Source organism: Micromesistius poutassou, assembly GCF_964030765.1.
Source record: "Micromesistius poutassou genome assembly, chromosome: 13".
Classification (NCBI taxonomy): Eukaryota; Metazoa; Chordata; class Actinopteri; order Gadiformes; family Gadidae; genus Micromesistius; species Micromesistius poutassou.
The window spans coordinates 17,262,397-17,384,896 of NC_140283.1; the positions used below are offsets into that span (position 1 = coordinate 17,262,397).

General features: G+C 46.9%; 5 protein-coding genes across 7 annotated transcripts in view; 3 read left to right on the forward strand and 2 right to left on the reverse strand.

The window, feature by feature from the left end:
* Window positions 1-12,558: 12,558 nt before the first annotated feature.
* prickle1a (prickle homolog 1a) lies at window positions 12,559-41,244 on the forward strand (the record flags this gene model as incomplete). The annotated part of the gene is made up of 8 exons (XM_084477325.1): window positions 12,559-12,631; window positions 32,101-32,307; window positions 34,880-34,993; window positions 36,897-37,034; window positions 38,067-38,276; window positions 38,708-38,894; window positions 39,297-40,211; window positions 40,331-41,244. The coding sequence occupies exons 2-8, from the start codon at window positions 32,116-32,118 to the stop codon at window positions 41,242-41,244; spliced, it is 2,670 nt and encodes an 889-aa protein (XP_084333451.1). The 5' UTR covers window positions 12,559-12,631; window positions 32,101-32,115.
* A 797-nt stretch (window positions 41,245-42,041) lies between these two features.
* LOC311357233 (uncharacterized protein) lies at window positions 42,042-63,685 on the reverse strand. The gene is made up of 11 exons (XM_084477144.1): window positions 63,530-63,685; window positions 63,237-63,285; window positions 59,613-59,686; window positions 58,460-58,630; window positions 57,700-57,764; window positions 54,377-54,502; window positions 53,393-53,571; window positions 53,163-53,198; window positions 49,899-49,975; window positions 48,896-49,033; window positions 42,042-42,768 (listed from the first exon to the last, which is right to left on the reverse strand). Coding segments are annotated over exons 2-11 (1,086 nt in total). The 5' UTR covers window positions 63,238-63,285; window positions 63,530-63,685; the 3' UTR covers window positions 42,042-42,549.
* Window positions 63,686-63,798: 113 nt separating this feature from the next.
* LOC311357124 (YY1-associated factor 2-like) lies at window positions 63,799-67,193 on the forward strand. Of its 2 annotated transcripts, none has more exons than XM_084477011.1 (5): window positions 63,799-63,993; window positions 64,323-64,487; window positions 64,812-64,937; window positions 66,186-66,383; window positions 66,513-67,193. In XM_084477011.1, exons 2-5 carry the CDS (start codon window positions 64,462-64,464, stop codon window positions 66,745-66,747), a joined length of 585 nt encoding a protein of 194 aa, XP_084333137.1. In that variant the 5' UTR covers window positions 63,799-63,993; window positions 64,323-64,461; the 3' UTR covers window positions 66,748-67,193. The 2 variants fall into 2 exon arrangements, with proteins under 2 accessions (XP_084333137.1, XP_084333138.1); XM_084477012.1 differs by having other exon boundaries at window positions 63,799-63,952.
* A 374-nt stretch (window positions 67,194-67,567) lies between these two features.
* On the forward strand, window positions 67,568-76,513 carry gxylt1a (glucoside xylosyltransferase 1a). Of its 2 annotated transcripts, XM_084477127.1 has the most exons (8): window positions 67,568-67,819; window positions 68,780-68,872; window positions 69,074-69,251; window positions 69,564-69,695; window positions 70,144-70,395; window positions 70,761-70,884; window positions 71,017-71,189; window positions 74,462-76,513. In XM_084477127.1, exons 1-8 carry the CDS (start codon window positions 67,662-67,664, stop codon window positions 74,621-74,623), a joined length of 1,272 nt encoding a protein of 423 aa, XP_084333253.1. In that variant the 5' UTR covers window positions 67,568-67,661; the 3' UTR covers window positions 74,624-76,513. The 2 variants fall into 2 exon arrangements, with proteins under 2 accessions (XP_084333253.1, XP_084333254.1); XM_084477128.1 differs by lacking the exon at window positions 68,780-68,872.
* A 33,945-nt stretch (window positions 76,514-110,458) lies between these two features.
* LOC311357129 (PDZ domain-containing RING finger protein 4) overlaps window positions 110,459-122,500 on the reverse strand; it is a gene marked incomplete at both ends in the record, with an annotated part of 45,135 nt that continues 33,093 nt past the window's right edge. The window contains 5 exons of the mRNA XM_084477017.1: window positions 110,459-112,027; window positions 114,736-114,849; window positions 115,842-115,943; window positions 119,067-119,129; window positions 121,577-121,675. Of these exons, the coding sequence (XP_084333143.1) occupies window positions 110,459-112,027; window positions 114,736-114,849; window positions 115,842-115,943; window positions 119,067-119,129; window positions 121,577-121,675 (1,947 nt within the window). The remainder of the gene's footprint in view (window positions 112,028-114,735; window positions 114,850-115,841; window positions 115,944-119,066; window positions 119,130-121,576; window positions 121,676-122,500) is intronic.

Below are 122,500 nucleotides of genomic sequence, written 5' to 3' on the forward strand. Positions count from 1 at the left end.
CCACATAAATCTGCTGTAACCGCCAGAGTTCATTGTGCTCACAATACTGCTCCCATGAAACAACTGACAAATATTTTAAATACCGTTTCAAGGAAACATAATACGTGCATACGTACATATACAATACAGTTAATGTGTCATGTCACATAAAATGATTGCATATATCTGTGTATATATATATCTGTAATATATAGATATATTTATATTATAATATATAATATATCTATATGTTTCTTCAGTAACTGTATTGGACTTGCTTGGTAGAATTATGTCTGCGAGATACTCTTCTTTGCAATTCTTTTGGGGCTGCTAAATATAGCCCAGAACAATGTGTTTGTCTTGAAACCAAATGATGCTTCCAGTTTAGCCTGCATTCACAACCCTATAGGGATGTAATGGTCCCTATTGTCAGGGCAATTGCTGCTTGAATTCCCAGTTCAAGACTAATTTGTCTTCATTGGAAAACGCCTGCAGAAGTGGACACTTGTGTTTTCTCAAGCAGCCCTCCTTCTTTCTTTTCTCTCTCTCTCTCTCTCTCTCTCTCTCTCTCTCTCTCTCATAGGCGTTGTTTTAAGTCCCATCTCATTATAAAGTTGACAGAAGTGATCCCCAATGATGGACAAAACAATCCTCCACCTCCCAACCCAAACTGAGTGTGTGTGTGTGTGTGTGTGTGTGTGTGTGCGTGTGTGTGTGTGTGTGTATGTGGCTGTGTGTTTTTTTGTGTTTGTGTGTGTGTCTGTGTTTTTTGTGTTTGTTTGTGTGTGTGTGTGTGTGTGTGTGTGTGTGTGTGTGTGTGTGTGCGTGTGTGTGTGTGTGTGTGTGTGTGTGTGTACGTGTGTTTTTATGTGTCAAACTGAAAGTTAGAGAGAGGAGAGAGTGACAGAATGAGAATAGCTGTGTCTAGACAGATGGAAGACAAAGAGGAAGTGTTGTAGGGTTTGTTGTGTGTAAAACGTGATATGTGTGTGCATGTGATATGTATGTGTGTCTTGGTATATGTTTGCATTTGTTCAAGTTTACACAATGGATGTGTGTGCCTGTGTCTGTTTGGATACTTGTAATGTGTAATGTGATCTGTATGCTTGTGTGAAGTAGTGTGTGTGTGTGTGTGTGTGTGTGTGTGTGTGTGTGTTGCATGAATGTGCATGCTTGTATGTGTGTGTGTGATCTTTGTGTGTGTGTGTGTGTGTGTGTGTGTGTGTGTGTGTGTTTGCATTTTAATATGTGTGTCCATTTCTGTAAGATATATGTGTATATATGTGTACTGGCGACCACATGTGTGAGTCTGCGTGTGTGTGTGTCTGTGTGTGTGTGTGTGTGTGTGTCTGCGTATGTGTCTGCGTTTACGTGTGTGTCTGCGTGTACGTGTGTCATCATTGCACATGACCCACAGCCGAGGCATCTCAAGTGCGGTTAGCACCAAAGCTATGCTACTCTGGAACAGACCAACTGTGCTGGCTGTCAATTACACAACACCCAACCCTCCCCCCCCCCCTCCGCCCTCCGCCCCCCAATCCTCCCCAATCCCCCCCCCCCCCCCCCCCCCCCCGCCCACGGGCCTGGGATCACCCCGCTACCCACCGCGCCAGCGCTGGAGACAGTGAGTGTCTGTTTGGTTAGCTTGACGGACAGACACTCAGGCCGCAGAAAGAGCTCCGTCGACGGGGTCTCGCACACAGACGCCACACTGCACTTAGCTTCGAGCCGGAGCCTCTCTTTTGTTTCGAGAGACAGCCAGTCAAACCTCCCACTCCTCCGCTGATCCCCGAGTGTCGGCTGACTCCATTGTGCGGCGACGCAGCACTGAAACATCTCTCGTGAAACAATTTAGCACAGGGAGCCTCCACGGAAGTGAAGGACAAAAGGTTAAGGCGCTAGGGTTACGGTATTGTTATTGCTGTGCAGCGTAGGGCTGTGACGTGTTGTAGCATTGTTAGGGTTGTTGATCGGGACGAGAGTCAATTACTCCAGGAATCGCACGACTATAAAAAGAGGTAATGACTGGATGGATCGAGTATAATTTGTCGATCCATCATCTTTTTATTGCCTTTGTGTTTTATTTATCTAAAGGCTTTGTATTTTATTTTTTGACAATCGTATGTTTTGAACAATGTTTGGACCGACAATAACCATAAGTAGACCAAACCAGTTTCCAGAGCACAAACAGAGATTGTCACATCTCTGCCAAAACTCATTTAAATACAGATAGACAATTCTGTTGTCAGGGAAGGGGCCCCACCCCTTTGAAGGCTGCTGATGCTGAGGTATATTCCTCAATCGAAAACAAGCTTTAGATTGATGTGGTTCGTTTAAACTTCAAAATCCATCACCATCTCTTCACCGACATTTGTCCACGGGAGATTATTTAACATTGATCTAATTTATCTGAACATGCCATCCATTGTGAACAATTCATAAATATGGTAATAGAGTTTGGCTGCTGTGACTGTCTCAAGGAACTGACACAGTGTGACCCCCTATTGTTTGTGTGTGTGTGTGTGTGTGTGTGTTTGTGCGTGTGTATGTGTGTGTGTGTGTGTGTGTGACTCTGTATTTGCGTGTGCATGTGTGTGTGTGTGTGTTTGTGTGTGTGTGTGTGTGTGTGTGTGCATGTTTAAGTGTGTGTATGTACATGTTTACGTGTTTGTGTATGTGTGTGTTTGTATGAATAAGCAACTTCTGACTGATCTTAACTGTGTTGATGAGCATATGTGTGTGTGTGTGTGTGTGTGTGTGTGCATGCGTGTGCGTGTGTGTGCGTTTATGATGAGTGTGTGTCGGGTTTGTGTGAATGGTAAGCCGTGGTCAGTGTGTATCGGGTGTATGTGTGTCGGTGTCGACGTGTGTGTGTGTGTTGTAAGTGTTTATTGTGTGAGGGTGTGTATGTGTGTGTGTGTGTGTGTGCGTGTGTGCACATGTGAACTATAACAAACCCCATTTACAATTTTTAATGGAACATGCTCTCGGGAACATTGATTAAACACACACACACACTTTGGTAGATACCAAAATCCAATTTGGACCTGTGCTCTGAGGAGCTGTGAGACACAGCAGGGACACTGGGATCAACGGCCATGTTGTTATTAAAGATATTACACAAGGTAAATCCTGGGCGCAGGTGTTGGCTTGTTTTCATCAACATCAGGGTGTTAAGTATGGGATCTGATAGGCCGACCACAAGGGACAGTCCTCACATCGGCCAATTAGAGCCTCGCAGGCCATCATGCATGACGCATAATTTACAATAGCAATCACAAAGCAGAAAATGATAATGACGTACTGTGACAGTGACAAGAGACGCATCATTATAGAGGAAAAGGCACAGATGCCAACCAGAAACAAGACGCCGTCTCCGCCTCATTACCATCGAGAACCAAGGTATTGTCTTAGAGAGAGAAGACGCCTTGTCAAGACTCGTCAACCGTAGCGATGCCTCTAATAAGGACAAACCGTCTCCAATGGTGGAGGTAAAATCGTTGTCTAGAGCATCGCATGTTATCGTTTCACCAGAAGCCAGTCGTCAGAAAACAGCCATGATAACTTGAAAAAAGGCAAATAGGGAGGCACACAGACAGAGATGCATACAGATAGACAGGCAGACCGACAGACAGACAGGCAGAAAGAATATTAGGCAGTCAGAGGGACAGACGGGTGACATACAGACAGGCAGACGTACAGACAGAGAGACAAGCAGACCCATAGGCAGACAAGCAAGCAGGCAAGCGAGACAAACCAATAGACAGACCAATAATCAGCTGGCCTGCCAGACAGAGAGACAGAGAACAATGGGTACGATCCATCTATTGTGGGCTCCCTCCTCCTCCTCCCCACAGATGTGGTCACCAGCAGCACTAACGTGTCCTATAGCCTATAGGACACTATAGTATACCTGCACACAGAAGACAGAGACCCTGGACTAAAAGAACCAGACCCCCCTACACTCAGCTGCTACCTCCATCCCTGATCCTGGAGTTGGCCCTCAGGATACCCAGCATGCACCTGGACAGAAACCCTGTCATTCGATACCATCTGACACGGGTGTGATTATATATACAGCGTGCAGTCTGACGATATCGCGGTTTAAACAAACAGCACCAAACGGATTATTTACGAAAGAATCGTGTAGGACATGACATGATCGTCAGGAGGTTAATACGCCCATGACATCGGGAGGGAGAACCGAAAACAAACAAAGACGTCCTCCTTCTCTTCTTCCGAGAAGGGTGGGCGTCCGGGAGGTTTGAACCTCGCTTTCAAAAACACGGTCATGCTGCGTTCTGCGCCGTGCTCTACGGGCTGAGATGGTCCTTCTCCGGAAGGTTCATCCAGGAGCTGTCTGATCCCCCTAGCGAGTGAGGGGGGCGGGTGGGAAGGGGGGGGGGGGGGGGGGGGGGTGAAAGGCGACACCCCTTCCATGGAGCAGGAACACCCAAGTGGCCACCCTGTGTTTTATACACCACTGACATAGTTTCCAGTGAAGATCACCGCACCGCGCCAGCAGCAACAATACCGCCGCTGAGCGCTCCTCTTCCCTCTGTTCCCTCGCTCTGTGCTCTCTCTCTTTACGAAAATAAAGAGGAGGAACAGAGGAGCAAAAAAAAAAAAACGGACCATTAATCCCCGAAAGAGGGAAGCCGTTAGGATACAGACGTACGACGTCCACAACCGTCACCGCCGTCGGGAGAGAAGGCTGCTTGTATTTTTCATGCCTTTCAAACTTTTTCTTCTCGCCGTTTTCATCTTTTCACCAGGCCTCATCATTCTCACAGCTTGTTGTCACGCCTTTTATTATGTTCACACATTCTTTGGAAGTCACTTTTCTCTCTATTTTTTCTTCCCAAAGTCTGTTTTGACATTTCCATTGTTGTGTGTCATGCACCTCTCCCTCTCTCTCTCTCCCCCTCTCTCGTTCTCTCTCTCTCTCTCCCTCCCTCCCTTTCTCTCTCTCCCTCCCTCTCTCTGTCGCTCAAGTCTGACCTCGTATTCACAGCTGGTGGCCTTAAGGCCAGGTTGGGATTTTTCACTGAGAGACAAACACGTGTGGAGGAGTTGTTTCACCACCAGAGAGGGAGAGGGAGAGAGCGAGAGCAAGAGAGAGAGAGAGAGAGAGAGAGAGAGAGACATAGGACATTCCTTGCACTGGCTCAGTGGTCAGTGAAGAAAAACAAGAGAGAGAGCGGCGAGCCCATGCATGGATTAGTGGGACGATAGAGATCTCTCACGCTGCAGGTCTGAGAGAGGAGGAGGAGGAGGAGGGGGAGGGGGAGGAGGAGGAGGAGGAGGAGGAGGGGGAGGAGGAGGAGGAGGGGGAGGAGGAGGAGGAGAAGGAGGAGGAGGAGGGAGAGGAGTAGTGGGGTGTAAAGAGAAAAAAAATAAGTATGAAAGAAAGAAAGAAAAATGAAGAAGAAGAGTAAAGAAGGAGAAGGATTTGCACAAGGTGCTTATAGGAGAAAGGCCTGTCCTCCAAACAATGGAACGTATGGCCAGGAGAGTGAGACATCCAGAGAATGGGACTGTGCTAAGACTTCTAGAATACCTCCATAAGAATCACTTTTCTCTGCCTCCTTAACACACAAATGCTCTAACACACACACACACACACACACACACGCACACAAACCAGGCACATACACTTGGCGCGCACACACACACACACACACACACACACACTGTGTGAAGGAGAGAGGGCAGAGAGGTGCAGACAGAACATCTCTGTCACGGCCCGCGGTGGACGGTCTCTGGGTATAGCAGCACACAGGGGAACATGAAGGCACCCTCCATGGAAAGACACCTTTCAGTGCCCTGCATTCCTCAGTGCCGGCGCCACTGCTCCGAGCCGAGTGAGGAAACGTATACGCACTGATCCTGGAGACAGGTTAACACCGGGCTTTAAATCCTGACATGGGGAGGGAGTGAGGGAGCGGGGGGGTGGGGTGGGGCGGGGGGGTGATATTTTTAGCCTGTTTCCAGTCTCTGAAACGTAATTTGCGATACACGTTTAAGCGTTAAGGAGTGGCGATGACCTAATTTTGTGAATGTGTTTTCTGCTGGCGGAACAAAGCTCTTGATGGTGTTTCACAGAGGCTGTGTGACCCCACGCTGAGCACCGCAGTCAGGGGATTCAGCGGCACAGCTTTTAGAAAAAGATAAATAGATTTTGCGTGAAGACACAGGCCCTGTTATCGGGGAGACACACTGCACATGAGCAAACTTTTTCCAAATGGTTCCGGTTGAAAAATACACAAAAAATAAGGAAAAAGGTTAACTGCGAGCCAATCGTTCATGCAGGATACTTTTCCAAAAAAAAAACGGCCTATTGATACATAATTACTACACATGCATCGTTCTGCGAGCCAACAGTGGAGTGGAAATCGTACGCATCACGAGCACTCAAACGTTCCCTCTGACGCCTTAGTCATAGATTCAGTCTCAGCTTGAAGAGGAACCGGGGGAGGTGTTGACGGCAAACCGAGCGCACGTGCCAAAGATGAGAGTACAAAGGCAGAGGAGAAAGCCAATACAGAGACCTGTTCACCTGGAGCCACAACCACCACCACGCAGAAACCACAGGAGACACACAGCGGTGGGATTAGTGTTTCGCAAGAACGGATAGGGAAGGGAAAGGGAGGAACGAGGAATACAGAAGAGAAGGGAGGGAACCCATTAGGGTTTTGATCTTCTTTTTTTTTTTATATAAAGGAAGACGAAAGACAAAAGCTGGGGGATTGGGGCTGGAGAAAGAGCATTAGGAACCTTAATGGCTGTGCAGGTTGTCTCCGCGGCGCTATCTCACAGGCGACAGGAGGGCCCGCCGTGGTGGAAACGCCGCCGCTTGAGCTAAGGGGAGATTCGGTGTCCAGCGCTGAGGGAAGTCTTATCGGAGAGCTCTCCGATGTCAGGGATGAACATGAAAGAGAGAAAGAGAGAGCGAAACCTAACCAGGGAAATGTGACTTTTTTTTTTTTTTTTTGTCTTGGTTCATGTTGAGCAGAACACTTAGAAAAGCGTGAAATAGTCAGAGACGGGGAAGCTCTGCACCAAGCCAGGTTCAGAGTTTCCCAGCCAAGCCGAGGAGGAGAAAAGGGAGAAGGGGAAGAAAAAAAGAGGTAATTTAAATCAAAGCCTTCACCACGTGTTCAACACCCTGCCAGCTATGGAGGCCCCTGTCCCAGAAAGTATCAAATCCCATCGTAGAAATGGGAAACGCGTAACATGTATTCCCTGGTCAAATATTACTAACTTTAAAACGTTGGATGTGTGTTGCAACTTTTAACACATTCATCCTCATATTCATCCTCGACGGTTTACATATGTTTTCCATGGCTACAACATGACACACGCAGTACAACAAAAAAGGAGAGGTTTATGATTCCAATCAGTGCTTGTTATAATCAAGGTTCTCATTTAATTGTATTGAGCTCCCCTTAAAGGACATCTTTCTTCTTCCTTTCAGCGACCTGGTTCCTCTGCTTTTGGGGCGCTTCCCAACCTTCCCCAATCAGAAATCTCATGGAAAGAGAGCTATTTACCCCTGATGAACTCTACCCCAGATATACACCCCTATAGAATGCCAAATGTCTCAGTCAGGTGCCCCTGTAAAATTACCCAGGGATTAAAATCATGCAATACTGATTACAGATACATACAGTAAATCACTAAGGATCAGGTACGGATTAAGGGTTCTTGCTCAAGGAGACTTAAATGTAGGCTGGGGATCTAACCCAGTATACCTTCCACTTTAGACTCGAAAACCCTAGCCATCACTAGATCTGTAACAAATGATTCAACTGAAGTAACTTTTACTCATAAGATTTAACACAAATCTTCAATGTATCGATAATCGAACACACGTCACCAAAGGGCCTTAGATTTACTGCTCATGTAGATACCAGTTTGATTAGCGGATACAAAGGCTGCTCAATGTGCGTGACTAATAGAGGCAGTGTTTTCTCAATTTGGTGAAAGTATGGATGTGGTCCGACACTTCATTCAAGCATTGAGAGAGAAGTGGTTCCTAAGAAGGTTAGAGTGGATGTCCTCATGGTCCCTGAGCTCTGGTCGAGTGGTGGCCTCCCACAGAAGACAAAGGACCCACCAGGGACCTGTTACTGATTGGAGGCGTTGATGGAGACCCAACAAGATCCAATAGCCACTCAATACATTTGGAACGTTGCTCCGCGCTGGCAATCCCATAATGAGTAACGAAAAAACAAGCCTTCTCTCCTCCCATTGGCTCGATGTACTTATTGTGGGATAGCAAGGCGAAGGGCCAATCACCAACTACAAAGGCCGCAGTGTAACATAGCAGTTATAATGGCTCAGTATGCACAGCAGGCCCGATCAAGAAGCCAAAGGAAAAACGAAAAAACACCACATTGTTTTATCAGGACCATAAAATATACCGGTGCCTTGCTTCGTGGGCTTCTGCCCAAACAGAGCCAGCCAATGACAGAGCTCACCCCCTTCACTGTATCCCCAGCCCAGCCGGTAACTGTGTTTGTTTTAGTAATGCATTCCCATCTGTCACTCTGTGACAACCTCTCCCAAATAAAAACAAATTGGGTAAACAGAGTGGATGGGCTCCTTGGGGCTTTTTTGAAGCTCCTGGCTGGTGGTGGTGTTGCTGGTGAGGGGTGCTGGTGTTTGAGCATGGGCAGCAGGCCGGACACTGGAGACTGGGGGAGAGAAGACCGCCATCCCCGCCCCCTCTCCCAGCTGCTTACCTTACCTACCTTCAGCCCCCCCCCCCCCCCCCCCCCCCCCCCCCCCCGACTCACAGCCTCTCTCCTGGCCCCTTGTTTGCTTTGTCCCCATGCCTCTGTTTGAATGCTTCATTTCCTGTGCAAACCTCAAGTTTGCTTCTTTTGTTTGGGAAAGATATCCCTTTTAATTAGGTTCAGCTTGCTTTACGATGTGTCATTGTGTGTTCTATATTGTTCCTACTGGACGGCTGCAAACGATTCTGTGAGCGACGGCGACGGGGTAGTTGAGTCGAAGCCAGGGAGCAATACTTTCCTCGCATCCAAACACATCACTCAGTCCACTCCAGAGACGCCGTCGACAGCACTTCTAAATCAGGCCATCTCAGCAAATTAGCCAGCGCATGCATTGCCCCGTACTGTTTTCCTAGCATTAAGCCAGGCAAACATGCAGCCGCACATATTTAAGCAGAGCAAACACAAAAGGTCAGGTGGTTAAAGACCTAAGTTAACCCCTCAACCACGCAGGGCTATAATTACGGCCATATTGTTTGTCAAATGTATAGTTACTGCATTTACCATTCAGGAAGACCTTTCTTTCTGCGTGCCCAAACCAAATGTGACAGTACCGAATCTTTCTGCTTTTGAATAGCCCGAACGGCCCATTGCAGGGAAAACATGCATTTTCTTGTCTGTTTGCGAAGATTACCTCTTACCTTAAAGATAGTCACTGCAGGTCAGTAGATCAATACCAATGCGCGTCAAGCTATTTACTCAAGAAGGAAGTGCTATTTTGTATTTGTTCTGACATATGTTTTTGAAAATTCATGAAATTCATGAAATATCTGCATACCGCCCACTGATTGTAGATTGTTGACGTGAAGAAGAAATGTACATAGAGACACAGTGTGTTCTGAGATGTCCTGCTGGTGAGTGTAGACTTCCCAGGGTTGGCCTCTCTCTGGGGCATATTTCACTAGACTGTCACACTGTGCAACGTATGCAGAACACCAGCAAGGTTCCCTCAACCAATACCAATAAAGACAGCTCTACGTAATCACACTGAGAGGGAGAGAGAGACAGAGAGATCGGTAGAGTAAGATAGATGAAGACAGAGAAACAGAAAGACTTTTAAGAAAATGGTGGCTTGACAAAAGGACAGCCAAATAAGCACTGTGTTTGACAGCTTACAGGGGTCCTATAACAACCATGATTGGAAGCAGATATGTGGTTGGTTGGAAGTTGGAACCCAGAGGAGAATTCGGCAAAGACGTATAAAAGTGCTCTAGTTCAGAATGAGCCAACGCTACAGGGGTAAATATAAGCCAGATACTGAACCAGATAAAAATGGCTAGAGCTCTGTAATATATTTTAGATATAATATGCTGATGTCTCTTGCCTATGGAATCAGTTGAGATTTCTTTTATTGCCTCAAACCCAATTCATGGATTTTTTATGGGTTTTGCAATCATGGCAAAGAAACCTCCACCACATACATTTATGGAAATGTGCTGAAAAATGCACTCAGCACATTAGAACGGTTCAGACGTGCCGCTGAAAGCGTCTTGGTTTGCTTCGGTCTTTTAAGGAGGGGCGGGGGTGTTTTTACAACACCACCATAAATATTTCATTAGATAAGTCTGAGATAAGCACAGGGAGAGACAGGGAGAGGAGATAAGCGATGGAGAGACAGTTGAACATTCTGCTAAGGCCTGTCATGAGGCAACTCCATGACTCTACTCTGAAACCATCTGACACTTGACGTAGTGTCTGTCAGATGGAGAGGGTGTGTGTGTGTGTGTGTGTGTGTGTGTGTGTGTGTGTGTGTGTATATATGTGTGTGTGTGTTTATGTAAGTGTGTTTATGTGTGTGTGTGTGTGTGTGTGTGTGTGTGTGTGTGTGTGAGTGTGCGTGTATGTGTATATGTGTATATGTGTGTGTGTGTTTGCGATTGTGTGTGTGTATATTTGTATGTGTGTGTACACGCACGTGTACACGTATGTGTGTGTACATGCACGTGCACACATGTATATGTGTGTGTGTGTGTGTGTGTGTGTGTGTGTGCGCGTGTGTGTGTACGGCTGTGACAGAACAGACTATTATTTGTCAGAGTGCTCTTGGTAGATGTTCTCAGTAGATATGGCAGAATAAGACGCAGTTGAAGGCGTTGAATGACTCACTTACTAAAGCGTGACATTTATAAGCTGAGTTTACGGTAACACTTGCAGGAACTCCATGTCTGCGGTGTAGTCTATATGATTTTAAATACAATCTTATGAATAGACACAGCTTATGTATCTTTTCAACATTTTCACACCTTGACATCAGTTGCACGACCCATTCTGAATAGTCTCATAAGTGTTAACTCTGCTCTCTGTGAGGCTCTGATATCAGATAGAGCTGATATGGTTTGTATCCTAGTTTTCAATAGAAAGTAAAACACAAACAGAAGAGGAATATGAATCCCATATGAACCCTGCTTTGGCCCAAACTCCATCGGGGAACATAAGGAATGATTGACAGGTTTCTAGCTCCCCAAACCTGGTCTCACTTTAGATGCATTCACACCGTCAGATCTATGAGATGGTCGTTGGTTCAGAACCCAGGTCAGCAGTAAAGAAAAACCCTATAGTCTCTTGCATGGAGGAGGGAAGTATGTCAGGGGTAATTTAATTAACATTAGTCCCATACATGTTTCATGGTCTCTGCTCCCTAATGTCATGTAAAATAAAGAGACTTTATTTTCTCTTTATTTTACTCTTTCAACCTTTCAAAATACATTTTATCCCCCTTGATGTGAGATACCGCCGATGGCACAGAGTTAATTGAGTTGTTTGGGGCAGAGTTGTCGTTCCTGATGTCATGGGGAAGGTTCTCCCCAGGTCACACCAGGTCAAAGGGTTCTTCAAAGGGCAAAGGGTTTGAAAAGTGATCTGATTTGTGCCCAAGACGTCTGCCTTTGAAAGCCATGTACGGCTTTAATTGCCCTTTGATCAATAGGGGGGGACTTAATCGGATTGGTGTTTCTGTGGGGTGATTACCAAATGATAACAAAGCTGCCATAATGCATTGGGGTTCAGCAAAGCAGACACGAGACACGCAGTGATTCTGCAAACGGCTGCATAATTAAGTGCCAGCCTCTTTGGTTAGGGACAGTGAACATGTATGCTTCATGGTAACAAATTAATTATTCAATTTCTGTAGCTATGACAATGCAAAGAGGGGGGAGAGGGGACATGCTATGGACACGGTATGCTTGATAAGTACTGTGTAAATCGGTGAGTTAGTCGTCAAATAAGCAAGAAAGCAAAGCAAATAAATAAATAATCTAACATTATTGCTGTATTATTGCTGATGATTAAATCAATCTAGAAATCAATTCAAACTAACGTCCTGAAAACGTGTGGACACCATCTAAGCTGTGGGCTTCCTAAAGGCTGCCTCTACTGCCATCAGCCATTCGTTAACCCCAGACCTCCTCATCGATATGTTTACAAGTAGTTGAAACGGAGTCTAAAGCAGCCACTCTGTCAAAACAGCGTTTAAAACTTACAGCGCGTATCTGCAGTGTTTTTCATTCTCATCTCTCTCTCCCTGGGGGTTTGGTGAGGGATGGGGGGGGGGTGTTGTTTAAACCAATAGGCAGAGCGCATCGCTCATGCCGTTCTGCTGCTGGGAGTCCACAGTGCACACACTGAGATGCTGTGAGGCAGTTTGTAGGTGAACTCAACCTAGACTTATTCTGCCTAGCCGATGTAGCAACACCCTCACGTTACATTAATTTATCCTGCAGTGCTTGGAAGATTTCTCTGTTTTTTCTCCATCTCTGGACGTTTGTCACCGTATGCCGATGAGACGCGGCGTGAAGAGTTTCTTCTGCTCAGGAATATCGCTTCTGGATATCGTTTCCACTGCAACTCAACACCGGGTGAGTGGAGAAGGTTTAAACACACCGCTGTAAGAACAGTGTATAGTTTACTGTTTTAACACGCTGCAAGTGCAGCTTTGTTACTGTTCCGTCCGAAGTTAACAGTGTAAAGTTTTGTGTGTGTGCGTGTGTGTGTGTGTGAAGGGTGTTTGTTTGTGGGGGAAAAAACCCGATGGTTTATCCTGCAGTGTTTTTCCCTATTGCATTAGATGACTTTTGACTTAAGCCAACTTAAGTCACACTTTCTCTTTTGCTTAAACTAAGAAACGTGGTGAGGGAGCGTGGGGCGTGCGGCGGGGAGTTCAGGCCCCCCGCGGGGCTCCAGATGCACGGCCTCAGCTGTCGCCTGTCACTGGGGTGACAACTGGCAGTGGCACCCCCTGACTTGTCTGCCCGCTATCCCGTTCCAAGTAGTCGGGATTAATGTATGGACTCAAGCACCCGGACCGTGTTGAGTGAGCGGGGCACTTGTCCCACAACACCGCGCTGACACACATGAGGAATGCCCAGCAGCCACTCTCCGGGTTAGACTGTGATGGATACGGTGTGATGGGAGCTTTAGGGGGTGAATGGTAAACGGACTGTATTTATACAGCGCTTTTCTAACCAGTGGCCACTCAAAGCGCTTTACAATATTGCCTAACATTCACCCATTCACACACTGACGGCGGTGTCAACCATGCAGGGCGACAGCCAGCTCGTCGGGAGCAGTTAGGGTGAGGCGTCTTTTTCAAGGACTCCTCGACGCTCAGCTAGGGGAGCCGGGGATCGAACCAGCGACCTTCCGGGCACCAGCAAATCCACTCTACCTCCTGAGCCACATGCCGCCCAGTTTGCTTACCCTGTCGAGGCGTCCGAATCATCACTGCGGATAGGCCCAGTGAGCCCGCATTTTGACAAAGGGTTAAAGTATTGGGAATAAGTTGCTGCGTTGTTAGTTTAGTTGTTTCATTATTATTTTTTAAAGTGAGGCGTATTTTCCCTTTAGGAGACCGGGAGAAGATAAGCCAACATAAACACACGCCATTCAACCCTGTTTATGTTCTCTCGTCGTGGGGTCTTTAACGTGTGACAGACCCCCTTCATCGGGGAGAGTGGGGTGAAATGGCACAAATGGGCCCGGCTTGCAATCTGTCACTGTGTCCACAGCTGAGGGGGGTGGTGGGGTGGGGACGGGGGTGCATGGGGAGAGAATAACAAACTGGTCTAGGAGCTCAGCCCAAAGACCCCACTTGCAACTATACTTTTGCACAACCTCACTGCAGAGCAATTTCTTACAAAGTCATCAAGGAATAGAAAAAAGTGATACTTATATCCCTCTCTCTGTTTAATTGGCCTATTGCATTCGTATTTTTTTAAGTATCAAGATTTAATTTAATTAGTTCATACGTGCCGTAACGATTTATACTCATTTAGTGTTCATTTAAGTGCATATTACACGAACAAATAAACCAAAATGGGTATTTTGGTATGATAGCCAATGCTGGGAGAAACTTTACAAATCGATGTGCTGCTGTCCCCTAGTGGCGGAAATGCGTCAAGTCACACGAACGGGAACACTACAAATTATATAATGACATGGTAAAGTCATTATAACAACAGCTGAAAACACATGGCATGAAATAGTTGATGCCAGGAAATATCATATATATATATATATATGATTCCCACTATATGGACATCATGTGCAGACCTATTATTGTTATATTTCCGAATTACAGTGCTTTGGTCTGGGTCTGAATTCATGAAGTTATTTTCAGTATGTTGATTAACTAAAGTCTCAGAGATTTTTTTAATAATACACAAGATTTACTTCCCAGCTGTGGAAACCTCAATGTTTAAAAGATGTGGCAGGCAAGACAAACAGTGTGACGGGACTTGGCCTATACTCTGTGTGCATAAATCCTCTATTGTTAATATACAATTATTTATAGACTAATAATTTAGGAGTGGCTATGAGATCTTGTTTGAAACGGCTTTAGCTGTCACGCAGCGCTTGCTCATGTCTTATTACCGTGTTCTCATCTCCAGACTCACATCCCTCTGAGCTAGATGTGTGCGGAAGAATAAAAGGCATATTCAATGAAATGACATGAAGACATCCAACCGGAGCTGTGGAAAGTGTTGAGTCTGCCGTTGACCACCTTGGAGCTTCAGATCTCCAGCTCGTTAAACGGAACCATGTGCAGATGGTTTGTTTGTGGCATTTAGACGTCCATTGTTGTAACTCTGCTCTGGGATTAAGTCCTGGAGCCGTCTGGCAGGGGTCTGCTTATTCTTCTGCGCACCTCAACACCAGCCAGCCAGCCAGCCAGCCAGCCAGCCAGCCAGCCAGCCAGCCAGCCAGTCAGCCAGCCAGCCAGCGAGTGCCTTAGACAGAGAGGCTGGTTTCACAACATTAGCGGCCTTTGTGAGCCTTCAAGTTGCTGGGCTCCTGACACACTGGGAGGCGTGGGTCACACGTGAAGCCAGCCAGACATGCACCGAGGTGTGTGTGTGTGTGTGTGTGTGTGTGTGTGTGTGTGTGTGCGTGCCGTGTGCGTGTGTATACTCGCGCGTGAGCGTGTTTGCTGCATCTAGATGTAAGTGCCATTAATCGGGGAACACAGAAAAAAAACGGAACGTCGTCATTGCCTGTCTTTGCTTATCTGTATTCATGCACATTCATAGCGCACACGCGTCTATATGTGTGTGCATGTCCGCCCCCCCCCCCCCCCCCCCCCCTCCCCACACACACTTGTGTGTATACGTCGTTTACCACTGTTGATTCTAAAAAGGCACTGTGGCACTGAAATGTACACAGAGCCCTGTTTGTGCAGCGAGGCCGGCATGAATCACCCGGAGCGTCTGTGTAAATCGCCAGGCAAAGCCAAACACTCTGTCAGCCTTTTATCCCCCTTCGTCGCGGCAGCTCGGGCACTCGCCAGCAGCCCGGGGGGGTGGTGGGGGGGCTAAAAGCAGCAGCAGCAGCAGCAGCAGCGCCGGACAGCCAGGGCCGTGGCTGCTGTGTGTCAGTAGGAAGGACGTCAAGGGGAGGCCTGTCTTTCACTGGCCTGCGACTGGAAGGGATGGGACACCGCACCGGGAGAGACTTGGTCCGTGGAGGAACAGGGAGAGAGAGAGAGAGAGAGAGAGAGAGAGAGAGAGAGAGAGCCACCGACTTGGAAACAGTTTGTGGTATGCTGGCAACAGGGTGGCTAGAAATGTGGCTGTTCTAAACACCGGTGGTCCTCTGCCTCTCAGGGGGATCATAGAGGGATGTGCTCAACAGAGCCACGGCCGCGGCTGTTAGCCCGAGTCGCGACGAGACGTCCGAGAACCAACCGCCAAGGCCGGCCGGCCGGCGCTGATGTCTGGGGAAGAGGAGGGGTTTCCTGACCTTCGTGTCGTTTTCGTTTCTTTTAACACCGTCCTGTAAAGCCACACCACCACCATGACCGCCGCCACCACCACCACCACCACCGCCACCGCCGCCACCGCCCTGTATGGCTCAGACATGCCTTCAGACGGGCGGGATCCGCCCCACACATTGAATCCACATGCCGGGCACAACCTGAGCAGCAATTAAAGGTAGTTAGCGATGTTGCGCTCGGAGGCACGGGCTGGTTCATTAGGAAGGGTGAGGGGAGATGATAACTGTGGTGATAATGATGATGTTAGTGCAAAACAGGCTTGGCATACACACACACACACACACACACACACACACACACACACACGTCAGGTTTTAATGCCACGCCAGAGCTGGGCTAACCACACGCGGCGTAATTGTGGGGTCCAACCGTAAGACCTCCGCGATGATGAAAGTCGTGCTTTACACACACGCACACACACCTACTCTCGTGCACACACACACACACGCACACACACACACACACACACACACAGATAGACATTCAGACACACACACACACACACACACACACACACACACACACACACACACACACACGGTCATGCCCCTCATCACTCACATGGATTCCCTGAACTGGTGACGGACTGAGTGCGTCATAATCACATATACAGTACAGTACAGTGTGTAGACCGAATACGGGATCATTATCAGAGAATAGCAGATGTTAAAACACAAACATGTATGGGCAGCGGTGACCCCCAGGGGTACGGGCATTTGGAAAATGGATTTGACCCGCCCTGACACGGACCGGGCTGGGCTCAGCAGGCTGACTTTGATTTCCCCACATCTACACACAAACGCTTTTGGAAACATATCCAGATCTATGTACACAATCACATACAGACAGAGAGTGAGAGTGAGAGTGAGAGAGAGAGAGAGAGAGAGAGAGAGAGAGAGAGAGAGAGAGAGAGAGAGAGAGACAGAGACAGGGAGAGAATGAGAAAGAGACGGAGATAGGGAGAGAGAGAAAGTGAGCGAAACAGAGACAGGGAGAGAGCGAGAAAGAGAGACGGAGATAGGGAGAGAGAGAAGGAGAGTGAGAGACAGAAAGGGAGAGAGAGAGACAGAGAGAGGGGAAGAGAGAGACAAAGAGGGAGAGGAAGAAAGACAGAGAGGGGGAGAGACAGAGAGAGAAAGAGACAGAGAGGAAGAGAGCATGAGAGAGTGAGGGAGGGTGAGGGAGACATTATCCTGATAAAGCTATTCAGGAGAGCTGCTCATTTCCCCGGCGCACTGCAGGGGATTCAGCTTTCCAGACCCCTGGCTCAAAGTATGCAGCACCATTAGCCCCCAACTCCCTTTCCTGAGTGTGTGTGTGTGTGTGTGTGTGTGTGTATGTGTATGTGTCTGTGTGTTTCAGTGTGTGTTTGTGTGTGTGTGTGTGTGTGTCTCTCTCTCTCTGTAGACCTGTTGGCATTGTCGACGGGTGTTGAGGCGGCATGGGAGATAGTGGGGAGGGGAGGTGAGAGGGGAGATGCTAGGGAGGGGAGAGGGGGGAGTCAGCTGGGATGGATGACGAGATAAAGGTCACACTGGTTTATAAATGGACTGGGCCGAGCCGTGGATTGCCTAGCGATATTTCCGTGGATTTATTATCTTTCGCCCGGTTTAAGCAGGGGTTGCTACAGTCTGTTGTACGCGGTCCATGGTGTTTAACCTGAAATCCTGTTATACATGGGTGTTTGCACAGTTCGGTATCAGCGCTGTGCACCTCGGCTTGAGTCCTGAGCCAACAGTCAGTAAATCCTCAAACGTTGGGTGTGTAATCGCTGCAACAGATTTTGTTATGTGACTCGTTGGAATAGATCCTCAGACTATTAACAGGAAAGAAAAACACATTACTTGTCTCATAATCGCCTCCTCTAGGGAGTCTCAAGTATAACTTTCGTCCCAGTTGTGGACAGTATTTGTCAAACACTATCCCCTTCCACTGTTGACATATAATAGATTTTTAACCCAGTGTTCTGCCGTGTTATAACTGCTCATTGTACATCCCTTCCTACACACTGATACTTACTGAAACTTGGTCTCAATGCAATAAAGTTTAATTTAACCTAACGCGTTCATGAATGTTCATGAATTTGATTGAAGCTGCTCCAGCACACCTCTTCGGTGAGTGAAACAAATCCTCATGCTCAGCAGAGATCTAACAGCCTTCACGGAAGGGATTTGTTCATCAACTGGGTGGGGCTACGAGGGCTGAGCAGCCTTATCATCGGCTGGATGTGTTGTTCCAGCGGCGGTGGTGGTGGTGGTGGTGGTGGTGTCCCTGGGTTAGTTATAGCAGCCACTTCAGCCTCCCGGTGTAGTGGCTTCTGACCGGCTGCTACTTTTAATTTGTATGTTCCTTATTAAGTCCTGAATAATATCTATTTCATATCATATCATTTGTTTTTACACGTTTTTTTTGTGTTGGGTGTATTCAAGGGAATCAAATTCATGAATTCATTCATAAAAAAATCAATCAAATCAACTCAAGCTCAGGCACCAGAGCAGCATTGTCCCTTCCCCCTTTTCCATTTCCTACGTGCAACAACATTTATCTTTCCTATTAAAGGCCTTGGGCCACATCTGTAATCATAGTCCCTGTCCCGGTGAAGGTGGACGCAGGAACAGGGCCAGGCTGCAGGTGGGTCAATATTGACCCAGAGCCACTGAGTTAGATACAGTCCCTAGCAGCCTAACAATAGCCCCACTGAGTGGACAGAGCGGGGGTTCGTATGGCCGGCACAACCTCTACTACTGCCGTGACGGGGTGCCTGCGAAAGGGCAAATGAAAGAGGCACGCATTTGTTTGCTAGGCTCATATTCTCTTCCTGTGTTGGGGTGGCTTCCAAAAGAATGACGAAACCTTAGAAAAACACAAAGAGGAGAGGCCGACCACATGTGTGCATTGTTTGAGTGGCGCACGTGTGTGTGTGTGTGTGTGTGTGTGTGTGTGTACATTTGTGTGTGTGCATGTGTGTGTGTGTGTGTGTGTGTGAGCGCGCGCGTGTGGTCGGTGTGTGTATGCGTGTGTGTGTGTGTGCACAACTTTGTATTGGTGTGTGTGTGTGTGTGTGTGTGTGTGTGCACGTGTGTCTGTACAGTTCTAGTGAAAAAGTCCACTTCAGCAAAGTTCGACGATGAAAAAAAATGAACGGCATCGAACGTCACTTAATAATGCGGATAAAAAAAGACACCACATCTATAGCGTGACTCTCGAACAAACACACAGACCCACAAACACTTTGTTCCACCGCTCTGGTGACAAGGACCGAGCGACCCCCGTCACGTGCTAACCTTATCCCCAGACATGTTGATTGAAAACACTTAGTTGTCAGTAATGACCCCGGCGCTATGAGCTCCAGGAATAACAGCGAGCCGCTAAGCGGGGCTGGATATACAGGCCCGGCCTGCTAAGAATAACAGGCTCCCAGCGCAGCACATGCCACCTCCTAATCACCCCCCGGCCTGCCCTGATGGACCTCTGCTGCCGGCCTCAGGCCTCTGCAGGGGACGGCTGGCATCTGGGACACACACTTGTGCAACACACACACACACACACACACACACACACACACACACACTTGTGCAACACACAAACACACACACACACACACACACTTGCATGTGCACGTACGCACACGTGTACAGAAACACATGCACACACACATGGACAGGAACCCCCCCTGCACACACACACACACACATACACATACACACACACACACACACACACACACACACGTGCAACACACAAACACACACACACACACTTGCATGTGCACGCACGCACACATGTACAGAAACACACACGCACACACACATGGACAGGAACCCCCCCGCACACACACACACACACACACACACACACACACACACACACACACATTTGTGTGTTCACATACACACAGACACACACACACACACACACACACATGCATGAGCACACACACATATACACACACACATAAGATACGGGCACACAACCGCACACACATATATCATATATACAATACACAAGTGATTCACAAGTGATGTGAAGCACTATATCTCACTTTATCTCTACAAATGCAACAAACTCAACTAAAACTAAACGTCTGAGGTGTTGGAGGCTAGCTTCAAACCAGCTAGCCTTTGTTTGTGTCCTCAGTCCATAGCCAGCTGTTTGGGGGGGGGGGGGGGGGGGGGGGCACGGCAGGGCCATAAGGACCCCCCCGTCCATGGCCACGGTCAACAGTGTCTGGCCCTGCTCAGCCAGCCAGTGTCCAGTCGGACGTCCCAGCCACTCAGCCTTGGCTCTCATAATAATAATGTGGAATAAAGGAGGAGGGGAGGGTGGGAGGGAAGGAGGGGGAGGGAGTGAGGGGAGGGAGGGAGGACCATGACTCCTGGCGTCTTCTCACCCTCGACTACACCACCCCTCTCCATTCTGTCTCGGGGACCCTTAGCCACACAAAGAGGTGAAGGGGTCAACTGCATCAAAAAGTATAATGGACGGGGGGAGGAGGAGAAGAGGTGGTGTGGGTGTGTGTGTGTGTGTGTGGGTGTTGGGGGGGGGGGTCATTTTCAGTTTTTTAACTGCCACCTTAATGACTTAAATTGTGTCCCATTAAGCAGGGACTGGGGTGGATCATCCCCACTCGGCGGAGTCCCAGTTTCCCTGTGTGCGGTGCCAGTGGAGCATGCGTTTCATTAGAGCGCTCCAAAGGGACTGTTCCTCCAGGAATGTTAATCATTAGTGGGACCCTGGCCGGAGCAGCTCCTAACTGTTTCTGAGTATTGTTAGATTCCATGGTTTCCCCTTTTGAAGCCTCCACTGCTCGGCTAAACGCTTCCATGTGTGTAAAACTGCCAGGTTTTATTTTTTGAGTTTTTTTTTTTTTTTTGAACTTGACTACGGCATCTTTGTGTGTTCCTCTCTGCTCTGCTAACAACCCGCTCAGAGCGCTCGTGTCAGTGTCTCGGCGTCGTTCGTTGTTTGGTCTTGATTTGTCCATATGTTTATCTCGAGGCTGACCGAACGCACAGGAAACGAGACCCTTTGTACCTCGGAGAAGACCGACGCGTTGAACTCCAGAGTTTACCCCGAGCGACAGGCCCACATGTGAAACGTTTCTGAAAGTATTCTCAACGACACGTACGCTCTGGTCTAGAGAGGGCCGGGACCACGTTCGCTAAGCAACACTTTGACAGCTTCAATATTTATGAAGAATATGGCTTTTAGAAATGAATGGAAAATCCCCAAATCCCCAAAATACAAGGCAGAAAAAAAGTTAGACCACACATGAAAGCGTCGATTTTGACAGTGTGTAGTGTGAGAAGCAGCCCATTCATGGCTATGCTGTGTGTCTGTTTGTGTGTGTGTGTGTGTGTGTGTGTGTGTGTGTGTGTGTGTGTGTGTGTGTGTGTGTGGATGTGTGTGTGTGTGTGCATGCGTGGGTGCGTGCGTGTGTGTGTGTGTGTGTGTGTGCATGCGTGGGTGCGTGTGTGTGTGTGTGTATGTGTTTGCGCGCGCATGTGTGTGTGCACGCGCGTGTGTGTGTGTGTGTCTGTGTGTCTGTGTGTGCGTGTGTGTCTAGAGTGCCACGGGCCTTTGTTGAGTTATAGTGTCCTCAAATAAAAAAGGGGGCTTCCTCTCTGAAAGTGCCCCAGGGGCTGTGAACCCTCAGCTTCCAATTGTTTCCAATGAGCTCCTGCTTTTACAACTAGGTGAGAGGGAGTCATGCCCGGGCTGAGTTACGGTGAACGGTCTGCTCTGTACCTTGACAGACATCTCAGAAATCACCACAGGGACTACAGTGGAGTGCTGGTGTGTGACATGAAGATCATGAAGAATCTTTCTCCGCTGAAGGAGAGGGATTTTGCTTTTTTCTGTTAGACATTGTTATAGGTTATAATAGGGGTCTACTTGGATGTGAAGCCATGCTATTTCAAACAGTGTATACCTTTGGAGACTGGTGTTTAGTGTATGGATTTATACAATTCTAGTCTAAAATAGTATAGCCTTCAAAGTAGCTTGGAGATCACAGGGAACCTTATTTCCCTAATAGCCACCCATCCTCGCAGTTAACTCAACTCATTGTGTCATTCCCAATGCCTCATCCTTTGAGGAACACATGGTCTTCCCATCGAGGTCAAGTGCCAAGTGGGAATGCCTTTACTGTTTCATTCCAGTAAATTCAATTTGTCAGAAAGTGTCAGAAAGCGTTGGCTATAAGCTCTCTTTGGCGTGTCGGTGTGAAACTGTAAAAAGAGGGGTTACCAGAGGGTGAGGTGGGCTAACAAGGCCTCGGTCTGGCCTGGTTTTGTCAGCACCAATCTCACTAAGTCAATACCAATGCACCCACCGCTCCACCAATTGACCTTTACTTCTTTCTTTGAAAGCGTCCAAAAAGGGGGATTGTTGTTACAGTGGAGCGAACGGCCTTTACTGCCTTTATGGCCGAGGGCTTTTGTTGGCCCTGTGTCCTGCTAATACCCGCTGGCAAGTCATTTGACTCTTTTTTTTTTTTTTTAATGATCAGGTCGCTCACAAACCAATGGGTGCTATTCTCACCAATGACCCCCAATGACAGTAAATGGTTGCATATTGTAGTGCTGGTATGGGAGGTGGATGACTGACCTTACCTCAGCCCTCCCTCTTCTCCAGGGCTAAAGCTATAGGGCTCAGAGCCCAAGCTCACACACAACATAAGCTAATGTTAGCCAACACTTCTCCATCACACTCCTTCTATTAACGGCCCACTCCACCGGAACTTTGTTTTGGCACCAACCTGGTACATTCTGGGCGAAGCCTTACTGCAATAAATCTCTTTCGTAGTTATTGCTTTAAAAATACTTAAATATAATTGTAATATCGTAAACACCACATGATTTAAGGAAAGGCGTGCATATACTTGGATCATCTCGGTCATTCCTAATCTGCAACTAGTGAGCGTTACGTGGTCAAACAAAGTCGTGAACTCCAATCCTCCAAAGGAGAGAAAAACGTTAGCAACCTGAGGGTGATAACTGAAAGATGAAGCTCATTGACCATGAGGTATTGCAGCCTTAAAAAAAAAAACTTGATCGTGGCTTCCCACCCGTCCCGGCGCTGGTTTTTAAAGAGAGAGGGAGAGCGAGTTTGGACTGAGAGAAGAATGCGGTTTTATCGCGGCGACGGCAAACACTCCCTCCTGTCGCTGCGCGGTCAGTCCTGTGTCAGGACACGCCGGGGCGCCGGGGGGGGACCCAGTGGCTCACCCCGCTGTGTGTTTTTATTTATTTACTTCTTCTTTTACAGCGGTCACAAGGTGTAGACCAGGTGTGAGGTGCTGTTCAGGTCGTTGCGGCTCTGACAGGCCAGCGGGCCGTAAAGCCTCGGGGAGCAGAGATTTATGGGTCATCTGGTGCTCCCCGCGGGGGTCAGGGGTCAGGGATATTTCACAACTATCTTAGGCATACCGTGAACTGTGAAACAAGAGAGACGCCTAACAATAGAAGTGGCACGTCGTCAGCGAGGGGACGCTGGCTGTTTTACGCCGGCAGTCCACCGCTGAGCTGCCAGGCCTCTCTGTTGTAGCAACAGTAACCACCTTGTATAGCAGGTCTTTCTCTCCCTCGCCAGAGTGCGTTTCCAGTTGGCTTTGGCGGAGATTGTTATTATCATTATTTATTTTTAATTACGAGACCAGAGTTTGAATCTAACTTGGATGCAGAATTGAGTTTGATACCGGCCTTTCCCAAATTAAAGTATGACAGCTGCATACAAGTACCTCTTAACATGCTTCAGAACATTAAAGACTAAAACACAATTCCCAAATAAGTGCATCATGCAATCAAGGAACTCTCTCACAAGCACCGCTCTGCAGTTATCACAAACACAGGCACACACACACACACACACACACACACACAGAAACAAGTAACTTGTAAAGCCGGTACAATTGTTTAAGGTAGAGAAACTCTGGAATGACAGATACTGAGGCCAGTGAGCAGACCGGAGTGTCCCCATCAGTGAGGTGTCAGACCTTCATTCATTCAGTGGGTGGTTGTTTCCCCGCTAAGTTTCACTAATATACTCATTTGTTCCTGCATTAACCTTGAAAGGTGCCTGTAATGTGCGATTTGCAGGTGCCATTCACGGATGTGGATTGGTCCGTTTAGAACAGAGTGGACCTGTTTATCGTCTTCCCCTTCCAATACACTAACTTTGTCAAAAGTAATAACCATGAGAAAACATGGTTACAACAAAATATTCACCCTGTCATAAAACTTTGACAAGTTTCGTCTGACCTGATACTAGCCGTCAGCAATTAAGTCAATAAGTCAAGTGTATTTATTTTACCTTTCATACAGGTCAAACGTGACCGAGTGCTTTACATCAATCAAACAGATAAAACACAGACAACCATCAAAATGCAAAACAAACATAGCGCTACCAAAAGTCTTTCTAAAAACATGAGTCAAACATTGTCAACTATTGTCAAAGTTAGTTATTTTTGTGTTGACTTGGGTCCCCCCCCCCCCATAGGCAGGATGTTGTGTGGCCCCTCCCCTCTAAGACTTGCTAATGGAGTACAGTGCCCGGTCTTTTGGGCCGACACAAAGGCTTGTGGTGAGTGGGGGCTCCTACTGTGAACAGGCCTCCCCTCTCCCTGGCCTTGGCTGCTACAATGGCTTTGTGGCAGTGAGCTCGCAGACACACACACACACACACACACTAACCCATACACATACATGCAAGAACGCACACACACACACACACACACACACACACACACACGCACACACAGAAAGCATGCACACTTTGACGAACACCTACACACATACATCTTCAGACGTACACACCTTCAGATACACACACTCACACACACACACACACACACATACACACACACACACACACACACACACACACACACACACACACATACATACAGAAACCATGCACACACACACACACACACACACACACACACACACACACACACAAAAACACCTTCAGACACACACACACACACACACACATACACTCGGACGTCATCCCTGCTCACATTTAAAAATTAAACAAGACTGTAAACATGTTGATCTGGACATCCTCGTAAAAACGCAACGCTTTGTCTCCGAGCCTCAGCACATGGGAGCCCTCAGCTGGATCAACACGGCTCTGAAAGACGGGGCGCATGCATGCGTACGGCGGCTCCTAAACGCCACAGTGTCTTCTATAAAGCTGACCCCCGTTGTAAAGAAAGCAACCAGAGGAGAACACAAAAGACCAGCCAAGGTGTGAGTGTCCGGAGTTTGACCCGGAACGGTGGCTTTTGTTTTCACAGACAACAGGAAGAGCCTCACCTTCTGACATTCCTGGCGAGGTGAAGGAGAGGCAGAGGTCAAACGCCCGCCCTCTGGCCTACCCCTGCCCGGGGGTCTGGAGCAGACCGGACTCGTGTACAGACAGAGAGGGGCTGAGTGGACGTGACGCAGGCCGGGACAGTGGGGACCGCAGCGCCGATATATCTCTGGTCTTTTTCATGCCAGTGAATGGTCTCCTTTTGCCAATAAAGCTTTTAGGTTACAGACAGAGACAGAGAGCGTGTCCTAAAGCGCATTGTTGTCGCCGTAACCGTTTTGTTTTTGCGGATTTTAAAATGAATTGGATGGATTGCAGTTCATGCATTTTGATTCCTGCGATTAAAAATTCAGATACAAATACTGCGAGCATTACAGCATTGCTGACCTGACTGTCAACCTCCCCAAGCGGGGCCGACTGCTTTGTATAAAGCTTTTTTTTCAGATGGGATTCATATGGTCACAGACCAGAAGCTTATCTCATTACAAAAGCCTGGTGGACATCCATGGCGACTATAGTCAACAGTCTGGGATTATCAGAGATAGATCCAGGATCTCCCTGGGGCCCGGGGGCTGATTTTCATACCGAACACATGGCACATTTTGGCTTTGGACTACAGCCTTAATTCAGCAAGCACCAATCTGTGGCTGTTTGTGTTGCATGATTTCTCCACACATTCACACATTGGACGAGAAGTGTAACCCAGAAGGCTCAAACCGTTGGTGCTCACCACCAGCTTCCCCACATCTTCACCGCTGTAGCTAGGGAGGTGTGAAGAGTAGGAGGTGATGGAGGGAAGGAAGGAAAGGAAGCAGTGGTGGGCAGAGGGACAGAGGGAGGGAGGCTGTCGTATGAAAGCATGAGAATAACTAGAGGATGACTGTGCGGTAAGAAAACCGGATGCCCCCCCATCCGCTGACTGATTTCTTAAGCGTGGCGGTCTCTCTGGTTCTCTACGTGTGAAGTTTGAGGGGAGGGGTGACCGGAGGGGAGATCAAACCTCACCCTGCCATGACTGGCTGGGCTGGGGTTAAAGAGGGCCAGGCTGGGGTTAAGAGGGCGGGGCCTACGAGGTGAGGGGAAGGGGGGGGAGGCGGAGTCATAGGGGAGTAAAGAGTAGGATGGCCATCTGGTTGGGCTCATCATCAACACACACAAACACACACACACACACACACACACCCACACCAATGGACACACACACACTGAGCTCTGGCACACACACCTCCCAGGTTTTCAACGTCTCAGTGTTGATATGGGCCGGAGCTGTGCTGACAAACCCTGCGAGTGAGGACTGTGAGCTAGTGTCCTGGATTTAGACCTGAGGAAACAGGCAGACTCAGAGAGAGAGAGGCAGGGAGACAGAGAGACAGAGCCAGAGAGAGAGGGAGGAAGATACTGAAGGCATGGATTCACGGGGCTGAAGCAGCATCTAGGACTGGATTTTAGTGGGTGACCAGAAGCTTTTTGTGGAGCGGCTTGCGTTGGGAGGCTTCTCCTGCACTGAGGTAAGAGGCAGCACTGGGCTGTGGGGACACGGCTGCAGCAGACGTAATCTAGTTTGCATTGGAATGTGGAAGCGAGTCTGGAATACTGCAGTGCTAGGAGTCACAGAGTTTGAGTGTACTGTGAAGGAACAAGCCTTTAAAACAGAGGATGGTTCAAGTTAATGCTGACAGTAAATGCATGAAGTTATTTGTTAATGTTGCCATTTTTTTTTTACATATTCAACCTTTAATATTTTTTACCTTTTTTTGTATCTTTATGTTGCAGATTGCGTAATTGTTTTAACACGTTTCTGTATTTTATTTAAAGATCTGAACTCAATGTCAAGGCACTCATGCCATGTTGTTGAGGCAATGTAGATATAAATGGGTCCCAAATGTCTGATATCAATCGTGTGACAGCATCACACATGCAGTAGATGCAGGTGGTCTCTCTCTCTCTCTCTCTCTCTCTCTCTCTCTCTCTCTCTCTCTCTCTCTCTCTCTCTCTCTCTCTCTCTCTCTCTCTCTCTCTCTCTCTCTCTCTCTCTCTCTCTCTCTCTCTCTCTCTTCTATCTCTCTCTCTTTGAGTGGATGTCACTCACTCTCAATTCGCTGTTGTTGAAAATGTCCATTCACTCGCCCAATTGTTGATTCCCAGATCATGATAACAATGTAGGCTCCCATCAAATCAATGATAGCTGGGCCCTTTTCTTCTCATGAACATTTCGAACCAGTGATTCATCCCAAAATGACTCAAGAGAACGACGTATTGATGCTCAAACTAGAAGAGGCCCAGACTTTTTGAACAGGAAGTCTTGTTTTCTCCTTAAGTCTCCTATCCAGCGGGCAGGAGCCAAGTCAAACACATTGGGTGCGTCCAAACTGACACGGAGCACTGTGCTTCTCAGTGGAGTCGGTGTGTGTGTGTGTGTGTGTGACTACATTGAGGAATACAGACCCTAATTCAGACCAGAGGCTGCCCCCCTTCCCCCCACCACCGCCCACCCACCGACCCAATGCGCTCTTAAGCCAGGACTCGGGTGTCCAGATCTAGTAAGCTCAAGTTAACATAGTGTACTCACGAGTGGACTTAGAAAGTGTCCCCCACCGCTGGATTTATTGATCAGTTGGGACCTGGGCATGTGTGTGGAGTCTGCACGGGTCAGGGTTGTGTGCTCGCTATATACATTCTCAGTGTTCACCTGTGTGCCATAAAGAAATCACATTTCTTACCAGACAATATTCTCAAGTGTTGTGAATCATATTAGATAAAATAATGAGGTCCACTGGAATGATTGATGATGAGTGATGAATATTTAACCTTAAGGTGCATGAATAGGTCAGAGTGCCATGAGATGAAAGCCACATAATAGTGATAAAACAAACAAAGTACGGCAAGTGTGTGATAATGAAATCACCTGTAAATATTTTATGCACCTTTCATTCATGCCTTTTAATATGGACCCAACCAATGTAGAGAGCGGCAATAACAATTTATTAATCACACACACACACACACACACACACACACACACACACACACACACACACACACACACACACACACACTGCTTACCACATTCTCCACCCCCCTGTCCTACCACCCCACATCCACCCAGCCCACCCTCAGTACCCTCTGGCCCTGTGGGGGCAGATCACTCAGTTATGCAGGCACAGAGCTCCCAAAGCCATGTTAACAAGCACCTATACAAAAGGAGTGGGGCTGTTAAACATTCAGGACTGCAGGGGTCTAGCCAGTGTGGGAGGAGGGCAGGGGGGTGGGGGGGGGTAGCGGGGGAGAGAGAAGGTGGTGAGTCGGAGGGTGGAAGAAACTAACCTTAAAGAACCATAGGTCCCTTGTTAAGAGCCAACCATGAGACGCCGACGTAGGCGATGACTCGGTGAACGGTCAGTACAAAAGGGGAAAGTCAGCTCCACACTTTTTTTGGTATACAAGAGGTGGAGGCAACCCTTTTATTTTTCAGAGTGGAAATGAGCTGACTGACTGACTGACCTCAGGGCGGGGGAAACAATTAGCCTGTATGCAGATGTATGCTAACGCCTGCCACTTGGACATTCTTCTGAGCTCGGGCTTTGGCTGACGTGACGCATCGCCAGGCTCGGCCCGGGCATGAACACGAGCGACATGTTTGTGCGGCTGACAAAGTGTAAGGGGCCCCTTCCTGTGAGAGCGTCTGGGCTCCTGGTGGAACCTGCCTATAGTTAGCCGACCGCCACATACCCGCCCAACGTGAAACTCAAGCAGCTCTCGAAACAAGGGCACTTTTTTTTCTCCTGGGCAGGTTATTTCGGTCTCATTTGCAAGTCAATAGGGGCTAGGTGGAACCAGAGAGTGTCTTTTCTGCTCCTCGCCCTGCTGCTGAGGCCCTGGAAGACAGGTTATCTTGGTTCCTTTGCGATGCGCCCGTTAGTTTAACACAACAACATCGTCATTAGAGAGAAAGGGGAAAAAAAAAGCGTTAAAGACTTAAACAGGAGATAGAAGCGGTGCTCGTGACGGAACATGCCTTCTAGTGTATTCTCGCACAAAAGCTCCATTGTTTTGCAGACATGGCGGGCGTTATGATGGGGACGCGTTCGCGAGTCAACCAGACTCTATACTTTGTGGCACAAGGCCATTCATTAGTTCTGGACCAGCTGGGGGGGGAGAAAAACAGAAGAATCCACTTCTGCCTACAACCGCTGTAAATCATTCTCGTGTGTCAGGATCTCAAGGTTGGCAGGCTTACGAGTGGATATGCCAGTTGTTAGCATGGCATACGGCAGCTTCCCTTGTCCTTGAGGCGGGCTCAGGGTTGGCGTGTTAAGCATGGTATGTGTAGGCTAAGGCAGTAGCTATGGGCCTGCGGGACAGTTAATCATTCCCTGATTCTCCCAGGACCCCTGGCGTGCATGCCTGTGTCAGTAAGATTCCTCACGGCAGCAAGGGGAACACTGGTTACCACAGGAACATACAGCTGACTGGTGGGTTCATAGTGGGTCTTTGTCTGGTGTACGTGACATCCACAAAGACACAGACATTTTAACAGTTAGTGTCTTCTGGACGGTTGCAGGCCTGTCCATCCACGTCTGTCGGCGCAAACGTGGGCCTTCCCCTGTTTTTTATGTGCGACACAGGGCCGGCACACTCCCACAGAGACGTAGAAATGGATGGCATTCCAATACGGGGACAGCAGAGATGTTTAGAGAGGGGGGCTTCTATCACCACCACCACCACCACCATCTCCACTCTCTTGTTCTTCAAAGACTGCAGTCCGGTGCAGTCCGGGTTTTCTCAGCTGTTTCCCCTGCATCCATAGGGGGTGGAAGCCAACAAGGGGAGTAGGAGACAGGCTGTTGGGCACTGGCTCAAGGCTCCCCATTTGATCTCAGTCAGAGCCCAGTGACCCATGAGAGATGGCCACAACTGGACACACATTCAGCCTGCTCTCCGCACCATGCCTGGCCCGTGCAGCCGGGTCTCTCCGGCGGTGCAGGAAATACATTTAGGATTTCATTAGTGGTTAGGATGGGGACCTGCAGTGATTCATAACTAAGGGCCCCTGGTGGGGGGGACTTTCTGAATTGATTTGCGCCTGAACCCTTGAACTCAGTAGTGCATCGGTGGCTCATACAGCAATGGAAAGGGAAAAGGCTGAATGTGTGTTAACTGTATGGCAAATCTGAGTGGGATTATGATAATGCTGAAAGGGTATCAAGATATCAGCTCTGCCTTGTTCCAAGACCGAAAAGCTCTAATCCTCTTTACTTATCAGATATAGTCTAGTCTAGTGGCTGACTCACAGCCACCTCCATCATACCTAAGCCCTACCCGCTCCTTAATGACATGTATCTGAATTCCATAGAAGTCACTTTGGGCAAAAAACTAATCCATCTTAAAGTCAATCCGCCTTCTTTCTGCCACCAGTGGGTCACTGTGATGTCCATTATCCTCAGCATTTGTGCTAATGTGTGTGGTCAGACCCACATAGATCACAGGACTCTGTGCCAGCCTTTGATCTCTCTGCAGTACCATCCTCCCTGCATTCCCCGGTTGGTCCCCTGCTGAGGATCAGGCGAGCCTGTCCGTTTTCTCTCTCTCCATCCGTCCATCCGTCCAACCATCCCCTACCGCTCTCCCTCTTTCACCTGTTTGCCAGAGCTCCATCCGTCCCAGAGATGAAAGGATGGTCAGACATTAACAGCAGCAGGTTAGAAAACAAACAGTCCAGAAAAAGAGAGAGGGGAGGTGAATAGAGAGAGAGAGAGAAAGAGCTTGAGGACATTCCCCATATGGCAGACATAGCCACAGGGAGGCTGTTTTTGCCCAAGGCCAGCCTGGTGTTTTCACAGACCTCGAGCTCCAATAATCAAGCTATCACCCGAGCCCATGTGCCTGTGAGCCTCTCCTGGGATCCAGCCCTGCCTGGCAGGGAAGTGGGAGAGAGAAAATCAAAATAATATTCTCCTTTGGGGTGCGTGCTGGTGCCTAGTTGAAGTGTGCCAGTGTCTCGTTTCCAGGTGGAAACCAGCGTTGGCAAGGAATGTGCAGTAAACGCATCGTAACCCATGAGTGTTAATTGGTTTTTGTTTCTGCATTCGCTGTAGTTTTCCAATTTATCAGTTTAATTCTTTGTTTAAACGAGCCAGAATGTCACCTCTCGCAGCGTCAGGAATTTCTTAATGACTTCGAAATGGCCCAAAAAGCCGCAAGTGGGAAACAATTAAATTGGTGACATGCTACCATTGTGGAAATGGTAGGGTACGGTTCCCTTGATGAGGGGGCCTTTATATAGGAGATTCTTCAGCAGAGGAGGATTAAGTAAGGCTTGCTCATATGTTGTAATGGCTCCTTTCTGGGAGGCGGTTTTCGGTCCCACATGAAACAAGGCAGTGGTAGCGAGAGCTGGTTGTAAAAAACGTGCATGGGAAAGAAAATAGTAAACGAACAGATTAGGACGCTGACATAAACCGGGTCGACGTCACCGCGACTCGTCATGCTGCGGTCCTATCTCTGTTTCAATCCTTCCTCCATTTGTTCTGCTGTCTTTCTCTCCGGTTCTCCATCCATAGCTCTCATTTTCTCATAAAGTGTGAATCTCATTAAGTCATCACTCTTCTCCTCTTTTTCTCTGTTTTCTTCCTTGGATTGCCTGTACCCCCACCCGTTCATTGTTCATCATTGAGACACTGTAGCATGCATCTAACGACCTCCTTCTCCTCTTCCTCCTTCTTGTTTCCTTCCCATCAGTGAAAGGAGCGTCTGATGAACTCAGAGAGCTCAGCGGTGGCGGCAGGGGTGGCCTACCAGGGTGGAGCCCGCCAGCGAGACCTGATGATGGAGCAGAAAGTCAGCAAGCTGACCTTCGGCTTCCAGCGCAGCTCCACCTCCGACGATGACTCCGGCTGCGCCCTGGAGGAGTACGCCTGGGTGCCGCCCGGACTCAGGCCTGAACAGGTGAGCGTGACCGAGTTATGGAGGATATCAACACCACAGTGTTCAGCCCTGTGTATCAAAAGGAGGCTCAAGGAGTGTTGGAGCGTTGAAGTAGGGGAGAACTTTAAGTCTGCTCAGCTTTCTGAGGGTGTTCCACAGTATTGAGATACCGAAGAGTACACATTGTTCTTGACGTTTTTTGGTCTTTTGTCACGTCATTCGACAGTGTTCACACGCACGTTTGTCTTTTTTTCCCAGAAGCCTCCAGTGATGGGGGTACTGGTGAGCGCTCCCAAAAGAGAAATTAAAAACAGCGCTGACCTGATTCAGTCCCCTGATCTCAGTCTCTGTAGCCCAGTTCCCTGGCCCAGTTTGAGGCTGACGTTCAGCACACTCATGAATAACATCCCGGATACGGCCTCCTCTTAGGTTCATGTGCCGCTTCTCGGAGACACAATAGTAACCGTAGACTTCAGGTCTGTTCTCCCAGGTTTGTTTGTTTGAGACGGACTTGGCAGGCTCTAGCCCGCGAGCCACTTACAGGCAGGATGTGTGTATTTTTTTATTTACAAACTGTGGTGTGGCCCGGGCTGGTTGTCATTATGGGAGATCTGTTAGCAGATGTTTGCGAGTGGATCAGGCCTACTGCTGGTGGTGGTGATCAGCCAGAGGGAGGGGGGGAGAGAGAGAGAGAGAGAGAGAGAGAGAGAGAGAGAGTGGGTAGCAGCCTTTTAATGGGCCTTCCTCGCCTACAAACCCAGGCATGGCTGTGATGTGTGTGTGTGTCCGCAGGGCAGTCAGTTTGATCTGGAACCTTCTCCACACGTTTAATCTATTTTCCTCCCCTCACTCTCTCTTTCCATACACAACCGCCACTTTTTCCTTTTTTTTTTGTTGTAAACATACATGAAAGTAATGATGGGGGTGAAGAGGCATATAAAGTGGGGAGGGGGGGAGGAGGGGAGAGGAGGGGGGGGTGATGGTTGAGGGGGTAAACGGGGGAGGGGTTAGAGGTCGGTGGTGGTCCAATAACAGAGTGCGAACCCTGGGACCAAATACGCGAGCCTTTTGTGTGAGTCTCAACTGTAATGCCTTTACTGCAGTCGTTGCAGAGCTCAATGGCCCTGTGCATTAAAGGTGATCATCATGTGGAGGAGCTGGTGTGATGACGGTCCCCCCCCCCGCCCCGTCCCCCCGTCCATCCCCATCACCCCCGTAGGCAGGCTGGATGAGGGGGTAATAGCAGCATGAAAACGTGCATAATTTATGATGGGGGGGTAAATTCTGAGCCGATTGTCAAGCTAAATTGCTGTTGTCCCTCAACCACCACCAACGCCCACCCCCCCCCCCCCCCCACTAGACAGCACCAGCAGCAGGGGGTCCGCCATGGAACACATCCAACCTCTTTATCTGCCGGGCTGTAATGATCTCCCCCTCAGACCACCCCCCCCCCCCCCCACCCTACCCTACCCTCGTAAAGGATAGCCCCCTCAGTGGCCTGCTCCCCCATCCACCCCCCGACCCTCCAGGGTCAAAGTGCCACTGAGACACTACGGAGACAGCCAGCTTTGTGCTGTCCGTACAGAGAGGTAGTAGTACATAACAAATCCTCCTCCCTCCTGCACAAAGCCTTCTCTGCTTCTCTGGGATGAATTACAACACGCCATTTTGTTTATTCATACTGATTTCATCCTGCTGGTTTTCGAACTTGGATCAAAGGAGAATAACTCATTTGGTTATGACAGTTCCCAGTGAGAGGGTCTGATTAATGGGCGAATAATGTCTGCTTCAAATACAGCCAATGAGCCAACAGTTCATCTAGGGAAGCTCAATCACTCGGATTCCACCGGCACGCTCCAATATACATGATGAATTGACACGGACTAGACCGAGACTCGAAGCAAATGAACCTACTAGTCATCCGAAAAACTTTTCCGAGGTTCATAAAAACAGTTTGGTTTACCCATGAGTGCGCCCCAGGTTAATACATTACTGTCTCGTCGTGTTATGTATTGTTATGATAACCGTGGTCAACTTTACGCACAAAAAAAAAAAAACCTGCCAGAAGGAAAGGGAGCTTTTTGTGAAAGGAGAGTGACTTCCGTTAACGTTTTCGAATGTACTCGACTGTTGTCGGGGACCCTGGACAAATCATCTGCTGTGCCTGTGAGACTCATTTGTCTGGCGGCTAAGCAGTAAAACCATAGGGAAACATATGCATACTATGCATGCATATAATAGCCTACATAGTATCAAGTAGAAAGGAGAGGCCGTATGTGTTTCTTAAAGGAGCACCCACACTGCATCCACTGTGAGCACCATTCATTCCAGAAGAAAAATCTAAGTCTGACAGTGTTGGTGCTACGCTCCATAAACTTAACCAAACTCGTCTTGTGACAGTTATTAGTCAACGCACACGCTGTTGTTCTTTCTCTCCCACGATAGCGTCCATTTCAGAATATGGGAAAGAAAATACAAGAGCCCTTGATAGATTGGGAGAGCGCAATTGTTGATTAGCTTTTGATCGTGAAACCCAATAGTGTCAAAGGGTGTTCGGTGGTATAACCTCTGTATTCCCCTCTGTCTTCTCCAGGTGCAGTTATACTTCTCCTGTCTGCCTGAGGACAAGGTTCCCTACGTCAACAGTCCAGGAGAGAAGTTGAGAATTAAACAGCTTCTCTACCAGCTTCCCCCACACGATAATGAGGTAGGAAACATCCCACGGGTGGTTTATATTGTTTCTGTACGCCTGTGTTCCCATAAAGAAAATATGACTATAGGGGACGTGTTATAAAATATACACCAGTTGATTGCGCATAACAAAAAAAAAAATACAGGATTACCTTGCAGGAGTGATTTTGTGTGTGTGTGTGGGGGGGGGGGGGGGGAGGAGTGTGTGCGTCGGTCGGTCTGTGTGTGTGTGTGACAATCCCCCAATTGTATGTGTATGCATAAAATGCAAGTATCATAAAATGCTATCCAGCAGGCATCTTCAATAAAACATATGGTTACCGGTTACTGCAATGGGTCTGCAAGGCTGAGACTCATTTCCCCAACATCCCCCTTTCCATAGCCCGTTTCACTCATGCAGTCTTTCCCTGAAATGTTCAGGAACATTTCCTGCATGGGGTCATTTGTGACAGGGGAACAGGGATCGATATTCCGGATAACCTTAATCCTAAATGTTGCATTGCCGCCATCTGCTGGGCCAACCCCTTTGCACCATGTATCCCGGCACTGCTTCGCCTTTGTGTAAAAAAAGGTGCAAGATGGAAACTTTCCAGAACGTAGCTGCATAAGTGAATCAAACCGGTGCCTGAAAGGTTATCCCAGTAACCCACCAGGAACGATGTGTGATAGTGGCACGTCTCTTCCCTCTTCCCTCCGCTTTGAGCGCAAAGCGACGAGTACGGCAGCATATCTGCTGTCTGCCGCCATCCAAGAAACCCACACATCGACCCGCATATCGAAGCCACCGGCGCTCATGTGAGCAACTTGGCATCCGCTGAACCATCACACGGAGGGTCGTGCGGGGGGGGGATGGAATTTCTCTGTTTCACAATCATGTCCCTTTGTAGTGCGGTGTGGGCACAATGCGTGTCCTTACTGGAAGATTTTATGATGTTTGCCGGGAGCCCCTGCCAACCAGATTCCTGTCATAGCGCTGGGGTTTTTACGAGGCCGTCTCAGTGGGAGAGAGAGAGGGCTTTGCTGGTTGAAGACTCTTTATGTGATGCCACCACCACCACCACCACCACCACTGTGGCACCACAGGCAGAGCACCACATGGCTCTCGTCTGTGTTTGCCCTTGTCTCCGTGATTCCACTCTAAACACAGCCTCTTGTTTGTGTAAACGCCTGCTTTCCCCCCCCCCCCCCCCCCACCCCCCCCCCCCCCCCCCCCCGCTTCTCGCTCAGGATTTCAGATTTGTTTTTGGGGGGACATCAAAAAAAAGGGGGGGGGGGGGTGGGGGAGCTGTTGTAAAAGACTAGGTTCTCAATGGGAGATTGTGTGTGTGTGTGTGTGTGTGTCTTCATGTGTGCGTGTGTGTGTGTGTGTGTTTCAGGGAGGAGGTTAGGAAGGGCATGTGAGGGTCAAGAATTGCCTTTGTTCAGCATGCTCCGGTATGCTACTCAGCTCCTTCTCATACTTAACTCACTTTATAACCTCTTTTGAGGAGCTGACAGGACAGTCCTGCCGTTGGATTTGCGACGAGACCCCCCTTTTTTCCCCTTAAAACAAAAATCAAGAGTGCACAATGTTAATGAGCTCACAAATCGAAATGTTCATCGCAATACAAATACGGGTGAAGATTCTGAAGATTTTGCGGTGGAAATGTCGAGGGACCACATAAATGTTTGACGTTTGACTGCCTTGTTTCATGAAAATCCCAAAACTCTAATCCCAATACAACAATCGGGGCCAAAGATATCAACTGTATGAAAGAATTTTGCTGGTATCATCATACTGTACAACATTGTGATGCAAACATGCCAACGATAACAAAAACTAAAACAAATACTTCAACGTCACTACCTGTACCGTACTGTACTATTTCTGCCCCACACCAAACCGGCCAAGCCAACGTCTCCTGTCCTTTGCTCCCCAGGTGCGCTACTGTCACTCCCTCAGCGAGGAGGAGAAGAAGGAGCTGCTCATGTTCAGCGGACAGAGGAAGAAGGAGGCGCTGGGGAGAGGAACCCTCAAGCTGCTCCCTCGCAGCCTCCTGCACAGCGTGTGCGAGCATGTACGTTCTGCCCGCCGCCCCGTCACACGCACACACGGTTCACTGGGTGGTTGACAGGACAATACTGTGTTGGGATCCGACAGCAGGATACCTTCTTTAGACACTCGGGCAGCGGTGCATGTTCAGTAAACGGAAGAACATCTAGGACCTTCCAAATGGTCACAAAATATGCAGCCATGGCAATAACATACGAGTTTGAGGGTTTAGGTATTTGGCAAGTATTCAAAGTTGTGTTTCCAACTTAAAGAGATAAAAGGGCCAATTAAAGTATAAGGGACAGCCCCATTCTGTACATATATTCGCCATTACACGCCATTACAAGTCAGTACAATTTGTACTGACTTGTACAAAGCTTGTACTGCCTCCTGAACGAGATTATTCAGCTATATTTTGTCAAAAAAGTCTGATGGAGGTGCCCCCCATTGAACCTATGTCCTCTCTCTGCACCAGGAGGAAAAGTTTCCTTGCGGTCTTCAATGTTTGACAGCTTGTGTGAAATTACTGAATTCAACTGGAAAATGCTTGTGTCCCTGCATGGCCCACATAGAGCAGGCAGCAAAGAAAACACACCAGTCAAAATGTGAATGCTGTTATGAATACCCCCGCGGCCATAATTCATCTTGTCAGCAGTTGTCCTGTACTGTACACTGAAACTGTCCCACACACATGCACACGCACACACACACATACGCACACACACACACACAGAAGGACCTCTGATTTATCCCCCTGTGTCAACAAGGTGTGTAAAGACTGTGTGGCCATATGATCCCAGTTCCTGCAGGCTGCGCAGGCGGTGCCTTGCATTAGCAGAAGGGCATAGCATGAGCCTTAATGTACATATCCATGGTCGTTGTGTAACCAGATGGTGTTACAAACACAAACCCAGGCCTCCTCACGCCATGCCAACATCCATCAAACTCCGTCTCCTTGCGTTGTGACGGCGGCGTTGTTTGTAAATCAATGTGTCGGTAATGAATCACAGCCCTCGACATGTTTGTTTGTATGTTAATGTATATATTTATATTACAGTGCGGCGAGAAGGTGAACGGCGGAGAGATGGCGGTGTCCGTGTCGAGGGCGGGGCCCGGCCCAGCTCCGTGCTGGCACCCGGCCTGCTTCTCCTGCGCCACGTGCAGCGAGCTGCTGGTGGACCTCATCTACTTCTACCAGGACGGCAAGGTCCACTGCGGGAGGCACCACGCCGAGCTGCTCAAGCCCCGCTGCTCTGCCTGCGATGAGGTGAGCGCCAAGGGGGGAGGAGGAGAAGGCTGAGGGACACCGTGGTATAGCTCTGAGCAAAGGACGATTGTAAGAGCTTGTTTCACTTCCTTTTGTGAAAGGAAACCCTATCAACTTATTCATCAACTGTATTTTGGAAGACCCAAATGTGCCTCACAATCTCGCTGAGACGTGAGCATTTTAAAGAAAATACAGGCGATTAATAAACCGATTGGGGTTTGCATCTTGCCCAAGGATGCCCACAGGTACACTAGTGGTACTGGATATTGGACATAAGGTTTGAATGCCGAAACCTTTCAGCTGGGAGTCAGACACCCTAGTACCCAAATGGACCGTCCTGCTGCCCCCAGTAGACCGTCCTGCCTCCCAAGCGCTGAGGAGAGGCTCTTCTTCTTCATCTCACCCGCTGTGCGTTTGTGTCCCTCCTCCAGATCATTTTCGCTGACGAGTGCACCGAGGCGGAGGGGCGCCACTGGCACATGAAGCACTTTGCGTGCTTCGAATGCGAGACGATCCTGGGCGGCCAGCGCTACATCATGAAGGACGGCGGGCCGTACTGCTGCGGGTGCTTCGAGTCGCTCTACGCCGAGTACTGCGAGGCGTGTGGAGAGCACATCGGTAAGGCGGCGCCAATGACGCTCGGTAGGGGGCGGAAATAACCCCTGGGGCGTGGAGAAATGTGCTGTTAAGAGTGAAGTCCAATTTTTAAGGTTTTAAGGTTTGGAAATATTAACCAAACAAATTATTATTTTTAAGTTAGGTTCTCCTGCTGTAGGTTCTCCTACCCCGGTACATATGCTCATGAGCTCATAGATCCGAATTCATAAAAAAAAACCTAATGTTTCAGACAGGTGCCAGATGTGCCCTTCGTGCATTATTTCCCAAAACAAACATACATTTTAACCATTACAAAAACCATTAAAAAAATCGTGAAAAATACAGCCCTAAGGACCCATAAAGACATAACGGTTATGGACGTTTGCCAAAAAACCCTCCTAACAAGCCTTTTAATTATCCCAGGTGTGGATCACGCTCAGATGACATACGACGGGCTCCACTGGCACGCCACCGAGTCCTGCTTCAGCTGCGCCCAGTGCAAGAGCTCCCTGCTGGGCTGCCCCTTCCTGCCGCGCCAGGGCCGGATCTACTGCTCCAAGGCCTGCAGCCTGGGCGAGGACGTCCAGGCCTCCGACTCCTCCGACTCCGCCTTCCAGTCGGCCCGCTCCCGGGAGTCCCGCCGCAGCGTGCGCATGGGCAAGAGCAGCCGCTCGGCCGACCAGTGCCGCCAGTCGCTGCTCTTCTCCCCCTCCGTCGACTACAACAAGTGCCCGGGCCTGAGCGGCGGCGCCGCCGACGACGCCCTGACCAAGCTGGCCCGCGTGAGCCTCTCGGACGAGCCCTTCTGGCGGGGCCGCGGCGAGGACGCCGAGGGCCCCGAGGACCGCGAGGAGGAGTGGGCCGAGCACGAGGACTACATGACCCAGCTGCTGCTCAAGTTCGGCGAGCAGGGGGTCTTCCAGCAGGCGGACCCCGAGGCCCGGCCCGACCCCGACGTGTGGATGAGCGAGGCCGACGTCAAGGCCAAGCAGGGGTCCTCTCAGGCGGGGGGAAGCGGCGGCGGCGGTGGAGGTGTTGGTGGTGTTGGTGGAGGAGGAAGGGGAAGTCAGAGTCTAGCCAGTAAGAAGTACCAGCCGGACATGTACTGGGCCCAGTCCCAGGATGGGCTAGGGGACTCGGCCTATGGGAGCCACCCGGGCCCGGCCAGTAGCCGGAAGATCCAGGAGCTGGACCTGGATCATGGAGCCGGAGGGGGCTACCAGGAGGAGGAGCAGCAGTGGTATGACGACTCCCTGGAGTGTATCACCGATGAGCTGAAGAAGACGGATCAGAGTGTGAGGGACTCCATGGACTCACTGGCTCTCTCTAACATCACCGGTGAGCAGAAGTCACTGTTTTTGAAATAATAACATTGGGATCAACAACAATCGATACCTTTCAAACAAAATCCATACAATGAATTAATTCTCGTCTTCCCTCCCTTCCCTTTCTCTCAGGGGCCTCGGTGGATTGCGACGGCAAGGACGGCCCCTTGGTGTATTCCTTCACAGAGCTGGAGACGGAAGACTGCGACAAGACCAGCAACATGGGGACCCTCAATTCCTCCATGCTCCACAGGAGCAACACCTCCCTGAAGAGCCTCGTGTCCGAGCCGGATGAGGCAGAGGACCACAGCCCGGCGGAGGAAGAAGAAGAAGAAGAAGAGGTGGAGGTCCCTCTACCAGAGGAACGGGCCCAGCTCCCCCACCTGCCCGCCCTCAGGAGAGCGCGCTCCCAGACGAGGCAGCATCAAGTCAAGTTCTCCGACGACGTGGTGGACAACGGCCCCTACGGCAACCTGCCCGTCCGCCAGCCCCCGATGAGCGAACGGACCCGACGGAGGGTGTACAACTTTGACGGGCAGGAGCAGGACGCCGAATCCGGCGGCCGCCACCACCACCACCACCACCACCACAGGAGACGCCGTAGCCGGAAGTCCCGCTCCGACAACGCGCTCAACCTGGTGCCCAAGGAGAGGGCCCTGGTGTACTACAGAGAGGACCACAAAGGCCGTGCCCCCCCCGCACAAAGGGGCAGCCAGGATCTGTACGGCCTGCCCCCCAACGGACGCCCCACTCCCCTGGCCAGGTCGGACTACGGCCTGGCAAAGGGCCCGGCGATGGAGAGGTTCTTGGGCATGTGCGGGGAGGACGACGACTGGTGCTCCACCTGCTCCTCTTCCTCCTCTGATTCCGAGGAAGAGGGCTTCTTCCTGGGTCAACCCATCCCCCAGCCCCGGCCCCTAAGACATTATTACACCGACGACCTGCCCAGCCCGGTGGCCAGCATGCCCTCCCCGCCCTACGGACTAAAACCACGGACTAAATCCAGAAGGAAGGGACACAAGGGCAAGAACTGCATCATTTCATAGACTCGTCGTTGTTAGGAGTTCTTCTAGTGCTTCTCCGTTGAGGGAGTTCTCTGCCACTTTTCACCATCTATCGTTGCCACTGATGAATTTTGCCTAAAACTGCCTGATTACTTGTTTGACTCAGTTACCGCCACGTTAATGTACAGCACTCACATTATTGATCCGTTGTATAAAAAGCAAAAGGTGAACAATCCACGTTACTTTCAAGCACGTTTTTCTTTTGAAGCATTACAAAAACTAGTCATCCGAGTTAAAGTAATTCAGAGCCATGCATATTTATGAGGCATAACTTAGAGGTCAGTCGAGATGGTTATTTAACATTACAGATATGAATGTAAATATTGTAGAGTTCATAAACAAAATGGCTATTTTTTATACCCCTCCCCCCCATGTTTGAAGACCTGTTTTGTAGTCGAAAGGCAAAATGATGAAACAGCTGGCCAAGTGCTATTTTTACATCACAGTGTTCAATCCATAAATAAATATGACCCATGCTCCTAATGTGTTGCTTCTGTAAAGGCTTGTGCATCTTTTCCCCAGAAAACCTTTGTATGTAATATTAGGGCCAGGCTGTGGGGTCTATTTAAGGGTCATTTGTATTGTAAACAAATCAATGTAATCTGTACAAATGTACAAACTGGAATATAAGGCGAAGATTAATAATTGTAATAAAACTATATATATCATGACTTCAACCACGGTTTCCCATCAATCAAATGTCTGAAAGATGAAAGAAAACACTAATAAATGTAATATGGTTCACTTCTTTATTATTGATATCAATAACATCAATTGTTTTAACAAAGTTGAGCTATATCTTAAAATCTGGCCTGTTCAGTCATAATATACAAATTTAAACTAGGCAATGGCAACAATAACCACGGCAGAAAAGCAGGAATACTTCATGTGTATGCTACGTCTTATACTGGCCAGAAGAAGAGTGTGACTTCAACATTCCTTAAATCTAAACAATCGAATAACATACAAATTGGAATATCCATTGGCATAAAAATACAAAAATAAAAGTTTGGTTTGCTTCGACTAATACAAAGGCATTGAACATAATTTCTTTGTGTGCGGCTTATTTTGTACAAAGCTATACAAGTTGAGAAATGAACGCCAACTATCTCTTTCCTTCAACAACCCGAAAAAATCCAAACACTATTTATGAACAACTGTACATAACGATGTGAAATGGTACCAAAGGTCAGTCTGTAGTCCCTCCACACCGACGCCACCGTACTCCTCACCTGACACACACGCGCGCACAACAGTGTGCATGTTTGTCCGAGTACACGGCGGTCCTCAGGCGGGGGCCTGTGGTGGTGGGGGCGACCCCACAGCCCTGCTGCTGCTGGGCTGGTCCAGCTCCCTGATGTAGTGCTTGAGGTCGTCCAGGCAGCGCTGCTTGAGCTCCAGCAGGTTGGCCCTCAGTGGGCCCTGCAGCGGCTCCTCCAGGCTGGGCCTCTTCTCCACCAGCAGCTTCACCACCGTGCCGAACGTCTGGCAGTCCTGCGTGTAGAGCTGTGGGCCGGGCACGCAGAGAAAACACATCACTTACGTAGAACTGATGAAGTAGTCGTAATAATAATACCGTGATAATGCATGAATAAATCCAAATGTATAAACAGTATATATATATATATATATATATATATATATACTCATCTTTCTGTGAATCAAACAACATTAACAGTGCCAGGTCTGATTTAGGCTCACCAGATAACCAGAATATACCACCTGTGACTGTTACACCATATAAACATGTGACTGACAATCTGTAAAAACACACACAAGCCCCTTTTCAGACCCAGATTGTAGAGCACCCTGTGTGAGTGTGAGTGTGATTGTGAGTGTGTGCGCATGTGTTTGTGCGTGTGCGTGTGCGTGTGTGTGCATGTGCGTGTGTGTGTGTGCGTGTGTGTGTGTGAACATGGGAACGATGCGTTCCACAAGCTGTGAACACACCTCTCCAGATGCACGCTCTCCATTCCAAACGCCTCCTCTGTGAACTTAACGAACCCATTCCGGCCACGGAGGGAGGGGGGGGGGGGGGGGGGGGGGGGGGGTTTCCACCAAACAGGTGTTTGAATGCGTATGCGCGTGTGTGTGCGCGCGAGTGCGTGTTTGCGCGTGTGCTTGTGTGCGCAGTGTAAAGGTGTGAGCGTGCGCGTCTGTTTGCGTTAGCGTGTCCGCGCTTGCGGGCCGGTACACGGCGGCGAAAGCGAGGCCGAGGAGGTGTCAGAGTGGTGTGTTTGCCGCTGTGCGCTCGGCGCTCCGGGGTCTCGCTCTCCCTCGCCTTTTTCTCCATTTTTTTACTGCTGGAACAAAGCGACCGTTAACCTCTTTATTATGGGCCCAGGTGCCAGACCACTAAACCTTTATCACCTGCAGGGAGCAACAGGGGGAGGGGCTACGCTGCAGCCCTGCATTTTTGATGCTCGCTAGAGGCTATGGTCAGGCCTGGCTTTCACATCGGCCAATCAGAGAAGGCCTCGGAGAACAAGGCGCCGTCTGCGAGGGTGGGGTGCCGCAGAGGTCATCTGTACCGTGGCCGAGGACGGACTTGAAGCCATTATGCGGCAGGGGGGAGAGAGGGTGTTTGACTCGCAGCCCGAAAGGTTCTGGGTTGCAACCCCCAATGACCACGGCGCACGTCTGAGCGCAAACGCCTAAAGGCCCCCGATGAACCTGACACAAATGAAGTATATCAGCGTAAGTACAAAATCGGTTTGAAGTGCTGTTCAACACTGTGAAGACTATAATATAGCCACGCGAGTCACTATGACACACGAGATGCTAACAATCACTTGGTATGACTGCGTCAATAGCGGTTTGGTTTTGAGTGTATCGGGTTCTTAACCCCTACCTGCTCAATGATGCAGGCATCGGAAAAAAAAAACTATGTTTACAGTAAGTGGCAGTTTACTGTAAATTGCTTGGGATAAACGTGCATGATCATTTATATAATATATAGTAATAGGCTAGTGTCGACCACTGAATAATTGCTTAAAGGAGGAAAGAAATCCTTTTTTGTCAACCAAGAAACAAATTGTAAATATGTCATGTCAAAGCTAACCATATAACTTTATGACCTAAATGACGTAAGCGATAGTATTCCCACAATAAATAACCAGGTGACCCTTCTTTGGTGGGACTACAACACAAGCAAACCTAAATATAATCTACACAAATCCTTGCATGTCATTTATTTCTATATATTAAAGCACCAGCGCTGAATCATTGTGAACTAAACCGACCTAGTCGCACAAAAACCCTCCCAACGTGTCACAAAAGGGAACGAATCATCCACCTAACACCGTCTCAAAAGCAGAAAGAAACACACAAACAAAAGCCCCATGGGGCTCTGGATCCGTCTGACCTTGAGTACTGAGGGACCAGCAGCAGCCAGATGACTGGTCTGCAGCGAGCGGGGGCCAGGCTCACACAGGGAGCTGAGGTTAACCGCGGCCCGGCCTCGTTCCTGTCAGGGGGACGGTAAAGTTGATGACTACATGGGTGGAGGCGGTGCCCTGTGGGCATCGACCTCCGGACCCAGGGCCTAACTCCTCATTACGTGCGGTGGTTTCAAGTCCATTGACGGCCTCTGGGTTTGCTTACGCCGGAAAATAGAGGATGAGGGTATGACAGGGTGTTATATTCAAAGCACAGTCGTTGATACGCTGTGGTTTGTCTCACTGCCGGGAAGACTCAAAGTTTGACTCCCAATTGAAAGGGGATTGTTCAAACCCCAGTTTGTGTAGGTGAGGCATCATCTTGAGCACGACGCCCATCACCTACCAGTTCACTGGTATGTCTCTACCACAAAATAACTGTAAGACACCGTTGATGAAAATCAAGTGGCGAAAAACCAAATCCCGATAATGTTAATTAAATGAACTATAGTGCAAACCGTAATACCGGTCGTACCCGCTGCCACTCTGTCTACAGCTGTGCAGATTCCAGGACTAGACACAGGTAGATGAGACTCTGAATTACAACACAATACAGTCTGCCATGCTCTCCCAAAGAGAGCAATGAGTTGGTCTACATTTCACTGCTCTACCTGCCAATTAAATGTCAGAGTAAGCGAAAGAGCGAGACCCTTGGGAGTCTGAAGCTCTCTTGAATTCCCATCCTAGACCTTCTCTCCCCCTTCCTCCCCCCTAACTCACTTCCCCTCTCTCCTCCGACTCCCTCGCCCACCCCTGATGGCACCTGAGATGAACCAGCTCCAGCATGTTGTTCCGTCTGGCGCACGCACACGCACACGCACACACACACACACACACACACACACACACCCCTATCTGTTCCCTCCCACATCCCTGAATCACCCTGACATTCCGCAGCGCGTCAGTCAGGAGGAGACAGAAGTGCGCCGGTCGAGACAGACAAAGAGACGCATTTATGTATCCAATGTCACGGCTCCTGGGGTGAAATTCAAAACGAAACGGGAATAACCGTGAAACCTGCTAAAGTGAGTGAGGATGCAATACTCGGCCTCCTCTGAACTACTCTGAGGCATCCAGCATTGCTGGTGAAACGTTTGCCTTTGCCTCGAATTTGAATCACATTTCAAATGGAAATTGCAGGATAAAAGCCTGAATTGACGTTGTGATTGATTTGACCGACAAGCAGCCAACCAAAACTGAAGCAAATCATTGAGCCACAAGAAAACAAAGAAAAACACACCCAACATTGGCCTTTACGAAAACCTGCAAAGCCTATCCACACGGGTCAACGAGAACAAAACCAAAACCAAAAGTGACCGGGATCGCCCTGCTGTTTCTCCCCGAGACCGGGAGAAGGCGGGACATGGGAGAAACAAAACAAAAGCAAAGCAACGCACGGCGATCTCACGCTCAGGGGGGGGGGGCGGGGCCGAGAGGGACGTGACCCCGGGAGGACGCAAATAACCCCCCCGACAGTGGCAGATGTTTGGGCTGCGCCGGCTCCTCCAACGTCTGGAGATGCTGCCGAGCGCGTCCATGGCCTCACACATAATGACAGCGTTGCGGCGGTGGCGGCGGCCGAGCGAGCCCGGGGTCGGGCTCGTTCCAGCGACAGCGAGCGCCTCGCGTGGGACCCTATTTCCCGGCATGAGCCCAAGCTACGAGGTGTGTCTTGTGGGGGGAAAAAACGTGTGACTTTCCCAGCTGCGTCGCGTGGGAGTTGGATTGTTTTGGTTGGACCGAGGATGAGTGTGGCACAAGGGAAGTCTGTAACCGAGGGGGTTAATCGAGACTCAAGTACGCGGTGTGTATACCACTGCGCACACGCGAAAAACATAGGCAGACAGACAGACAGGCAAGCAGGCAGGCAGGCAGGCAGGCAGACAGACAGACAGACACACACAGGCACGTAGCGCTGATTATGTTTGCCATCTTTCAAAACAAAATCTCTCTGTAGCCTTTCTCAATCCACCGTTGGCACGGAAATTGATTACATTTTCACCTCACATATGCCCGTAAACCGTTTATTTATTCTTTGAAGCCAGCAGGGGAGAGGGGCCGAACAACGATGTTCACTAGTGTTTGGTGAATACCACTCCCATGTCCGTAAAATGTAAAAGAAGAAAAACAAAAACAGGAAGAATGCATTAGGACCAGGTCGTTCCTCTGTGTGTGTGTGTGTGTGTGTTGAATTTAAACGCCCACTACACGCTAATTAGACTACGTATATTGTAATTTGCCATTGCAGTGGTTGTGTGTGCGCGTGTGCATGTGCAGAGGAAAGGCTGTGGGAAGGCTTCGCCCCATGTGACTGCTGATCCATAGGCTGATCCCGGGGCTGATAGAGGGGGGCCACACACAGGGGCCTGAAGCCCCAGAGATACAGCACAACACTGGGGGTCCGCCAGTGGGCAACCACCCAGATCGGATGTTTGTGGACTTACTAAATAACGTGGGGTACAGACAAGAGACGTGTGTTTGTGAGCTGGGATATAGAGTGGAGCCTGGAGGGGAGGGTCCCGATAAAGATTTTTTACACACACACACACACACACACACACACACACACACACACACACACACACACACACACACACACACACACACACACACACACACACACACACACAGAATGAGTCAAATGAGTGGCTATGCAGGCAGGGGTCCGGCCTAACAAGGGAAGTGGGGTAATGAGTGGACGGCTGGTACACATTAGGGGATATTAAAAGAGCCATTTTAATCACTCAAGCTGCAAACCGGACCTCTCGACGGAGAGCGGGCTAATAGCTAAAATGGATCTGTTTCATTTGCGCTGATTGAAATAATGAATGGACTCTGGAAATCACTACCAGGCACTTAGCCAGGGCTTGGACAGCCACAGCCTCTGCAACAATGTAATCAGCTTGCGTTTGTATTTTGGTGTGCTTCTCTTTCTGCGTACGTTCACTTCCTCCGGCCTGATTCGCCTGGTTCACGTATCGAGTTCCCCTCTGCCGGCCAACCTGAACCATCCTTCTCTCCGCTGGTACGAATCAGGCCTCTCGGTAGAACTCGCCGCTCAGTGTGATTGCAGCCTTCAATACGTATACATTCCCAGACGTATATATCCTGATTTTCACATCGCCCTCCAATAGCCCCCCCGTGGATACAAGGGTTGCTTTGGGTCAATGCTGTGTTTTTGAGGTTGTGTTGAAAAAAGAAGGTTTGAGAATGAAATGCATCCGACAGTGGACATGTGGTACAGGCATCTGTCCATCTCTCACCCTAGCAATAAGCCACTAAACCCCTCTCGACACAAATCAGCCTTCCAGGGATGTGATAGTGTGTGTGTGTGGTTGTGTGTGCGTGCGTGCGTGTGGTTGCTTGCGCACGTGTGTGCGCATGCGTGCACGCATGAGTGCATGCGTGTGTGTGTGTAGCCAAGCCTAGGGGGCAGATGTTACAGTAAGGGCCCACGCCGCCACACCACAACTGTATTCTGGCGGGGGAACGGCAGACTGAGCGTATCGCACGCCGGTGCCAGGAGACGCAGGCCCTCGGTGGGTGGGCCCCTCCCGGGACCCGCGGGGCCCATTCTGCACTGCTTTTAACGGGAAGAGATAAGTGGCAGTGTAGCGGGCCGCGCTGGAGCGGTGGGGGTCGTCACACAGTATAATAGCACCGCCGCGCCGCGAGGGCCATCGCAACCTGTGGTTAATTAAGAGCCTTCTGCCGACTCATCCGCCCTCTCCACGGCAACGATTCCACCGCCCAAATTAGGAGTTTGCATGAGGGAGCAGCCTGCCAACGACGAATGCGTTTCATTGGTTTGTGAAGGGCAGGGGTTGTTGAGGATAAACTCTGCTACTGGCGGATTTAGCGTCACGTCATGTGTTGCTGATTTGTATACCATAACGTCTCAACGGTCGGGTCAGGAAAGTATTTGGAATCATTATACTAACGACTACTTTAGTCTGTAGTACTGACACATTCAATTGAATACAGGAACGTTGTATGGAAGTAATGATAATAATAATAGCAGCAAAACGATTCCTCGCACAGCTCTTAAGAGGTACAGACCGGTAGCACCATGTTCAGGCAACCGTCGAGACGCATAAGTAAAAGGTTGAACATAATGAAACCTGATTATCCCCTTTGTGCTTGAAGAAGCCACTAACTCTGTTCAGAAAGGCCTTCTACCAAGCGAACGCCCTTACCTCTTCGATCTCCAGAGCCTTCCTAGCGATGGCCTTCGCCCGCCACGCTTTCAGATCCTCCGTGGGGGCGGGGCTCGGCTCAGGGCCGGCGGACGGAGGAACCTCCGGCGGACCCACCGCGGACGTGGGGACGCTCTCCTGTCGAGGTCAAAGGTCGAGGGTTAGAGCTCAGGTCACAGGGTTTAGAAAACTGGTTCAGATTTCAAAGTGCAGGGCGACTGTTGTGAGGGAGCCGTGCCGTTGCCCTGTGAGGACTTGAGTTTAGTTTAGTTTCCTGTGTTTGCCGTGCGGTGGGTTGTGTGGCACAGCAGCGCGTTGAGGGGTTTTTTCTCCGCGGTGCTGACCCCCTGATCAAAAGGTTTTCCCGGAGGCCAGTGAACACTCGGGTCACACGAGTTGCAGCTAATCAGCAGGATTTATAATTGGTGTAAAGTTTAATTACTTCCCAAGTTTTAAAGCCCATTGAAATTGCTTTCATCTCTGCACATTACGCATTCAAAGTGGGTGCCTGCTTAAAACTAAACTGCAGAACGGTGTTGATGTATGTTATTTCAGTCCAATGAGCGCTTCTAGTTTCATGGACCGCTTGTGTCCCAGCTTCTCCTGTGACTCCCATTCTCCTTCGCTTCCGCTGAAACGCTGGTCGTCACGCCCAGTAAACCCCCGTTCCAATGTGACCATCACCCACTACCACCACGGCCGGGCGGTTGCTGTGAATTCACCTGAACGTCCTGCGGTGGGCAGTAAAATCCAATACATAGAACACAATCATCTGTAGCTAATTGTATTCACCACACCGAGCAAGAAGTGTTTTCGGGGGGAGTTTTAATGGCGTTCCGGGCGACTGATTTAAAGGCCCGCCGTGCTATTCAGCACCGGACGACTCGCGCGGCCGGGAAGTTTTCCGGACAGTTAAACCAAAATGGCTGCCGGTTTCATGTTCGCGACCTCCGAGTAGCTCGTGTCATCGTGTGCCGGTCCACGCCCCCCCCGCCCTACCCACCTGGGTCACCCCTGGGCTGTGTGATGTCGCGTCGTCGGGCCCGTTGGAAGTGTGTCTCGATGAGGCTCTGGACCTTTCTGAGGAAACACAAGCGACACACAGACACGAAGAAAAACAAAATGGCTCAACAGGAATGGAGAGGTAATTCGGAGCAAATGGACGTCGGAGAAATGTTGACAAATGTTCCCGACCGGCATTGTTTCATTTCGGGCCATAATGAAAACATTATAGGCGGCAGTAATCGAGTTTGTGCGTGAGCCATAGCTGTCAATCACTTGGTTTTGGCGCAGCAGGGCCAGAAGGAAGGCAAAACGCTACAGGCTGTTGGACAGCTAGAGACCGGTGCCTGCTGCCAAGTCGTGGTCTTAACCAGTGGTTCTCAAATGGGGATACTGATATCCCAGAGGGGATACTCGGCAGAGAAAAATACAAACACATTGAAAATATGCAAATCCAAAAGACTCCCACATCCGACATAAGTGGAGATGCTGCATCGTACACTAAAATCAGGCCCTTTTTTCCTCATTAAAAGGTAATTATTGATAGTCAAACTGTTTACTGTTAAATGTCTATCAGATAAAAACACACACACAAACTTTCGACGTTCTAGGAAAATGCCCTTTTTCCAGGAAAATGCCCTTTTCCCAGGAAAAAAATATCCTTTACTTTGCATTTAAACAATGGATAAAAACCCACTCCAACCTGGAGTAGCCTACACATACACCGAGGATATTTGCAGCCAGCTGCTCATTAACTCACACTGCGTTGCGCATACATTCTGTCCTTATGGAGAATCCTGGACATGCTGGGTTGCTACTCTGCATGCTAGCTCTCTCACTAGCTCCGATTGTATGTACTGTGTGTTTACAATATGTCATACTGTCTAATTCAAATGATAACCGAATGAAAACCACTAATAGTTAAGTTAACTTGATTTTGGCAATATACGGTGCATATAAAAACATTTGGCAGTCAATTGTAAATATGTCATCGTTCAGAAAGATTAAATCACCATCATGAAGGGGGAAAATTACTTGTCACTCAACAAACTGCTGAAGAGTTATCAAGAGATTTCCAAACATCCATCTGCATCCATCTGCTTGGTTTTTTCAATACCAAGGCAGCTGCCAACAGCCATTAAGAACAGTGGGGGAGAAGTTTTGAAACTGTACTCATCCTCTACTATATATATTACAGATATATTACAGAACATTCTAGAAATAAGACATTCTGACCACATAATGACAAATTAATATCATGACATTTGCATTGCTGCAGCCAAGTCACTATCTTAGTCATACAAACCATTTGGTATTAATACCTCATGGTCACCTGGACAATATGGTGCATTATTCATCATTTCCAGAGTATCCAATTGGTTAGTTCTTTGGTATGTGGTCCGCTATCAAAGGGATGTTTTAACTAGAGCATGGTGTGTATGGTGATGGGTCCCATGTTCAGCAGCCTTTGATGTGTGGCCCTAATTAGTGTTGCAGATGAATGGATGGAGGTGGAGGGGAGGGACAACTCTTTTGTAGCACTTTTTTATTGCATCTTCCAAGGGGATGGAGGACATAAACTATTCAGCGTGGTGCTCAGAAGCCTCCACCTGTAACCCTCAGAGTGCAAGCCGTCACGACATCAGCTTGCTTTTAACCTAAGACATACTGACCGATCGGCGCTCCATGTGTTTCTACGTAGGTCACTGGTTCAGAAGGGCTCGTGAAAAGGCTGCAAAAACCCCACAAAAATGGGTACAATTACAGGCCTGCACACATGGTTTCAAACCCATCTGTTAAGGCAGGGCACAAACGACTTAGTCACCGAGGAGGTCAACCTGTGGATCTGAAGGCGACACACCTCAATAAAAACCAGAGCTTCTCCTTCTCCCAGTGTTGAACCTCGGTGTGGCGTTTATTAACATCTTAAAAGGGGGGGGGGGCAAGCACACCTCAGCCCCCCCCACCCCCGACACCTCCTCCCAAAACAGATGCTTCATCAGCAGAAGCAGCGTTCCTACAGGCCTGAGGATCCATGAATGAAGCCTTTCAGTCTCCCCGGAACACAGGCGTGCAAAGAGGTGGAAAAGGTTCATGCCGAGACCCATAGGTACGAATGTAGGCACCAGATCTGTGGGTATACTACTACATGGTAGTACATAAAACACAGAGGTACATACAACTGCATTGTTGCATTGGTGCAGATTAGTGGAGTACATTACATCACCTGAAACGCAATGTCACAGCACAATGTCCTCTGTTATTTTGGGAGCCTAGGAATCGTAGTTATTATAGCGACATAATGCTTTTTGGAGCATTTTTTTGTTATCATTTTGAAAAAGGTGTCATTATGGGGAGACATAAAGGCCTTTTTACACTGCCAAGCGGTTCGGTCGCGGCTTGGCGCGCCCGGCGATTTCACCGTCTTATCTCAGGTTTCCTATGTAAAACCGAGGCGGTAAAATGCTATGTTCGTCACGGCGCGGGCTTTCTTGGTTCACCGGAGAAGGCGGGGCTGCGCACAGAGTCTAGACCTCTTTAGAATAATTTTCATACTCCCGAATGTTTTTATTTTTTTTATGAATGAAGACACCCGCATGCAAGAATGAGTTCTGAGGTCTGAGTGTAGGCTACAAACGCGATTGACTATTTACAAGTGCCAAAACGCCAACATATTCTTTATTTTGCCACGTTTACCACTTGTTTTTTATCCCGACAAAAGCCTCGTAAGGACAGTTCCTCTGCGTCTCTCTCGTAGATCGCACCATCTTTCAACGTCTTTGTTTAATGCGATTGCATCACCTTCTCTCACATGCTCGCGGATTCCACTTTCTCTCCAGTTAGAACTGCTCATGATGATATCGCTGCGTTGTCTCTGTGGAGACACGCAGCAACACCTCTAGCCAAGCCCCCCCCCCACCCCCTGGAACCGCGGAGCCGTCGCATTTACATTAGAATGAAACCCAATAAACCGCCAATGTGTGTAGGGTCCGGTCCGGGAGGGTAAATTGGGGTGCTAGCTCAAGCAGGCAATTTACCTCGGGCAGTGTAAATGCACGAAAAAGGGGTGCATAAGATAGCATATTTGGCAGTGTAAAAACGCCTATGGTTGCCTTTCAAACTGCCACAGCTATTCTCTTGGAGCACCAACAGAAAATGATGCCTTCTGATGTACAAGCCCTTTTCAAAAACTTACGGTGCCTTGATCACATTGTGTAGACTGTAGAGAGATGAGAACGGGAGCGTGCGTGTATAAACAACTTACCAGAGGTCCTGTAGTGACCGTCGTCTTGTTCTTTCCCTGCAAGACCACAAGCACAGTCATTCCCCATAGCACACAACAGTACGGATAGACTCTATTAATCCCTATGGGGAAGTCATTCTCTGCATTAAACCATGCTAACTTTCTGAGATAAGTGGGCTGGCACACAGTGATGCTGAACGTTTTTTAATTAAATCAAATGTAATTCTCCAATGCAAGCAGGTAGGACCTACTTCTTTGCTGGAGCTGCTGGTAGGTGTAGGAGTTCTCCCGGTCCGGGGAGAAGCTCCTGCCTCGGCCCTCGAACCCTGTGTGTGGAGCAGGCAGGGCCGCATGGGGGTCCCTCCTCACCGGCGAGCGCTCCCGGAGAGGATAACGGGGGTCCCGTCTCTTGTAACCGTCATTGTCCTGGCTGGAGAGAAAACCAGAAAGACATGAACGGGAGCACGGCCCGTCTTCCACTGAGCGTCGGATTACATACCCGGGATGGTGTAATCAAGGAGAAGTGGAACAACGACCTAGGTATGATTTACATTTAGGGTTAGGGTTGTAGCATATATTTGTTAGGGAGGTCCCAACCGACATCACGATTCTCAGCCTTTCATAGCCATCCTTAGCAGTAAAGGTATATTAAGGCCCTAAGCCACATACAGTGTGTGCAGCCCATAAGGTATAGCTTTCTATGGCAAGCTTAACTGTTCTCATGGTCTAACTGGTATTTATCAAACTTTTTATATTATTATTTGTATTATTTAATTCACTCGTGCTTTACTGTTGATATCATTAAGTGAACATTAATGCTTTAAATTGTGTGCTACTTTATGAATGGTGTGTGTATTTCAGGCAGGAAGAGAAAGACATTGCACAGTGAATAATGGGTTCATTTAAAAAGGGTCATTCTGCTTTCAAGTGGAACCAAAAATATGTAAAAAGTGGCAGACTTATAGGGGCGTCTTCCAAGAATAAGATCCCATTTCAAGCATGGAAGGCTAGATAACTTTTAAAAAGATCTAACAGTGTCTGTTGGTAGCATGAGAATCCACACTTTGAACCAAATACAGGGGGCTACATTATTAGTAGCAGTCCTAGCTTAATGAGGGATGCTTCCAGTAAGGCTGCAGACATTAGGGTACCACAGTATGGGTCAACCCATCCCCACTACTCCTTCCTTTAAATAGTGTATCATAACGTGGTAACCCCCCAAAAGAAGGACGTACCCCCGGTTGGCGTGTGGAAGGGGGGGCAGGACGACCCGGGACGCCCTGCCCCGGTGTGGCCCCGTCGGATCGGACGGCCTCCCCCGGATCTTCCGTCCGGGATCGGGAGAGGTTCTTTCACGGCTCCTGGATCAAACAGAGGAATGATCACACCATTCAGTCTGGACACCGCTCTCATCAGCTACAGGCACGTTAACGGTTATGGACAGCGTTAAAAGGAGAGCGACAATACGTCGAATAATTACGATGCCACTGATCAGACATCAAAGTCGGGTTAGGGTTAGGTTTAACAGTCGTGTTCACTCCATCAGAGAACGTGTATTGATTTAATTGCCTGTTGTGTGGGCACACAACTACAGAGAGACCAGAGGGGTACTTACAATTCAGCCATGAACTGAGCGGATTCCAAAATGCAATTTAAATTTCAAATCAAAAAAATTTCAAACAATGGTTGATAATGGTTTGTTGATAACTCTAAGCTAATGATCAAAGGACTGTAGACTCAAGAAGTAGTAGTAGTCTAAATTGATCAAATATGAAAGTATAACTGAGCATTTTTAACGAGAACACTTGCATATGAAATCATTTTCCCGTCAGCTCCATTGAACTTTGTGCTTATGCCCTCGGTTGTGGCCTCCTAATGGTTAAATATTAAAATGCTCAAACCCTGTGCTACCAGTAACAAGCTTTAGAGTACTAGAGGTATAAATGAACTGGCAGCACCTGGTCCTGCTGACCTTCTCCTGAACCTGCGCCACATCCACAAACAAAGAACAGGCCTAACAAGACCTCAACCTTTTATGACTTATGGCCTGTTTGAAGTAGCCAGCGCGCTGCTCTGAATTTAGCAGGGGGAACTTAATTGCCATTGTTGCATTGCTGCAGCACTCCTGTAAAACCAACACCGCAGCTCTATTGACGAAGGAAAACTGAAACAAAAACAGACACGTCGATATGGGATCAACTAAAGGGTGGTCTGATTGTAAGGAGACCCTTTAAGCAGCCAGTCCTTAACTTCAGCAATCAAAACCGTAGAATACCTATTACTCGGTACAGAAAGCTTTAAATTGTGAAGTTTAATCTCAAGAAAACCAAAACATCTGTCTACCAAGGAAACATCTGGTCAGTCCCTTATCTCAGTCATATTATTTTGTAGCAAAACTATGAAAGAAACCAAAGATACGCAGTGTGCTCCTATCAGCGGCGGCCATACAGGCGGTAGCGAGGATAATTAATTGCGGAGGACTGGGTTATGAAAACACTTCACGGGACACAGGTTTGTCTGGCGAATGGGTTGCTTTGATGGTTCAAAGAGGAACTCCTTGTTGCACTTATGGCAAGCCCAGCACCCCCCCCCCCCCCCATGCACTCATTATCTACCGTTTCTCCTTTAATGTCTGGAACCCCCCAATAACAAAAAACCACACACACACACACACACACACACACACACACACACACACACACACACACACACACACACACACACACACACACACACACACACACACACACACACACACACACACACTTTCAGTAACGAGATGCTTACGATCACTTCTTTGTGCATTTGTGTGTAGCAGTTGCTCTACGCACTACAACACAACCAGGTGTGTAGGTTAATTGACTTGGCTTGGGGAAGGGCGCACACTACGGTCGAGAGAGCAGAGTTTTCACGGTCACTTTCCCGCTAGGACGATGCGTCCGCCTTTCGCCGCTGGGCCGCGTCGCCCCTATGTACAGTCTGAACTGCCATTGGAAAACCGAGCTGACCCCTGCCGTCTGGACCCTGATTCCAGGGGCCTGGCCTGGAAGCGTGGCGGTGCCGCTCTCAAACGCGCCGTGGAGAGGTCAGGTTGGACCAATTTGGGCCGAACGTAAATCTCGGCGACGCCGGCAGACAGAGGGAGCATTTGCCACCTTCGGCGTGACACAGGGCTGTTGTGGAGCTTTAGTTCGGGAGCATAAACGGCTCTCTGAGAAGCGGCCGTCTGGACAACAATGTAGCACATATTCAGAGTGCACCCGGCTGGTTGGCTTATTGTTTAATTGGTGCCATTGTTTGCCATCTTTAACACGCATTCAACACGGTGCTTACCACGCATTGGGGAAGTGAGGGATCAGGGCGTTTTAACAATGGTCAATAATGTTAATAAAGCCATTCCTCCAAACTCTCTCTCTTTGCACATCCAATGCAGAATAAAAATCCAAGGATGTATAAGTAGTTCCTTAACAAAATCTCACTACCAGGAGGATTCTCATCTAACAGCATTAACCCGACAAACATTCACTTGCATAATCTATATCAAACCTTAAGCAGGGATGGAGGTGACACGGAACGTGGACATTATGGTTCAAACCCAGAATCATTTCGGAGGGGGCTATTCACCCTTTTTCAAGGGATTGCCATTTAAGTGAGTCAAACGGAGACATGCGGTGATAGAAGAGGTCATTTAAAAGCACAAAAAAGGCTTGGTGGAGATCCTGCTGAGGTGTGTGTGTGTGTTTCTCTCTGTGTGAGAGCGATCCAACTGGTTTCCGTGCGTGTGCGCGTGTGCGTGTGTGTGTGTGTGTGTGTTCTTTGGCCCAGAGGGTCCAGACAGTGCAGTCCTTTGTGTCCTGTTTGGGCTCCTGGTAGCAGAGTGTGTGGTGGTGGTGGTGGGCGGTGCATGGATTCTTGATCCATGAACTATTGCCACCTCAAACTGTCTGGGGTAAGATGGCCATCTAAGAGGTATGTGTGTTAGAGACCCCAAATTGAGCCGCCCTGTGTGGGGGGCAACGCCCCGACCAAACCCCAGGACTGCTTTAGTTTAGACTTTAGAAATGTTGAACAATGAATGATACTTTCCCATGCCCCTCTCTCATGACTGGGCCATTTGTTTTACCATAGCAATTATACTGATGTTTTGGGAGTTTCGAATAAATGTGCTGCAACGGCGTTTCATCGCTTTTCAATAGAGGGTAATACTAATGTGCTCATTCCTCATTACCGAATGTGTTAATAGGATGCTGTGTTGTTTTAGCTTTTCAGAACACAGCTCATATCTACCAAAATAATTGTTAAACTCGACCCGGTAAAATACAGACCTCTACCACCTCCTTGTGGTGGGTTTGAATATTACATTCACAGTGTAAAAACAGGAAGCCATCCAATAACGTTATATATATATATATATATATATATATATATATATATACACATATATACAGCAGAGCAAACAACACAATTTAAAAGATTCAACAATTATGAAAAAACATTTTGAACTCAAAGAAGAACGCTACAACACACACAACAAATACAAATAATCAGTTTCAATTACCTTATCTCAACCTGGCGCCTTAATTGAGTGTCATCTCTGGTTTCACCGCCATAGTAAGCATTAGCCTAAATCCACACAAACAAACATAAAACGGTATGTATAAAAGATAAGTTGTTGTATTATGCACCGTTGCTTTGAATGTGACCCTATGGCAACCCATTGATAACAGCAGCATAAAACTGAAGACCATGATCATATCAGACCATGATCGTTTTGTGGAAGTTCACACTTCACATGAACTACGGTAGTTCAAAGTTCAGTTCATACAAAAGAAAATGAATAAATTCACGTTCATAGTTCACCAATTCAGTTTTTAACTAGTTCATGTTCAGTTCAACAGTTTTTTTTAGAAACCAAAGAAAAACTGGGTGAGTATTCTGTGCTTATCTTTTAAAAGGAATCCTCTCCATTACCAGCTGCCCATCACTACAATCTCAAAATGTTGTGGATATTATTTGTACACCTGTTTCATTCATCACAACTAAGGCAGTAACTCTATTTAATAAACATGTCATCTGGACCTAAGCATCAATTCAGAATGTCACAAAATCAGACCTAGTTCAAGATCAAGTTCTTTAGTTAAAAATATGTTAAGTTCAGTTCAAAGTTCATAGAAAAATGAACTTTGAAAATTGTTCAATGAACTAGTTTGTTTGAACTAGTTCATGCACAACACTGGATCATATGTTACCTTCTTAATGTTTTGAACTGCTTCTTGAGCTTTCCAATATTAACAACGGTAAAGTCAAGATGGCCGTACCTCCTGTGGGGGTGGGGGGGATTTCCTGTGGAAGCTGATGAAGCCCTGGTCCTCGTCCGTGTATCGGTCCTTGCACCAGTCAGGAGAGAAGCTGTCCTGGCTGTAGTCCACCTCCGGGCGGGACACGGTGGTCCTCCTCTCCACGATGTTCACCACTCTCTGGAACGTCACCTGGATGCACCGCAGCCATGATGTGAAAGGGGACATGTCATACCACCAGGTGTAAAAGTGTGATTAGCCATTACAAGGCGGTTTGAAAATCTTCCGAAATCACAAGTGGGCGTCCACCTACATGTATGACGGATAGATGAGCAACGTTTGCTACAGTCCACTGGGTAGGCTGGTAGACTGATCTATCCAGCACACATCTAGGCGGACACACCCACTTGCGATGTCCGAAGAGGCCGATTTTCAAAACGGCTTGTAATGGCTAATCACACGCACACCTGGTGGTATTATGTCACCTTTAAATAATATAACATTTGAATATGGGGAAACAAACCCCTTAGCATGGTAGTTATCATGACATGCTCTACCAGTTGAGCAGGCAAAGCGCCGAAGCTGTCTCACTTGGTGTTATGGTGTTATTATAACCGAGTCTCGCTCAATAAGAAGTCTCGCTCTGACTATGCAGGAAGAGAATGGTGTTAACGTGAGTGAGAGTTGGAGAGAGGAGTGCCGGCAAGAGTTTGTTCTGTTAGACAACAGAGTGTTAACGACTGGGCGAAGGGAGTGTTGAGGTTTCAAGAATAGGGAGATTTCCTACAACAACTCGACTCTCGAATCGAGAGCTCTCCTCGAGTGAGACTCGGTTATGCGCATTAACAAAACAGGTGAAAGATCACGATTGTTTATTTATTCATCCATCTGGATCCTGTCCACTTATAACAGCAATATGAGACCATCGAGGGCAAAAATAAGCATGCTGAGCCTGTTTTGCAACTGCTAGCGCTGAAGTGCTCTTGCTCAATTCTGGTCCAATATCAGAAATAGCTTTTTACATAAGTCAGTGCACACAAAATAGGGTGTAGGTTTACCATCCCCCGCTTATATTGTGACACAAGCTTCAGAATGTGTATCAAGTCGTGCATTCTTGCACAAGAATGAGGCATCCATCAAGCAGTGCTGGTTTCGCAATGTGGACTTCCCTTACCTCTCTCGTATCCGTTTGCATGAAGCAGTCATCATAGGCCTCTCTGATTGATTTATGACCACGATGATATGCCACTGAAAAATTAATGGTTCAACAGGAAGATTCAGATGAGCCAATAACATATGGACAGCAGTTGATGTTAGTTTAATATACATTTGTTTCAAGGTTAGTTTAGCAAAAAGTGAAATGGGAGGCATAAATCGTAGGGTTACTTAACGTAATCCCTGGTTCTTTGATAACAGAGTGAGGTGTTTCACTATGGGAATCGCCTTGGCGTGACCAACTATGGAAGCTCCAATGACACAATGTCTGTCAGAGACAGTGCTGGGGCCCCACCCCCTCATCCTACTACAGCCGACCGGCCCCTCTCAACTCATTCTAGACCGGTTTCTTCCCGTGTCTATGCGAAGAGGGACGTGATGGTGAAACACCTCACTCTGTTATCAAAGAACCAGGGATTACGTTAAGTAACCCTACGTTCTTTTTCTAACTTCGTTCGGTGTTTCACTATGGGAGATATAGACCACTCCCGGATTGCATAAGTCTCCCGAAGCCCTAAACAATTTAAAGCCCGGCAGTGCTATGCAGACCCTGGTCTGTTTGCCTCTAGCACCGCCTGTGCTACAGATGGCCCTGAGACATCCAGCCGGTAAAACCTGACGAAAGTGTGCGGCGTAGCCCAGCTCGCTGCTGCACAAATGTCCTGCACTGAAATCCCCCTAAATAGGGCCCATGATGCGGCCATGCCCCTAGTGGAATGAGCTCTCAAACCCTGGGGGGGGCTGCAAACCCTTACACCCATAAGCCAGAGATATAGCTTCCACAATCCAGTGGGACAACCTCTGGCGGGACAACGGCTTGCCTCCATGGGGAGTGGCCCAGGACACAAACAGCTGGTCATCTTTCCTGAAACCTGCTGTCCTACTCAGATACACATGAAGCGCCCTGACCGGGCATAATGTGTTGAGCCTCTCCTCCTCCGCCGAGGAGAAAGGAGGTGGGTGAAATGCCAACAGCTCCACTGTGGGACACCTGTAACCCGACACCACCACTTTAGGCACGAAGTCTGGGTTGGGCCTCAAACAGACCTTGGTGCGCCCTGGTGCAAACTGTAAACAGGAAGGCCGTATGGATAAAGCCTGTAGGTCGCTCACCCGCTTTGCTGTCGTGAAAGCTAAGAGCAAAGCCGTCTTCAGTGAAACAAACTTCATCTCTGCCACCTCCATAGGCTCAAATGGGTGGAGAGAAAGGGCGTCCAGCACTAAGGATAGCTCCCACAGGGGAACCAGGGGTCTAGAAACTGGGAGCTTTCGCTGTGCACCTTTCATAAAACGACAGACTAAGGGATGTTGCCCCGCTGGCTTATCTCCAAAGCCCACGTGGCACGCTGAAATGGCAGCCAAATATACGATGTGCTTCAAGTCACACCACCCCTCAAAAACCCGCCACTTACCACTGTAAAGAGTGGAGGAGGCTCTCGCGTCCTGAATGGTGTCAATGACCTGCGCTGGTAGACCCGCAGCGCTCAAATTCCACCTCTCACGGGCCAAGCCCAGAGAGCCAGGCGGTCCGGGTGCGGGTGGTAGATCTCTCCGTACGCCTGGGACAGAAGATCCCTGCGTATGGGGAGCGGCCACGGCTCGCCCGCCAGCAGCTGTTGCCTGCTTTCTCTTCCCACCCCTGGGGTGTTGGGGGCGGCCTCTTGCTGCCGCTGCAGCGAAAGAGTGTTTGCCCCACGGCAGCCCCACCGCTGCTGCCGAGGCTGCTGGGTAGCCTGCTGACCAGCCGCCTGCTTCTGTGGTCTGCCTCCCCACTGTCTCCCCCTCGCTGCTGCAGCCGCAGCAGCAAAGCCGGCTCTCGGACCCTGAGGGGGGCGAGGGGTGGGTTTCCGTGGAAGAGGAAGAGGTCAAAGGCTTCACCTTCCTGTTTCCTGAGGGTGCTGGTCTCCCTCATCTTCTCCAGGGCCGGACCAAAAAGACCTTTGGCGGGGTCATACGCTGCGTCCATCACCTCTGCCTTCTGACTGTCGCTCAGGCCTGAGAGGTTCAGCCACAAGGCCCTCTCACCTGAGACTGCCAGCCCCATCACCCGACCGCAGCCTTGTACTGCGCCTCGTGATGAGAGTAGGATGAGGTCATTGACGACACAGATCTCATCCCAGAGTGCCGGGTTCGGTACCCCGGAGTCCAGCTGTCGACCCATCTCCTCAAGGATCTCTGCCTGGTATGCAGACAGCAGTGTGGTTGCATTAAGGCATACTGACTGTGCCGCATACCTATACATTCTCTGGAAAATGGAGGCGGTGAGACGCTCCGCTTTGCCGGGCAGAGAAGTGGTGGAGGAGGCTGAGAGAGAGCGTTGGTCGGGGTGGAGGTGAAAAGCCACCGAAAGCTCCACTACTGGGGGCCCCAGTTCCCCCATACCGTGGATCCCCAGCTTAGAGTAGCCCTTGGTTGGAAGTTTACTCTTAAATGGGCTGGACCAATACCGGCTCATTTCCTTCATGCAAGCTGGTATTGGCGGCAGGAGTTGCTGTGATGGTGGCTGGGCTGGTGGGAGCCTCTTGCCATCATACAGATCTCTCTCTGTCCCCTCAGCGTCCTGGGCTGCTGGCCATTGTACGCCTAACTTTGCTGCAGCCCGTTTGCAGACCTCATACAGATTACTGTCCACTGGTGGAGCAGCATCTGATGCGCTGGGGGGTCTAGACTGTTGGACAGGAAAGGTGGAATCATCCTCCTCATCCTCCATCTCGTCCATGTTGAGGAGGTCAGAGTTGGCATCGCCCTCTGCGTCCTCACCTTCCAGGAGGTCCTCGAATAGGGGAGGCAGTTATGGGGACTCATCCTCCATTATGTCGGCCCAGCTCTTAATAGCCGGAGGCTGATGGGCGATGGTTGCTTTCTGTGGGGTGGCTACTGTCAGGCATGGGTCCTGGTTAGTAGCCACCGCCACTCTTAGCCTTCTTTCCAGGATCTTTTCCGGCATCGACGCACAGTGCGAACACGACTGGGGGTCAGCCAGTGATGCTTGAGCGTGTTTAGCGCCCATGCATGCAATGCACATGGGATGAGGGTCCCGGCCCGGCCGAGATGGACGCTCCGCATGACGCGGGGCACGGGCGGGATGCAGCCTTTTTCCCCTTCGGGTCCGACCCTTTGGCGGGGGTCGCGGCCGAAGACATGGTGCCTGGAAAGGGAGATAACGGTGTGACTATACAGCCGTACAAGGCGCGCCGTGACGCGTTAGCCCGTCGGTTAATAGTGTCAGCACCTGGGGTTTAGCCCACGCTAACCCTGTGTACGCCTAACTTTGCTATCCACGCTATCCTATTACGGTTCGTCTATGAACAGTTAAGCGGGTATCCAGGCTAGCTCGGCTAAATTAGCTGAGGGAGCTTCGTTTCGTTCCTCACGGGAAGAAAGCGAGAATGAGTTGAGAGGGGCCGGTCGGCTGTAGTAGGATGAGCACAGCTCGACCTGTTGTCTGTCTCTGACAGACGTTGTGTCATTGGAGCTTCCATAGTTGGTCACACCAAGGCGATTCCCATAGTGAAACACCGAACGAAGTTAGAAAAAGAATTGAATAGATATGTTGCAGAGTGGAGGGGGTATAGTCACTCACTTATTTCCCTGTGGGCTGTAGAGAAATACCAGAGTAGAAGGGTCAAAACCTATGAAATAAAGTACAACCAAAACAATTATGAATCATAATCAAACAGATGGCGGGCTCCGTTCAGTCAAATGTGTACATACACCTTTGAACCCATTTCAGTGTGAAAAGTGATACAGAAACTGGACCTCGTCCGTACAAGGGACACATTTCACCTGGTACCGTTCGGCCTATTTGACGTTGATTAAACGAAGAAACAAGTTCACAATATCATGCACAATAAACGCAACAACGGAATATCTCACCAAAAGGTCTCACGCCTCACGTCAGAACCATGGTTGGGGAATGCATTGTATTTGTTGTTATTTTTTGCAACTACTCGTTGCTAGAAACAGGATACATAGAAAACATGGAAATAAAATATAAACAAAACACAGCACAGTCACATGCATCCACAGGAGTTGGTTTTTCTTCGCTGGATTATTTTCTCCAGTGTCGGGGATGCTGCCTCTATCTGGCCTCCGCCGGGACCGCATGCACTGTGCACCCAGAACTGAACATGTGGGCGCAGAACCAGACATTATGCGCAAAACCACTTTAAACGGAAGTAGTGTAAATCTATATGTACACCTTTTACATTTCTCAAATCAACCCAATGTCATCAGTCAGGGTGGTTGCACTGTTGATTTTTGTAGTGGATGATGCTGGTGATTACACGGAAGCTCAAGGTAAGATGAGGATAGGATCGTACCATCTTTATCAATTTCTGGTAGGTTAATCCGTGATAGTAGAGCAGTCAATTTATATTAAGTATACCAATTTGAAGTAGTATTTTCATTAATGCGTTTCAATTGATACGGGCATGGTGTTATCTTCATTTTTCATCAGTCTCTAAATTTCACATCTGCCTGCCACAATGAGGTATAGGCCAGTTAACCTCACTTATATTTGCGTCAATGATTCATCAAGGGAGATTCATCAAGACAAACACATGATATATGTATCTTCTAAATGCTTCTCACTTTTAGTTTTTTGAAATGCTGAAGCTCTGCATCCCTGCCGTACGGCCGTTGTGATTGTCGTAATTTTACTAAACAGTGATTGGCTAAACCCCTACCATGTGACCGTCCTTCGCCCCGGAGTGGACTTCCCACGACAGCTGAGAGCAGCTAGACGGTTTCAGGCATCGTGAGCTATTTTAACTGCAATAATAATAATACAAAAAAATAAGCATATCATGGGAGACAAAAGGAGTCCCACGAGGTAAGGTGATGTTCTTTTAATTTTTTCCTTCATTGTGAAATACCTGACTAGAGGATGTGTAAGCAGAGCGCCCAGCCAGTGGATGTAACTGTTCCCCTCCAGGGTGCATGGCGCCTGCAGACTGGTTCATGGGGCCAGTGAGCCCATTCAAGGCTCCCTTTTTTCATCATGCATTGACTCTGTGAGAGCCAGCAGCCAAGTGGACGCTGTGTCCTTGTCCTTGTCCTTGTAGTGATTTTTTTTATCGCGGGTGTTATGCTTGATTTTACTAATAGAACTAGTTTCCACTGTCCGTCTTGTTTTTTTGTTTTCTTTTCTTTGAAGGCCGAAGCGGCAACCCAAGCCCTCCGCCGATGATGGATACTGGGATTGTAGCGTCTGCACGTTTAGGAACACAGCTGAGGCTTTTAAGTGTATGATGTGTGATGTCAGGAAGGGAACGTCAACTCGGTAAGAATGCGCGTATTTTCATTATTAGACATTTGTTGTGTGTTGTCTGATGGAGCCTGGTGTTCCCCTGTGCAGCCTGTGTCAACCTCGTTTGAATCTGTTTTATTTTATACACATGTATACTGTGGTGTGTCTTTGTAAATCAAGGGGAGGAGGGGACGTCGAGGTCAGAACCATTTCAGTCCACAATAACAACCCAGGAAAGGTTTTATTTAGACGATAGAAATGCCTTAACTTTTCTTGTTTGCAAGATTTTATAGAATACATTATTTATACAATACAATATAGCCTATACACATTTGGCATTGCAATTTCGAAAGTTTGGACAATAGTTTCTTATGAAAGATGCTCCGGTTTGTATTTAAGACCTCCCAAAATCTTGTTGACCTCCAATGGGACTGTTTTAAAGAGCCCTTGAGTAAAACACACTTTTGTGGGATGCGGACTGTTGCAAAAGCTAGGATAAACTGGAATGACTCAAATAAAGCATGCAGTCTAGCACGTATTCCCAAATTGCAGTTCCTCTGTTGTTCTAATTCCCTTCCCACTGGGAATGAAATTGGAAGACAACAAGTCTAGATGACGAAAGGATGGGGGCAATTTGACTCATAGTTCTTTTCCATTGGCAGGGCCATGCTTTACCAACCTCCAACTTAACCGCACCATGTCAAAGCACTTATTCTTATTTCAAGTTGTGTAACAACTGCGTTCTGTTTCATTCTCTGTTCTGGGGTGTAAACCAACATTAGGGAATTTGTTAGGATGAGGATCAGATGTCTGAGGTGGCAATACTGTAATGGACTGAATTGTAATGAAATGTCAGTGAATGATTTCTTATTGTATTGTTCAAATACCTCCAATACAAAAAAGCAGCATATTCTTCTCTCGTCTGGAGCATAACTCCAGACGTTAAACACGGATCCATTCAAAGCGACTCTGCTCATACAACATTTAAATTAAACATATTGTTTTTAAATGAAGGGGCTCACACTAATGCCAATATCCACCAAGCACCAGTTTGACTGACGTTGACTGACTTGAAAGCATTAATGCCAGCATGTTGGGTTCTAGTGTCTAGGATTTAACTAAATTATCTGCTGGTTAGGTATTTGAATCCCAGCCTGTCAGTTATTTCTTGTTAGGGCAATGTGTTTATCAGTCCAAAGGGGTATGGACATATGATCCCACAATAAAAGATAGAGGCTTCTCAGTGTGGGGACTGACCTGTGATGTGAATCTCTCTTACAGAAAGCCACGGCCTGTTCCCCAACTGATTACACAACAAGTAAATCAGCAGTTTGCACTACCGTCTCCGCCACCACCACCACCACCACCACCTCCACCACCACAACCTACACTACCCAAAAAAGAGAAAAAAGAAAAGGCAGAGAAAGAGAAGAACGACAAAGAGCCAATGCTTAAAAAGAACAACAATAAAACGATGAGGTAATGGGGAAAGAAATCCTGCAATCCTCTCTCCACCACGTTCAACACTTTTTTTTCTAAATTTTTGGCCTTCCGTCAATGCTCAGACGGCCTCTTCTAAACCTTCTGCTGCTTGTATCTTCCCATCAGGCCCAGGTTGAAAAATGTGGACCGGAGCAGCGCGCAGCATCTGGAGGTCACCGTCGGAGACCTGACCGTCATCATCACAGACTTTAAGGAGAAGGCCAAGCCTCCTCCGGCCACCGCTACCTCAGCAGACCTTCACAGCCACAGCGGCTCCGGCTCGGACAACCCGGAGCGGAGGGGGTCCAGAGCGTCCTCGCCGCGCGGGGAGGGCTCCTCGGTGAATGGAGAAGCCCACTGATGCACCACTACAGTTCTCCTCTCGGGATGATCCACATTCCCCAGCTCCTGTGTTCGTTGTAGGACATACGACCAATACAATAATCTTCAGTTATGCACAAAGCCACAAAGAGCTATATCGACTGAACGCTTGATGGGAGAACTATTGCATTAAGACGAGTGAACTGACCCAAGTCACAGAGTGGATTGGAATCCTGAGTTTTTTTCTGTGCCATGAGTCGAAGTGGCAAGTGGTTTGATTGTTCAATTATTGTATTGTTCCTAATACGGGTGGTCGGAGTATTGGGATTCATAGGATGAGTTTATATGCACTGTGTAAAAATGTGAAGCGGTCATCTCTGAACAATAGTTTACACATAGATTGTTGTTAGATTGTTTGCACTTGATATGTTGATTAAAACTGTTTACTTTGACACATTTTCTTTTCACTATGGCAACATTTAAGAAGCCCATCCCCTCCCACGAATCACTTGGTGTTATTGTCTAACTGAGTCGTTGTTGTGAATTTAATCAGGATTTTATAATAAACTTTATATTTCGAGATAAAATATGTATAAAACAAAGATATATAGATAGATATATAAATGATGTCAATTGAATATTAGTTGCCAGTGGCAAACCTTTTCTGATCGTTAGTCTGCTTCGATCTGTCAATCAGTGTAAGTGTAAGATGTTTTGATTCATTTTAAGTGTTGGCATCACAACTGATGAATTTTCCTCGCATAGAGAACACGATGGAGCCTTTGCGACAGGTTGTGACTGATTCTGTTAAAACACATGTACATCTTAAAGTGGGTGGATCAGAAGATTACAAACAACTGTCTTGGGCAATCCTCAAGTAGAACAGGTTGGTCTGTGCGTCTGTCAGACCTTCAAGATGCTGCGGCGTTTTCTCCAGTGACTTGTCAACCCAAAATGCGATGCTATCCTGATGCACTTCTCGTATGCATACTTTTAGCAGTGTTTTCATCTCTTTACGTGTTGAATCAACTAGCCTCTAGTTTAGACGCGCAGGACGAGAGGACCGTCGGCAAATCGCAAGGCGTACCACACAGCGGCCGCCATGACACGGGGTAGGTGGTCAGTAAAGACCCCGGTGTGGTTTGGCCTTCTGGACGTCAGAGGCCTCGAATGTGCCAGTACTACGACGCGGCTCGGGAGGGTTATCAGTTTAAACTTTTTAATGTAACTGCATTAAATTGGGCATTGCTTTACTGGTTGGAGTCGACTCGACGCCGTGTGCTGGCAAGCATTGGCTAATAAGGGGCGTTAGCAGGGAGCTAGCCGGTTAGCTACGAGTTAAAGCTTGACGTTGTAGTACTGTTGTTAGGGTTAACGCTGTCGTATGTAAATACGCCAACCCTATATCATGTTATTTTTTACTTATTTCTGAAACGCTGCTGCGTTTATGGTACATCCTAGATTCCGTCAGTATTTCCGGTCTTTTTAAAAGCCTGAAACCTGGCTATTCTGTTAATCTTACAGATTATGATGATGCTTGACGTTACGCCTTGATTTAAAGTAACACCATCTGCTGATTGAAGGGACACTTTTTAATTGAAGCGTACAAAGCACATGAAATACACATTATGCCGGCTTTTTACATGAGTGACCAGGTATAGTTTCAAGACCAGTACTGTGTAATAAGCAATTGGACAGCATGTCCTTAAGACAAACCCTACTAGGGCAGGGTTTGGAGTTTGGCTTTTCAATAATGTCATTGCATTACGTTCATCATGCTTTTACATGTCATTACTGTCAGTACCTATGTAAATACACCAATGTAAAGTGTTAACTGACAACAATTCATTTGGTAAAGACCTGTTAATATAATAGTTAAAGAACTATTAATAGTAACTGTATTGGCTGCACTATTATGTTACACTGTTTCAGTCTAGCAACATGTGAAGAGTGTCCACATTGTCACAGAGTCAACCGATTGTCTCCCATCTAAAGCATATACTACACAATCATACATGGCATTCAACTCACCTAGCAGAGATCCCAAAGATCACATGTTTTCATTCTGTCAGGTGTAATCCATTGCCAGTATCTCACTGGAACCCGTATTGGAGACAGCCTGCTGATGTTTGTGGAGTGAATTGCTTGTTGGAATCACCACATAGGTACGCCCAGCTTTGCTGTAGCAATGATGCCAATCTCCTTTCCCTTAATCACTGTGACAATCACCAGAGCTTTCTCAGACAAAAGCACAGGAAAGATGTTACACACTAAAACATCTGCCCTTAGATTCCCCATCTTGACATTAGGTCCTCAGCACCTGTTGCCAACTAACGTGTCACTTCATTGTGTATGTGAATTCCTAGGGAGAGGCTAAACACCAAGACAAGCAAAGATGAGAGGATGCATCTGGCGGTGGTGGCCTGTGGCCCCAGGCTAGAGGAGACACTGGTGATGCTGAAGTCTGCTGTCCTTTTCAGCACAAAGCTGCTCCACTTCCATATCTTTGCAGAGGACCATCTGCATAAGAGCTTTAAAGATGCTGTGAGTTCATAAGAAAAACACGACAACAATAAACGGCTTAATATACAGCATTTGGCACTGCATCCTGCAACCAAGGTTTTCTTTTTTATTAAATCACACAAATTGGTCTCGGGAGGGGGGGGGGCATATTTATTTCCCGTCCTTTCTGAGCAGGGATATTAAATCCTAATCCTTCATAGTGACCTAGCTTTCATGTTTCATCTAACATAGGAACCTGGTTGACCTGCAGTCAAAATGCACATACAGTATGTGTGTGTCTTGAATAAACGTGCAGCTATTCACTTCATAATCACTTCTTTTTTTTTTTTAAAGCTGGACTCTTGGCCTGCTATGGTCCAGCTGCAGTTCAACACCACCACCTACCCCATCACCTTCCCCAGTGACAACGCTGCAGAATGGAAGAAGCTCTTCAAGCCCTGTGCCTCTCAGAGGCTTTTCCTACCTGTAAGTTCTACCAAGGCCTCCGTACACCAAACCCCAAGCATAGCGCACTTCCTCGTTAATCAATGAGCCCTTCCACACAGCAGGCGCAGCTGAAGCTCTGCAGAGAGTAATTCATTTTTCTATGTGTGGGGTCTATTTATACCACCTACGCCTGCCATTTCTTAGACATTATGAAGTCATTCAGTACAAAAACGGTCAGCGTCCAAAGCGCTCTACACTTGAGCATGATGTGTGTGTGGACTGTGGAGGCCTTAATGCTGGGTCATTTTCTCTTTCAATCAACATTCAGCAACAGGGGGCAGGAAAATCTACCGGTAGTCAGCTTTCCAAACCCCCTACCTGCTTCTTCAATGATCTGCATCTGAATTCACTGCAAGTTGCTTTGCATAAGAGCATCCGCTAAACATCAAAATAGTAACACAACCTCTTATGTACTCTGGTTTTCCAGCTGATCCTGAAGGACGTGGACTCAGTGCTCTACGTGGACACGGACATCCTCTTCCTGAATCCCATGGACGAGATGTGGGCCCTGCTCTCCCGCTTCGACGCCAGCCAGCTGGCCGCCATGGCGCCAGAGCACGAGGAGCCGCGGATTGGCTGGTACAACCGCTTCGCTCGCCACCCTTACTACGGCTTGACGGGGGTCAACTCGGGGGTCATGCTGATGAACATGACCAGAATCAGGGAGAAACGTTTCAAGGTCGTTTTTTTACCTTTTTGTTTTCTTTCGGGTGACGTTTATATAATGTTCATATATATATATATATGTTGGTGTATATATATTCAGTGGTATTAGTGTTTATTTTATTCATAATGATGAATTGGATAGAAAAATTAGTTTGAAGATATTTTGGGTCTTCTATATTTACAAAAATCTGTTTGGCAAGTTATGTTTGTCAGTTAAAAATAGTTTTAGGAAACCCTCAGACATTGATTTTCCGCTGTACCACTAGAGTTAACCACTAGAGGTCACTGACTGTCCTTCCTCTTTGCCTGCATTTTTGAAGGGACGGCAGAGATAGTATTATTAACATAGCTCATCTTTGTGTGTTTCCCCCCTAACAGAATGACATGACATCTGTTCCACTGCGGTGGGATGAGATGCTCATGCCCCTCCTCCAGAAGTATAAACTCAACATCACCTGGGGTGACCAGGATCTGCTTAATATCATATTCCACCATAACCCAGGTGGGCAACCCCGGGCCTATTGCTCATTGAGTGACAGCTTCAGGCATACAAAGATTGTTTTCTCTCAATAACCATACTTGTCATGTTTGGATATGGTTTTTCACTCCCCCCTGTGTTTACTATGTCCTACAGAGAGCCTGTATGTGTTTCCATGCCTGTGGAACTACCGTCCAGACCACTGCATCTATGGCAGCAACTGTCAGCCGGCTGAGCAGGAAGGCGTGTTCATTCTCCATGGCAACAGGGGTGTTTACCATGACGACAAGCAGCCTGCATTCAGAGCTGTCTACGAAGCCATCCAAAAGGTAATGACATCTCAACCGAGATCTTGACCGAGGTGTGTGTGTGTGTGTGTGTGTGTGTGTGTGTGTGTGTGTGTGTGTGTGTGTGTGTGTGTGTGTGTGTGTGTGTGTGTGTGTGTGTGTGTGTGTGTGTGTGTGTGTGTGTGAGATTAATAAATTGTTATTGCTGCTCTATACATTGGTTGGGTCAATATTAAAAGGCATGAATGAAAGGTGCATAAAATATTTACAGGTGATTTCATTATCACATACTTGCTGTACTTTGTTTGTTTTATCACTATTGTATATGTGGCACTCTTGCCCTATTCATGCACCTTAAGGTGTGTGTGTGTCTCTGCCTGCGTGTGTGCGTGTTCTTCTGAGATTAGAGATTAGGCAGTAAAAATTCAGTGACCTATGTATAACATAAAGGGCGAAATATGAAGCACGCAAATGTGTTGCTCATGCCAGTCGCAGTATCAGCCCAGTGGTCAGCCCACACACACCTCATTCCTGCAAGAGACCATCTGCAGTGACCTCTGTACACTCCCGGTTCATGCAGAGGCACACTTGGTTTTTCCACATTAATGGAGTTGGAAGCCGTACCGCTGCCGAGCCCCGCGGTGCCTCTTTCCATTGTCAAAGTGCACTCTAAGCAAACTACTCGGAGTACCGCCCGTTATGGCCAGGTGGAACCGCTACATCAAATACGTCAATACGTCATTATCACACAGCTTTCCCATCATCCCCCACATTGCCCGCTGCCACTTTCTTCCTCCAGCATCAGAATCCTTCACAGAGAGCAACGCCGCCACCCGGAGAGCTCGCTCTCCCTCGCTCTCTCTAGCTCTCTCTCTCTCTCTTGCTCATTCTCTGGCTTTTGATCTTTCTCTCACTTTTTCGCTCTCTCTCACTCTTGCTCTCTTTCTCTGGCTCTCTCTCGCCCTCTCACTCAATCCCACTCTTAACTCTCTCATTCTTGTTCTGTCTCTCTGGTTCTAGCTCGCTCTCTCTCTCTCTCGCTCTCTCTCCAACTCTATCCACTCTCGCTCCCCATCGCTTTCTCCGCCGGCGACCCACTTTCAACTCGGCTCTCTGAATTCAACTGTTGATTATTGGAGCTGTTGTTGGTATGCTCACGGGCGGTGGTAGGGGGACCAGAGCTTCATTAGCCGCTCTCCATCCATTAGCGCCGTGGGCTCCGGACCGGCCACTATCAGTGGGGGCAATGTTCTCAGCCATTAAGTAAATGAGCAGGCTTCATTACAGTGCCACTCTCCTCCCCCCCCCACCCCTCCCCCCGTCCCGTCTCACCGCACCGCCATCCGTCTCCTAAGACAGCGCAAGCACACGCGCCGCACGAGTAGCCCACCACACACACACACACACACACACACACACACACACACACACACACACACACACACACACACACACACACACACACACACACACACACACACACACACACACACACACACACACACACACACACACACACACACACACCAGTCTTGATGTTTCACCTCCTCCCCCCCCCCCTTCCCGTCACTTCCCGCTTCGCTCATCTTCCTCCGTCTCCCCTCTGGGTGTGTCTGCTCTTCCTCCTCTTCGTCTCTCATCTTCCTCTGGCTCTCTCACCTCTTGTCAATCCTCTTCTTTGTCTTTCTGTCTCTCTCCATGTCTTATCTCATCTATCTCTCCTGGTCCATTTTTTTTGGTACTTTCAACAAGAACCTTTTAAAGGTGTGATATTATGCCACCAGGTGTGGGAGTGATGAGCCATTACAAGCCTTTTGAAAATCTGTTTTAGTGACATTACAAGTGGGCGTGTCCACCTAGATGTATGCTGGATACATCAGTTTACATCAGCTTACCCAGTGGACTGTAGCAAATGTTGCTTATCTATCCATCATACATCTAGGTGACACTCCCACTTGTGATGTCAATAAAACACAGAAAAAGGCAGTTTTTCACTGGCTTGAAATGGCTACTCACACCTGGTGGCATGATATCACCCCTTTAAAAAGAGACTGTTTTTGGTTGGTACAGATGTTTTATATGTCAGATATTGATCGAGGCCATCTGTTTGTGGCTGAAATGCTGCTGGACAGCGGTGGGATGTGCCGTTGTGTTTTGCCGTCTTTACTTACTTTGACCATTTTTTGGGTAGCCGGTATCTGTCAATATTTAATGTTTATACCATGTCCACAGACGCATGAAGGTGAAGCTAGCTGTATATTCAAGGAGTAGCCACTGACTCTGCACATGCCTGCAGCAATAGTTATATTAAAAACTAAACGGGTATAAAGGTGTGGATGAAACCCTTCTGTGAATGTTGATACATGGAAAAACAGAAATCTTGCCAGCGTTGACAGGTTCTTACACCTGGCTTCATCCACATCCACCTCCTAAATCTCTCCTCTTTTTTTCTTCCTAAACGTTCCTCCAATGACAGCATCCGCCGTCGCCCTCCCCAGCCAACGCAGCCCGGATTCAATTTCCAGCCAATTCGCAGGAAAACTCTCATTTCCCGTCCCACCCATATCCCACTAGTCAGCTCATCTCCCTGAGGCGGGCCCGGCCCACCTAGCGGAGCAGGCGTTGGCTGTAAAAGACCCCTGGCCATTACCCCACTCGAAGGGAGACCCATAGCAGTTGTAAAATCTTTAGTGCTGATGCAACGTGGAGACGGCGTGATGCTCCGTGTGGACAACACCCACCGCTGGCATCAGCATGAAAATCAATAGGCAGCCTTTTAATGGGGGCCTCATTGGCCACTATCACACACGGAAGATGATAAAGCCCAGTGTGCTTTTAGTGACCCTAATGCGCGGGCCAGAGCAGAGTCCAAGGAGACCTCATAAAACTGTGATTTATTGCCTTATTTACTATGGAAGTAAAAAGACAGAGATACCCTTTTAGAATACCAAAGAGCCCGCTTTGTTATTCTGCCTGGTGATTTAAGAGCTTTGGTCTGTACAATTAAATAGCAGTTGGATTTCAATTCTGCTTCTGTCTTGGTACATGTCCCAAAGCTACACATCCATTATCCATACAGCCGTTCTTTGTATTGTGTCGTTCGGCACAATACTACTCAAATCGTTATTCATATTCCACGTCGGAATCGAGCGAAAATGAACACAATTCAGCAGGAGAGAGTAATACCACCGTGGTTCACACAGATTGCCACAAAGTAGTCCCAGCACGATCTAGAAACGGTTTGCTCGAGGTGTTTTATGGCTCATCATCTTCTACTTCTTTTGGTTTGTTTTTGTTTTTGTTGTCGTGCCCAGTATCCTTTCGGGGAGAGCATGGCACGCTCGCTGCTGCTGCCTCTCGAAGCGGCACTGCAGACCACCACGCACACCTACTGCGGCAGGGCCAGCCACCTGTTTACCCAGAGACTCCAGCACAGCGCGCGGCACGCCCCGCACACACACAGACGGCAGCGGTGAGGACCGCTCGAAGGATGCTGATGCTGATGGTGATGATGATGTTGATGATGATGATGGTGGAGATGGCAGTGTTTGATGGTATCATCAGCATCCGCTCGGCACATCAGTCCCGCTTCACCGTTAACGACTGATGTCTTTTCTTCCCGCCAGACTTCCATGCTATGAATGTTTTAAACGGGGCCCTGGTGGGGAACTGGAGTTCTTTGGGGAGACTCTCAGCTTTCCCCCTAATGGGCCAGGCTCAGACACTCCCCACCCGCGCACACACTGGAACACAAACGCACACACACAAATGTGTACACACACACACACACAGGTCGATCTGTCACACTGCCGCCTGGGTGTGTGATTATCTCTTAAAAGCTGCCACATGGGACCTTGTGTCTTTTGCGTAGTTATTTTTTATTTGAAATGGTTATGGGTTACATATGCGTCTAATGGAGGCAAAATCAGGTAAATAAATATCCTCTTTTAGTACGTGAAAAGAAGCACTGAAACCACTTTGCCCAGCCAACCTTGTATACGACGTACCGTCTGTATCTCTGGCAATCAGCTGCCACGGCCTCATGGGTAGGGAAACCGACAATCACTTTCACCAATGTCATTACTTCTTAAACAGAAGTACAGTTGGGTACTTTAATGAATTGAATTTCATAGTGAATGATAGGGTAAGACGATCACATTAGACTGATTGATTGCATTATTATATATTATGGTTAGTATAATGGTTATTATAATTATTATATGTGACTGTGGGCCTTACAGGCAGTGTGTTTATGTGTACTGTAGAAATGGGATTTTTTATCTAATTGAGGCAATGGCCCCAATGTTGTGACTATAACCGCACATAAGTCTGATTAGTTTTACCATTCCATTATCAAATGTGTACTATATCTACAATTCTCCAAAATGCATCCTGTCCTCCCTGGATATTGGGTTCATGTAAGTCTACTGGCTTTTAGACGGCTTCTTCTATCTGCAGGAAAAAGCTTTTCATACGAACCATACAAATAACAAATAATGATAGAAATCACAAATGATTGTACTCCTTTCAATGTTTGTATGTATGTATCGGTATAATTAATTGTGTCTACTCAATCTACTCAGATTTCATGATACAAATGTGATGATGATGTCAAATAATTTGCACTATTCATTTTTTTGTGTACCAGCCTTTCTGCAGCGGTTGTTATGATCTTTATTTACGTTTAAATATTGAACATTTCCACTAAACAGCTTTTATGCCAAAAAAACATGTATGTTTATCAATTATTAATCATGACATGTCATTCATTCTCAAAACGGTACAATTTTAGCGGCCACATTAGCCTAAAAGCGGTTATTAAGTCAAGATTTGGCTCAAATTACAGAAACAACACTGGAGTACCAGACCCAGTTCCCTTTGATCGGTCTTAACTATAATTGTATTTATTTGATCATTTATGAACGTTAAATATCAAAAGTGCGTTTCATCAGTTGGTTATGTTGTTAGTGAAGCTTGCTGCCACTGAAACGGCTGTTGCTCAGTGGGTTCACAGAAAGCAGAAAGCATGACCAATGAGATTTCTGTAAGCTCAAAATGAGAAATCAATGTGTGTGAAGACTTCAGAAAGACTTGTCGGCTAGCCAAAAAACGAGTTGATGTGTTGCGGCCTGTAGCCTCTGGGCCCTCGCTTCACAGGCAGATGGAAGACGTGCGTCGAATGAGCTGGATGGACTGGATGAATTTTAAATTCCTAAAGAGACGGGAAGGTTGTTTTTTTTTTTTTTCAACATTTCAACATTTTCTTCTAATGCCACCCTTCCAAATGTCTTATTATAGCACCAACATTGACATTTTCAAGTACTTGAATGATGGAATAAATTTTTGAACATCTAATAAACTGCATACTTCATTCGTAATCAAAGATATTTCGATAAAAAAGGTTAAACCAATAAGAGAAGCAGTGGATAACCAGTGGGCATGATGTACATATTTAGGTTTTCAAGCTTGGGCAACTTTGTACCTTTAATGGTGGGTGGAAATACTTGCTATGAATATGCCCGTCGCTCATGTTATTAGTGTTATGAGCGGGACTATAATGAGGATTTTTCTTCTGGCGCTTTCAGGTCAAGTAATAGACTGATGAAGCCACATTCAAGGAATCATTCATTTGGTATAATTTGAATACCAGCCAGCACGTTGTGCAAGATGGATGCTTACAATAAACAATCGCTTTTTTGGGGGTGAAAAGGCTAATGCTACAGGGTTGCAGTGTGAGTGTGATGGTAATTGAGGTCTGATTTTCTTTCTTTCATTTTGACCTGAACTGCCAATGGATTATTCATGCCATTGCTTGCGCGCTTTGCTTCCCTGATGCGCAGTAGCACTCAGTAGACACAGACATAAATTACATCCGAAGTACTTACGGAAAAAAACAGAGAAGAAAATGGCAGAAGACAGAGTATAACAGGATGCGTGAGTGAGGGAAAGGTCATGTTGTGTGTAAGTGTCTGTGTTGCTGCACCGCAAGACGCTGTTGTTTAAGTCTGGTCATTTGTCTTCTTCTAAATAAACTATGTTGTGTTTTGACAGTTATTTTCATAATATTCTGACTTGGCTAGGCAGGAACGAAGCAATGATTTGTACTTAATTGTGGAGGAGAGGTCAGCAGATTTAACAAACTCATGATATGCATATTTTTGCCACAGATATCGTAGGCCTTGACTCTTTTTCCCTTCTCTGTCCAATATTCGATTTTTAATGTTTATGACATTTTAAATACCATTATGTGCTGACAGTTGAATGAACGGAACTGAATCTGTGATTTCGGGATACATCTTCAGCATCAAAACCTGGCCTTAATCGGAGTTCACAGTACTCAGCCGGTGCTCGCCCTCCTACCTTTCGGTCCAATACACTGCAGTGAAAAAGTTCATTTGGGGAAACCGGCCGACCTGCCTTGGCGGTCTGACAACAAGAAGTTAAGGCTTCAGAGGGAGTCTGTGACCACATGACCCGTGATATTGTGCTCACAACCCGGCACCAGTACCAGGTTGTCAAGAACATAATAACACCTGTGATTCATTTTCTTCAGTGGAAATGCTGCTTCCCTATTATTATTCTACAACAACGACCCGTACGCAAACAGCCCTACTCGGCTTCCATTTTCTTTCCTTGGAGTTAGGTGTTGGGAGAGAAGCTAAGTAACTGCCATATCTCCATGTCTTTCCCGCCCTTTCCATCATGGCTGCGGGCAGAGCGGAGATAGAGCGTTTGTGCGAGAGGAGGGAGAACGTTTTCACGAATCCATCTGGCAGCGCTGCTGAGACAGGTAGAATAGTGCTGATAAGTCAGGCTTTAAAACAATGAATATAATTTACTCGTTAGCATTAGCTATGCATGAGCTCTTCTTTATCATGCCGAGCAGCGAATTTGCTACTGTAAGCAGGAGCCGAGGAGATATATAGTATGTACGCATATGGAAATAAAATGGAAATGAAGGGCCAATTCAAGAGAACCAGCGTGGGCCTCACGGGATCCCAGTGTGAAGTACGCTTACAACCACGGGCAGTTAAGCATAAGCTCTTTGCTAAATGGGGGGGATTGTTCACCAAACTGTTCATCTTTCACTCTGAGCTGACGAAAAAAATACTTTTTATTGAGGTAGTTTCTTATTTTTCACCACATTGACATTCTCGGCCTACAGAATGATCTAGTTTTCCTATCCCAGACAGTTTCAATTTTTATATTTAAAATGAATCAGTGGCCAGTATCCCCTACTGCTACACGGATCAACATTTAACAAATCCATAGCCAGGCAAACCCTGGGAGCAGCAGTCATCATTCTCACTCCAGAACCATAAACTGCCACTGATTCAGTTGAGTCTCAGCGTTTACCCCCACCCCCCCCCCCCCCCCGTGCAGCTCCCTATATGAGCATCCCGGAAAAGTCCGCCGCGGCGGCAGAATGTTTTATGGCAACGCCGCCCTCCGCGCGCACACAAAATAACGACGTTATCACTCGGACCTACTCTCGCATTCGCCCTTTTTCCAGACGCGGCGGCAGCAAAAGTCAGCGTGATTCATGGTCTGAACTCCTCAAGTAATACTCTCAGTAATACTACGCGTATAAAAGGATATCAATCTCTTCAATTGACGTTTTTTTTCTTCTTTTCTTTCTCTCCCTTCCGTCGTCGTTAATGAGCCGCGTCTCGATGCCCCCAGGCCAGCGGAACCGCGGGTTGGAATCAATGGCTCGCCAAGTGTTGTGAGCGAACTAAATGCCCTCTGATTCAACGAGGGTGCTCGCTTGATTGTCTCGCGGGCCGCCGCAGAGAAGGCGCATCCGCGGACACGCACACGCGAACCCACGCAATGATTTCCTCGACGATTACAGGGCTCTCGTTAGTAGATGAAGATTGCTGCTGGAGCGGATTACATACGTTACACACTTTGCTCAGATGTTTTTTTTTTACAGGATGTGTGGGCTGTGTTCCTGCAGGCCTAAATGCATGTTTATTTGTACGTCCAGTGAGCTTGGATAATGTTGACTGATGACTTGTAGCAGTGGCCCACATGCATTTCGTTTTCATTTTGTATATAGTAAGGTACTCAAACTGTGTAGTTAAGTGCAGTGGCTGTAGGGTGTCTGACTGCCAGCCAAAGGTACTGGTACAGTCTGCCTGCAAGCGTGCTCGAGCAAGAGGCCTAACTCCTACCTGCTCAATAGTAACACGCATCTAAAAGAACATACGCACTCGTAAATGTCAGGCATGTGGCTACTTGAGCAGCAGTTTCAATCCTATCTGTGCGGAGCTTTGTGGACATCCAAATGTGCCACAACGTCAAATCCCATCCTGTTCTTCTTTCTAAAGTGTAACTTTCTTTTTAATTACTGAAATCAATCTCACAGGCGTCGAACCGAACCCCTTGGTTTGTTGTTGTTCTTTTGTTTGTGTATCTCTTGTCTGGTCCGTCCTCCGTCTCGTAACCGTGGGTCATTTGGTCATCTTTTTGTTTCCGCCCATCTGTCCTCCGTCTAATTTTCCCTGATCAATCCTGCACTGACCCGGGCTGCCCAGCGCGCAGTTTCCTCACGGAGTACCAGAGCGCCTCCATCCGTGCGTGGCAGGGAGCCTTTCATAGCGTTCTTCCCCCCCCCCCCCCCCCCACCTCCCTCTGAGCCTGACAGCTGACGAAACATGATGGATAGGCCTGGTAGCACTCATCTCTGACACGGAAGGAACCGTCGCTGATCAAACGGAGAATATGTATATGAATAAGTCAGTGCACACGGGCTCATGGGAATATGGAGTAAGTAAATGTGTATATTAAATGTCTTTATTTATGTTTTACATAGGCGCCAACTGTGGCGTGTTATATGTCAAGGGAAGAGCAGACGAATAGAAAGTAGAAAGGCCCATTATAAAGGATGGCGTTGGATCCGCCTTCTTAAAAGCCGGGTAGAATCGGTCGAATCAGATGAATGACTTCGGAAACACAACTCGACGAGTGCAAGGGCTACAAAATATACATTTGTTAAAGCACTCAACCGGAACTAGTGAACAAATTGCCTCCAGACTGCCTTATTCAAATGTCCTTGTTATTCTCAAGGACACGTTGCTATTTGAAAACCAAAATGTAATTATAATTTAATTATCATTACTTACGCATGCCTCTTCAGACAGTCAACGGTCTGAAGAACCCGACACTCTCAGATATGATTGATCCGAGGTGATTGCAGATGACAGGAAGGGCGTTCGTTTTTATCAAACAAGTCTCGATTAAACACAATATTCTCTCTTTCAGAAAGCCATCACTCATTCTTCTGCTTCTTCATCATCTTCTTCTTATAATTAGCAGTAGTAGAAGTCCCTGGTATCAATAGTATTGTTATTATAGCAGGCACATGTTCTGACAAATGTACCTATTGTAAGTCGCTTTCGATAAAAGTGTCTGCTAATCTGTATTCCACCCTTGAAAACAGGTAATCTGAGGTCCAGCAGTATCACGATGTTAGCAGAACTTCTGGGGGGGAGATAGCACAGAGCCTGGGCCGGAAACCAGGGACTCCTAGGGGCGGAGCTACACCTTGTTTCCTGTTCCTGTTTCGGTAGATATTCAACCGAAGAAGAATCAGATGAAGCTCTCAGAAAGAGATTTTTCTAAATGTATTTCTACAGTAGCAAGCCTACATGCTGTTGGATGACATCTTAATGACACTTTTTTATTTTACAGCTTCGTAATCCTGGCCAAGTCTTTGCCAATTACACACTTAGACCCTCGCCTAAAGCAAAAGAACGTGAAACACCCCAGTCACCCAGATTCAAGCTTGTCTGCCATAAGACTTTAGATTTGGGGAGACTAGACGACCGGTGATACTGGGTTGTGTTTCATATAATATTACACCCTAATCATGTATCATGTATTATTTGGCAATACACAACACTTTATTTTTCAGCTTTATAAATAACCACTTTATGATTTCCTCCATCCCAGAACAGTCAATCCTAGACAGCAAACACAGGTTATTCCAGCCAATCCCATTATCTCCGAATTGCCACAGTCCAATCAACTGCTTGGATCCAATGCCAAATTGGCTCACATACTAAACAGGCTCATGATCACTGTGGCATAGTGAAAAACAACTAAAAACTGATTAAAATAAAAATGGCACACAGAGCCATCATCTTCCCTTCGGCAAGAGAATGGAAAAGATTTATGCCATTTGCAAACCAGTGCTTTTGTCATTACCTCAGAAACCCACATCCTCTCAAGGTTGTGGATTAGGTTTCAGTTTCACATGTCACCATTTGGAAATTCCCACACAGCATTAGAATTAAACTTAAAACATTGATCTAATTAATTTGTCAATGCTTTGAATTCATTATTTGGCCCAATCAACCAAAATATGTTAAAAACCAACTATCTTAAATAAGTATACAAAACCCAATGTGATTTATGCAATTGCAAGACAATTGACCAGCCTAAAAGGCACTGATGTACTTTTCCTATACAAACATATCGACATGGATATTACCTGTTCAATAAAGGATTTCTGCAGGTTTTAGCACAAAGGAACTCCATCGTGCTTCCCCATTCTGTTTAATTGAAATTCCTTCAAGAAATCTATAGGTCGAAGGTATTGAATACCAATTGGCTACAGGGGACGGTCTAAAGCAAACATGTGTACACAGAGAGAGAGAGCGAGAGAGAGAGAGACGGATAACGAAAGAGGCGTGAAGAGTGACCCTGCAGGCTATGAGTGATGTGTTATCCAATCCTGTGAGAATTCTGATCTTCCTGCTTTAATTGGAAGTGTTGTTTCCGTGGTCTTGTTGGAACACAGAGCATTTAACATTGAAGAACCACCCCCCCACCTTCTCACCACCAATTCCTTCGTCTATAAATTAAGTTACTGTATAACTTGTGTAACTTCAAACTGATGGAACCCCCGGAGACACTGTTTGTGTTAAGTTCCTGATGATTCTGAAAGACATCTGGCTGTCTCCGATCGCAGGAGAAAACAGAGTGAGCCCCGTTATTGAGAGATTACAGATGATTGGCGAATAGTTTCTTCCTTGTTTCATTTGGAAATGGAAAAGCCAAGGGTCTCAGGAGAATTTAGCGGCACATAAATCAGAAAGATAGAGAAGATGGGAGATAGGCACGTGTGATATATACATAAAATGTCAAAACTGCCTTTTGAAATGAATTTGCATTTCATGCTTGGTACCTATGTAACGGTTGCTCTATATTTGCGGCTAGCAAACCGTCCATGGGTAAGAAAGTTGGATAGATGATATGAGGAAAAAAAGACACTGTTAGATCGGAGAACAAGAGTTTATTTAGTTAATGAGTTTATTTTCAGTTCCCACTATTATTTCCATGGCATTTTTGCCAACAACGTTGAGCATGAGTAAGATAGACTGAGGAGGTTTGCGAAGATATTCAGTTTCAGGACAAATCCTTTTCGTGTTAAGTGTAAAGATCACCAGATGTCACTGAATTTGGGGTGAGAAATCAATTCAGTCACCTACGCAGAGAATCACTGATACAAAGGCAGGCACCTTCGTCGGCTATTCACCCATAAAGGGAAGGGTTACCTTGTCGTGAATACCTATTCTTTATACAACGCTGCTTCAAGATTCATCGATCAGTCTGAATGTTAGTGTTAACCACTGATAAACTAGGTACATGTGACACAACGTGACCTCATTGGAGCATCTGTGTCATGTTTATAGCTGGGCCCTGACCGCTTTCTCTGAGAACACATTGGAAAGGACCACTTGACTTTGGCCACTCGTTCCCTCAAGATACCCAGCCAAGTTGTGAGGAGAAAGGCCAGTGTTGGCCCAAGGTCAGCCCACCAGCAGGGGAGCCAGCCTGGGTGCACAGAACCCGAGGCCAGATGGAGTCATGACCTTCTCTCCGCAGGGTGTAGATCAAGTACAAACTAACCCCTTGTAGTGCAGAGCAAGGCTCATGCATGCTGGGGAGAGGGGTTGGGACTTGTATTGGAGTTTCCATTTTATTCTATTTGACAGTGTTCTTTTCCCCATTGTAATTATTTAATATGAGTGGTGAAGAAGCAGTGGGTGGAGCAGAGGTGGGGGTGGTGTCGGCAGGATTCCAGACAGCCTGAGATGCATACTGAATAGATAAGCGCTGTTTGGCAAGGGACATTGTAGGATTGGTACGGAATATTAAAATTAAGAAATTATTTGATTGACTTATTTAGTTAGAAATATATTATTACAATTGTTTGATTGTTTGTCTTTAAGACATATTCAAACACAAGGCCATGAGTTTAACATTGGTAGGAATCACAGTAACACGTAATCATTTCATGGACATCAAAAAAATAAATCAAAAATAAAAATATAAGATGTTTGAAGAATCTAAATACCGAAAAAATGCTTAAAAACTGATGTCTCAGTGCTAAGGAAAGTGAAAGATAATACAATTTAACCAAATCATTCAGAAGGTTGTCAGTTGACGACAGTGGGATTGCCAGTATGATGACAGAGTAGGCCATATACATTTCTTGTGACTATTCCACAAGCCTCCTCCATCCTCGGGCCATTGATCATGTGATCTGTTAAAAAAAAAAAAATCACCCAATCCTTTCTCCTCACCAACACAGCACTCGTACTCCAGCCTGAATTTCTTGTTCCTTTAAGAACAAAAGTCTTGTCAAGGAGAGCGGGCCAATTGAAAGGAGTCTGCGACAAGAAATAGCCAAGATAGCGAGGGCACAGGTCTGGTGGAAAGAGTTGGGGCCCCTCAGATGGGAAACACAAGCACCTGTTGAAAGTGGCTTTGTGAGTGCAGTGCCCTTGATGGCTTTGACACAGCCAAACCAATCCTTGGAGAGAGCTTTCTGTTGATCCCTTTCATCTCATTGCTGCTTGGCAGAGAAACACAGAAATAGAGACACACACTGAGATGGGGTTTTGAAATGGACGGAAATTGCATCCTCGTCATTAGTTTATGCACTGCTGACTTTTACCCATATTGCCTCAAAGAGCAGGATACAGAGGTCTGGATTGAAATGTTACCACTGAGCCTGCTGCATTTTCATGTCTGGTTTAGAGTTATTCTTTACACAGTGGTATTTGAAAGAATACAACTGATACAAACTGAATTAATAACTACACTACACTTTAATAACTACACACTACACTACAACTACACTACTAATAACTACACTTTATTAAAGCTAGAGTAGGCAGCTTTGGAGAAACCAACAAGAGTGCACTGGCAGAGTGCGTGCAGGTATGTGGAAAGACAGGTTGGCTAACCAATCAAATCATTCAGGCCAAATTAAACGATGAGATGGGCTTATTACCGGCCTGTGACATCCACATCAAATCGTCCTTTAAGTTAAGGATTGCTGACGGAGATATAAAGAGAATTTCAATACATATATGAGCAGTTTTAAATGCACAAGGTTGAATTGGTGACAGTTGGTGAAGACACTGTAAAGCACTGGTGCAGCATCGAATATGTATGATGTGTGTGACTAAGGACAGAGAGATCAGGCCTTCAAGGTACCACTGTGTCAGTACAAACATGTGCTTCAAAACGTCCAAAGCCATTTAAAAACATGGCACATGATAGTCTATAGCAAATGTGGCAATGATGTACTATAACTGTTATTTAAAAAAAGGCTTTTATCCAAAGGTACATGTCATTAATGAGGGAAATTGCCTAACCAGTGCCATCCTTTCCCTAACTAGGTTAGAAATGAAAATTGAAAAATAAATAGTGATAAATGATGTAGTGCATATTGCTAAGGGGCTTTGTGAACAGCAAGGTAATCGAATACCAGAATAAAGTGTGTGTGGCATATTTGCATGCCAGACACTCCACGTGTTGGTCGATGGCATGTTTAAATGATGGCAGATTCAACGTTCACACCCCAGGCCTTTTATATGAGCAGAACATTTTTGGGTAGCGGAGCGAAGAATCATAAAAGCATCGTTTGGCTTTATGCAGCCAGTTTAAACAACCTTTTTGCCTCTGCTCTACCCCCTAATTTCATTAGAAAGCGTGCAATGCACCAATATGCAAATTGCCCCAGTCTAGCAGAGCTATCTACGTATTCCTGGTGAATGTAATCAAGTTGAATTCAGCCCTCTTTGGCCGCAGACATAGGGCTGAATCAAACATTCATCTCGGGCCTTTTCTGGTTTAATCCAAATTTCCAACTCAATTAACATTTAAGGAGAGATGCCTGCTTCTCATTATGATTATATATAGCATGGCATTTATATGGCCGGTCAGAGAGAGAGAGAGAGAGCAATGCACCGTTTAATCTTCCAAAGCATGCACTACCGGCTTATCCCTTGACTCTGAATGTCCTGATAGAGCTTCTAATAAGTTCACATAAAACGCATATCTGATTAAAAAAAATTATATAATCGACCATTGTAGGAGCGTGAACAGAAAGTATAATGAGAGAGAAAGGTAGAGAGACTACGGTTTTAACATGAGTCATTTGCTTTTAGAACGGATGAGGGTTGAGGTCTAGAATGAGAATCAAGACCAGATCATGCAAGTCAAAGGACCCTGTGAAACCGTGGAAACGGATGACATCCTCTGTGTTACGGATGATGTCATCGTCATCCTCATGGTGCCATCGGGGAGCTGGATAGTGTCAGTGGATAAGAGTGTTGGACTCCCACTCATAAGGTTCTGGGTTCGATCCCCCATGGCCACAGCCTGTAGGGAGCCTTGAGCACGATTCCTAACCACCCTTTCCTCCTCCTAGGCATGTATCTGAATTCACTGAGGCCGCTGGGGACAACATTGTCTACTATTAAACAGTCAAATGTAAGTCAAGGCAAATTGTGACACCTACCTCGTTCCCACGTGTTCTCATCTCACGACGGAGAACCTCTGTGCTTCGGATGTGCAAGTGTTGAGTGGCAAGAGAGAGGGATGCTGTAGGGAGTGGGTCCAACGGAGAAATATGCTTTTCCATAACATTTTTCGTATTTTGTTATATCAAAGCCTTCTGAAAAAAATCTCCACATTTCTTCTCAATGATGTGTTGTTCTCTTTTTATTCTCCTCTTCTTGTTACTCACAACTTAGTGTTTCACCGGGGACAGTTAACCCCGATAAGGTTAGAGATCGGTCAGTAGTAGGAGGGAGCAGAGTTGACCAGATACACTCAGCCACCCCACCTCCCCCCTCCCCTCCTTGTCTTTATACAGGTATTACTTTATTTTTCCAACATCTATTATCATCTGAACTATGCACGTTTTCCCATCAACAGCTTCATCAACAGTAGACAAAAATTGCCTGGATGGAATGGCTCACGAATTCGCACATCTTCAGTTATGTTCAGCTATGTTTTTTATAGGGTTAATAGCTCTAGCAGAAAGGTAACATAGTGCAGGGTGAATATATATATATGTGTGCATAATAACACTGTAAAGCCCTGAAGCCTAAGAGAGCTGTAACATAAAGCCACACAGTGGTGTTTCTTTCCAGCTTTTTCTCCTTTCATAGGAACAAGCCGTCCTGCTTGTGTACCAACATCATAGCTGTGTGTGTGTGGGGGGGAGTCAGAGTTATCTTATAATAAAAAACACTTCTCTGTTTGTTTGTTTCTTGGTTGTTTAGTCAGCAGGCCTGTTCTCTCCTCCCCAGGGAATTCCTACTCTTTCAGGTTTCAGTCAGAAAGAATAGCAAATGCCTGTGGTGCTGACACACGACAGAAAGAGAGATTAGGGGGAGATTAATGTTAGGTTCATGATGATGATGATCACAAAGATAAATTATTCATTTGCTAACAGTCTTTTTTAAGATTGAATTAAGCAACCTCCGATAACCTTACCTTGATTAGTCAATTTGTTGACCTAACACAGTATTATGAAATTGTAATCCCTTTGTGAAACAATGATCTATATATTGACAAGGCTTTTGGAATACATTTAACATTCAACATTTAATGACAATAAACCCCTGTGTAGATAGCAGATAACTACTAATTCATAAGTTGAATTGCCATGCACAAACGGTTTTGTCTATTTTCATTGTTTTAACAGCAAGTGGATTCAACCTCAGCAGAGGAGTCGAAAAAACCCTCAATATAACTCCATTGTGGGTCACAAATTAACATGGTAAATGAATGTCTTTTTGTTCAGTTTAAAGACAGAAGGAACGTGAAATATATCTCCAGGGAAAGTGTTGAAAATAACAATGCATCCTGTAAGATCCAATATATAACGCAGAACTTGATTGTAATAGTCACCATGGGAGCACTTTGCAATAGTCTTTCTTTAGCTTTTGACAGCCTATATTAGAAACTATTGTTACTAATATTCCTAGAGTGAAATAGAATGACCATTTGCAAGAAACTGCAGGCTTTGAATTCTATAACTTCAATAACTGGTGTTACACTTTGCTTTTGTCTGCCGTTGAAACTGAGGCCCCGTTTACACGAGGACGCTTGGTAAAAATTAAAAATATTTTATCGGAAGTGCCTTTCGTTTAGACGGTGACAGCGTTTTTGGGGCTTAAAAATGCTAAAATCTGAAACCACCCTCCAGAGTGGAAAACTTGAATACGCTCCGCCGTAGCGTTTCCGTCTACACTGCTAAGACGCAAAACTGCTCAGATCTGCTCACGTCGTGTACGCGTTTACGTCACATACATGCGCCAGTACAGGGAAATAAACAAACATGTCAGATTATTTCCATGCGTCGGACCTTCAAGCTGCTCTGGCAGCTCTAATAAATTTACACGAGTCTTTCCACGAAATGTACAGGATATGTACAGATAGTATTACTGAACAGAGAAGGATCTGTAATTCGCTCAGACATGGCGGTGTTGTGTGATAGTGTATCACAGCACCACCTAGCCGCCTGGCATGCATACCCAATCGAATTCCACACACTTTTGCGTCACCGTATGCATGCCGATTTCCTCCCGAAAACACTTGTCTAAACGCGGAATAAAAAGTGAAGACGCAACGCCACTTTTGTGTTTTCTGTTCAGACCGTCATCATGTAAACGTGGCCTGAATGCCGAAAGCTAGGGCTACGTGTCATGCAATCTCGGAAACCATCAACTATTGTCTGATGATCCAGGGATCACATGTGGTCGAATGACCGTAGTGGATATCCGGACCAAGACCTCCTCTTCTGAGAGCTAGTCATTGGCTACAGTGCGATCTGCAACTTGAGAAGTAGTTGATAGACGTTGTCTACAATGTTAGCTTGCTCACAAGTAGCAAGCTAACAGTGTGCACACCATTTCTTTCCGATATTTTTATTTGCAGCCAAGTCTAACGTTTCTCGACAGAATACACAAAACCTAGGTATTATGGTGTTTCAGGTCTGACATTTCCCCAAATCTCTGTGAACAGATGTCAAAGCTAATAAAAAGCTAAATCGTTGTCAGACGATAGTCGATGGGTTCCAAAAACTTTTGCTCTAAAAACATTTTCTGCATGATTTGTCAATACTACTCTACAAACTACAAACAAAAACACGTGTCCTGTAACGGGACTTCCATTATTAAACCTAGTAAGACGTTCATTAGTTAATTTCCTCTTCCCACAGACAACCATCTTAACGGTTATCTGGCGCCTATTCAAATGCAGCAGACCATATCTCGTGTTTCTCACAGCGAGGCTGATTAGCAGTGCAGTGTGATGTAAACCAGGAAGCACATCATTCACAGCAGACTGGTAGCCGCAGAACAGGCTGCTGCGTCCACAGAGGAACGGCAACTTTGCCTCATCTTTCTGCTCTTGCTGGAAGCTAAGTTTCTGGAGGGAAACCGACTCCTCTCGGTTTCTCTGAACCATCAGTGGTTGTTTACGCTGGGCTTCTCCTTTGAAACTCGAAAAACACGCTTATGAGCATTTACAGCTAAGGAGATCTAGCCTGCCAAGATTTTACGTGAGGTTGTCTAGACAAGAAATGTGTTATCTGCGACGAGACACCATATATTTATTTTTTCTTTACATATATATTTTTTTTTCCCTGTGATCAATTAAGTGAATTGAATCTGAATCTGAGCACTACATTTAGGAAATTGTCAATTATTATTCGTCCTTTTTTAATGATGTGTGGAACACAATATTTAGGATTTCCTTTATGAAAAACACATTTTAAAGACAGAATGGATGGGAAATATCCAGGGAGAGACGTGTAGAAAAATAAGAAATATGAAAGAGTACACAGAGCTTAATTATAATAGTCAAGATGGGACAGATTTGTGTAATTTATTGCTACCTTATTAAAATAGTTATATACATTTGTTTGTCTCTTCATAATGAGTTTTTTGGTGCATGGAAGATCACACTCTTTCTACCAGGGAAAAATAAAACACCATATTTGACTTGTGTTTTTCCAGGCCTACATTTCAATAATTTACTAAATATGCAATTTGCATCTTAATAAATGATTCTACATGGAAATGGGGAAGAAGATTAGAGACATTTTGCAATCCGAGCACTAGAAACTGGGTCATGCTGTTGACCCAGTGCGTGAAATATGTGGAGCATTTCCTCCGCGCTCGATTTAATTTTGTTTTGAACAGATTGATTAATAGGAATCCACTCCAGTCCTGCACTGGCTTTCAATTAAAATTTAATTTATAGGATAAAGGATTAGAAAAGTACACTAATCAATTGTTGGATATTATTTTTTTTTACCTCAGTCTTTATTTAGACAAACGATTGGGTTGTGTAGATGTTGTGATATTACTGCAGGATTGGTTACACCCCGTTGTACACCCGCCTCTGACTAGATAATAACAATTGAATGTGTTTTGTTTTTGTTTGGGCTTGTTTCCCCTACTAAGTATGGATTTATTTTTACAGACAAATATTTAGCCTTTTATCTACAATGTCAATAAGTTCATCATAACACTGCAGTGATAGATGGAATGCAGTCTCCACATATTAAAGGCGTAATTACACGTATTTTCTCATTTGTTTTCCTAGCCATAATGGAATTAAGACACAACAGAGGTCACACAGGGTTAAGGCCCTGTATTGATTGGAAAAAGTAATTAAATACTGCAGTCCAAGCCTCGCAGATTGCTAGAACAAACATGCAAATAAAAATGTTGTTTTGTCTTTTATTGTAATTTATTACACAGTAACCATGTCCTATTTTGAGTACATAAGAAGACGTACCTGTCCATGCACAATTTCAAACAACATATTCAGTTGTGCGGCCATGTTTTCTTTGCCTTTAAGCATGATCTCTCTCAAAGTCTCTGATCCTCAGGCTCAGAGATCCATCTCACTGGCCTGGCCGCCTGTTGTCTTTCATCCGGTTGCAACACTTATCCTATGTCTCCTATGTCCTCGGCAACACCCACCTTTTCCAATTCCCCAGGACAGCAACAACATTTTACAGCAGGGCACTTTGAGCGAGAGGTCAGCCTTTCATCTCAGCAGGCTGCCCTGCATTACCCCTGACACTCTCCCCAGCCCCTGCACCTCCGCCACCTCTATCTGAATTCTCATCTTGGAGGTTTTTTTGTTTTTTTGTTTGTGTCTATTCAACTTTTGTTCACGGTCCACGGGAAACCTTTGGAGTGTTCTTGTAAACAATCTTGGTTGTAATATGGTTCATGAAGAGCTTATTTATTTATTGATAGCAATAGCAATAACAATCATACTCATCGTCAGGAGTAGTAGCAGTAGTATTTGTATTTTAACTGCTTCTAATATTATAATTTAGCAAAAGTGTCATTCAAAACATGAGAGACAGATTTAGATAACATTTAGCTCATTCTGCTCTTATTATATCCTCTGTTATATCCTCAGTGAGGAAAAAAGTAATCATATTGTATCAATTGTCCATGAGCTCAAACGAATGTAAGACATCTTGAATTTTTTTATTCAAGTACTGCTGAATCGAATAAAGATAGAGTGAGACTCATCATACGGTGTCATTATAGGCATGCACTCTTCTCCAGTGGAACATTGTGTATCACTTTCTGGATTGTGGATCACAATCCAAGCCTTGACCTTTTTTGACCTTCACTGATGGGTGGTATTAACGTATTCTCCAATAGAAGCCTAGCCGTCCATCAAGAGAAGACATATATTTAATGCTAGACAGGTTAGCTTCACAATTCCTGCCCGAGATGGGGGCGTGGCTCCCTTTATTAGAAGTATTGACGATAGGATCTGCAATCAGGTGGAGTGGACGAGCCCATTCATTATCATTAGCTGGCTGTAGAGCTGTGTGTGTGTGTGTGTGTGTGTGTGTGTGTGTGTGTGTGTGTGTGTGTGTGTGTGTGTGTGTGTGTGTGTGTGTGTGTGTGTGTGTGTGTGTGTGTGTGTGGAACAGCCTGTCTGTGATGTTCACTGCAGACCTGAAAAGGACTATATCGGTCTGGGTGATCAAACCATTGTCACCATCTCTCTCCCGGCTTCACAGACATATCTGTTACCAATTCTACTTGTCAAAGACACTTTGACGAAGAGCATAAAGCGTGAGCGCGAATAGAATGTCACTTTTTTTTTTTATCTCCGTGATAAGACGTTGTTGTGTAAAGTTCTTGTACGGCTGTTCACCACCCACAAACTTTGACGAATTCCCAACTGACGCGACCCACATTGACTCCGAAAAAGAAAGAGCTGCTCCTGTTGTTCACGTTCAAAGCGAGGGTGCACTCAGGCTAAATGCTGTTCGTCAGAATCGGCACAACAAAGTCCTTTTGACGAACAAGGCTGGCAACGGATGTTTTAGGGGAGACGCCAGAGGAGACGGTGACGATAGTTTGATCACCCTATCATACAGCGCCGTTATCTACACCACTGGTATTACCATATCATATTATGTCAAGAACTAAATGAAATATTGCACCACACCATTAGATACGACTTGTTTAGCCCGTGAGCCTTATTGCATGCGGTATCTACCTCATTACATTGCCAATATCAAAGTCATTTAGCAGGGGGGATGGGCATGTGAAATGGGCTTTTTCTCACGGCGCACAAAAGGGTTTCCTGTGTTTTTGTTCTGCATACGTACGCGGCGCGCTCCTCCAGGGCCCGGCGAATGTATGAATAGACAGGTTGAATGAAAAGATGATATCTCTGAAGGAAGCCCAGTCTAAAGGAGTGACTGAGGCTGACAACATATTATACACCCCCACCCCCGCCACCCCCTTCACACCATTCATCCGGGGCAATTTCAATATGGAGTTTCTCCTCTTCACAGCCGCCCTATACTTTGCATCAAATGAATATTGTGGCTGGAGGTGACAGTCTCTTAAAGGTGCTTTTAATATTCTCTTCGTCGTTCATGGTGGACAGATCCAATTCCCGGACGGGTTATTAATAGTTCTGCGTGGCTGTGACGGACCACGTTGAGCGAGAGACGAGGCTAGAGAGAGAGAGAGAGAGCGAGAGAGAGAGACAAGGTAAGAGAGAGAGCGAGCGAGCGAGCGAGCGAGCGAGCGAGAGAGAGAGAGAGAGAGAGAGAGAGAGAGAGAGAGAGAGAGAGAGAGAGAGAGAGAGAGAGAGAGAGAGAAAGAGCTATGATGGGTGTGAAATGTTTTTTTTTCGTTTCAATACACCTGGCATCTTATAGGAATAAATACTTATTATTTGCAGCAGCTGTTTATTCGTGAGGCACTGCCATTGGTCGCTATCTACAACTCTGATATGCTCCATGTCTGAATATCAATATCAACTATATCATATTACGGTAATGAGATTTAGTGCTATGTCTTTAATCATCATGCAGCTTGTTTGATTGATGTGACAATGTGAGCAGAACTGGGTGTGCTGGCTTGCCTATTTTTCATCCAACCCATGATGAAATACGAATGCAGTAGGATGGTGTATTTCATTACCAGATGACGGCGTATTCCTTGCCTGGCACCCCAGGAAAAAGAAAGTTCAATTTAGTCAGAGGCCATTAAAGAAACAGCCATGGGAAGCATTTAAAATTGATTGTTTAGCACCACAGACATCTTGGTTAACAAAACAACAGGTAATTATAATCGAACGACAGGTGATGTAAATCAATACACAAGCGTGGCAAATGAGCTGTGGAATTGCACCAAATTTGGTTGGCATTAGGATATCATGTGATGCATTGAAATACGGGCTAATGATTATTAATAGATTCCAAAGCAACCATGAGTTTGATTGATTTGACAAAGTTCTTCCCAAGCCGTTTTCATTTCAAACTTGTAACATACCCATAGGCAAAATCCCATGTGAATTGATGTTTTCCACACAACATTTTCATTACCCTAGCTATAAGTAGATATTTGGTTTGTTTTGTATGTACGGTTTTGTAGCATTATATTATATTCTAACAGGTAACTGTAGGAGTTCTGTATCAGCTGTTTAAAATATATTTTTGCTGCAAATGTCAGCAAGACTTAAAGTGGCTTTCATTTCATTTGACTGCTTTACAGTGCCAGCGCATGCTGCCCTCAACTACTACTCTTTCTACTTCTACTCCTATTACTGCTACTTACTGCCATATCATTGTATAATGCTATTTCACATACAAATAATTCATTGCATTAATATGAAGTTTTGAGCATGTGTGTGCGTATGTGTGTGTGCTTGTGCTTGTGCGTGCGTGGCAGCAGGCGTGTGTGCGTGTGGGCCTGCGTACGTGCACGTGTGTGTGTGTGTGTGTGTGTGTGTGTGTGTGTGTGTGTGTGTGTGTGTGTGTGTGTGTGTTGCACAGCAGCCAGTTTGCAGCATAACCCCCACCCCACAGGCTAGTGCTGGGTTGGTTCAACAGCCAGGGTGGGAATCAGGCAAGGAAACCGGGGTTAGCGCCCCCTACACTTAGGACGAGTGCCGATGGATCTTTAGTGACCCCCGGGAGTCGGGACCTCGGTTTAACGTCTCATCCTAAAGGCCGTGCTCTTCTACAGGACAGAGTACCTGTTGTGCCTCCAGCCTGGTACACTGGGGACATTACATAGACCATTGTAGGCATGGTAATGGCCTACACTCAATGATTTCTACGTGTCTCTTATTCCAACAGACAGGTAAAAAGAAAATCTGTATATTAGATAGCTAGAGAACCCCCATCGAGCAAATTGTTCGTCTGAATGACTCCTTATACAATCTGTGCTGTCATCTTAGGGCCTCAGGGATTCTAGGGATCGGTTGAGGACGCAAGGGAGTAGGATCTAGGAAGTAGGACAGGCAATGAGGGAGGGAAATCAGCTTAGAAGCTACCCCCCATGGCCCTCTGTAGGTGTCTGCACATAATGCGATGGCAGATTCAGCAAACACACGCGCGTGCGTGCGCGCGCACACGTGCATATTTTCATATTTTCAACACTTACGCCTGTAAAGTCAATGAGATCCGTCGACGGACGTGTGCAGTCGGTACGAGGCGTTAAAACGCATCCAACACATACACGTGCACGCACACACCTACCCACACACACACACACACCCCCACACAGACGTAGACGTGCGCGCACACGTACACACACTCGCACACACACAGGGGCACAACACAGCCACTGAAGTGGATGGCAGAGGCATAGTTTGGCAGCAGGAAGACAGTAGATCTTAATGCAAATCCGTCTCAATGACAAAATGAAAAGTCTTCTCTTTAGGGAAATTCCCGGGCAGAACTTCCTTCCTGTGCGGCTTAACCGGCGCGCTGCACAGGAACGAGCAGTCAACAAGAATCAAAGGGCTGCGGTTGAGCTCCGTCGCCGTGACATTTCTGCTCGGCGCGATTAATAATGAAGGGGGGATTAGGGGCGCCGCGGTAGGGACACGCCGATCAGACAACAACCAGAGGAAGCGTCGGGAGGCCGCCAAGCCGCGCCAAACAATAACCGGGCGTCACACACAGCTGTGGTTGAAATTAATATTTTATAGCCTTCCGTCACAGGAGCGCGAGTAGAGGGGCGTCCTCCGCTCTTCCACAACGCTGGTTTGATAAACTGAGTAGGAGAGGAGGGGAGGGGGGGGGGGGGGGGGGGGACTGTGTGGGCCGTTCATTCTCACCTCATAACAAGAGTCTGACAGCCCCCCTCCCCACTCCCGCCCACACCTAGAGCTTGACACTGACAGAGGGTTCAAGTGGCCTAATGATTATATTTAGTAGCCTACCTACCGGCTTTGTTGAGACAGACAGACAATTGTTTCGCGAGTGCAACTCGGCCCTAATTGACAGCAAATGTGTGCAAACGTTGGACAACTTTGCTGGCGTCTTTGGAGGAAGTATAAGAGGCGATGGGGGGGGGGGGGGGGGGGGGGGGGTGGTGGTGGTTAGGGGGTGAAGGGAGTGGGGGTACTGCCTGGGGTGCTACCTGACCTGTCTTCATTGCCTCTGCTCGTCAACACAAGGTGGTGTGTTTTGTTTTCCGACCGCTCCAAGGGAGACATGGCAATGTGTGACATACCAGTGGTACAGTCACAGCCTTGGGGTAGGGGGTGGGGACGGGGGGGACGGGGGGTGTGGGAGAGAGGCTGTGGATCCATTTCGGTTGATAATGCAATTCCTTGTGACAAGTTATTTGTATAAACAGCCCATTATAGCACCGGCGGGGAGTCAGAGCGTGGAACGGCTCTGGAGATGGCTTTCTGATGCATAGTTATGTCAGAGAGCCATCTCCGGGTGTGGTCGGCTGTCACCCGGCCCAGCCAGGAGTGTTCATCAGCGGGCGTGTTGTTCACACTGCTGCCCTGGGGAATGGGATTCATCACCGCCGTTATTTCCTCCCCCCCTCATGCATTTCATTAGGGGGGCGCGCTACAAAGAGCATACGGCGATCTGAGAGAGCCGTATAACACTGCTGATAGGACGCCCTCGCATTGAGGACAGTTTAACAGCGCTATTGCACCGTGCGAGAAAGCGACAAACAATGTGCTGGAAACGTCTCCTGTCACGTGGCGGCTTATTCTGCATCAACTCACCACCAGTATGGAAACCCATTTCATAACAAAACAAGCATTCTACCATCATCAGGAGTTCCCTAACCCACAACATGATCAGGCGTGTACAGGCTGTAATATATACGTTGCAGTCATTTCTATATGCCTGATTTCTAATCGAGTCTAATCTAGTCATCTATATTTTAGGGTAAATCGTAGTACTCCTACTGTAGAAGGGACTGTACAATACAATACAAGGAAGTCAAGCTGTCTTGTTTACGTATGCTTCAGTAGCACAGCGGGCTCAGTTACATAATGCATGTTTTAATGCCCCACAGGCTTCATCACTGTCCTGATCTGTTTAATTATTGTCTATTGTTTTTAATTATTTAATCACCCATGGTGCACTCATTTACATACAACTGTCTTACAATACATTTTCCTGAGCTAGATTTAAATTCCAGGGGGATAGTCCTCTCAATTGATCGCAAATCGGGGAGGCATTAGCTCAGGAGGTAGAGCAGGTTTGCTGGTAACCGCAAGGTTGCTGGTTCGATCCCCTGCTCCTCCTAGCTGAGTGTCGTGGTGTCCCTGAGCAAGACGCCTCACCCTAATTGCTCCTGACGAGCTGGCTGTCGCCCTGCGTGGTTGACTCCGCCGTCGGTGTGTGAATGTGTGCATGAATGGGTGAATGTCAGTCAACACTGTAAAGCGCTTTGGATAAAAGCGCTATATAAATGAGGACCATTTATATCTCAACCTTGGTTTTGTGTGGCACATACTGATCCTGTTGAACTATGTTCTCGAAGCGGTAATAATGCAATAAATCACGTTTATTTTCTCGTCCATGTTGGCAGGAAACATGCATTTGCACGCAGCAAGAGGGGAAATGGGAACAGCTTTCCGTCGCTACTTTCCCCATCACGCTGGTGGATCTGTCCACGGTGCTGAAAACCACCTCCTCTTCAAAAGAGTTTCTGACTACTGGATGAGCTCCAAAATGCCCACTCACGAACAGTGGCGCACAGGATGTTACGCTTGTCAGCCTTTTCCAGAGCTTGTCAGCCTTTTCCTCTCTCCTCAGGAGGTCTCTTTGAAAACATTTTGGGAAAAAAAGTGCATCCGTCTGTCTGGAATCAGCGCTGCATGGCTTCACCTGTTTACAACGCTGCTACCTGAAGAACAGACCGACAGACGTCACGGTCAGCAGGTTTAGGTTTAGGTTGGGATGTTTAGTAGTCACGTGATGTGTAGTGACGAGAAAAAAGTTTCTCAAGGTCAAAGAGGTTGGGCAGCGATATCAGACCAGGAGTTTCGATTATTGTAGAACTTTAAATAAGATTGATGACATGCATTAACTGCATTGAGGGAAATAATATTTCAATTTTGTAATAAGTGCATACTCAAAATAAAAAAATATGTTTTATATCGTGGCTTAAATTAGATTTTCATACCGCACATCAATATTCCAAAAGCCCATATATTATTAAAAAAGCCCAAAATATTATTCATCAGAATCATTATCCTCATTATCAAATGAATGTGTTTAATGTGTGAACCATTCGATGGTTCCTTCAGGGGAGGACATTTTCATGGGAGGACATTTTGCCAACCAGGTGTAGTCGAGCAAAATGCTCCATTTACCTGTGTACATCAGATTCAACGAATGAATCTGCACTTCTGTATATCTCTACGTATTAAAATAAATATTAACCTTGCTTTTCAAGCTTCCATTGTTCCGTGGAATTACATTTTTCCATGTGCCCACTGGCCCCCCGATTTAATTTAGGGAACGGCAGGCACATGTGAGAGAGTGAGATAGAGAACATTGTGGAAGCCAGATAAGAAAGGACATCGAAGAGGGGGCTGCTATTCATGTGCAGCGCGACAATACGGCGGGCATATTACCTTCAATAATAGGTTGTTGAATGGAGAACAAAGCAAATGGCTGTCATAAAAGCTTGAATAGTGAGCCAACTACTCTTTTGTCCAGTTAGCTGCAAATCTGACCAGACCAGTGTTCATTCTCTCTTTAAGCCTTAAGCAATATGAAATGATCGCCGCCACATTGATTTCCTCTGCATACAGCGGTTGAGACAATACATGAAGTTTTAATTAACGGCTATGGCAATTCAAGGTAAACAGACTGTGAGTGACCGGGAAGTTGTGAATGGTGAACGTTGTTTGGACTGCACTGAAATTCTCAAAAGAGTGCTTAATTTAAATTGTGATTTTTACCATTTTATTGTGATACAACAATATTAGGGTAAAGTCTAAACACAACGTCAGCCAATCAGAACAAATGTGTTGTAAATTGGTTTCCAGTTGTCATGTTGTCAAATAACTGGAGTGCTGGGTTCCATTGGAGCTACCCATTCAGAATGAACTACATCAAAAAAAACACCTGCATTCCACTGGATATGTTTGGGAAAACATGGCAGGTAGAGTTAGATAGTTCTCTTAATAATACCCTTCCACGGCTACCTCCTTATCTCCCTGCTCCTCCTCCTTCTCCGCTTCGTGTCATGCCTTCTTTCATTCTCGTTTGTTTTCTTTAACATCACGTTGTACTCCTGGTCTTCTCCTCCCCCTCTCTCTTCAAAGGTCTCCTCTTCCTCTGTATAATATCCATCTTTCCCCTGCTCTCCGTGTTTATTCTTCTCTTTCTTACCTCTGCTTATAATATCATCAGAAAGACACTTCCCTCCTCCGCCTCCTCCTCCTCCTCCTAATTGTATTACTTCCTCCTACTCTTTCTCATCCTTCTCTTCTTGCTCCTCGCTGGGCTTTTCTTGATCATTTTCCCTTTCCTCCTATTTTTCCTCCTCCTCCTCATCCTATTCATCCAGCTCCTCTTCATCTAGGACGTTCCCCTCCTCCTTATAATATAGGAGCTGTCCTGGGAATAGGTTGGGGGGGGGGGTCTGTCCTGCTCCATACCCGCTTTTCTATGCAACACCTATGGAGTCTACGTATATTTGAGAAATATTACTACTATAAATATTAATATTATTACTAGTAAAGAAAAAAAAAACCTTGACATATTGCAGATTGCCACCATTACTGTCGTGGCCGCCTTTGTGTGGCCAATTACTCGCTTACAAATCCCCACCCCGTGACAAAAATGAAGAGTAGGAAAGTGAAATGCCCCCTTCACACAGATTTGATCTTGTCTGCCATCTGATTGGTGGGATGAGAAATAGATTGATGTGATCCACTGACATGGATAACTGTCAGGCAGACAACCCCCCTCTCCTGCACAGCCTTAAAACTACCTGCAAGCCCTGGCAGACAGCTCCTCTCAAACTACCGGAACAACCAAACCCTTAAGTGATGCTACCACCACTTGCCTTTGAATGCCACTATGATGAGAAGCATTCGGAGAGAGCATTGAAGCAACAATCCAAACGGTGGTGTATGAAAAGGGCACATCACGGTGGCTTTGTGTGTCGTGTAACACACAAGCAACAAACAGGTAAGACACCTGCAATGCAGAACTGCATATATTGATCAGATACAGTTAAGTTAACAAAGCACCTGTTGTGCCTTTAGCAACAAACAAACTAAATGCCGTCTCTACAAGAAGAGAAGAGAGAAGAGAGTAGAAGAGAGCGTTTTTCTAAATGTATTTTATTTTGAGACAAAATTTCTCTCAGCAGGTACCAATGGGGTAAGGTGCAGGTAAGATTCATGTAAGATGATTCAGATAATATTAGGTAATATGCAGTAAGATGCGGTAAAAAAAGGTAAGATACCCGCAGTGACCACCAAAAGCAGGGCATAAATGGTCAGGTTATTGTTATTTCGTCTAATTACCGGTTCCAACATTAGCATATAAGCTAATGGTGGGAACTACACAGCACAACAGAAGGAATAAGGTGTGTGTGTTGGGAGGGGAGGTGGTGATAGGTTTACGTTTCTGTGAGAAACCTGCTCAGAGCGACATCAAAGCATCTTTCTGTCCTTTTCCGTCCTTTGACACGGTGACAGTGAAGACAATCAAGGTGTGCTGTGCAGAGCACACCAGAGGAAGGAAGTCTTTGATGCTTTGCCATGCTGACTGCTATTTATTCTACTGTGGCTACGGCCTTTCTGCTTTGTCAGAGGCCAGAGTAGCCAGCTCCATTTCCATTAGATGAGGGGCTTCAAAAACGTGTCTAACCATTCCTAGCTTATGCAAGATTAGAGCGTTTCCTAATTAAAAAATCAATGCCAACAAAATAGTGATTTGATTAAATTGGCGCGTTTAAACGAAAGATCGTGTGTTGGAGAGGCTAAATCCTGAAAAGGAAGCCAACCAATTGAAACTGAAGAAGAAACTTTATGCACTTGCTTTCCTATTGCATGTCCCCTGGTTACTACTAAAACGGTACGCTAGAAATGTCACCCATGGCTCATCCCCCATCTGTGGCTCATAACCTTTGCTCAGCGATGATGTCGTACCAAAGTCTCATCCCCACCCTGCTGACACACAAAGGAAGGCATCAGCCCATTTCCAAATGTTGCCAGACGTTGATAATAAAACAGTCTACAAGGAAATCACTTGCACTTAAGCTAATGGCAGTAATCCAATGCGGTCGTCTTGATTTAGCCTATAGATCGACCTCATGAGTAATGTTGCCATCGGTTCGCGTTTTTTAAAATAAATGGGATTAAGGAGGAAGAGATTAGATGCTCATGGTTTTCCATACATTAGCAGTTATTTCTATGCGTGTGTCCTCTGGTGCATTGTGAGATCAGCTATGCTCCGTCTGAGAGGTTTGAGGCTTGAGGGCCATTCAGCTAATAATAAACCACTACAAAACCACAGAGAATAAACAAGGAATCCACTGTCCAAATAGATACATGTTTTATATCCGCGGGGCTTACTCATGTCTCCGAACACAGCTTCACTTTAAGATTGTATCAACCACAAACCACAAAACTTATTTTCCACCTTTACACAAACACAAGTCGGTTATCTTTTCGCAGTAGTGCATAATTAGCATAGCAATGGCGTGTTGATCCGATTTAGCGTTGAGAGTAGTTCTCCGCACAGGTAGTTTCACACGGAACCAAACGCAATCACCGATGCGCTAATCGTTGCTGATCAATACATTCTCACAATTACAGCGATATGCTGTAGAGTCAGACCAACGGGATCAACCCTTGCCTACGCAACGGCGAGGTAAGGATCTGAACCATGGATATTCAGACTGGAACAGGCAAGGGAGCCTTGACAGTGATTTATGGCCTTACTATCTCAAGCTTGGGTTACTTTCCCAGTGTATGTCTCTCTCCATACATATTTAATAAAAAACAAATATAATTGAGTGTTCTTGTGGCATTGACAAGTAGGCTACCATGGCTTCATCTTTCAAGCAAGCCATCAGCGGTGTATAAACAGCTCCTGGACTCTGACCTTCCTTTGAATTCACGTTACCATTTTGGCTTCAATTTGAAGCTTATATGAATATACGTTGATAGGTGTGTGTGTGTGTGTGTGTGTGTGTGTGTGTGTGTGTGTGTGTGTGTGTGTGTGTGTGTGTGTGTGTGTGTGTGTGTGTGTGTGTGTAACCTGTAGGCCTTATGTATGTAGGGCATGAGTATATGCATTTGAATTCGAAAATGCATGCACTCAGACACACACACACACACACACACGTGTGTATTTGTATTGAGTGGTTTGTGTTTATGAACAAGCAAAAGCTATTTGTCATATTCGATTTCCACCAAGGTCACTTGAGAACGAGAGATCTCCAATATACTGTCATAGCCTGCATCTTGCTCCCAAAGTTCTCTCAGGTGACAAAACTCAGCCTTGTCAAACGGTCTGCAAATCTTAATGCAATCTATAGCCAAGACCCCCATAATACTTTTACAGTCTGCTTGTAACTTACCCTAATAAAGAGTAATGTTGCATCTCCCTGCCAAGGTCATCCTCTGAGGAGATGTGCAGTGGAGTGAATTAGCCTTGCTCTTACATTCATTTGAGCACTCTCATGTCAGTCGCTGCCCTCTTAAGTGCAGGCTCGTCTTCTTCAGCCTGGCTTCAAAGGGCCGGGCAAAATGTCTTCTTCCAAAGTTGAATGACAGCCTTTTTCTTGTGGGTGTCTGAATAACACTTCAAAGACGACCAAATATGCGTGAGAGAGAATGTTGTTGACATGCAGAGGTTATTTCAGTATTTGGCTGGCACAGATATTTATTTCGTTTATATATTTTGTTTCCTATACGTTCTCTTCGACAGCAATCCCCCATTTCTTGATGTTTACAGCATCAAAAGACCACAACATACATTATTGTCAATCCGCTGATGATTGATTATATGAGAAATGAACAGCATACTGCCTTTGAATCAACCGACTACATTTAAATTTAAACCACCGTCGTTTGAATACTGTATCTGGATGAATACCATTTCCATTCCCCCCCCTGTATGTTCTTCCATTACCTAGTCCGGGCGGGGCACTAGGTCGTATCCCATTAGCCACCTTTCGTCTAGGCATGAGGTCCTAGTCCATTAGCCTGCTCTCTGCTGGGGCTCCCTGCTGGGGCTCACTGGAACATGCTCCAGTAGTTCTTAGTATTCCGTCAGAAAGAACAAAAAGTTGCAAAGTTATGGTCGGGGAAGAAAAATTGCTGAGCTTTCGTTGGCCTGACCTCACGGCAGTATTCTCATTACTTCCAGTGCAGGTGTGTTGGCTGGTCCTCCTGGGAACTCCAGAGTGTGTTCTCTCTGCCCCACGAGGGAACTGAGGGAGTAGAAAATAGAAGGAGGAAGTACAGGAGGTACACAGAGCCACCGTACCCCTCATGATAACCACACTGCCTGTGGAGCTCTGGCAGCACAGCCTAGCATCGGGCCGGACTTTAATGTAACAACACTAATGCTGAACAAGTTTCAGCGATGGGCGCGTGGCCATTGGGGAGAGGGGGTGACCAGGCACGTACATGAGGCTGCCCGTAAGGCTTCAAGAAGATTTATAGGGATAGAATGGAGCGACGTCAGATGGTACACTCTGTATAAAAAGCTGTGCATTTTTACAACAACCACAATCCCAACTATCTCTTTACGTGAAGCTATGCCTCAGCCAATCGAAACATCACTGGCCCCCGAGCAGGAAAAAAAGCCTCCTTCACTTCATAGTTTACGTGTTGCTAGTCATGAGATAAAGTGATTGATTAAACTGGAGTGGCTAATGAAAGACGGCTCCTTCCCGCTATACTACCACAACAACGGCACACACTGTCATGAGGAGAGAGGGGGGGGGACGCTGTTTAAATGGTGTAATAAACGCACAACAGACATATACAATGACTTGTCAGCAAACGTTTATTAACTCTGGAGCTCAGCCAGGCGGATCGCTGCAGATGCCATCGGTTATTTCAGTCATATTTATTGGACACAGAGCGAGCGGGTCACGGCTCATGAATAAGGAAAACACAACTCTTTGCATGAATGTCAGCAGACGTCACACCGCAGAGCTAATGCGGCTACATTTGCAAACAACACTGGTTTAGCCACGGATGACCACACACGCCACTCCTTCTCACCTTGGGCAGGGTATTAAAGTCAGGTATATTTGGTAGAGGAGGGGGAGGGGAGAGAGAGAGAGAGAGAGAGAGAGAGAGAGAGAGAGAGAGAGAGAGAGAGAGAGAGAGAGAGAGAGAGAGAGAGAGAGAGAGAGAGAGAGAGAGAGAGAGAGAGAGAGAGAGAGAGAGAGAGAGAGAGAGCATTTTATGCCATAAAAAGAAATATCAAACTAGACATCCCAAGTAGGATCTGGCCAAAAATCTTTGACGCAGTGATAAAGCCCATAGCGCTCTACGGCTGTGAGGTCTGGGGCCCACTCACTAACCAAGATTTTATAAAATGCGACAAACATCAAATTGAAACTCTTCATGCAGAATTATGCAAATCAATACTAAAAGTCCAAAGAAAGACACCAAACGTTATTAAAATTCAGAACCTTAAGGAAAGCGACAGCAACACACTCCACAACAAGGCTCTTACCCACAGAGAGTTACACTCAGAAATGTGTCCCAACACACAACAACCAACACATCAGGCAAAACCAAATTATAAGAAAACAAAAGGAAAATTATTTGGTACATTGGAAAGAGTCCACCAAAAACCAGAGTAAATTGGCTTGCTTTTTGTCCATCAACAGAGACTACACCGTGGCAGAATACCTGACAACTGTGACCGAACCAAAACTGAGGAAATCCTTGACCAGATACAGACTCAGCGAACACAGCCTGGCCATCGAGAAGGGATGCCACAGACAGACCTGGCTCCCAAGAGAAGACAACCACTGCACACAAAACCAACTAGAAACAGAGCTGCACTTCCTGACTTCCTGTAAGTCATACGAAGACATCAGGAACACGGAATACAATGGCATGCTTGGACTTTAAAGACACTCCAGATGCTCACAAACTGCCATACCTGTTGGGAGAAATACAACAGTGTGCGATCGCCGCAGCAAGATTCGTCACCTGATGTGATGAGAGAAGGACCTCAAACTCCCCATAAACAGTCTCATCCCCCTGGACTCACTCTTTACACAATAATTGCACTATTGCACACATCCTCCATATTGTAAATACTGTGTATTTAGAGTGTATCTTTAATTTATCTGTTTATACAAGATACTGTAATTTTTGTAATTTTTATAATATCGCACATTTTACTTTTTTATAGTGTCACGACCCCACTGTTAGTTTCGAACCGGCTCTCTGTCTAGGCAGGAGTCGAGACACATACGTGGTAAAACCCACAGCTGGCAGGCAACTCGCTTCCGGCCACGTGGGCAGTGACTCACCTGGTTCCTGGCGAGCTCTGGTCCTTCTTTGACGGGTTGAGGGATAGCCCAAGCGTCGGAGCAAACTGTAGCCCGTCCCGGTTGGTTTATAGTTTGACATATAACATAGAAAAACACTAGACAAACATACACGACAAAGGGGTGGTCACGTCCCCCCTTTAGGAACCTAGTCCTGGTACTGTCCTTGTAGAAGGGGAAAACCTTCACCTCTTTCAGAGGGTGTTTAGGGAAAACAAGTGTGGGCACCATGCTGTCTGTTCAGCCATCTTGCCACCATCAGCCATCTTGGATTCCCCAGGTGACCCGTATCAAGGCCAATCAAGGGAGCCACTCCCACAGTTACCATGACAACCAGTTACCCACCAGCTTAACATTACCCAACAGTAGGATCGTGACACAATGCAAATGTATATTTCTCATGCCAATAAAGCTTTTTTGAATTGAATTTAATTGAATTGAATTGAATTGAAAATGTAGTACTTGTAGTTAACTACTCCTCGATCGCCTTTATTATTATCATCAACTTTCGTCTCAAGCTTGTTGGTCTAGTTCTGTAAGAGATAAAGGTCACCTGCTTCAGGCCTAATATTCACCACGAGCTTCAGCTAGCTGCCTAGCAGACTTAGCCTTGTAGCCACTGCTAAACATAAAGTGAATTATAGAGACACACACCCGAGGAAGTACTTTGGTTAGAATATTTCTATATTAGGTTCTGGCATTGGATTACTTTATTGAGTAGTTAAAAAATGGAACACAGTTGACTTTGACATACTTTTCAGTGACTTTGGTGGCAAGAAGAAATTGAATAGAACAATGTTATCACACACATCTTAGATTACATTACATACACTGCCTATGTGCCAGGATTGTAAAATAAGAATTGCCTTTATAAATATTTAGATGGCTATTAAAAGTTTAGTGGTTCAAAACAGAAGGCGAGATGGGAGTGCATTACATGGGAAAGTTGAACCAAATGTCCTTCTAAGATATTCATTAGATGGTTTCACATTATCAATAATGAATAATATATTAAACATCTTGGTCTCAAATATTTTAATGTCCTTTTCGGGACATTATAACATTATAATTATACATATCGTCACCCTCAATATAAGGGATACTTGATAATGTGACTATGTCTTGCATATTAAAGCGTGAGGTTAGCCCATTTTATGAATAATGAATTATAATTAGCGTTCCAATTAGAATGTGAAATATTCACAGGTTTTCCGTAATTGGCCTCTTAATGGATTTGGTAATGGTGGGATAGAAACAACACGACGGATGAAGCAGCGGGAGAGCAATGGGAGGAAAGACCAGTTCTTGGAGTTGGGGAGCCATAGAAAGCTCCCTGCCAATAACGACACACAAACATTTCCAGCAGAGATTCGAAAACATTTCCAGCCCAGATTTTGGGTAGCCTACAACTAAACTGCGTGAGCTGGAAACGAGTCCGAGGCAAAAGGGCTATTCGACTGCTCCCTGATCGTGCGGCGACAGCTGGTTCAACGCGTGGCTGATTAGAGGAGCAAACGGAGAATGAGAACGGGAAATAATGCGGTTGGCTTTCACTGGAGATGCTCCTGTGTTTGTTTGTGTTGGAAGTTGTTTAATAATTTTATTCTGCTCTACCCCCTGTTTCAGAAGCTCTGTGGAAAAGGTGCAATAGCAGTCAACAATGGGTCTGCAGGGGGGCTCTGTCTACTAGAACTAATCACTGACACACACAAGAATCCACCTCTCTACCACACTATGTAGTCAATGTACACTTCACCTTCCATTCAGGGCATAGTCAGGAGCACGTATGAATAAATGCATTGCTTACTTTAAAAAAACCTCACTCTTTCATAGTACCACACATCATTTGATGATGCAGAGTGACTAAATTGATTCTTGGTAAACGGGGCCCTTATGTATGCCTCTGTGCGTATCACTCAGCTCTTTAGGCTTGATTATGGCTAAGAGCCTCGGTCTCAGAGGTAGCTGGGGTTGTTGATAGCATCCACCGACACAGTCGCTAAGAACTAGCACGTTAGGGCCAATCCCCAGCATATTGCGGTGATGATATCAAAGATCAAAGCCTCCGTCGACTTCTGAAGCTGAATCAAGAGGCACGTCCTTTGAGGCAATTACGAAATGTATTACATGCATCAGAGCCGGGGAGAGAATGGTAGAGAGAGAGAGAGCGAGAGAGAGAGGATGGAAGAGGAAGGTGAAGGTGACGCAGGAGAGGAGATTGCACTGCAGACACTACAGAGAGGAGTGCCCTGTCACATGTTGAACGTGCTGCACCTCAGGAAGTTGGCTTCCCTCCCATGAATAATGATGGCATGGGGGTGGGCTGGTATGGGGGTTGTCGTTTTTTCGTCTTTTTTTTTTAGGGATTCCTAAAGGTTACCGACACATTCATAACAGCCGCATGGATGTGCACACACGAGCAAAGAGCCTATAGCATGGGGGGCCACCGCTAGGAGCCTATCTGTCTGACATTTTCTCTCAGTGCAGGTATTTGAACTAGTGTCTGGCACTGACAAATGCCATGGCTGTCGCAGGCTCCATCTTAATTACACCTGACCTGCTCTTTGAGGGGGCTTGTGGGATGAACTTAATTAGTTCGGGTGGGGGTGACATAGTCGTAGCTCCAAACCCTCTCCATTGGTATTTTAATGGCCTCTCTCCACATTCTGCGAATTAACAAATGAGAAAAGGGCCAATTAGTGACAGGTTGGGTTGGGTGTGTTCCCTCTATGGTTGTGGCGATGCTAATGTTTCCTGTGTGTGTGTGAACTGAAATGCAATTCTTTGAGTACCATGGAGATGGATCCTAGCCATAGGGGAATTTCTCTGACTTCACTGCAGATGCGTTGTGCTCTCCACTTACTGAATTTAGATGAGCCTTTAGCATTCTGTTCATGTAGGCTTACAAAATGCAGCTTAGAATGCAGGGGTGGGGCCGTGATCCGAGAACTTTCTCTATGGCTGCAAGGGCCACTTCTTTGATGGCCATTTGAAAGGTGCAAGTCACACGTTTTTTCTAAAAATGTTATCTCACGGAAATGTTTCAATTAGGTACGAATCAAAGAGCAGCCCACGACATAGCCAAGGTTAAATTTGTGACATTTCCAATTTCTACCGTCCAGCATTCATAGCTTAAGATAATACAGGAAGCGAAAAGTTTCCCCAATCCTACCTCACATGCCGGACCCAGACCATGACGTTGATAAATTGGTAGTTAAATTCCAATGAACAGAAACTGGTTACAAGTGCAATGTGATTACAATTCCTCCTCCCCCCTCTTTGATCCGGTTCACGGCCGAAAATAGCACAAATACTTGGGGAGCAGGTTGGTGTGTGAATATCTCCAACGAGCATGTTTAGCCCAAGACTGAACTTCAGACATATGGGAACTGAAACTTATGCTTATGCCTATATTAACAATTGATATATTATTCTTATATATAAATTGCATACATATTTCTTCTTTCTTTGGATTTAATTGAGAAACAAAACAACAAAAACAATGCTGTTTGAATAGAAAAACATGGTCTCATGGGAGGTTTTATTTCAAAAAACAATAATTTATTATCATTTATTTTCATTGAGCACAATTATCACATGTTTTACCTGGCTACAAATGCGCCAACTACATATTACTCGAAATTAGACTATTGGACATTGACTTAAACAAATACAAGAGTCTGGGTTGAAATCGAAACATTTCTTCTTTTCTACAACATTCCAGTAAAATAATTAGGCCTTTTGGAAATGACATTGCTGTACATGTAACCAAACCGGAAATGTCTGTCTGTGAATTGCAAACTTTTTAAGACAAAATGGAAAGCGTTGCTGTGCTCTGAGCTGAGTGGCTCAGTGGGATTCATCAAAACATGTTAAATGTTAACATAAATGATGGCGAACACTTTTCATTCAAAATTAATTCCATATCAGAGATTTACTTCTAAAAACAAAAATGATGTAAAAACAATAAAAACCTGGGAAAATAATGCTCCTATGTTTCATTGTGTTGAACTATGCATTTTTCAAATTTAATGCTGTAACAGAAATCTGGCTTCCACTTCAAACGTTACATTAGTTCCGTTTCAACTGTTAAGGCTATGCTGAGTAAAGTTGTCAAATATGGAGAGTAAAAAAATATGTAAAAATACTGATATGTAAAAAGGTTATGAGAAGGTCCTTTGTTACGGAGTATAAAATATAGTTAGATTAAATGCCATGAAACAAAAAGAGATTCAGACCTGGAAAAAGTTGCAGTACTCTGTGCCATCATGATATGTCTTTTGGACTTAGAGGTGTGATTTTTGTAACCCGGTTAATGCAGTTTAAGATGTTAACATCCAAATAACGGTTCATGTTTACCTGTAGCAATCCTGGAGTGAGACGTTGCCTTACCCACAACCTGCTCCCTTAATGAACTGTATCTGGGTTCACTGTAAGTCGCTGTAGATAAAAGCAAAATAAGTAAGTAGTAAACTGACTTGGTCTTCCATTCACAGAGAGTTGATCAGCAGCAGAACCTGTGTCTTCGACAGTACTCAGAAGTCTTAGCGGTCATTTGGGGTCAAACCATTTTGTCGCTTCAAAATCTGTAGAACTGAATCGTACAAGATAATAGTAAAAATGTATGAAGAGTATCGTTGTAAAGAGAGATAACCGCTTTTTTTCTTCATAGAAATGTCCCAACTACTTGAAAATATTTGGTGTCTGGTTTGTAAGAATTGTATGAAAAGTTTTGAACAAGAACAGATACAGTACAATGATACAGTTGGCAGTATTCAAGTGAAACACTCTATATGAAAAACAAATCATGTTCTGTTTGATTCCTACCGTTTGCAGTGGGATCTTCTGTGTATCTTCTTTCAATATTTTCTGCTCAAACTCCTTGTAGCTGCTTCACTCTGTGGTGTGGTTTACAGTGCATGAATACACTCGTTATTACCGTATTTGTACGGGGACCCAAACAGACATGTCACACCATGTAACAGTGGACCCAAAAGCCACTCATAAATAACAACCATGTGGTTACTGTGGCAACTTTTAAATAAAAATGGAAAAGCAGAAGAATAACCATTGTACAAGTTGAACTAATGATATGGACTTTATATTTTCCTTCCTGATTGAAGCACTGCAGTGATGCAATGTAAACCCTTTGACTGTCATCGAATGAAATAAACATTCAAATAAACATTGTCGTTCATCGCAAGATCATGTAATATATACGGTCATATAGGGTCACAAGCAAACCGAATGGACGCAATGATTGGCTGGTTTAGTTTGCACTTGAAGACATTTACGAGACTGTGGATTAAAATGTAATAAATCAACCAATAGCCAAAAGGGTACCATATACAGAGTAAACGAAAGAAAATTGATTACAGTACCATAATTTCATAGAAAAATGATTTCTGGAAGAGCAACATGAACAAAACACAACAATGCCTGGAGAACCCAAAGAATATACCATGACACCATTGAGAATTTGCTTACAAAATGATCTATGGGTTACAAAGTGTGAAAAATATTCCTATGGTCCTCATAAAAACGCCACATTGAACGAGGCAAGTATAATCATACCGCATGGGGTAGACTGAGTGGATTTCTCTGTCGCGTACGTCTGTGTGTGTGTGTGTGTGTGTGTGTGTGTGTGTGTGTGTGTCTGTCTGTCCTTTATACAGTAGTGACCGAGAGGAAGGCGTTGTGCACCTGGGCCCCCTCGGGCGCCTTGGTGCCGTGGATCATCAGCTCCTGTATGGTCATCCAGTTGTCCAGGATCTTCTTGTTGCGCTTCTTCATCATCTTCTTGTGGCTGAGCTCGATGATGCTCACCTCCTTGCCCCGTCCCTCCCCGCTGCTCTGGGGGTTCTCCTTCAAGCTCTCCAGGCGGCTCCTCTGCATGAACTCCCGCCTCCGTCTCTGCTCCTTGGCCCGCACCAGGTGCTGCTTGCGCTCCTCCTTGCTCCAGTACCTCCCCATCTTCATCTCGCTCATGGCGTCGTCGTCCGTGGTCATGCCGCCGCTGCGCTCCTCCTTGATCTTCAGCGCCCGCTCCCGCAGGATCTTGTCCCGCACGGGCCTCTTGGTGATGTAGCGCGTGCCGTCGCTGCGGATCTTCACCTTCCACTCCATCTGGGGCGCGTCGCTGGGCCGCTGGGGCTCCTTGCACACGCTGAGCAGGCTGAGCTGGCTCTGGGCGTACTCCACGGCCGAGCGCTGCTGGATCAGCTGCATGTAGCTCTGGTAGTGGCGCGCGTGCGCCGGGATCACCGCCTGCCTCTGCTGCGAGCTGTGCGACGGCGAGAAGTAGGGGATCTGCGAGCCGCTGGCCTTGGCCTGGCCCCGCCGCTCGTCCTCCGCCTGCGTGGTGTGGTCCGACTCGGAGGGGTTGCTGTGGTCGGGGCTGCTGCTCTTGGCCGGCGCCCCCGCCGCCCGGGGGTGGAAGGGCCCGGGGCTGGGGCTGGGGCCGGGGCTGGGGCTGAGGGAGCTGCCCGCCGCCAGGCTGCTGCCGCCGCCGCCGCCGCCGCCGCCGCGCAGGTTCCTCTGGTTGGTCAGGCTGACCATCCGCTGCAGCGAGTGCTCCGGCGAGCGGTCCATGGCCAGCGGGGTGCTCCTCGAGCTCTCCGCCGTGTTGTAGGCGCTGGAGCTGTCCTTGTCCGACTTCTCCAGCCGCCCGCCGCCCGGCCCGCCCCCCGCCGCCTTCCCCGCCTTGGTGTGGGCGTGGCCCCGGCGCAGGCTCTGCTCCTTGTTGTTGCGGTTGAGCGGGGAGCCGCCCTCGGAGCGCGTGCCCCCCTGCGGGCCCTGGCGGAGCTTGTGCGCCTGCATGATGTTCTGGCACTCCAGCTCGATGCTGCGCAGCTCCTCGTTGAGCATGCGCAGCTCGCGCTGCACCCCGCCCTGCTCCGCCAGGCTGACCTCGATGGTGCTGCGGCGGCTGTAGAACAGGTCGTACTCGCCGCTGTTGCGGATCTGGCACTTGAGCTCCAGCAGCTGCTGGAAGCGGTCCCCCTCCCGGCCGTCCTCCGCCGCCGGCGGCTCCCGCTGCTCCGTCCCGTGGCCGCCGCCGCCGCCGCCGCCGTCCTCGGCGGCGCCGCGGTTGTCCCTCAGGCACTGGGACAGCCGCCGCTGGATGTGCGCCAGCACGTCGTGCTCCGAGCTCTCGCCGGGGGTCCGCTTGAGGCGCGCCCCGCCCGCTTTGTCGCGGGGGAGGGTGGAGCAGCTGGCCAGGTCGTCGTCCGCTTCCTACACACACACACGGCACACGGGGGGGGGGGGGGGGGGGGGAGGAGGGGGACACATCACATGGTTGTGGTGAAATGCTTCTACTGCAGCAAGTTTGATCTCATTTGCATGTTTGAACTATTTGAGGTTAGACTTGTTCCGTATGGAGGGATGGAGGATTATGTAAAAATATTGATGTGTAAAGTGGTTACTAGAAGGTGTGCTGCTGCAGAGTACGAAGTATGTTTAGATGAAATGAGAAGCAGGCCTGGGAATTGCAGATGTACTAACTTAATGTATTTAAATACGGTTGGTATACCAAAGTTTTTCAGTTCATTTGGTTGCATTTGAAAGTATAAACTAGACTAAAATATAAATGATTTGACTTGACTGCGGTCTTGATCGTGCCATGTAGAATATTAGGTGAATCACGGAAAATAAACTCGTGTGTGCGTCTGTCTGCTTCTGAGACGATACCAAAGGCAACGCAATACGTGACAGCAGATGGTTCGATTTTTTTTTTCTTCCCTTTTTCCATGCAATTTAACGTGGTGCAATCCAGTATGATGCAAATCAATGCCCTGCAGAAAGTTCAATATGTGAGACACTGGTTGCAAGAAAAACTAGCAGGTATAAATCCAAGAGCGAGTCTCAAGAGAGCGAGACAGAGACTGAGGGAGATATACAGAGAGAAAGAGGGGGAGAGAGAGGGCAAAATGTAGTTTGCATTTAAATGGACTTTTTCACATTTGATCACTGTGATAACATTGTATTTCAAATCCCATTTGTTCTAATGTATATGGTGGCACTTCATATTGGCCTTTGAGCGAAGTAATTCAGACTGTATAATTCCCAATTTCTCCAATAATTTAACCTATTCTCTCGTTATTTTCTTACCATAAAAACCCAAATTGTGTCAACACGCCGGTGTAGACATCGTATATCCGCGCGCCTTAAGTTAATCTGTTTTTCGTCCTATTTCAACCACAGAAAGACATCTGTATGAAATACTGATTTCCACACGGGCACGCGGGCTGTGCTTTGACTTTGAGGAGAAGCCCCCTACCCCAAGGGGCCGCCCTGTACAGTAGACTGAGACGGAGGGAGGCATGCCTCTCGTGATTCAGGTTTGATTGTGTTTTTATCCTCGCTGAAGCTCACCACTCCCATTCAGACCAGAGAACACGCTGCACCTGCTGAAGTGGACAGGTTTTTTTTTTACGGCACACACGTCAGCCACTCCCTCCTCCGCCGCCGGTCCGAGTGCTTTTACAGTCGCGTCGGGACATCAACTCGACCGTTATTTACACCTCCACCCCAGACACACACACACACGCACACACACACACACATACACACACACACACATTCACTTAAGAGACGACAGCGCCGGTGATGCAAGGCTACAACCCTCAAAGGCAACATCCTCACAGAGGCATTTAGGGCTTTGGATTGCCTTGCTCAAGGGCACCTTGATACTGTTGCACCGGCGGGGAACATCAAGGAGAAGATCAAAACCCCCCCAAAAAAAAAGAACATAAAAGTTTTGTTGCTGGAAAACTTTTCGTTTGTTTATTCATTTCGCCGGCTCTTCTGAAGCGTCTGCGTCTGCTTTTCAAATGAGGACACAGCACATCACACACTGTTTGTGAGTTCAGTCCCATTCCGGCTGCTCCTGCGGGGGGTTCCGAGCGCGCTTGTGTAGCGCACTGGGACGGAGCTCTGGGAACGCCGGGGCATATCGTCTCCCTGCCGCTCAATCTTTTCGTTTGAACACACATTTACATGGACTTTACATTATGCTAATTTCAACGGCAAAAAAAAAACGGATTTGAATCACGATTAGCAGTGTTTTGGATTTTCAATGGAACCGTGAATCTCGAGGCATTAATATTTATACAGGGTCATGGAGAGAGTTTACTCCCCCGGTTTGACAGCAGTCTGAATGAGATTGATTTAATGGAAAGGAATGATGTTCATCATCATTCAAATGAATGCAATGGATTCATTCCAAGCAACACATTTATTTGTTCACATGGCAAAAAGTAAAGTTTGGAATTGGCTTTGTGATAGGTGTGATGGTGTTCAACTCCCAGCCCAAAGCCACTGGGCTCCATCCCCCTATGATCTTAACCTGAGCGATACGTCCGACACACCCAACCCTTCCTACCCGCTATTTAATGACCTGTGTCTGCATTCACTGTAAGTAGCTTTTGATAAAAGCATCTAGCAAAAAGTAAGTAGATAATGTGTAGATCATGTAAAGGGGTTGTTTTCATGCTCTACAGTGTGAATAGTCTCCTCCCTCTCCTCCACATCTGTCTGGGTTGGAGCAGAAGGTCAGACCAGTGACCACTTAAAAGTGACATATTATCCCACCAGGTGTGAGTGTGATTAGCCGCTACAAGCCGTCGAAACAAGCCGTGTCCACCTAGACGTGTCCTGGATCATTCCACCGGCCTACCCAGTGTGACTGTAGCAAACGTTGCTCCTCTATCCGTCCTACATCTAGGGTGGACACCCCCACTAGTGATGTCAGAAGAGGCCGATTTTCAAAGCGGGCTTGTAATGGATACTCACACCTGGTGGTATAATATGTCACCTTTAAACTGGGCTTCGCCTAAACGGAGAGGACCCTGTCTGACAACCGAGGGGACCTGCTCCACGCGGGTGGAGGACATGTGTGTGTGCGTGTGCTGTGCAGTGGAGAGACTGACCGGCAGGTTCACCTCCTCCTGGAGGGCTGCCAGCTCCATCTCCTCCCTCTGCTGCTCCTCCAACATCTCCATCTTCAGCTGCTCCAGGAACTCACTGTGTTCGTCGTCCAGCCAGGCCTCCTCCAGCTAGAGAGAGAGAGAGGGAGAGAGAGAGAGGGGGAGAGAGAGAGGGGGAGAGAGAGAGAGAGAGAGAGAGGGGGAGAGAGAGAGGGGGAGAAAGAGAGAGAGAGAGAGAAATACAGGGAAAGGAGAGAGAGAGAGCAAGAGAGCGAGAGAGAGAGAGAGTGAGAGAGAGTGAGAGAGAGTGAGAGAGATTGGGCGGTTTTAAAAACACTGGTAGACAATACATTTCTAGGGGGGAAGGTTTACGACTGAGCTCATTTGACATGCTAATATTCATAGGCGCCCGAGTCCTCTCGCCACACAAATAAAACAAAAGAATCTTCTATCAGGGACTCGTTTTCGGATTCACATGCCGTCCACGGTCGAACGAGCTCTCTCTCCTCTTTCCAATTTTACAAGGCTTCCATTCCATCTCTCATCACACATAATCCCCCAATCCCAAAGCCCTCAACGTCAGCGCTCGCCCCGGTGGTGGTGAGAAGGCCTATTAAACAACGAGCAGCCCATTACTCTCCCCTCACTGGCTGCTCTGCTCTCTGCCACAGACTCTACTCTACATCAGCATGCCATTAGCTTTTACAGCCGTGCCGTCGGAAGTCAATTACAGACGCCGCTACATAAAGACCAAGCAGGCCAAGGTGCCGCGGCGCCCTGTCAGAAGCACTCGCGGGGACCGGTGGGGTGTGGAGGTTGTGGAGGAGGAGGAGGAGGTGGAGGTAGAGTGCATGCGGTGGAGGAGGAGGAGGAGAGGGAGGTGGAGGAGGTGGAGGAGGGAGGGGGGGGGAGGTCAGCCATCACAGTCCGCCTTTTATCACGCCCATTACATTCATACGGCACAGGGCATCCGAGCCTCTATGGATGGGGTTTGTGTTTGAACCGGGCGCACGCTTAAGACCCCTTGAGACACCCCCTGGGAGAGGAGAGTGAAATACATAATTATCAAGAACATGGCTGCAGGAGTAAAGAAGGGGATGAGTAAAGTGAACGCGGCTCACCTGCAGCTCGGGCCTGGCCACCAGCAGCAGGATGTTCCGACACTCGTCGCTGGCCAGCACCGCCACCGCCTCCTCTCGGTTCTGCACGTCCTGCCCGTTTATCTTCAGAGGGGGGACAGGGGGGGGAGGGGGATTAGCCGGCCGCCGTTGATGCAATTGGATAAATGGAGGCTGGCCCCAGACGTGCGCACACACACACACACACACACACACACACACACACACACACACAGGCACTCTCACACAGACGACATGCACTCAAACACAGACTGATATCAAACGCACACAAACTTGCCCAGACAGACGTATGGGCAAACACACACACACACCCCCCCCCCCCCCCCCCACACACACACACACACACACACACACACACACACACATGGACAGACACACACACACACATGGACAGACACAAACAAACACCCACACACTGACGCCCACACACACACACACACACACACACACACACACACACACACACACACACGGACACACACACACACACACACACACGCATGAGGCTACAATAGGACTGACACCACACAATACAACCCTCCACGCCGTAACTCGCTGTGCGCTGTGATGCTCTGTGTGTGTTTTATTCACGGCCAGCGCCAAGTGGAGGCAGATATGAGCGGGACCGCGGCCAGGGGGGGCGGACGGGGGGGGGGTGGGGGGGGCACCGCCTAGTGTACATACATCTGGCCGCACAATTAACTGGCCACTGACAGGGGCGTCCATCTTCTCTTGGCCAGAGTAATGGGCCTGTCATTTGTGGATAATAGTGGCAGAGTAGCGGTCTGCTACACAAACATTTCCCTCCTCCTAGCTCCGGATCAGACGCACGCACGCACGCACGCACACACACACACACACATGCGCGCAGACACACACACACAAACACACAAACACACTCACCGCTAAACAATTAGACCACGGAAGTGCATTATCTCGTGCCAAACAGAGCTCATGCACTCACCCTCCCATCTAATAATTGCGTGTACGGAATACACACCTCTCCCAGGCCTGTACACTACTCTCTGGCTCCTCCCCCAGAATGCATTGTGCTGAGCTCGTTAAAAACATATTTACCGCCTGCCAGAGACAATAGTCTGCATCCCGACCCCCTCTTTCTTCGCGCTAATTATTCAACCTTCCGAGCAGCGTCATTGGTTCGCACCGCCCAGACTGGTTCACCACCGCCACCACCAACCACCCACCACCAAGGAGGCTGCTGTGGCTGGTGTCACTGGTGTCTCCTTCAATGGGTGGATGGGTGGCTGGTGGTGGTGGTTGGTGAGGGGCCCTTTTAGGCTCCTGACCATAGGCGTCAATTACGCTGGGGACGCTGGGGACGAGTAGCCACCAGTTTTCGTCCAGATTAATTTTGTACCCACCACTTAAAAAGACAAAAAACTTGAGTTTAATTATTATGGATTATTTCACGGCTCTTCTCAATGCTGTGGAATGCGCTGTTCACTTGCATGGTCCTTCCCGACTTGCAGTGGTGAATTATTTTTCGATAATTGACCGTTGCATATAATGACCGCTGTCAAGGAAAGTGGCTCTGATTCACGTCGCTCCTATCACTCCGCAAGTAGTCCGGTAATTTATCAACCCCAGCGTATTTGGTTGCTAAGCAACGTCAACATCTTTGGCAGACTTGGCGGATTTCTCTGCTGATCAACGCTACGAATGCCACGTCAAAAAGCACCAGAGCAGGTTGCTAGTACCATGGACAGTATCAGAGCGATAACCTGTTAACCTGATAACCGATAACCTGAACTAAATGGATGTGGTAGGCTACACCATGGGATGCATCTGCAGACTACTGCCACATAAATAAAGGTAAGATGTGATATTTATTGCTTAAGATTTGCTGGTGCTGTGGTGAGGTGTTTTGTGTTTTTTTGCACTCAAGTGGTCGGCTGTTTCAACTCTTGCAATTGATGTTAGCCATAGCCACCAAGTAGCCTAACTTATCCACGGTTTGCATTCATACAGTGTTGGGTATAGTGGAGATGAAGATAGTGGAGTAATTAGTGGAATAATTGTGGTGGGGAGTGCATGAGTTTTGGTTAGAATGCATGATTTAGATTGGATGGATGCATGTTGTGAATTGAGAACAGCCAGCTCATGATGTGATACAGCGTTCAGCTGTGCAACAAATATTTTTTGCTTTTTCAATCTTTTTCGACATTTGTAGTGCTGTGTGTAGCCACACGTTTGCCCCTTCACAACTTACATTTGCTTCATACTTCATACTTCATACTTAATTTGCTTTCATAGTCATGTCGTGTCACGTTGTCAACATTGGGTACATGGAGCACAACATAGTGGGTCATAGCCTATGTCCAATGCTTTTTGGAAACGCTTTCTTCATAAAACGTGTCAGACATCAGTTTTCTGTATACCTTTTATTCATTAGTAAGCTACACGGGTATGCCGTCTTTCAGAACCTTTCATTACCTGCATTAAAGAGAAAAAAAAAAGATTGCATCCTCATTGTACCCAGCACTTCTGAAAATGCACTTTTGAATGCGTCTCTGACGCCCATGCTCTGACGCCCGTGCTCCTGACCCACAGATACAGCCCGGGGCCGCAATGCAAGACAGAGCTTCTGGAGCCTTCCACGCGGGCCAGCGAGCCTCAGCACAGCACCTTTCTGAGCCAGGGAAACAGCACCATCGGTGCTGAGTCGGTAACTAAAACAGCCGGCGGGGGGGGGGGGAGGGGCTGTTCCGCCCCCCAGTCTAAGAGAGACACTGGGGGCAGGTTCCCCACTTTAATGTGCAGCCATTAAAAATGAATGGATTCGGCATTAGGAGAGAATCTAACAAAGTAAAGAAAGGGTGTTTTGGACTGAATCCAATTAGACCCTGCCTGTGGAGTGAGACGCACACTGTGTGTTGTGTGTGTGTGTGTGTGTGTGTGTAGCTTAGCTTGTGAGAGATCAGGAGAGATGGGGAAAGATGGGGAGAGAGAGAGAGAGAGAGAGAGAGAGAGAGAGAGAGAGAGAGAGAGAGAGAGATAGATAGATAGATAGATAGATAGATAGATAGATAGATAGATAGATAGATAGATAGATAGATAGATAGATAGATAGATAGATAGATAGATAGATAGATAGATAGATAGATAGATAGATAGATAGATAGATAGATAGATAGATAGATAGATAGATAGATAGAGAGAGAGACAGAGAGAGTGAGTGAATTGTACCTGTAATATGCGGTCCCCTTCACGGATCCGTCCGTCCCTGGCGGCGATGCTGTTGGGGCCGATCTGTGAGGAGGAGGAGAGGGCTCAGAATGCATCTATGCTGCTTCCACTCCATACTTTCCTTTAGGTTTCCCCGTCATGTAATCCATCATCTCACAAGACTTCTAGGAACATATTGGAGCCTTACAACCAAGACGTTTTCTAGTACATTAGAATCAGAGATAGTATCTACACGCTTAACTCAACATAGCAATACTAATGTCCATACACAAGTACGGATGGATTCATAAGACACGCCTCATTTAACACATTAATTCATTAATTCTTACAGTTTTGCTTGAATGAGCAGACATTAGTAAGCTTAGCCTCCTCCCAATTTCTCCGGTAAAGCATACAATGTCATACAGTCAAACAAAAGAAGATCGAACACTTTCCGCCCGACAACGCAACCCTCAGCAAAATAATGTTAGTGAAGGCAGGGACAAGGTGCTCTGTCATCAGCCAATCAGCCTGCGTGTCCAGGCGTTTAACTCTGACCAATCAGGGGATATGTGTGGGACTTGAGCTGATTGGGTTCATTAATCTGTTTCAGAGGCAAGTAAAAAAAAAAAGGCTTGGCTTATGGTCCATGGTGCCGGTTCAAACATCACAACAGGTAATTAAAAAACACCAAATTCAGGTTATTTATGACCTTGAGATAATTATCAGACTACTACTTATGCAAGAGCCCAGCACACAAGAAATCCCTCCTCTGACACAGCCGGTACATGGTGACATTTGCATGGCTCATCTGAATTCCACTCGCTCCTCTCGGCCATAGTTTTTTTCATGAAGCTAGCGCTGGAGGAGGCTGCGAGGAGCCACAGACTCTGGCGCTCTGTATTCCTCTCAGGTCTGAGGCAGCAGCCACCTTGCGGGAAACAGGGCCGACTTCAAAGGAGTAAAAAAGGGGGGAAAGCGAAAGTTGACTATAATGGCAAATATTATCTCTGTCTATCCACTGGTGGGATGAAAACACAGGAAGAAAACTTGTCTCCTTTGCACAAACAGAAAGTCTCCCAGCGGCTGACAGACCCGTACACCGCAGCCCTGTTGGGAAGCTCGCGAACAAAGTCTGGACGGGACGAGAAGATTGCGTTTGTCTTCTCCGTCGAAGGCGCTCCGCAGAGACAGACAGGGACTTTGTAGACATTGTAATCATATGCATTTGGAGCAATGCTAAAATATTTAGCGATCCCTGCCACTATTGAAGAAGGGCTTCAATTTGGGAATTAAAATTCTCGGCAGAGAAATCAAGAGATGCCCGTGTGAATCACTGAAAACCATTCAAGCCCAAAAATGTTAAGTACCACCACAGCAGAATATTAAATGTCACATTTGATTTAGAACGTCCATTCCGGCTCCTGGAATTGTCGCAGCATTTTTACCAAACCGCTGTAATATAGTTATAATGTATTCTGGCTTCTGCAAGTATGCTATAAGATGTAAATGAGGTACTTCAAGTTCCATACGTGATCCGAGTACCCATGACACTTGTTTATCCCGAAGAACATTTAGGAATTATTTTATTAAATCGCGGGTTCCCATGTTGTCTGAGAAGGAAAAAATAAAGAAATTCAAGGAGAAGAATTCAATGAGTTCAAATCTTGTGCACTCCTTCTGGATTTAACGATACAGGATTTGAACATGTAAAAATGACTAAATATTGGAAAGTGTCAAACAAAAATAAAATTTGGCCTTATCCTTGTCCAAATCCTTGGGGGACAACTAACCGATTGTGGGTCATAAATCGAATTCATTTATACAGCGCTTTTCTAACCAAGGCCACTTTACATTTAATTTAATTGGAGGCTCATTGTCACCCATTCACACATCGACGGTGGAGTCAACCATGCAAGGGAACAGTCAGCGCCTAGGGAGCAGTAAGGGTTAGGTGTCTTGCTCAGGAACACCTCTGGACACTTTACTAGGAGGAGGCAGGGATTGAACCAGCAACCTTCTGATTCCCAGATGACCGGCTCCAGCTCCTGAGCTGCTGCTGTTGATGCTCATACTAGTTTCACATCTCACTGAAGGTCTGGGCTAGCCTGACATCACCAGACCACTTCGCAAATGCCTATTAGTCTGGAATCCCTCGGTTCATCTTTGATTTCCAAGGGGTGCAAATCAAAATGCCTCAGGGTGCAATTGGACAGACATACAACCAAGAAGAGCACCGAAACATCTGTCACATCAGCGGGAGCCATCTCGGTTGTTAATAAAAAGTAGCACTTAATAAACGGTGCTCCCTTGGGGCAGTCCTCTGGACAGACATCGTATCAAACCCGTCCCATCCTCGATAAACGGTTGTGTTTCGTCCCAACCCGGGCCAGGTCTGGTGGAAATCTTTCTGAACGGCAGATGCCTCTAGTACCGAAACGTCTTGTGGACTAGTCCGTGTATAAAACACAATGTATATAAACGCTTCTTTTGTACGTCGGAACCACTGAGAGACAAGTATAGGGGCTCACCTCGCTGACGTAGATGGCCACATCCTCTTCCTCGTCAGTCCTGTAGCACAGAGTCAAGCCCAGCTTCTCCTGGCTGTTGAGTCGACACAGCTCCACCTCCTATAGAGACAGCGGCATCAAGGTGAGGATGGACCATCAATGGACGAGAACTGATATCATCATTATTCTCATTATGAGCAGTAGTATTAGTAGTTGTGTAAGGGGAATGGTGGTGGTTTTGATGGAGTAGTGTTTGTGGTAGTGGTAATGGTAGTAGTCTTCTATACTACTATACAATGCTTGTAGTCTTTTACAATGTTTGATTATAATCATTCCAGTACTAACAGAGGCCCTTTTCCGACTAAAGGCAACACGATCTACAACTCCAATGCATTCATTTTCACGCTTTCGTTCCAAATTCGAGTTGGTCAGATGAGGTCAGGTACAAAACCCTGTTTCTGATCAGTTATGTTGACCTTATTACCAACACGTGTCACCGCGTTGTGTTCCCATTCTGCTGCTCACCGTGATTAAATTACAAAACCCCAGACGGAGGTTTCATTTTCTAGACGCTGACATGAAGCTGTAAACGATGATTACATCTAGTTCTGTTTGAGGAAACATCACATAAAAATAATCAAAAAAAAAAAGTTTTTCAACAGCAAATATCTAATTTTCTTTTGCGGTTGCTTATTTACTTTCTCCGTGGTCCTTCCTGAGCGGGCTAGGGCTCCAGGGGTTTTTCCAGGCGTGTGATTATGAAAAGTATTCCTGGCTTCAATAGCTCGGCGTTGCCTTCATAAATGTCAGAGAGGACTTCAAGTGCTTTACCTGGTGAGTGGTTGTCAGGCTGGGGAACATGAGACTGAAGTTCACCGGAAATTATGCCAACTTCAGCTAATAAATATATTCTGCCACAGCCACACTCATCTATTCCATGTCTAC

Bases quoted from the DNA above. Each gene is read 5' to 3' on its own strand.
- LOC311357233 (XM_084477144.1), bottom strand. The intron at 58,631-59,612 runs GTAAGGGAAGTC...CGGTGCATCCAG, and splicing joins TGCAAACGGATACGAGAGAG to GTGACGTTCCAGAGAGTGGT. The intron at 54,503-57,699 runs GTAATTGAAACT...TGTTTGATCCAG, and splicing joins AGGCGCCAGGTTGAGATAAG to GAGCCGTGAAAGAACCTCTC.
- gxylt1a (XM_084477127.1), top strand. From the start codon at position 67,662: ATGCGATGCTATCCTGATGCACTTCTCGTATGCATACTTTTAGCAGTG. The intron at 67,820-68,779 runs GTAGGTGGTCAG...TCATTCTGTCAG, and splicing joins AGCGGCCGCCATGACACGGG to GTGTAATCCATTGCCAGTAT. The intron at 68,873-69,073 runs GTACGCCCAGCT...GTGAATTCCTAG, and splicing joins TTGTTGGAATCACCACATAG to GGAGAGGCTAAACACCAAGA.
- LOC311357124 (XM_084477011.1), top strand. From the start codon at position 64,462: ATGGGAGACAAAAGGAGTCCCACGAG. The intron at 64,938-66,185 runs GTAAGAATGCGC...TCTCTCTTACAG, and splicing joins AGGAAGGGAACGTCAACTCG to AAAGCCACGGCCTGTTCCCC. The intron at 66,384-66,512 runs GTAATGGGGAAA...TCTTCCCATCAG, and splicing joins AACAACAATAAAACGATGAG to GCCCAGGTTGAAAAATGTGG.